The sequence below is a fragment of the Mixophyes fleayi genome, chromosome 6 (assembly GCF_038048845.1).
Source record: "Mixophyes fleayi isolate aMixFle1 chromosome 6, aMixFle1.hap1, whole genome shotgun sequence".
NCBI classification, from domain to species: Eukaryota; Metazoa; Chordata; class Amphibia; order Anura; family Limnodynastidae; genus Mixophyes; species Mixophyes fleayi.
The window spans coordinates 174,507,429-174,651,607 of NC_134407.1; the positions used below are offsets into that span (position 1 = coordinate 174,507,429).

Consider the following 144,179-nt stretch of genomic DNA (forward strand, 5'->3'; position numbering starts at 1 on the left):
CGTTTTCTTAAACTTAACGTGGCCAAAACTGATCTCATTGTCTCCCCTCCCTCAATAGTCTCCTCCGCACCTCTCCATCACTGTTGACAACACCACTATCTCCTCTGTTCCCCAAATCCGTTGTCTGGATGTCATTCTTGACTACTCCCTCTCCTTTACTCCCACATCCAATCTCTTACCCAAATCCTGCCGCTTCCAGCTCCACAACATCACTTGTATCAGACCCTTCCTCTCCCATTGTTAGTCACCATTCCTGTTCCCTTCCCTCGCAGTGGGGACGGATGCCTTCTCTCCTGGTGGTGCACGAAACGTTGCCTAGCATAGGGACACGACTTACGGGTCTCAACCAATAGTGTATGAAGTGTCATGTTGTTAGGACACAACTTTCAAAAAAACCTATCGGCGGTCTGTGTGACTTTACTGACCACCGGAAATGCTCTAGTGCAGCCTATTTAAGGCAAACTCTGGCACTGACCCAGTTCCATTGGATCACTTCTTGGTCTGTTCATGGTTTCTTTCAATGTCTGCATCTATTTATTCCTTTATATTAGACTTCCTATTGCCTTGCTTCTTCCTAGCCATTCTTCAGACAGCTCCTCAATTCTATTTCAGTTTGGATTCCTGGCTTGACCTCAGTTACCTTGACTATTCTTCAGCTTCTCGGTTCTGGTCCTGTTTATTGATTCCTGGTTTGACCTTGACTGCCTCAATTATTATTCTGCTTCACGTCTCTGGCTTTGCTTGGATATCTTGGTACTGACACAACTAGTCCACTACGCTCTTTCTGTGACTTCAGCTGTCTCGCTAGCGGCTAGCTCTGAGGACTGCGACCTGCATGTCCCATGCAGCTAAAATCTCCCTGTTGGGGTCCCTGGTGAACTCCTGGGCATGTTAGACTCCTGGCCTCTTTGCACAGTAGCATCAACTACTAGCAGGTATACAGTACATCCACTTTTCCAGCATGAATTGTGACACCCATTATGCCACCAAAACTCTTATCCACTCATTGATCATTTCTCGTCTCTCGACACTCCACTTCTGCATCCCCTCTCTGCCAAGCCTTACACTGGCTTCCCTTCTCCTACAGAAACCTCTTCTTGATAACAAGCAAATGTAACCAGTACATCATAACAGTTGAAGACGTATAAGTTTAAGAATCAACCTAACAGTTTTCATCCTATATTGATTAAAGAAGACAGAATAGAGGAGCAGGAGAGAGAGAAGAGAGATCAGCGACAGGGAGGAGGGGGAGATGAGCACTCCACCTCTGTCTTTTTAATCCTCCTTCTAACCCCCTCCTTTTGCTTTCTAGATCCCCTTGCACAGACTCATCCCCATGTATCAGCCATTTGCCCCTTTCCCTTTTAGATTGTAAGCTCTCGTGAGCAGGGTGCTCTTCTCTCCTTTTCCTCCTCTTTTCATTACCTTTCACTTCTGCTAACTAGCTACACTGTGTACATCCTTCTTGTGCTCTTTGCCTTTTGACTCCACTACAACATTGTCTTCACACCTCTATCAGTGGCTCTGATCCTGCAAGTCACCCCCTCACTCATGGCCACAGGTTTCAGCTTCTGATCAATATACTCCTTGCATCCCATTACCCATCTAGGCTATTTTTAGCTGTGTTGAGAGTTATAATGTTATTTTTGTATTTTATTGTCCTGTAATACCATGTAATGTTTTGTTGTTTGCCTTCTGTACGGCGCTGCAGACCATTTCTGGCGCCCTATAAGTAAAAGGAGGACTATTGGCACCTATAGGAACCATCGTTTGTAAGTGATATATGCCAATTACAAAATTCCTGGGTGTTGTACAGAGTTTTGCCTGGTGTACAAAGCTAACAGCAAGCAGTTCAAAATGCAACTATATTCAGCTTCGAACATTTAACATTTGATAGAACAGAGTTAATATGTGCAGGAGTGCCATAGTCACTTAAAAGAATAATATATTGTTTTAATTGTATAGTTTAAATTATATAGGTATTTTGTTTTTATTATAATAAATATTAACTGACTGACTTATGCAGTATTTAATTTGATGTACATTTGATCGCTGACTTTTATGTTACTTTTATCCTTGGCATTACTTCTAAAGGAGTACCAGACCCTTGTAGTCAACTGCACATCAAGCTTACATATAAATATTTCTATGATTCTTTTCAGCACCAGTAGGCTTTCTTCCTTTCTACTAAAATATTAGTAGGAGCCTGAAAAAACAAACAAAGGAAAAATGGCAATTACCAAGATTATTCTTCTAGCCCGTCACAGTGATTTATGCAACAAGAAATCCCACACCTCATTTTTTCATGGGGTTGCTGGATTAAATCTCTAATTTTACTCAAATAAACTTTTATTTTGGGCACGACCACCATATATGTTCAGGATTGCCTACTTATCCACATGCCCTCCAGCATAGGTCTGAGGCTGAAAGAAATCTTTATTTTAGGTGATATGGCACTCGGTTCTACCTGCTGCAGAAATTCTATGAATTTTCCCTTATTAAGATGCTTAGAGAACATTTCAGAAATATTTAGGTCCCTCTGATTGCTGGGGTTTCTGCCTTATGTTTGTTTATCCAAGGCTAATTGCACCAAGGATTTGGAAGGGATTGCGTTGAGTCTCTGTTGTAGGGGAGAAGCGGAATAGGTACCTTGGGGTAAGCTTAGGCATTTCAGGAGGTTTTTTTTTTACCTGCTTTGAAGCACAGATATTATGCTTTCACTGAGTCCACATACGGCCAAATGCAGGAATTCTAGAGGAAGGTTTCCAAATGCATGACTTCGGAAGGAGGGGGATCTGGGAAACTTGAAATCCCCCCTAAGTGATATGCAGTACATTCTCCACTGATTCTTGTGGAAACATTTTGACAAAACAAGGGGGTGGCGTTTTGTATCATAAGTCTTTGAGCAGTAACTAAATGTCTGTGGAGCTGAAATGATTTTTATCTTGATAGGCTGCTACTGTCTACGGCATGCTTTTTTCATCTTCGCAAATAAATAATAGTTTAGTCTGGAAATAAATTTGATATAGATAATAAACGGAGGACAGTAAAGAATACTAGCTAAATGTGGTTATTGAAACAAAACCACTAAATCACAACACATAGCAGACAGACTGTAACCTGGCTTATGACAAACTATGAGTAATTTGACACTGCAGCAGTTAGACATTATTAAAGGGACTATGTCAGTGGCAGAGCAGTGGGTCATCACTATGGTGGGTGGATGTCTCAGAAAGACATGACATTACGCTGCACTTCCTGCTCTAGTCAGATATCAAACCCAGATTGATGTTTGCCATGGTAACAGCTGTACATGGTGCAGCAGGTTGTGTTCATCTGTAGCCTAGGTAACAATAAACATTACATGAGACCAGCATAGCCCTCTTCATATGCAGTGCTCGGAGCACTAGTCATGTTGTTTATTTCCTGGTTGTACCCGTCTGATCATTTCTTTTAGTCGTGATTCAGGCACTCACGAGTCTTCAGTAGATGAGGTCGGATAGTAGGAAGAGCTCATTCCACAGCCAAGAATAGACAACTAAGAGTCTAGAGACTGCATGTCAACCTCTTCCTGCTATACTGTAACCAGCATCTCCCCAAGTAGCTCCCACAGCAGCCTGAAGTTACCCCACTCTGCGATCTCCTTGAAATCAGGGCTCGACTTGCTGCTCAGTATCAGACGCCGTCCCTGCGCCTCCTCGTTAGGCAGGGACGGGCGTCTTCTACCGCCTGAGCGCCCTGTTGCCAAGCAACAGGGACGCTTCTTCTGGCGGCGTGGTGCGCATGCGCGCCCGTCACCATAGCAACGGGACGCGCTGCTGGACGCGCTGACCGCCGACCCACTGCCCACCAATGAGGGCTGGTCACTTCCTTTATATAGCCTGCTCTGACACCACTAGGGTGCCAGAGCAACTGGTTGTCTTGTCTCCAGGGTTCCAGCTCCATATATATATATATATATATATATATATTTATTAGTTTTGCCTGACTACTCCTGTTACTGACCCGGCTTCCCTGACCTCGCTTTTGGATCTCCCTTTTGTCCTGCACTATACTCCGGTTTGACCTCGGCTTGCTGACTCCTCTTCGTCTCGTGATTCTGTACCTTATCTGCCCGCTTGGTTCCTGACCCTGCCTGTACGACCACGTATATATCTCCGTCATCTCGCAAGTAGCTACCTGGGAGGGCCGCGACCTGCACGTCGTTCGCCGCAAAGTCCAAACCTCCTTGCGGGGGTCCCTGGTGAATACCGGCGGCGTGTTAGACTCCACGCCTCTCTGTGTAGCTGTGCCAATACTTGCAGGTGCTGAAATCTCCACTGTGACACTCAGCCTGTTCCCTTCCCCTCCATATGCCACAAGGGTCGTAGGCTGGGCAACACTGAGCCAATTGGTTGTGGCATAGAGAGACATGATTTGAGGGCAGATGGTTCTGGAAATGAGAAAACCTCTTACTTTTGCACCTACCAGGGGTCACATTGCCATCTGTAATGCATAAATGAGAATTTCTTACCAGAGAGTTGTCAGCAGTATATTACACTGGCAGATAGAGATAAGGATTCATTTCCAGAGATGTTAAATTGACCCATTTAATCTTGGAGATATTTTCTGCTCCTGAGCTGACTTTTTATCTGAATTAAGCCTGAAATCTTTTGTAAGATCAAGAGCAGACAATAACCAGGTGAAATGGATGAGAGTGATGTCTTTGAACATCAAAGCAATTAACTGCACCTGTAGGGGGTTGGGGCTTAATTTGACAAGTAATAAATCATTCAATACCTGTTGTGATAATCCCCCAGTGAGTGCCAGAATTTTAGACTGGTAAATTTCCAACTACACGTTCGGAGCCAGCCACTAAGACCTAACTGCTTTCTGGCCTGTTCTTTGTCTTATTTGGTCATATACAGGTGCCTAAGTGCCAAAGGGGCTGTCTGACAAAATTATAATAAAATATAACAAAACATTATAATAATACAAGCTGGGATTTATGGTTGCATTAAAAAATCTGAACAAGTTGCAAAGCTGATTTACAGACAATTTGGGTCCCAGATGAAAAAGGTTTTAGAAATCATGCTCAAGTTTCCGATCTGTCAATTTTATGCAAGTGAAGTTATCCACCTGTACTAGGTTTTCATGAGTCTTACTGTTCTGATGAGCTTGACTTATTGGTGTAGATAATTCAACTATTTATCAATATTTGGTGGTTTTGGTTTTCGATCTGGATTAGTTTTGTGTTTTGGTTTTGGCTAAACCACGCTTGTGTGTTTTGGATTTGATTTTGGTTTTGGATCTGTACTTTTTTGGAAAAATTGCTAAAATATGCTAAAATCACATAATTTTGCTTATTTTAAATCCTACATTATTAACCTCAATAACACTAATTTCTAGTCTTTTGCAGTCAATTTTGACCACCTAACTGGTCACTATTATTTTCATACACTTTTGGACAAATACTGCAGTGATCTGGCTGGATGTAAGCGACAGAATAATGACTCAAACACACGCCAGTTCCTACCACATCTAGGACACATTGGCACACAGCAGTGGCAGAAAAGAAAAGTGTGTCAAGATGGAATTGTCCTTGGATCATGAAACCAGTTATGGTTCATTTGATCGCTCCACCTGTTTCTTGGATAAGTGAGGTAATGCTACAGCTAATACATGGCAACGAGCGCTGACTCCCCCGGCATGCGTGCTTTTATCAGACACACACCAATCCAGGGTGGCAATTTTAGTTTTTTCTGCTGGTAAATTTGCCTGGTTTACAGCTCTTTTTTTCTTGACCAAGGTAAAAGGTGTTTTTATTACATTTTTGTTTGCCTGACTTAAATACACTATGTACTTTTACATAGTCTTTACCAGATGACGTACAGGGATTACTATCATCATGACTGGTGGCAGCAGCTGCTTGGTGCTCCTGCTTTTCTGTGTACTGCTGTGAATCCATTTTGATAACGCCGTACACTTTTTGGTGCAAATTCAGAAAAAAAGCCTTCAAGGACTTGTATTTGTATTTCAGCAATGACAATTAGCAACACAGCTCTCCTTTTTGTGTGTTACCTATATAACACAGTACAATTGGACTGCAGAATTACACCAACCTGGCCAGCAGCACTAGTATTTGTATTTTTCTGCAATGAGATTTAACACTGGAGCTATGGAGCTCTCCTGAATGTCACTGATTACTTTCTTTAACACTGCTACCACCCTCCTCTTTGAATTCTCTAACTTTGCCTGCCCAACTGCTCTACACTTTATCCTACCCCTTCTGTATCCCTCTCTCAAATTGCGCTAGATGGCTGTGGAGGGCGGTATTTATAGATTCCAAAACTCCCGAGATCCGACGACATCACAATGACGTTTTGCCTCGTTTTCGAATCAGAAAAAGCGCGAAAATATCGAGCCGATTTGGATCGGTACTCGGATCCCCTAAGTTCGGGTGTGTTCGGTATCCGAGGAACCGAGCCTGAGCATCTCTAATCATTATTGTTTTGAAATCTTTGTAACTTGTTTGTTTGGTGCTCCAGGAGACTGGTTATGTCCAATCTCAGCTCTGTAACCACTTTATGGCAAGCTCGAGGTCCTTGATTAAGCTTTGAAAGGTGAATATATTCAACTTGGTGGATGAGTCATCTGCTGGATTCTGTTCCAGCAGGGGCTGTGGGGAAAGATGGTGTCTCTGCATGAGGAACACCCTGAATGTAAATTTGTATCACTAGCTTAGGGACTCACCTACAGGAGATGCCTTGACGTCCGGCAGGTGAGCTTAACCCCAATATAGCTATATTGTGCACAAAATTCTCCTTTATGTTTATGCTGACACAGTGATTTTTAAATTCTGTTTGTTTCTGAGCACCGGACAACATTTTTCTTTTATTTGCACTTGCACATTGGTCCTATTTGTCCTTGACTGCCGTTTCAAATGATTTTATACACTAGTACACATTTCATTAATTTAAAGAAGCGCCCTTTTTTCCTTTCACTGTCTCTGCATGAGGCTCACATTTTGCTGGCAGATAAAATAATGTGAAACTTCTTGAGGGGCTCCCTTTTTGGTTTTACCTGTGGGTCTTATATTGGGGTTAATATTCTCATAAGTGTGCCTAATGAAATTAGTAGACAACTGCTTTAAAATGCTGTAGAGACATTTTAATACATGAAATTCACTAGTTAAACTGCAGACAGAAATACATTAGCCCAGTGGTTCCCAACCTTTTTAGTTTGCGGCACCCTTAGAGTCTCAATAATTTTTTCAAGGCACCCCTCCAAAATAATTACTGAGCAGTACTGTTTTATAAGTAGTTGGGTCAAAATAATGTGATAAGTATTTAGGTCAGGACAGAAATACTTTGGAAGTGGTTTGCAAAAATAATACACATAAATCCAAGGGAAAATAATATTTTTATATATTTTTTCAATTATATTTCTGTCAAAGAATAATTTACAGCTAATAATATAATCATATATAATATTATATAATATAATAATAATATATAATAATAATAAGAGGAATAAGATCAAATAAAATAAAACAACAACATGTACAAAAATCATCACACTGTACCCCTTCCTCCACACACTCTGTGCCCTCCTTCATCCACACACTGTGCCCTCCTTCATCCACACACTCTGTGCCCTCCTTCATCCTCACACTCTGTGCCCTCCTTCATCCACACACTCTTTTCCCTCCTTCATCCACACACTCTGTGCCCTCCTTAATCCACACACTGTACCCCTTCCTCCACACACTCTGTGCCCTCCTTCATCCACACACTGTGCCCTCCTTCATCCACACACTCTGTGCCCTCCTTCATCCACACACTCTTTTCCCTCCTTCATCCACACACTCTTTTCCCTCCTTCATCCACACACTCTGTGCCCTCCTTAATCCACACACTCTGTGTCCCCTTCATCCATACACTCTGTGCCCCCCTTCATCCACACACTCTGTGCCCTCCTTTATCCACACACTCTGTGCCCTCCTTCATCCACACACTCTGTGCCCTCCTTAATCCACACACTCTGTGTCCCCTTCATCCACACACTCTGTGCCCCCCTTAATCCACACACTCTGTGCCCTCCTTCATCCACACACTCTGTGCCCTCCTTCATCCACACATTCTGTGCCATCCTTCATCCACACACTCTTTTCCCTCCTTAATCCACACACTCTGTGCCCTCCTTCATCCACACACTCTGTGCCCTCCTTCATCCACACACTCTGTGCCCTCCTTCATCCACACACTCTGTGTCCCCTTCATCCACACACTCTTTTCCCTCCTTGATCCACACACTCTGTGCCCTCCTTCATCCACACACTCTGTGCCCTCCTTCATCCACACACTCTGTGCCCTCCTTCATCCACACACTCTGTGCCCTCCTTCATCCACACACTCTGTGCCCCCCTTCATCCTCATTCTGGCCCTCTTCATCCTCACTCTGGCCCTCTTCATCTTTACTCTGCTCCTCGTCATCTTTACTCTGCCGCTCCTCATCCTCACTTTGTCCCTCTTCATCCTCACTCTGCCTCCTCCTTCATTATTTTGCCCCTCCATTGCTGTTTCCTATCACCATTTCCCCTCCCATTTATTTACTTACCATACTTGGCCTTCTTTCTTCTATTTCTTCTGTTTTCTCCTCTGTTTTCTTACCAATCCGGCGGTGCCCGGGACCCAGCATCCTCACCTCTCCTGCCGCTTCTCACTAAATATGTTGGACATGATGACGTCACGCCCGACATTCAGTGAGAAACGAGGAGGGAGGAGGATGCTGGGTCCCATTCTTATTCTTCAGGCTTTAGAAGTTAACATTTATTGAAAAATAGTGGTTTGAATGCCAAAAGTACAGTAATATCACATTCAGTAAACATAACATAATGGGGATTGCAGTGTTGCAAGATTATGATAACCAAACATCCCTTATTTGTCCCCGGAAACATCCCTGAATTTCAATGTCATTGGTCCATTTATTATTATTATTATTATTATTATCGTAGATTTGTAAGGCGCCACAGTGCTCCGCAGCGCCGTACAGTAGGGAAAACAGTACATACATAAAACAGGGACATACAAGGTAGACAAAATAAATGCAGACATGAAAACAAAGGGTATGAAGGACTTTAGTAATAAAAGGCCTGCTTCTGAGCTTTAATGTATTAAACTGAGCTTTAAGTTGTCACTAGGGAGACACCAGACAGATGTGTAATGTCTGTATTTGTTGGCTCCGGTCACCACCTTCCCCTTCCTCCTGATGGGATGAGGTGTGTTCTGGGCACACCTGACAGAAATAATGTAACGGAAGGGCTTTAAAGGACAAAGTGATAAGAGAAAGATGACAAGAGACAAACTTAATAACCTGTAATCTAACAGCTGTGATAGGAGAAAATAAACTTATACAGAGAGTTAAGAGGAAGCAGAGAGGAGAAAAGAGGAAGAGAGAATTAATGTGGGAGAATAATAAACATTCAAAACTGTACACAACATTGTCCGTCACTGCAATCTGCAGACCTGGGCATTACTACCAAGTCTTTTGTGTTTTGTGGGTTCTGTGAAGTCAAGACAAAGTTATAAAGTTCTGTATAAGTAAGCCAGAAACTATAACTATATGAGGATAGTACTGGCTTATTGTATATACAGTTGCTAATTCAAATGATATGGTGACCAGGTACCCCTGGTTTTAGGTTGGTTTTGTGGACCACCACAGTTTGTGAACCTAGTATCTTTTAGACTCATTACTGTCCCAAATTTCAAAGCCTTGTATTGGACAACAGAGGTGTGCGGATACACAGGAAGGGAGGTCTAAGACCTGACTCTGCAGGACTGAGTCATAAAATTCTCCCCAACCTATAATTCACTCTCCCTCTCCACTGTAATTATATTTACCACAACCCTGTATCTGCTATTCTCTTTAGAAAGGGAGTCACGGACAGCTAATAAAATACTCATTTTAGAAAAGAAGATAGACCAAGGTCTCACACAGAAGTAAAATGGTTTGAAAAAGACAATGGACGTATTTGTTATTGTTAACGTTAGACAGCATGTGTGATGCGTACTAGAGAGGGAGAGCAGTGGTAGTAATAAAAGCTCATTAGATGAATAGAAGCAGCATAAATTGTCATTTTAGAAAAGAAGATACACCAAGGTGATCAAAGCCCATAACGTCAAATAGTGCAAGATGGAATTGTCCTTGGGCCCGCCTACACAACTTCAGCCACAGGGAAAGCCACTTTTGTGGCGGAAGTGCTTGTTTTGTTTGGGCCCCCACAAAAGAAAACAGTTTGGTTATTGAACTGTAGAATAGATAGGGATTTTAACAATTTACTAATGGGCTTTCGGCTAACAGTGGTCATCTTCCTCAATATTGACAATGTCATAACCCTCATCGCTGATGTTAATATCATTATCACACAATATTAGTTCATCCCATCCCCACTGGAATTCAACTTTAGATGTAATTGGCGGCGGCAACGATATTTGTCATACAATTTATAGTTCATTTTGACACAAGTTTTTCAACATTTTTTGGAAGTAGCCTTCTATGACAATCGCTCACAATGTTCACGGCTGTGCTAAACACTCTTTCAGAGAACACACTGGAGGGTGGGCAGCTAAAGGGACTTAAAATTGACTTTTTTTCTCCCAGAATTGAAAGGAATTGTCTGAGACGCTAATTTGATTTTCATTAAAGTAATCATCCACCATTCGACTAATACAAAGTGTGTTAGATTGAGATGTGGTAGAGATGTCAATATTTTGGGGCTTTTATTTAAAGCGTGACTAGATGTCATACTAATCTTTTACATTGGTGCGCTGTGCTTACTCATCATTAGTGTGAGGGAAAAAAGAAAAGGTAATTTCTTTTCTGGCACTAGCCAGGAGCATTCTTAGGAGATGCTGAAGCAGGGAACATGTAATGTGTGCCTTGAGCCAACAAGTTGCTCACAGAGAGCTGTTTACATCTGTGAAGATTTGTGTCAGTTGTAATAAAGTAGAGATGCTCGGTACTTTCGCGCTTTTCGGATTCCAAAATGAGACAAAACGTCATTGTGACGTCATTGGATCTCGCGAGTTTTGGAATCTATAAATACCGCCCTCCACGGCGATCTAGCGCAATTTGAGAGAGGGATACAGAAGAGGTAGCATAGAGTATAGAGCAGTTGGGCAGGCAAAGTTAGAGAATTTAAAGAGGAGGGTGGTAGCAGTGTTAAAGAAAGTAATCAGTGACATTCAGGAGAGCTCCATAGCTCCAGTGTTAGAAAAAGTGCAGAAAAATACAAATACTATTGCTGCTGTCAGGGTTGGTGTAATTCTGCAGTCCAATTCTACTGTGTTATATAGGTAACACACAGATAGGAGAGCTCCTGTGTTAAATCTCATTGCAGAAAAATTTAAATAATAGTGCTTACAGGGTTGATGTAATTCTGCAGTCCAATTCTACAGTGTTATATAAGTAACACAAAAAGGAGAGCTGCGTTGGTAATTCTCATTGCATAAAGATAAAAAAAAACTAGTGCTGTCAAGGTTTGTGGTATTCTGCAGTAAAATTCTACAGTGTTCTATAGGTAACACAAAAAGGATAGCTGCGTTGCTAATTGTCATTGCTGAAATACAAATACTAGTCCTTGCAGGCTTTTCTTCTAAATTTGCACCAAAAAGTGTAGGGTGTTATATACACCCAAAGACAAGAGCTCCATTGCTAATTGTCATTGCTGAAATACAAATATACTAGTCCTTGCAGGCTTTATTTCTGAATTTGCACCAAAAAGTGTAGGGTTTTATTTATGGGTGTGCATCGGCCACTTTTGGTGTTTTGGGTTCTGATTAGCTTGAGGTTTTGGGTCCTGATTTGTTTTGCCAAAACACCCCACGAAAGGTTTTGGTTCTGATTTTGGGTTTTGGGTTCTGATTTTTTTTTAAAAAAGCATAAAAGGTGCTAAAATCCATATTTTTTTTTTTTTTTTCACCCCTACACTATTATTAACCTCAATAACATTCATTTCCACTAATTTCCAGTCTATTCTGAACACCTCACAATATTGTTTTTAGTCCAAAAGGTTGCACCTAGGTAGCTGGATGTCTAAGCTAAGCGACACAAGTGGGCGACACAAACACGTGGCCCATCTAGGAGTGGCACTGCAGTGGCAGACAGGATGGCAGTTTGCAAGAGTTTGCTAGAGGTGCAAGATGGAATTGTCCTTGGGCCCTCCCACCCACCCTGATGTTGTTGAAATAGGACATTCGCACTTTAACAAACCAATCAGGAACAGTGAACGTAGTTTAATCTCTGGTACTAATATTTCTGGACTGCAGGAACAGTGAACGTAGTTTAATCTCTGGTACTAATATTTCTGGACTGCAGGAACAGTGAACGTAGTTTAATCTCTGGTACTAATATTTCTGGACTGCAGGAACAGTGAACGTAGTTTAATCTCTGGTACTAATATTTCTGGACTGCAGGAACAGTGAACGTAGTTTAATCTCTGGTACTAATATTTCTGGACTGCAGGAACAATGAACGTAGTTTAATCTCTGGTACTAATATTTCTGGACTGCAGGAACAGTGAACGTAGTTTAATCTCTGGTACTAATATTTCTGGACTGCAGGACTATCTCTGATCGAGATCGTGGAGGAAATTGACGAGGAGGGTGTTGCTGGTGTGGATACAACAGGACCAAGGGATTTAGGTGTCCCTGGACTGCTGACGGTCCTAGCCACAGGTCCTGAACTAAACACTGAATTATGAAGGTTCTTCAGGTGACGTATAAGGGAGCATGTCCCTAGGTGGCCAAGATCCTTACCCCTGCTTATTTGAGCTTTACATAAGGTACATATGGCCATACATTTGTTGTCCGGATTGGGATAGAAATAATTCCAGACCGAAGAGGTGGATTTCTTGGTCTTCTGGCCAGGCATGACGATGGGCTTTTTCTTCCCATGGACAACAACTGTTTCCCCCCCTGGTGCCTCATTTAAGATAACCACATCAGCATGCTCCTCGTCAAGTTCCTCCTCAGCGCCAGCTACATCAATATCCTCCTCCTACAACATTCACACCTTCATTAGCCAAATATATAACTGGACTGTGGGTGATCCTTCCAGCATATGCAGAGGGCGTGCTGCAAATGGTGGAAGGAGCCACCTCTTCCCGTACAGTGATGGGAAGGTCAGGCTTCGCAACCACCAACACACTTGGACTCGCCTTGGGGATTAGTGATGCCATCTCTTTAGAAGGCAGAGTTGTTTGCTGTGTTGTTGATGACAGCTTAACTCTCTTAAATTTTTTAGAGGGGGGGGGAGGAGGAGGGCTTAGATCCTTGGGTCAAGCTGAACCACTAGTCATGAACACGGGCCAGGGCCTAAGCAGTTCCTTGCCACTCCGTGTCGTAAATGGCATATTGGCAAGTTTACGTTTCTCCTCAGATGATTTCAATTTTCTTTTTTTGCTAATTTTAGTGAACTTTGGCTTTTTGGATTTTACATGCCCTCTACTAGGAGATTGGGCATCGCCCTTGGCAGACGACGTTGATGGCATTTCATCGTCTATGTCATGACTAGTGGCAGCAGCTTCAGCATTAGGAGGAAGTGGTTCTTGATCTTTCCCTACTTTGTCCTCCAAATTTTTGTACTCCATTATAGTTTAATCTCTGGTACTAATATTTCTGGACTGCAGGAACAGTGAACGTAGTAAAATATTGCAGTACTAATATTTCTGGACTGCAAGAACAGTGAACGTATTTATATATTGCAGTACTAATATTTCTGGACTGCAGGAACAGTGAACGTATTTATATATTGCAGTACTAATATTTCTGGACTGCAGGAACAGTGAACGTATTTATATATATTGCAGTACTAATATTTCTGGACTGCAGGAACAGTGAACGTATTTATATATATTGCAGTAATAATATTTCTGGACTGCAGGAACAGTGAACGTAGTAAAATATTGCAGTACTAATATTTCTGGACTGCAGGAACAGTGAACGTATTTATATATTGCAGTGCTAATATTTCTGGATTGCAGGAACAGTGAACATATTTATATATTGCAGTACTAATATTTCAGGACTGCAGGAACAGTGAAAGTATTTATATATTGCAGTAGAATTTTTTTTATACTTTTTTAATAATTTTTTTATATTTTTTTAAAATTATTTTTGTATAATTTTTTTTACATTTTTTTTTTATTTTTTTATGATTTTTAAATAATTTTAAAATAACAAATGAATGGACTTAGCAGAACAAAGCACAGGACACAGCACCACTGGACTCAGCAGGACAGAGCACTGGACAAAGCACCACGGGGAATTTATGCAATCCGAGTCTCGCGAGATCCGATGCGAGATTTGGACGTCATAGCCTCTGTTTCATTTTTTTTGCCCGCCGGAAATACCCGAACAGTGCTCGGATCCCGTCGGATCCGCACTGTTCGGGTGGGCACGGATTAGCGCAATCCAAGCCCACTCATCTCTAGTTTTATATACACCCAAAGACAAGAGCTCCATTGCTAATTGTCATTGCTGAAATACAAATATACTAGTCCTTGCAGGCTTTTCTTCTGAATTTGCACCAAAAAGTATAGGGTTTTATATACACCCAAAGACAAGAGCTCCATTGCTTATTGTCATTGCTGAAATACAAATATAAATACAAATATACTAGTCCTTGCAGGCTTTTCTTCTGAATTTGCAGACATTCAGAAGTGTTAAATAGATAACAAAGAGGAGTGCTCAATTGCTAAGAGTCATTGCTGAAATACAAATAGTAGGGCTAGCAGGCTTGTCTTATGAATTTGCAGGCAAATTCTACTGCGTTATATAGGTAACAGACAAAGAGGAGTACTCCATTGCTAAGAGTCACTGCTGAAATAGAAGTTATAGGGCTGGCTGGCTTGGTCTAAATCCACAGTTACATTTTACTGCACCATAGCTCACTCAGAAACAGGAGAGGTGGCAGGGTTCAGTGCTGAAAGAGAAATTGTAATAATAGGGCTGTCAGTGTTCTTCAAAGTCTCCAGTGACATTGTATTGTGCCATAGCTCATACAGAAACAGGAGGGGTTATTGTTGTCACTCTCAAGTCTCAGTCATGTTGATACTAATCCCTCTACCTTATGTGCTAAAGCCTATGTTCAAGTGCATAGTGGTTTTAAGTCAGGGAAACAAAAATGTAAATAAAAAGCTTGTTCCTTTTTAAAGAAAAAAAAACCTCTCTAAAAAAAGGTGAAAGATACCATTCTACCCAAAATATTAGCAGGCATACCAGCATCAGGTAGCTCCCTTTTCTTAGCTAGATTTCAGCACCTGCAATCTACACTGTCATCATATTCACCCTCATCATTGTGTACATCTTCCTCAAACAATACTAATTCATCCCCTTTGGAATCTACCATCACATAAGTCTGTGTACTTTGATGTAATTGCTGATAATGGCCTTCCTCATGGAATTTGTATTTCATGTTATGGCAGAGCTGTCACTATTTTTGGGCAATTCTTTTAGAGCAGAGCAAATGTCAAAATGTTGTGCTGACTCATGCATCACCACTGGGTGTCTTGGGAAAGCAAAGTTTTTTCCGAGAAGCAGTTTCCAGAGAAACTGAAGGAGGAAATGTCATTACAAGATGTTGATAGCTCTTGAATCCTGGCGAAGCAAATTAAGTCCTAGATCTACAATTACACTATAGTTAGCGGATTTGCTTAGTTTAGTTTCAGCCTTCAATTTCTCTAACTGCTTCTCAAAAAGTATAATTAAGGCAATCACTTGACTCAAGCTAATCGTATCTGCACTCAGGTGACTACTTCGCTGGCCTAAAGTACATTCCCCCTCAAATTCTAGTCTTCTTGCAGCTGCTGCAATCTCCTACATTCTGTTGCAGAATCCCGAAAATGACTCTAAATTTTTCGGGACACAGACAGCTTCTCCTGCATGTCATTGTCATTTTTTAAAAAGTTCTGTAACACCAAGTTGATTGTGTAAGCAAAACAGGAAATGTGATGGAATCCCCCCCCGCTGTAATACTCTAACAATATTGGTGGCGTTATCAGAAATCACATATCCTCAGGAGAGTCCAAGCAGGATTAGCCATGTTGCAATGACATCACTTACTTATTGTAACAGATTGTCAGCTGTGTGCCTCTTAGTGAAGCCGCTGATACACTGAGTAGCCTACTTCTGAGAAATGTGACGTACTTGGGTACATGCTGCTGCTGTTCCTGCTGGTGAAGGCGAATCACCAACCCAGTGGGCTGTCACAGTCATATAATCTTTAGTTTGCCCAGTTCCGCTTGTCCCCATATCTGTGGTTAAGTGTACAGTGGGTAGAATGGCATTTTGTAGCCCAATAATTACATTTTTACAAACTTTCTGGCAGAGGTGAGGAATAGCTTTTCTAGTAAAATGGTGTTGTGATGGAATTTGGTAATAGGGACAGAAGATCTCAAGTAGCTGTCTAAAACCAGCTGCATTAATAGTGGATATTGGACGCAGATCTAATACTAGCATAGTCCCCATGGCGTCTGTGATCCGCTTTGCGACTAGGTGACAGCTTTCTTACTTTCTTCCTCTAGCAAAGGATTGTTTAACAGTCAATTGTTGTAAACTACTAGTAGTATTCTTCTGGGTTGAAAATCGGCCACCAGCAGCAGCGGGACTAACGCTCAATAATTCTTCAGAGGAATCATGGTTAGTGGAGGAGTCATCTAGCCTTAGCAACTTGGATGCAGGACTATCTCGAATCTCTTGTTAGGATATTCATTATGAATGTGTTGGGGGTGTAGATTGCAGGTGCTGGGATCTAGATGAGAGAAGGGACCTAGCTGATGCTGGACTACGTGTTGTTATTTTTTTAACTTAAGTTTCTGATTTTCCCAACAGCTTTCCATGAACTCGCTTCAAATGCCATAACATGGATGAGGATCCTATGTGGTTAAGGTCCCTACCTCTGCTGAGTGTGGCTTTACAAATGCTACAAATGGCTAGACAACTGTTGTCAGGATTTGTGTAAAAATAATTGCACACATAAGAGGTGGATTTTTGGTCTTAGGCCCAGGCATGACAATGACCTTTTTCTTATCACTGGCAAGAACTGCTGCAATCTTTGTTTGAAAGTGTATGAAAATAATATTGTGACCTGTGAGGTGGTCAAAATTGACTGCAAATGACTTAAAATTAGTATTATTGAGGTTAATAATAATGTAGGATAAAAAAAGAGCCAAAACCAAAACACACGAGGGTGGTTTTGCCAAAACCAAAACACGAAGCTAATCCAGATCCAAAACCAAAACCACTTCTCGGGGGTCATCTCTAAAATAAAGAGATTACAAATTATTATTATTATTATTATTATTATTATTATTATTATTATACAAATAACTTAGACCTGGGATCAAGCATGGTTGCCAAAATGTAGTGATCCAATTTCAAGATGTACAAACCCAGGGGCGGATTGGTCATAGGCCTTACCGGGAACTTTCTCGGTAGGCCGATGACCTAATGAGGCCGCCTGTCTGTTTTTTTTCCTTTTATTTTTTTTATTTTTTTTATATTCTGACACCTGTCCCTCCCCCCCTGTGGTCTATCCCACAAGAAGTGGATATCACATGGGACGCGCACCATGTGACAGGTGCCATCCCATGTGAGCAGAGAAGCACAGCTTGGAAGCGGCTGAAAGGTAAGTGAGCGGAGCGCAGCGGCGGGGTGCTGATTCTAGTGTGTGTGAGCGGAGGAGGGGGGCGATTCCTGTGAGTGTATGTGCGCAGCGGCGGGGTGCTGATTCTAGTGTGTGTGAGCGGAAGGTGGGCTGATTCTAGTGTGTGTGAGCGGAAGGTGGGCTGATTCTAGTGTGTGTGAGCGGAAGGGGGGCTGATTCCAGTGTGTATATGTGAGCGGAGGCGGGGCTGATGGCAATGTGTATGTGAATGAAGGCAGCAGGGGGGGCTGATTACAATGTGTATGTGTGAAGGCAGCAGGGGGGGCTGATGACAATGTGTGTGTAGGCAGCAGGGGGGCTGATGACAATGTGTGAAGACAGAGGGGGGGGGGAGGCTGATGACAATGTGTGTGTGTGTGTGTGTGAAGGCAGCCGGGGGGCTGATTGCAATGTGTATGTGTGAAGGCAGCACGGGGGGCTGATGACAATGCGTGTGTGTGTGGAGGCAGCAGGGGGGCTGATGACAATGTGTGTGTGTGTGTGTGTGTGGAGGCAGCAGGGGGGCTGATGACAATGTGTGTGTGTGAAAGCAGCAGGGGGGGCTGATGACAATGTGTGTATGTGTGTGTGAAGGCAGAGGGGGGGGGGGCTGATGACAATGTGTGTGTGTGAAAGCAGCAGGGGGGGCTGATGACAATGTGTGTGAAAGCAGCAGGGGGGGCTGATGACAATGTGTGTGTGTGTGTGTGTGTGTATGTGTGTGTGAAGGCAGCAGGGGGGCTGAGAACAATGTGTGTGTGTGTGTGTGTGTGTGTGAAGGCTGCAGGGGGGCTTGTGGCAATGTAGTATTTTGGCAAAGGGGGCTTGTGGAAATGTAGTGTTTGTGTTGGCAAAGGGGGCTTGTGGCATTGTAATATGGGTGTGAGGTAGGTGGTGGCTAATTAGTGGGTGCTATTTTGTTTGAGGAGGGATGGTGGGGCAATTTAATTTAATAGCAGGGACTATTTAAGATGGGATGGTTTGGGGGCTATTAATTGAATGTGGGGGTGAGTTTGGGAAGAATGAGGTCTATTTATTAAATGGAATTTGAATTATTTAATGCCAGTGATGGTTGCGGGAAATAGGTATATTTATTAAACAAAAATGCTATTAATTTATTACTGGGGCTGTGGACGTTCTCTACTTTAATTTGGGTGGGAGGTAGGCTAGTAATTTAATGGTGGACTGCAGGTTGGAGCTAATTATTTAATGGTGGGTGCTATTAATTTATTTGTGGGGTTATGGTGGTGCTATTTAATTAGTGGAGTCTTGATTTAAGGTGAGGTGACAGGACCTGTAATTTAATGGTGGGGTGGTTTGAGGCTATTGAATGTGGGGCTGAGTTTGGGAAGAGGGCTATTTATTAAATATGAATTATTTAATGCCGGCATGGTCGTAGGAAATGGTTATATTTATTAAATGTAAATGCTGTTAATTTATTGCTGGGGTTGTTTGGAGGGAAATAGGTTTATTTATTAAATGTGAATTCTAGCATTTTAATGTTGGGGCTGGAGGGAAGCCTATTTATTAAATGTGGGTGCTTTTGATTTAACACCGGAGCTTGTTGGAGTTTTATAAATTTCATGTACTTATTTTTTTTCCAAATAGGGCCCCCAGCATTCCAGGATCCAGACAAGCGGCAACTGATCAAGAGACACCAGCAACCAAAGGTAGGGAAAGCAACAAGAACAAGTAGGAGAGAGCAGGACAGTCTGCTAACTGTATTTGTCCATATTGGCAGTTCCTCTGCAACATGTTATTAAATAAACATGAATATGTTTCAGCGGGACAGTCCTGATTTAGGGCTCTGTCCCATGAGTGGGAATGTTGGGACAACGGTGGTATGTAATGAGCAGTCTAGCAATATTCAGCCCTTTGATGGCATAATCAACTTTGTATTAATCCCGCCTCTTTTTGTGTTTGCCCTGCCTACACTTGATTTGGTCCCGTCCACATGAGGCCACTTCCAGATTTTTTTCCAGGGCCACTTTTTATTTCCAATCCGCCCCTGTACAAACCCTTGGGTCCTGGCGCAGCAAATAAAGAACTTGATCTACAAGGCCAACATAATAAGCAGAATTGCTTTCTTTCATCTCCTCCTGCTTCTCTCAGCTGATTTTACAGTAGTTTGATTAGTGGTATGACTTGACTCTGTCTGGCAATGTCTGTACTCACTTCATTTGTTACAATTTCAAATGGTTTGAGTAGCTTGCATAAAACCAAAAAGATTATCCAGTGTGCTGGAGTAAGGTAACATGTCTCCCCTCTCCCTATCTCATGGTTTGATGTATAGGTCTTGATGGCTTGTTACTGTTCCTCCAGTCGCTGAAGCATATAAAGTTTGGAATTCCACCCCATTACTACCTCCATCTTGCTTCAGTTGGGAGCATGGCAGATCATATATTCTTTGTAGCTGCTGCAATGTTCTACATGCGGTCGCTGAATGCCGAAAATGCACAAACGTTACGGGCCACAGACAGCATCTCCTTCACTGACCTCTCATTTTTTAAGGAATTATGAACCACTAAGTTTATTGTGTGTGCAAAGCATGATACGTGTTGAAATTCACCTGGTCGCAATGCACACATAAGGCCTGATTTCATTAAGGAAAATAAGGCAAAAAAGGAGTACATTTTCTCCTGGACAAACCATATTACAATACTGGCTGTGTGCTACTGTTTTTTTCATGTAGCACACAAATACTTGATAGCTTTGGTTTTTACACTGAAATTTAAAATTGATCTAGGACTTGCCCTACCCCAACTATAAATCTGTTCCTACATTTTAAATTTACCTCTCCCCTCCAATGCAACATGGTTTTGCCAAGGTGCAAAGTTACTCATTTTTTTCTTTACTTTCCTTAATGAATCAGGCCCATAATGTTCGCTCCATTAACCTCAATAGGAATCCTGAGAAGAGTCTTAGCAGGGTGAGTCATTCTACTATGACATTTCTGAGTTTTTCCAACAGATTGACACATGTATGTTTCTTAGTGAAGACAGTGATACAGGCAATAATCCTACCCAGTGGGCTGTCATAGTCATGTTGTCTTTTGTTTGACCAGTACTGCTTGTCCACATATTTGTAGTCAAGTGTATAGAGGGTACAATGGCATTTTTTACGGACTGAATGACTTTGTGTTTAACCTCCCCGTTTTGGGGTGTGCTGCTCAGTGTCAAACTGCGCCCTGTTTTTTGGCCACTTACTAGTACAGATGTAGGTGAAACTGCTCCTCACACAATTACCTTCAATTTTAAACAGTTGGATTTTAAAAGCAAATAATATTGAAACACATCCCCCCTCTTTGAAACCTCCTCCCCCCTCGTATAGGACTGATTCTCTCTTTCTTCAACCATAAGGGTGAAATTTCCACATGATATAAAATTGTCTTAACTCCTATGGAATCCAACAAACTACCAATATAATCTAAATGGGAACCAGACCTACAACTTTCCCTTACAGATGGTGAGTGGGGAAAAAAATTCTTGAATGTATATATAATGTCTAAATGCATCAATCATTCAGAGATTATTGATGGATTATAATACCTCACGCCATATACTCTCCATAAGATCTGGCCTATGACCTCTACATTCTGCTTGGAGGGACTGTAACGATACCGGAACCCTCACACATATATTCTGGATCTTCTCAAAAATATGGGCTCTCTTGGTGAATGTATTTGACCTGATAAATCGATAGGTATGCAACAGGACATATACTTATCGCAACTAAAACCACAATAGCTCAGCATTGGAAAAATCTAGTTTCTCCACTTCTTTCTAAAATCATAACTAAAATTCAGAGAAGTTATAACATGGAATCCATTGGTTTCAAATACTCAACATCCACATCTTACACCCCCGATTAAGTGAAACCCATAGTATGCCTTCCATGCAGACCATCTGGCCTCACCACGCTCCCTTACATCAGCTTAACAAAATCTATTACATTGTTGCTCGTCAGTTTCTCATGCTCATTTTTGTCTTCTCCATGAGGTTACTGGTATACTTAATATGTCTTCACCTCACCACCCACATACTCTCCCTTGTTTAGTCACCCCCCCTTCCCTTTTTTATGTTATTCCTTTATATTTTGTTATTGTTTTTTTAAATGATTTGCACAAAACTTCAACAAAATCAATAATAAAAAAAGCATGAAATTATTTTTTCTTGGTACTGCTCGAAGTCCAGATTTTTGTCCACTCCTAATTAATTTACTAATATACTAGTATTACTACCAGTAGTCACTGATTGTCTACTCTTCACTCTCTTACACCTACTTTATCAGCATACAGTCCAACAGACTGTGATCTGTAAATAAACTGTAAAGATTTCTGTAGTAAAATCACAGCTAGTCCAGCACACGATTGCCTTTTCTTACCCTTTCCAACCATTGGAAACCCACTTCATCAGCACAGAATTGCAGCAAACATCCTACCCACATGCAATCAATTCTAAAATGCCAGCTGAGAACAGGAGCCCTGGCTCGGTCCGACTCAATATCCCTCAATTTCCGATCTTTCTGATTTCCTTGAATCAGAACCACTCATCTTTAATAAAAATAAAGAATAATTCCACTTGGGACAGAATACCCCAGGCCTCCAAGCATTAGGACTTTCTGTAGAGATCCTTGGGTGTTTCAGTTCCCTGGTGTAATTGCAGAACTATCACAGGCACTGATTTATGGATAAGCTACATGAATATAGGTTGTTTTATCATGTTATACCCCATTCATACTGCGCCAAAATCCCGGGTTTTTCCCGGGGCGAGCTCAAACGACCCGGGTCTTGGTGCAGTATGAATGGTACAAGTCAAAAATCCCGGGTCTAAAAACCCGGGATTTATCGAGGGGTAATTCCCGGGTCGGACCCGGGTTGCCTGCACTATGAATGGTGCAACCCGGGTTTTTCAACCCGGGTTGCACAGAAAACAAGATGATTGGCTGTCTGCCTGTCAGTGAATCATGAAGAACTGTGGGGCAATGGTGAGGGGTATGTTTTATAGTACAGATCTGTGTGCAGCATATCTCACAGTGATTCTACTGTGCTGTGTACATACATTTTTTGGAACTGAAGGTGACCTCTCAGTTTTCTTTATTCTTTATTAAAAGGGGAAAGAGTAAAATGTAGTAATTGGGTTTGGATTGTGAGAAAATTAAGAACATCAACCAGAATAGAGCTACAAGTACACTAAATTTGGAATATAAGTAGTATATAAAGGTCATCAACAATTAAAGGTCATTTAGCCAGTCCCTGCAGCTGTATAATGCTCATTCTTCAGCCACAGAGGGGTCACAAAGAAGAAAGCTCAATGTACATGTCAAGTTGCTGCCTCGTTTTATTACCATAGAGTAAAATTAAATTCTAAGCACCAATAGTTATTATCCTTGCACCTTTAAATCACAATATCTTGCCAAAATGAATTGTCAAGGTGTGTTGGAAGGCTGGCCTGAGAGTATGTTCTGCTGCAGTCTACACATTGGTCACACCTTCTTACCATACCTTTTTGTAAATATTGTGCAGGAATTCGAATGATAAGTTCAGTCGCTGAGTGATGAAGAAAGGTACTTAGATCCCAAATACTATACACATTATTATATTGATTGCGTGAATCACATCCCCAGATTATGAGACATATAAATGCTGTGTTCCAGCATTAACCAGTCACCTTTCAATGACATCACCATTTTTCAGCCAATGAAAACTGCCCTGGTGATGACTCCCACAAATTGCCAGGGCACAGACTTGTGCAGTATAAATGGGGTCAACCCGGGAAATTCCCGGGTCCGAGGTGAAGTATGAATGGTGTTTCTGAGCTGGGACGCAAAAAAAACCCGGCTTGAAAAACCCGGGATATTGCCGGGGCGGCAGTATGAAAGCGGTATTATTGTTTTTTTTATTTTTAATGTTGTTTTACTCATGGGTAGCATACATTTATTTCTTAGTACACATGCGATTGGATGTAGTTAGATTTAAAGAAATAACTTTTGTTGGCTGACAAATTTTATGCCTGGTCCACAGAGGCTCACAGGTCCTGCTGGGACTTGTGGTTCCGCAACAGTTGAAGAGCCACATGTTGCCTATTTCTGCTTTAAACTCTAAAAAAAAAAAAATCAAAGTCAAAGAAAGATAATTACCTTCAAAGTGTGTTTGTGTCTATCGTAAGGAAATTAGACTGTAATCTCTACTAGGGCAGGGACTGGTGTGAGTTCTCTGTACAGCACTAAGGAATTAGTAGCACTATATAAATAAATAAATGATGAAGGTATATATTTATTGCAACAAAAGGTAATATAACATGTATCCAAACACATGCTGAGCGGTTTATATCTAATAAAGAAGACTGATTAGCCTTTAGGGGTTAAGGAACCGCCGAAGTTTGGGTGTGTCCCAATTGGAACTGCAGCTCCCATAATGCTCTTTGCCACTATAATCGTTGCTGGTTTCCGGGCCCCGCTGGGTTGTTGGGAGCAGGTTTCTTCAGCGCTCAGCCAGAGAGCTCACGGCGTCCTTCACTACAACTACCGGCATGCTTTGCCGTGGCCAGCCAATAGCTACCTGCCGTCCTCCCCCTAACCCGGCTTCGGATTAAAGATGGCGGATCAGAGTGAGACAGCAGCCGGAGAGCGGTTGGAGGATGATGAGAATGGCCACGGGCATTGTAGCGACTGCGAGAATGAGGAGAAGCACAGCTTCAATAGGGGGTAATGATTTAATGTACCGCGGGGCTCCAGGTGCCCCCCATTTATGTATTTCTTACACGCCGTGCCCTAGGTCGCGATGCCTCCCGCCTCTTCTCCTTCCTGATAGGCTTATCGTGCGGAGATCACATAGTCTGACTGGCTCCTGCCCCTGTCAATTAAGCATCCGGGTTTAAATTAAAGATCAAAACGGGGATATCGGCAAAATTTTGTTATTTCTCAATACAATTCACAATGAAAACACATATGTGCTAAGCTTCATTATTATCTAAATGTCTAACCATCATGGAGGGATTATGTAGATAGTACCTGTCATTAGGACTGATAAATCATTATGTCATGTCCTTTCTGCACAGAGGTATTGGGAGTTAGGATATATTATGCAATGCTCGATTAATTGGTAAATTGGCCTCTAGTAAAAACATTAACTGCTTATGCATTAAGGCTGAGTATGTGCTTGTTAATAAACATGAAGCCTTTGTGTGATCATGTTTGTACTGTCAGATCCATTTGGGGGAATATTATACATTAAAGTATTATATATGGTACCCGGTTTGGATCAATAATGACCATGAGTACAATTCTAAATGTAGTATATTCTGGTTTTCCAGTAAAATAAGTTGTAATGTTAATAAAAAAAAAAGCATTTATTCTCTGGTTCATTATTAAGCATCTACTTAATAATCTATAAAAATAATGTATTATTGAATGTTGTCATACCATCAATGGTACTAGAAAGATGCTTGAATGCTGTCATACAGAGCTACACTGATGAATAATGCCGGTAAGGTGCTTTTAAACTGAGCAGCATTGCTAGTGGAAAGATGCTGTTATACTGAGCTACGCTGATTAATTATACTAGAAGGATAATTGCTAATAATACACTATACTCCACCGATCAATGATCATCTTTCTGGTGGGGCATTGTACCCTGGACATTGTACAGCAGATGACCAGCTCTGCTAAAGTAGAAGAATCATGGCTTTTTGTGCTACTGTTATACATCCCTTTGACAAAGGGCCAGTCAGTTTATTTAGGAAGATAACCTGACTTCCTGGTATTTTGAATTCTGTATAGAGCAAGGTATTTCTAGTGGTTTACTGCTTCCTCTGTAAAATAAATGTGCTCTCCCATATGATCAGAACCACATAGGGACAAGGTACTAAATAGGCCATATTAAATGTTTACTAGTTAAGGGCATAGTTTTATGTTTTTTTTCATATATTACAAGCTTTTAATTGTTTATGGATTTAATAAAACTCTAAATATGGTTTTGGAATCATGCAAGCCACATCTCTGTACAATGCTTGCAGTGTTCCAGTTATAAGTCAGAATGACATTTCAGTTTTGAGGATGGTGCACTGGGAAAGTTAATGAACATCATTCTATAGTAATTAGCCTTTATCTAGAAAATATTAAATTACCATTTTCACTCCTGTGCTCCCTCCTCTCCCCAAACACGTGGCTGTTGCCCAAACAGCTGATACTGTCCTGTGTCTCTGGCACCATCTCACTGTGCGTCTGTCACATGAAATAGGACTTTAAATAGGGCTCCATTCCACATTGTCGGCTCAGGGACTCTAATAGGATTAGCAGGTATGTTTTTGCTCTCCATGCGCATTTTCTGTGTCTGCCAGGCCCGAGGCTATATCTTTATTCCTACCCCAATGAACTCTTGTTGGTTTGTTTTATGACCACTTAGAGATATTAATTTTATTTTGTTTTCCCTAATCTTGTAAATTATGTAACCAGTTTTAATATTGTGTACCAATAGATCTGCATACCCGTCTTTAAGACTGGTTTGAGTCTTAAGTTTTTTTTTGTGTATATAGTCAAATCCATTGTATTTGGGTTGCCAAACACATGTATTGGATATAAATTCATGAGCTATTGTAATATTAAAGAAGAACCTCAACCAAAATTTATATGTTACGATTAAGTCTGGTGTCTTAGATTGGCTGTTTACCCAGCATGTTATCCCCGTGATTCTCTTCTGTTATCCTACTACCTCCTGCTTGAATTGAAACAGGGAGAGTGATTGTCATTTATATACACTGGAAGTACACAGGGAAGGGGGGTTAACAGCTCTATCAATTTGAGGCAAGTGGTATTAGTGTGCAGGACAGCAGCATGGTAGCCATTGGTGGCTTTAAGGACCATTGTATCTGGCGAACGTCACCATGCAGACCCAGGTTGTGTTTTGGGTAGTGCTAATCTTCATTAATACTGCAATATATATAACTCATCCCAAACTCATGAAATCCTATGAAAGTGCTCAGTCAGCTGTCTATTTGTAGGTAGGTGTCGTGTCATTTCCTGTGCGTCGCAAACATTTTCAAATCGTACAGACATGTTTTACACCCTAAAAGCTTTTTATTTTTGTAATGGGTTACTGTTTTTTGTTTTTTTTTAGTGTGGGAGATGAGACTGGAGTTAAGAAAAAGAAGAAACAGAAGCGCAAGAAGGATAAGGGAGGAGACAAATTGGAAACTACTGAGGCTCCGGTAATGAAGGACATTTTGTAGATCAAATGACTTTACTGATGCAAACCGTTATTGCATGATGCCATTACTCATTCTGTGTTTAAGGACTTTTCTACTTATAAAGTCAACTAGTCACCAAATAGCAGGACTGTGGGGGTCCCCTGTCGTTCAGGAGTACTCATTTTCCCCCAAGTGATGCATCTGGGTCTCCTGTTTGACAGCAGGTGAGCAAGGAGACGAGCATTACTGGCTTACTTTCTAATGCATATGACGTAGCTCCGTCCATTCGGCACCTGTTACAAATGAACTCCATCTGCTTTTCATAGATATATATGCATCAGGTCTTCCCTCCATATCAACAGCACCATAAGTACTCCGGAACTGATAGGGTCCTGCCATGGGAGCCCCATAGTTGTGTTCTGCTAGTTGGGGGAAATATTTTTTTAAAAGAAATATACTTTTAACTAAAGATGATACATTTGCAGTAATTCAGTTAGCAATTTGATTTGTTACTCAGTTCTATTGTTGGACTTTTTCATGCTCTGCTAATAATCTAATTTTGTATAAATGTGAAGGTTCCATCTGAAACAGATTGTAAATGCAACATGTTTCCTGTATTTGCTGATCTAAATACAGATGAGAACTGCCACATATGTTTAGGGGTAACTGAAAATTCTCTAACTGACCCATGTACATTGTTACATATATATGATAAATTATTAATGGCAAGCACTATCGAGAAGTTTTCATGGCAGCTTTTAAGTAATGTTGCCCGATATTGGCTGCTGTATCGCAGAATTTGGCCAATTGTCCCCATAATGCAGTGCGGGTGGTTCAAAGGCCATGCTGCCTGATGGCATTCTGATCTAATCATTATTGGGAATCTTGGTAGATGTTGGCAAATGATAACTGGCGTGTGGTCATCTTCCAACCACATTAATAGGCCCCAGTGATGCCTGAAGTGATCCAACCAAATCTTGTCCAATTTGGCCACTTATGTGTTTTGCCAAATTGAAAATTAACCCTGGTGCTCATGCATGTGTGGCCAGTTTAATCTGCTGGGTTGATGATTGGGCAAGTATGCTTAGTCTCTGTATAACATAGAAACTCTGTTCCTGACTTCCCATTAAGGTAAACACTTTACCAGCTGAGAAGATCCAGGAGATCCAGAAGGCCATTGAGTTGTTTTCTGTGGGACAAGGGCCAGCTAAGACCATGGAAGAGGCCAGCAAGAGAAGCTACCAGTTTTGGGACACGCAGCCTGTTCCGAAGTTAGGTAGGAGTCCTAAGTAAATCCTCTGCGTATATAAAGACCTTAGTCCTAGTTATATATGTATGAAGACAGAATGTTGTAGCACTCAAATTTCAACAAGTTAGGGAAGTATGGAGCATGGGGTGGTAAGTTATAAAGATTCAACAAGGGGTTTATAAATGTCACCATTTCCATGCTTGATGGGATTCTCCATATTTATCATTCTGAGGTACCATAAACATGCTTCAGGCAGATCTAAGGCCCACCTGGTTCATGACAACTTATTTCCTACATCATCAGTCTTAAAGTTGCTAGTTCTAAACTTAAATGTATATATCTTGCCACACAGCATAGTTTGATATAAATCTTTGCAAACATTTTACTCAATCCTAGAGTGATATTTATATAGACTGGTTTTTGAATAGTTCCTCTTTCTCCCTCCCCCAATATACTGTTGCGCTCCCTCTCCTCCTCCTATACACTAAACTTTGCTTTCTCTTCCCTGATGCATTTTCATACCCATTCTCCTCACCTCCCATGGACTCTAGTATTGTCAAAGTGCTCAAAACACTATTTATGCATTCACAGTAATGAGAATACATGGAAGAAGAGGTAAAGGCCAAAGTTTATGAACACTACATAAATTACATTAACAATAAACTGCTACATAAATGGGGTGGAGAGGAAAGTGATTTAGTGAGTGGATGAACTATGCAGGTCTGCAAAAATAGCCTGGCCTAGCGGAGGGGCAACCATAACTGGCTCAACCTTTGTTATACTCATTGGGGGAAGGTTATTGGACAATGTCTTTAGTACACCACTAACTGGTGTCATGTGCAGGCTGCATGTAATGCAGTGAAGCTCTGACGATAATTGGCAAGGAACTAGCCAGTTGGAGACAACATCTACTTGTGCCGTCACCAGGAAATGATAATTTGAAGGTAGGCTTGGCCGATAACAAAAATATCACCTGGATAAAGCATTAAAAAATGTGTTGCAATAATGATATATATATATATCACATAAATTAGAAAGTGAAACAAAATATATATTTCTCAGGTCTTCAATCAAAAGTGAGGGTGAGTGCAGAAAGTGTCAAGCAGTGTGTGTCACTGTTCTGTCCATCTATTGATCTTCACTCCAGGCCCTGAAAGAGGTCACTAGCTTGACACACACAGCTTGACACTTGTGGATTAAACATTACACAGGTTTTATAGTATGCTCACATATTACTGAACCCCCTACAGCTTTCCCATTGCTTTTTTTTCTCCCCCTCTATACCCTGTCTTCCTCTGCAGTTCTATTCTACATACCCTAGAGACCGGGCCGCCTCTTTAAAGTGATCTTGCAGCATCATTACATCATGTGATGACCGTAAAGCTAAAATAAAAAGCCACAGATCTGCTTAGTCCAGTAACCTAGCACCATAGTAATAAAAAAATATATTTTTATTACTGTTGTATTGCTATAATTTCTCTATATTGCCCATCCCTACCTGTGATTCCCTGTTTAAGGACCCCTGCGCAATGGGCACCTGATGCCTTTGTGTTCATTGAAGAGAACATTGTTCCAAACAAGTGAGAGAGAAGGAGAACTGCACTATTTACATCCTGGGTCCGTGCAATGATTTACTTGGTATAAAGACCTATATACTTTCAGCAGAGACCTCTGGCCAACAGCTATTTCAAAGTACAGACATGCCTTAACGAGGCACACAGCGTGTTAATCCACACCCGTCACTATTATTGTCAAGTACTCCTTACAGCCACACCCACTTCAGGTGTGAACATAATATGAAAAAATAAAAACATGTTTAAACCTAGAACCTTTACCTAGTGCAGGGGTAGGCAACCTGCGGCTCTCCAGGTGTTGTGAACCTGCAAATCCCAGCATGCTTTGCCAGTAGATAACCAGCAGATAGGTGGCAAGGCATGCTGGGATTTGTAGTTTCACAACACCTGGAGAGCCGCAGGTTGCCTATCCCTGACCTAGTACAATAACATTGCAGGCACAGTTTTATTTTCAAACGCAAAAGGGCTGTTGCACAAGCAGCAAGAAACCCATTTTGCTGTAAAAGAATGTTGCCGACTGTAAGCAGAAGACTAACTTCTGTATGAACGGCTCTGGTGATTCTATTCTAAGAAAGCCGATAAAGACTGGAAAATAAATTGTTGCACTGATCTAAAGCGTGATCCTTCCCTCTTTCTCGTTTAGTCTTCCTAGCTATGAATGGTCCAGGAGAGACTTAAATCCTTCCATGAAGTATGTCCTCCTGTCCCTCACTTCTAACAATAATATGCTTCCTGCAGGAGAAGTGGTGAACACACATGGCCCCATCGAGCCAGACAAGGATAATATCCGGCAAGAGCCTTACACTCTTCCACAGGGTTTTACCTGGGATGCTCTAGATTTGGGCGACAGGGCAGTGGTAAGTAGAACTGTACTTTTATTGGTATTTACAGATTTCATTTTTTGCTATTTTTTTTTTTTCCCTCATTCACCCATTTGGGACCCTGGTACCATGGATTGTAGAGGATCCTCCAGGATTGTGACCGAAACAATCTGTCTGTCTCTTTTGTGTGATAGAGCTGTTCTCATTATGAAACCATTCTTTAAGCCTAAGGTTGTTTATAACCTCTTCTTAAATCAGGATATTGTGGTTCAGGCATTGGGTCAGAATAAGTCCTCAGAGGAAGAGGATCTTTACTTACTTGACGTTATAAAGGCATTAACATGAAGGCTCACTCTCCCAAAGTGCTTTGTGGGCAACACAGACCTTCGGCTGCCCAGCTGTGTCGGACCTCCACTTGGTACATACTATTGCAGTATTTTACAAGTTCAATCTGTGTACGTCCAGGGGTGCTAGTTTTAGCCAGAAGGTGCTGTGCACCCAAGGGGGCAGCTTTGGGCCGTCCCCAAGATATCCATGTCCCCTGATTGGGTTTTTAAACGTGCATTAAATCCTAGCTTCATTGGGGACATTGGGCACCCACACTTTTTTTTTACGCTCTAGTTCTCATTTTAAAAGTTTTTATAAAAGAAAAAAATGTATTGTGGTTCTGTTCTGTGAGCTTTGTTAGAAATATAAAAGGGTAATCTGCAGTATGGGAATATAGACGAGGGAGGAGCCAAGACTTGTAGAAGATTCTTTTTAAATGCGTGTCCTGAAGGATCCTCTATACTGCATGGTACTAGTGCCGCCTAGTTGGTTCAGATGGAGGATTCAATGTAAGTATAAAAAACTCAGTTTTTACTCTTGTTCATTTTCTATCTGCGTGCCCCTTATACAGTTGCCATCGCCTCCGTCTGGTGTATTCTAACGGATTCTCTATCATTACCCACAGTTGAAAGAACTGTACACTTTGCTCAATGAAAATTATGTTGAAGATGATGATAACATGTTCCGTTTTGACTACTCACCAGAGTTCCTATTGTGGTGAGTTTAGATCGAGGGCATTCAAAAAGACCGGAAGAAAATGGGTCAGCTATTTTTGTCTTTTTTCTGTCTGTCTCCATGTGTTGAAAATGGTTTGTGTATTCTCTATGACAGGGCGCTAAGACCTCCTGGATGGCTGCCACAGTGGCACTGTGGGGTTCGCGTTATCTCCAGCAAGAAATTAGTGGGATTTATCAGCGCTATCCCAGCTACCATGAAAATCTATGACTTGTGAGTACCTTCACATTAAATAATTTGATCTTTTCAGAATGGTACACTTTATTTTTAAATATTTAACACCATTTATTGTTTGTTTCAATTAATTGAAAGAATAGCTCCACCCAGAACTAAAAGTTTACCTTTACAAGCACTTTCCAAAAAGAGCTCAAAATTTATACTGCAACGTCCTTCTGCCCCAATGTCCGGGATTCCCACCATTTCCAAGATACTTGCTGTCATTGCCAGTTGTTCAAGGGTAGGAGACAGGGGAATGTACAGTTGACAACTTGTGGTGATTTTCTGATTGGACAGTTTAGTGCTCTTTGCACAAGAAAGTGCTGAGTAGTAATTGAAGTAGAAAATTCCTCTGCCACGGTCATCAGAATAATGACCACTACACAGCCACTGTATATCTAGATGGTGTGGATCCCAGACATATGGGAAGGAGTGCATCACAATATAAGGTTTAGCTGGCGTTCTGCACACTGTTTAATTCGCCATGTAGGGTACTGATATTTTAACAGAAGATCCCTGGACTTATGAACTGATTTACAGCGTGCATTCAGGAAGTCCCTCCACCCCCCATTGTATACTGTGTATGAAGGACGATCTCTTTCTAACGAACATATAACCAGACTCGAGATTTTCTTTACATATATTGCTATAATCTGTTTCTATTATTTCTCCATTCAAAACAGAACCAAGAGAATGGTAGAGATCAACTTCCTCTGTGTTCATAAAAAGTTGCGCTCCAAGAGAGTGGCTCCAGTTCTGATTCGTGAGATCACACGTCGCGTTCATATGGAAGGCATCTTTCAGGCAGTCTACACTGCAGGCGTAGTGCTGCCCAAGCCAGTGGGCACTTGCAGGTACACAATAGCTTCCCATCACCATTTTACTGCCCTGTGAACACTATGCATTTTTATCTAAAAAATATAATCCTTAACACCAGAATGTGAAGGTGTAAATGAAGAAACAGCTAAAAACAATTAACATAATCTATGGCCCGCTTGCACAATAGCCTTTTGTTTGTTTGTTGCTCCAGCTTGACTCTCCCACCTCTGATCTGTAATCATTTACTGATTAGATCCAAGATATCCAGTAGTTTGCAGAAACAAAACAAACACCATTTGAATAAACAGGGATGGTAAGAACAGCTAAAAAAACATCATACCTCCCAACATCTAAATTGGTGACATCGGGACAGGGCATGACCACATCCCGGGGGTGTGCCTGGCGCTTTTGAGCCCTCAAATCAGGACTGTCCCGGGATGGTTGGGAGGTATGTTTTTAGTTTGCCAATACGATTTGCTTAGGAATGTATGTTTACTTATAGGGATTTCCTATCACAGGGTGGTACACCTAGGTTAAGGTGTAGGGTAGGCTGCTTATAAACTTTGCAGATCATGAGGTTCTAGAACGACTAAGGTTTGCATTTTCTTAGGTTACCTATCGGGTATTTCTGTTAATAAGTTGTATACTTAATTAGTGTCTCAGTGAAGTGATCGAGACGTGGGTTCCCTTGGTGACAGACAGACGTTCTAGTAAAGTCTATCTGTCTATTTGTTTTCGCTGAAAAAAACACTGGACATATGTGGGTCACGTGTTTGTGGGGTTTTTCTTTTCTCCTGGCATATTTGATTCCTGCTCTTTTATTTTTATTTTTTTTTACTGGCAAAGTGCATATTTCTGCTGTGGTGGCTTGGTAATTGGGGGGCTTTCAGAGCAGGGACGTTGAGACAATTTCCCCCATGTAGCGAAGTGGACAGCCCCTCTAATTAGATTGCCTTTTAGGACTTCCAGTGATTGCAGTTGTGAATAATGGAATTTTAGAGCGCTGTTATTTTTGTCTTAGTTTATATTGATAAGGGAATTAAATTAAGTTTAAGTGAATAGTGGCGAGTTGCCATCTTTATTACTGACACTATCTGACTCTCAGTAATCCATTTCATCTGCCTTGCAGGTACTGGCACAGATCACTAAACCCTCGCAAGCTGATAGAGGTGAAGTTTTCTCATCTGAGCCGTAACATGACCATGCAAAGAACAATGAAGTTATACCGGCTGCCAGAGGTGAGTTATCTCTAGACCTCTTCTGTGTCAACCCAACCCCTGCTGCTTGTACCTGGTAGTGGCTCTACCTACATGGCGAACTAGTCCTTTCTACTACTACTATGTCCGTTATGGCATTTCTCTGTGTACAATTTCTTTCTCATAAATGATTTAATACTAAGTACTCACATTAGTGGTTCTCGGGGCAGGTTTTCCTATGGCCTCAAATGCTAGTAAATAACTCTTTTGGCAAAACATTCTTGATTTCCATTACCAAAAAGGGAGGTAGAACTTTTCCAATTAGGATAAGACATTTCTTGTTTATATCAGTGCATGACCTAAAATATCAATGTTTCCAAATCGTGAATCTTTGGAGGTATAAAAATATAATGCCATTCCCATTTGGCCTGTAAACAGAACCCTTGTTTCCCCAGAGATGCCTTTACCAATGTTAATTACCTTACTGCTTCCTGCTTTAACCGCAATTGACTAGTGAAAATAATTTGTGCCCCCACTGTGAACGTTGGCACTGCTAGATGCGTGGCCTGGAGCAATAGTCAACCTATCATTTCCCTGGGGAATGTTGATATGACAGAGGTATGATGCACAAAGTTCTCAGTGAATTGATACTTGACTGTATTCTCATTCATATTTGTTCCTCTAGTCTGTTTTACTTAAATTGTAAGATTAAAGAAAACAGACTGACAAACAATCTGTGACATCCCCTGGTAAGGTACAATAGCATTACATAGTAGCATGAGATTACAACTGATAATGAATGAAGATAGGTTTGGCTAAAAGATATCACACATGCCTTATAGCATATTCTGACACATAGTTGGTCAAAGGTAATTAGTACTGTCAGATGCTGATGAAGTTTTCTAGTAACAATTAATTTATTCCAAGTAACTTCTGACACAATTGTTTGTATAAAACTTAAAATCTGTGGTACCTGCTTTTTGGAGCATTGATAAGAATCATAGGTGCCTCCCTGCCTTCAGGACATGCCACATATAAGAGATTCTAGATCCAGATCTTCCTCTCCCGTGACTTTTTTCACTGCATTCCTCACTCTACCACGTCCTCCAGTAAATAGATAAAAGCATTGATTATTGGTTCAGCCTACAACATGCCTGTCTACACTGTGCATTTGTGACTGATACAGTGGAAGATTAAATTTTGTTACAGTTCCATCTTTGGCACAAGTCAAATTAGCATTAATCTGTTTATTACTGCAATACTGTTCTTACCGTTGAGCGCGCATCCTACTAAGGCGTTGCCATATCTTTGTTTCCAAGTACCATCTCGGTGAGCACCCGCCCAATAAATTCATACTATTATGTATATAAACATATAAAATAAATACACTTCCAGCGGCTACTGAAGTACTGGGATTGATGGAACATAGATTGTACATTGAATCAAGATGGTGGTGATGACAATGTTTTCTTATTATATGCTGTTCTCTTCACAGACTCCAAAAACCACTGGTCTGAAACCAATGGAGCTCCACCACATCCCTCTTGTGCACAAGCTCCTAGCCCAGTACCTCTCTCAATTTTACCTGGCCCCAGCAATGAGCGAGGAGGAGGTGCAGCACTGGCTGCTTCCACAGGAGAACATTATAGACACCTTCATTGTCGAGGTAATCCTGAATAAGTGTACGCCTGTGTCTCAGGGGCGGAAGGTGAGTTTGCCGCATGATTGATATGCTTCCTATCCACAGACACCCGAAGGGGAAATAACTGATCTGCTGAGTTTCTACACATTGCCCTCAACCATCATGAACCATGCCACACACAGGAGCCTGAAGGCTGCATACTCTTTTTACAATGTTCATACCAAGACGCCTCTGGTCGACCTCATGAATGATGCCCTCATATTGGCAAAGTCTGTAAGTTAGAACTGGTGGTGGGAAGATCTGAGGGGGGTAGAGGGTTGTGGGTTATTTTGTGATCTGATGTAAAAGGTTTTATACTCTTAAAATCCTCAGATCAGTTATGTCGTCCCTTGTACAGGACTTTATGGGCCTATACCCTTTTTAATTGCAGAAAGGATTCGATGTTTTCAATGCTCTGGACCTTATGGAAAACAAAACTTTTCTGGAGAAACTGAAATTTGGAATAGGAGATGGAAATCTGCAGTATTACTTGTATAATTGGAAGTGTCCCAGCATGGGGCCGGAGAAGGTACAGTAGTCCTCAAATGTCATACAGCCATGGTGCAGGATAGAATATAGAGTTGTTCAACCCTTTACAATGAATATGAACGTTTGTGGACTGATGGTTTTACTATGTTATGCTTCATTAGATGTAATTGTAGATATCCATTTATCCCTTCACAGGTTGGTCTAGTTTTACAGTAATCCCCTCATTCCCTATATCTGAAGGGGACAGGGTGTGAAAAGGGCCACCAGCTGCTCAACATGCCAGAGATTGGACACCCGAGAGAGCAGCCCAAGAAGGAGTGAAGGGGATTGTGGGCACCGCTCTAGAACACATCCTGCTGATGTACATGGGAGGGAGGCTTCAGGTTTACGAAAGTGCAAAGCAGGGAGATTCCTCCGCCTGGCTTGAATTAAGGATTTTTCAGGGTTTTTCTCTTCTCCCTTCCCCCTGCTGTGAATATAAAATTGCGACCACTTTTCCTCCCTGCTGCCATTCAAGTTGAACCAGATTTGTGGCTGAATATTAAAGTATATATTATATATATCTGTAACATGGTGCCTTTTGCTTGACTGTCTTCCTTTTTATTTGAAGAATTGTTCAGGCTTATAAACAGCCATTTCAATACTATGTTTGACTACTGTAAGGAATTTGTTCACACATGCTCAGAGAAAACTTAAACAGAGTAGAAGCATATTGGTGTGAACAAGTTGGTTAAAGACTTGGGGGTATATCTACTAATCTGCAGGTTTGAAAAACTGGAAATGTTGCCTATAGCAACCAATCAGTCTAGCTGTCATTTTGTAGAATGTACTAAATTACTAGAATCTGGTTGCTATAGGCAACATCTCCACTTTTTCAAACCCATAGTTTAGTAAATACCCCTTGGAGTATATACTACTCCAGGCGCTCCAAGGACAACCACCCAAATACTGAATAACTAACCAAAGTAATGAGAGGCAGCACAAATCGGGCACATACTGTAACTGCATAATTATATAATCCTCCTTCCAACGTATATAAAAGTACTTGTTGCTTGCAATCAGTCCTCGCGTTGCTGATAATGCATAGTCCTCAGTTGTTTTTTTTTTACTGTAAAAATATACAGTATAGTAATTCCCAACTCATTAATACAATGTGGATACAGCAGAGATTTTTTTATATTTAGACAGCAAAAAGATTTTAACTTTTTATAAATAAAATTTAAATCTGTCGTCTAGTGAGTATAACACGACCGGGTTGGTGCTTTCAATACATCTGGTTTACAAGTATACAAACTAATTTTTGTTGGCTAACACTGTCCCTGTTTATTTTGGCAGGAGGATTATATACTGATTATGCAGTCACATTTTAATATTCTCTTCTGAAAAATTAAATTGCCGCCACCTGATTTGTACTGCCTCATACATTATTTAAGTTGGGTAAAGACTTTGATTTGTAGTAATTAGATGCTGAGCGTCTACAACAGCAGCCATATACACACACAGTGGAGGCTGAGCAAGTATTTAGCCTGTTTATATGCTAGGAACCATTGAGGCACTAATGTTGATTAGCTGCTGGTTCCAAGTGAATTTGATGCGCTGCATTCCCACCAATATTTTAGCATACAAGGTGACTGCCTCTACTGTGTGTATGGAGAGATCCACTTTAAAGTAAATCAGGCACCTACACTCGGTGGAGGCAACCATTCTGTAGACTGACTATTAGTTCGACTTACGAACTCTGTTCATCTCACTTAGACATAAGGTTTAAAATGCCTCAGTGATATCACTAGTTTTTAGTGATCTGTAGTGATCTGCAGAGAACAAATACAAATAAACACATACATTTCCATAAAATCTTAGATTGTCTGTAACTTTTAACAATTGTGTGAATCATCAGCTATTTATATAGCGCTATTAATTTTGCAGCGCTGTACAGAGAACTCGCATCAGTCCCTGCCCCATTGGAGCTTACAGTCTAAATTCCCGAACACACACACTAGGGTCAATTTGATAGCAGCTAATTAACCTACTTTTTGGATTCTGGGAGATAACCAGAGCACTTGGAGCAAACACGAGGAGAACACTCAAACTCCACATAGATAAGGCCATGGTCAGGAATTGAACTCATGACCCCAGTGTTGTGAGGCAGAAGTGCTAACCACCACTGTGCTGCCCCACATCATGAATGTGTTGGGAAAAAAAAATATGATGAACGATGGCCATTCTAAAGCTCATCGTATCGTTTCATTTGATTTCTAAACCGAACTAAAATTCTCGTTCAACAACAGAACGATGCAGTGTGTATGCACTCACGATTACGATTTCCATAGGGTATGTTTTTGGATTGTAGGAGGAAATCGGACTAAACCCACGCAAACACGGGGAGAACATGCAAACTCCACACATATAAGGTCATGGTCGAGAACTGCACTCATGACCCCAGTGCTGTGAGGCAGAAGTGCTAATCACTAAGCCACTATGCTGCCAATGTGAATAATATGGCCAGGATTTTTTATTTATTAAATCTAGAAGGGAACCTATGGTGAAGGGGAATTTGGAGAGTAGATCACATGGATAGAGACATAGTACTAAAAGGAGGCTATGGTCTAACGTGAAATAGGCTTGTGGAGAACTGTTAAGTCATGTAATAAGTGCAAGAAATGTATTACACTTTAAGGGATTAACTTTGCTCTCTATTGGGAGGGGAGGGTATTTGATGGAAGCTTATGTGAAAGTGGTAGTCAGCAGTTTCTTTAAATGTCAGCCAGCTTAGCCAAGTGGCTGTAATTTCGGTAAACTTGTCCATATGGACATAGAGGATTTGACCTCCCCAGCTCGGGACATCTAGTCTACTAAACCATTCAATTATGAAAGGAGGTCTTTCAGATTTCCAGTGAATCTGGAATTAGAGCTTTTGCATCATTATTTAGATGCTTCAACAGTGATTTCTTGTAAGTGGAAATGGGGGATTTTGTGTGTAAAAGAAGCCAGAAGCACAGCTCTTGTGGAACTTTGGTACAGAGTATTCATATGGAAATCTGAAAAATCTTTTGCCAGGAAGATGCTGTATGAGGGCACTCCTACCATATATGAAACTGTCAGTTGCAGAAATGCATCTCCAACAATTAGATGGAATACATGGGGTTGTTTTATTAAGGAGACTGGGGCTTCATCTGTACCACCTTGTTATGATCTTATATTGCATTTCCACAACGGAAAGGCTAGAGGAACAAATCTTTCTCTTTCATCCAGTCTGGGGGACACTGCTTACCATGGGTTGTGGAGGGGAGCTCGGGAGTTGGCACCTAGCTAGTTAACTTTTAGCAAGAAATCTTTGTCATTGTAAAGATCGTTAGCCAGTGCTTGTCCTCCAGAGTGATATTTAGGGCTCTCACTGTGTCAGGATATATTTAGGTAGTGATGTAAAAGTGTTCTTTAGTATAATTTGGTAGAATTGTGATATGGTATATTTCGGGCTTTTAGGCAAAGATCTTCAATGGGGGTTAATTTCCTGTGGAGGACATGTTCCCTGTAAAAAGTACTTAATTTGCAAATACGTCCACTGCTCCCTGCGCGGGAGAGATTCCTGTAGAGTAGGGAATTGGCGCACCCCACTTGAGTCCTCCAGCTAACTGATTGTGAGAGGACCCCCAGAAGAACAGGCTTTAAGTTCATATATGTATGACCCTAAAATATGGACTCTCATTGTTTAGTTAGGAATACTCTATTAGCAGAAGCGCCTTGACGTAGCGAGTAGCTTATCATACACTTGTAAATGTGTGTAACGGAGAATTTTGCATGTTTACGTAGAAATGGCAGCTTTTACTGGTTAACAGCGGTGTGCTGGGGAATTTTACTCTGTATTTGCTCCTTTCAGGATAACGCCACCTTTTCAAACACCTGCTGCAAACCTATAAATTGATTGAGCAACTTCCACTTCTGTATTGGTGAGATGATGTATACCAGTCTATAGTTTTGGACATAGTGTTGTTTCTCTCTGCCAGGGGACAGCCCATTTGGTCCGATTGGATAATGTTGAGAGTATGACTGATACAGTAACAGTTTAGCAAAATAGTTTATATCTGCATTCAGCAGGGAGAAATCGACCAGTAGCTGGAGCACTGGGATTGAGCAGAAAAGAGATGTCTGATATATCATTGAAGGCCTGTAGGAAGAGGAGGGCTAGTTTTTCAGTAAATGTAATATGTGGTACAGAATTCATCAGGATCTGGGCTGTTGCCATTTGGATCTATTAAAGAGGCCAACTTTCCATTATGTTGGACTTCGATGCTCAAAGGGATGCTCCATTTGTATTTGCTATTTATTATTTCTGAGGGCGTCTAGTGAGCGGAGCAGACACCTCTGTTAAAGCTTGTGCCAGGATAGGTCTTGGTAAACTTGATCTTTGGCCCTCAAAGTCAATACCATCCAGGCGTGTGATGCACCGATCGCCTTGACGTTGTAATAAAGCAAGCTCAGTCTGGATGTATTTCCATTGGCCACAAAGTCTTATGAGCCCTATCGAATAATATTTGATTGTCTGGACTCTGTTCAAGTATCTCACCAAAGATTTGTGTCAGGACATCCAAGAGGCCGGATGGTAAGATACCTTTAGGGATCACCTTGAATTGCAAATTATTGCATGTGCCTCTATTATCCAGATCATCAAGGTGCCTCTAGAATGCACAGAGCTCATGGGCTTGTGAGGGATGGTATCTTGCATTTTACAAATAATGCCCTCCTGAGTCTCCTCCAGTGCAGTAAGCCCCGAAGCCATAGGGTGGTGATTTCCGATCTGAAGGCTTCCTGGAGATCTTGTTTAAGCTTCTGTTTTAAGTTTTGCTTTGTCGGAAAAGGTTTCAGGTTTTGGAGCATCTTGCCAAGTTCCCTGTTTGGTGAGGTGGCAGGTGTGGCCGTTGGTTCCTGGCGTGGCTTCTCCATTGGACGAGAGGGAGAATTGAGTCCAGGGTTGGAGGTGTGAAATTGGTACATGCCAAGGTGGGAAGAAGTTACTATGACTTCTTCGCTGGCTCCATGTATTCTTTCTCATTTCAGACAGCTATGTTTGGAACATTTTGAGGACATAGATTGTGACTATGTTCGTATTTTGAAATATGTTGGAAGTCAAAGTCCCCCCATTATGGGAGGGGGTGGCTATTCAATCATATGGTGAAATATGACATAGTGCTGGGCAGCCACATTGAGCTGTGGGACACCAGGGTAATAGGTGGCATGTGGCTAGTTCAGAGTAAGTGTGTATCTGCAGTTAGAGATGAGTTCTGTATGAAATCTGTGTAATAAATTTGGTTGTCTCAAGGTGGCAGCAAAGGAATGTCTATGGTGTGAACTGTGTGATTTTGCTGCTGATGAGCTTTTTTACATTATCTAACTGAAATTGAAGCCTGACAGTAATTTGTGTAGGCAGTTACAGTGGTTGCAGATGTCACTTTAAAGAGAGCCAGTAGAATACAGTCACAATGCTTTATAACTTTTTGCTAGAGAGTGGCAGTCAGAGGTAAAGGGTAGCTGTACTCCTGTTACTGCTGTAAGGCAGATTGGTGTAGTGCTTGGAGCTCCTCAGTACCCTGCTTGTTATGGCATGTAATCTTCAAGAGCCAGACAAATCTCCAATAGAAGCCTTCACAGAATTAAGGCTGTCTGGCGTCTGCAGGTTGTTTACACTCTAAGGGTAGCTCTCCCTAGGATGTATGTATGGGAGACAGGTTACTTGTCGTTTCCAGGTGGAGACGGGCATTTCAATTGGCAGCAAGTGCACTGCTCCTGGGGTCATGAACCAGAGGAGCTCCAATCCCACCCCCACCAGGTGGAAGGTGCTACAGCTGTCCCAGAGTCTAGAGCGATGGCAAGGAGGCCCCAAATCCAGGCCTGAGATCTTATGGCCTAGCAGGGTTGGACAGGCACGTACTCGTGGTTCTGGCCCGCCGCTGGTGTTTGCTGATTCAGCAGGCACTATGTCTGCTGAGTCAGCAAACACTGAAGAATTATAGAATTAGAAGAGGGACCACTGGAGCTTGAGTAGGCTGTCAAGACATGCTCAGTGGTATTCAACCTTTAGATGACACTCCATTTGTTTAAGACACTTTACTGTAACTTGCTAAATTAATTGCTTTACCTTCTTGGCTCCTGGGATTTTGAGCTATGCCTTATCACACCAGTTGTCCTGGGATAGTGAACATCCCACTGGACTATTCTATGCAGAGAGCTCAACAAATTGGTGTGTCAATAAACGACAGAGGGCAACTGTAATAATGAACGGCAGACAGTTGGAAAGAAGCTACAGAAGAAGAAGCAATATATTTAGGAAATGTTACATGTAGAAGTCCATAAATTAGTTGCTGCAAGGTGGAGGTTCACAATATGTTAATTTAATATTACTGATATATGAGTGACACAGACTTTTTTTTTTTTTTTTTCTTAAATCATTTATTGTGTACTGTGGACACATATGACTTCAATTCCTGTCTTTGATATTTTTTATTGAGGCTGTAAATATCCACCAACAGGTCAAAAATACTTTTCAAGAATGTCTACACTAGGAAACGTGTTTCTGTGAAAATACTGTCAGTCAGTGCCTAAGGGGTAGAATATTCTACTAATTTCATGAGAGGATTTCCTCCTTTTTTTTGTTTCAGAATCAGCAAGTAGGTAAATAAGGACACATAGGGGTAAAGACTAATATCAAATAATGGTAGAAATAAGAACATCTCTCTTGCATTAAAAAACTTCATCGGGGCAACAATGATTCATTTTTTTATTCCCTAACAGGACTGCAATGTCATCAACTTTTTTGGTCATTCATTTATTTTCTGGTTATTGATACTGTGGAGTATTGTTTATATTTTGTATAGAGATAGAAATAAGGCTGCAGAATTCATTTGGCCAAACCTAGAAGATTAGCAAGTATTGCAGCCAAATCTACCGCATATCTGGTGGTTTATACAGCTCGATGGAATATGGCTGAGGACATTGTAAATGTGAAGACATTTCAATCTTCCATCCTGTTCACCCACCTGCCACACATGGTAAGTTGTCTGCCATTTGGTGAAAATCTGCCAGGCTGTCCAAAATCTGTGGAAGCACTTTTTCTTTTTTTATTCAATATCCTGATATAAATGTGAAGTAGACCATAGTAACCAATGGAACGTTTCCATTCATTAACTTCAAAGATGTAGGAGAACATAGGCGCAACATTTATATTTCAAACACAGAACTGGTCTAGGCTTAAATCAGGAAAAAGTGTTCATATGATCGCATCAGTAAAGAGGCACCTAAAGGTAATTGTTTCCCAAGGAGACAGATTTGTAATATTTTTATGTAACAAATGTAAGACTTGTCTGGTGGTTTTGTCTCATTTAGTGACTATTTAAAACATTGTGTTCTATTTTTACATTTACAAACACTTATAAATGTGTTTTGTTGGCACCAAGAGCACTGCTGAATTAGATACAGCCACACACTCAGGCTATTGGAAGTCAATACTGCTTAAACACTGGTGGGAATGTGATTGCCTACTCACCACATAGGCTATGTCATTATCTTTTATGTAGGTGAAAATATGCTGGTGTGTAGTGGGTTAGAGGATGTGTGCATGATATGGGTGTGTTGTCTGCCTATTAATGCATTAAATATTTATATTCCAAGGTAAATGCATGAGTTTGCACAATATGTACAAATATTTTAAGGCTAATGCCAAGCAACATCTGCTCCATTCTGGAGATGTGTTTGCATAGCACTGTCTTTAGGAGATTGCAGAACATGAGTTCCACCTAAATACTCTTGTCTCAAACAGTTGCCAATTGGTAATAATGGCTTTCACACCTTTGATATTATTAAGCTTGCTAAATGAATACTTTTTTTTTTTTTTAACAAACTGATTTAGCATGGATTACAGTGATTTAAATTTAAAATGTTTGTTTTGTTTATACAAGTTTTATAAGACTTTTATACTACCCTGTATCCATACTACTGCTCCTTACAGAAGTGTCATCATGGCTTTAGGAATGTCTTCTGACACTACTATGAATAAGGCACAGCAAAGTGGAGATCTGAAACATGGAGAGAGACCTCTACCAGACTGATTGGAGGGATCTACTAACTCTGTTTTTCCACTTCCAAATGTAAGATGGTATAAACGAAAAGAGGTCTGCCAGTGTCTGGGTTCTCACGGATCTTCGATATGCGTGTGTACAAACAGTGTAGCCGGGGACAGGGAGGCACCATCCTTGGAAAGCAGATGAACATGACGGTATCCTGAAGAAATTTAGACAAGATGATAAACATTCATCCTAATCCTTGCTGCTCCTACTACCAGATGCCCTTACACAGTCTGCAGTATCGCTCTGCTTTACCCTCCCCTCTCCAGACTGTTTCCACCACTCTGCTCCTTTACCCCATCTCCAGACTGTTTCCACCACTTTGCTCCTTTACCCCATCCCCAGACTGCTTCCATCACTCTGCCCCTTTACCCCGCCCCCTCTCCAGATTGCTTCCACCACTCTGCCCCTTTACCCTGTCCCCTCTCCAGACTGCTTCCACCACTCTGCCCCGTTACCTGCCCTCTCTACGAGCTGCTTCCACCACTGTGCTCCTTTACCCCACTCCCTCTCCACTCTGCTTCCACCACTCTGCTCCTTTACCCCACTCCCTCTCCACTCTGCTTCCACCACTCTGCTCTTTTACCCCGCTCCCTCTCCAGACTGCTTCCACCACTGTGCTCCTTTACCCCATCCCCTCTCCAGACTGCTTCCACCACTGTGCTCCTTTACTCTGTCCCCTCCCCAGACTGCTTCCACCACTCTGCCCCTTTACCCCGCCCCCTCTCTAGACTGCTTCCACCACTCTGCCCCTTTACCCTGTCCCCTCTCCAGACTGCTTCCACCACTCTGCCCCTTTACCCCGCCCCCTCTCCAGACTGCTTTCACCACTCTGCCCCTTTACCCGCCCTCTCTCCGAGCTGCTTCCACCACTCTGCTCCTTTACCCCGCCCCTTCTCCAGACTGCTTCCACCACTGTGCTCCTTTACCCCATCCCCTCTCCAGACTGCTTCCACCACTGTGCTCCTTTACCGCATCCCCTCTCCAGACTGCTTCCACCATTCTGCTCCTTTACCCCATCCCATCTCCAGACTGCTTCCACCACTGTGCTCCTTTACTCTCCCCTCTCCAGACTGCTTCCACCACTGTGCTTCTTTACTCTTCCCTCTCCAGACTGCTTCCACCACTCTGCTCCTTTACCCCGCTCCCTCTCCGGACTGCTTTCTCCACTCTGCTCCTTTACCCCGCTCCCTCTCCGGACTGCTTCCACCACTTTGCTCCTTTACCCCATTTTTCTCCATGTTGCGCTCACTACTGTGCTTCTTTACTCCATCGCTCTCCACCCTGCTCCTTTACCCCATCCACTCTTATCCTGATACTCTGTGCCTATTCCATCATCACTCTTCACTCTGCTCCAGCTACTTTGTGCCTCTTACGCCATTCTTTCTGGTCTTTCTACTTGGTGCCTTTACCCATTCCTACCTATGAACACTGCCCCTGGTACTCTGTGCTTTTACTCCTGAGACCCCTTTTGACTCTTACCTTGTTTCAGGCTGAGAAATGGCAGTGTGTATTGTCCCACAAAATCATTGCTAGATGTTTTGTCGTAATCCTCGACCACAAATCTGACAAGTGCCAACTCCGGACACAGCACCTCCAGCTGTAGCGTCTTATTCCATGTAGGGTTAAACCCTGTAAAAATTGAGTATTATGTTTTAATTATAAATGCACTCTAGTTTACCAGCTAAATAGGTAAAGGAGATATACCCACTCTTACTTGCTGAGTCCTTGGATAAATATAGCTGTCCATATACAGGCAATTACAGGCATATCCTGAATGTTTGCAACTGCATTCAACTTGACTATCAATGTGGTTAACTAAACCGATGGATTTGGTTGTTCAGCCAGATGTTTTTGGCCCACATATGCAACAAATTGAGGTCTAAAATTACCAAATTAGCTGTCCAAATCTCTGCATGTATGGGCAGCTGAAGCAGTGGGAACTACATTTCCTGATGAAGATGCAGCTTCTGGGAACACATTAGGCTTAGTCCAGTGGATTCCAAACTTTTTCAACTCAAGGCACCCTTGGGGTCTCCATAATTTTTTCAAGGACCCCTAAGCCAATATAATTACCAAGTATTCCCCCGCCTTGCTTACCACTGGCCCTGGCCGAGACACCCCTGTGAGATTGCCGAGGCACCCCAGGGAGCCTAGGCACACAGTTTGGGAACCACTGGCTTAGTCTGTTCCCCGACAACTGAGTGGCTCATTCGTCAGAAAGTGAAGTCTATCCACAAACATGGACCTCACCATTGTTGAGGATGTAGTCCGTCTCTTCATCCTTCTTTTTCCCTAGACTGTGAATCTCCACTCGTATAAATGGGTCAACAATAGAGTTCGGATTCTCCTGGTTTAATTTAGGAAGTTGTTGAGCTGAAATAATCTATTAAGAACAACACAGTCAGTACAGGGGGCTGCTTTCATCACACAAAAACATGTTAAACCAGAAATGTCATTCCTGCATTAAAACACAGTGGGGTAAAAATATAATAATAATTTGAGTAGTAGACATTGGAGGTCCTTTATGAACCAGAAGAAATGCAGACTGCAGCACGTATTTTTATTGGTAAATGCACCTACTTGTCTGCAAGGTGCCTATATTGCACTATGCTGCAATTGTGCTTTTTAATGTTCAATTGCATAACCTTTGGTAGGTGTGTGGTTTGTGATAAGAATCTGCATGTATACAAAAATAAAATGTCACCCCAACTCCTGCTTACTGATTACAAAGTTTGTATACACATTTCTATCACAAACCTAAATAAATACAACTTTTTTTTTTTATATATAAAATATCGCTCATTAGAGCCTCGTTTATGTATTTAACAACTTGTGATATAATCTTGCAGTCTTGTTGCCTTCTCCTTCACAACATTGCCAAAATATGCCCCTTCCTCACTTAGGAGTTAACTAAAACCACGATCCTCTTGTTCATTATTTCTCACCTCAAACTACAGTAACCTCCTCTTCACTGGCCTACACCCTCTATTATTCCATATTGAATAATGCGGGTAGACTAATCTATGTTCCCACTTCTCCTCAGCTGCTGCCCCACTTTTTTAAATCCCTTTACTGGCTCCCATTCCCTGCAGAATTCAGTTCAAGCTCTACAAAGCACTCATCTGCTGGTCTCCATAATTTCTGACATCATCACAAGAAACACCCCAGCTCCACCTCTGACCTTCAACTTTCTTCCCTTCTTATAGCCTCTTCCTGTCCCTATGGATCTCATTGTCTTGACCTTACAGACTTTCCCCCAGCCTACAATCCTTCAAATGCTCCCTCAAAACCCACATCTTAATGCTTGTCTACCCTACCACTTCTAGCCCATCTTGTCCACTCTCTACTTCCTCCGTCCACCACATCCAGTTCTTTTGTCTCTCATTAACCCCCCCGCCCTTAGAATATATACTCCATAACCCTACTCATGCTCGTCTACCACAGTCTTCACCCTTGTCCCAGTTACTGGTTGAAAAATCTTCTCTAGCCATCTTCTCCCGCAGAACAGCCATCCCCTCCCGACTGAGATGCAGCATGTGGTTACCGTAGAGTCTGAAGCCTAGAGTTAAATCTGCATCGTTATCCCTAAACCCAAAACCCTACTTCAGCTCAGTAACCGATTAACATACTCCTGCAGACTTTTGGTGTAGTACATGGCACAGTTAGTATATCCGAAATTACTAACTGAAGGTTCTTGCCTTCAGCTAACAGCCTAATTCCCTGATGTATATTTTTAGGACCTTTCTTCTTCCCATAAGTTTGTCAATCTACCTGTCCTGCAATATACTGAACCTGAGCACTTGGGAGATATTAAACTGTTTGGTATATATGGTTTTGGCAACAGATTATTCTATCTGTCCTCTCTTATAAGTGAGTCCTCAAAAAGCAGCACCTGTCTGGCCTTTACTCCCCACCTGGTGCAGTCATTGCTTGGTTGATAGTGGAAATATCCAGCAATGTTAATCTGGAACAGACATCATCATCATCACCATTTATTTATATAGCGTCACTAATTCCGCAGCGCTGTACAGAGAACTCACTCACATCAGTCCCTGCCCCATTGGAGCTTACAGTCTAAATTCCCTAACATACACACAGACAGACACAGAGAGAGAGAGAGAGAAACTAGGGTGAATTTGATAGCAGCCAATTAACCTACCAGTATGTTTTTGGAATGTGGGGCGAAACCGGAGCACCCAGAGGAAACCCACGCAAACACAGGGAGAACATACAAACTCCACACAGATAAGGCTTCAATATTAGCCAGTCTACAATATGTATTGGGATATGTCAGATCAGGACTAGCTTCCCTTACCTCTATCCTTTCTTCTTACTGTTACTCGGGAGCCTACCTTGGGATCCCACTTTCCCATGTCTCCCCACTAGTCCCTCTCATGGCTGCTCAGTGATCAGAAAATCATGAAACATCCTTTTTATGTTAATGGACCACAGACTTGCCAGTTGCTTATTTCGGTCCAGATAATAGATGTAGTAACATCTGTATAACTCCTATAGTATTTCCCTCTGTTCCTTGCAATACCTATGTACATCTTCACTAGTCATTATTACTAGTCAATGTTTTCATTTTTCTAGGTTATATGTGAGTGTGAGAAATTCAATAATAACTTTTAATAAATAATATAAATGGAGGTAAACCTATGTAAGGAATAGATTTTCTTAATTATTAATTTCCGAATACATTTCCCATGATCACAAGCAGCTACTCACCCTGATATTCAAAATTTTCACACTGGCGCTGAGATCCTCTGGGTTAAAGGAAGTGTCTTCTGTCCGCAAGAATTTTGGTTTCAGGACATATCCACAGAGTCCATTGTCCTGAAAACGTCCCCTGTTCAAGTCCATCTTGTAGCCTTGGGTTTGGAAATTCAGAGCCACTGCAGAATAGAAAATAGAATCTCTCAAGTAACAAAGGAGAGAGGAATGTCCCAAGGTCTATTTATTTAAATACATCTTTAATCTGACATCTCTTGCTAAAGTCATTAGAGGCAGGAAGTGTTTGTCTGCGGAACCCCACTGGTTCAAATTTAATAATGTCTGGTTATCGATACATGAGATTTATGTATATGAAACAAAAAGTAAGCAACTAGTTTCAGAAAATTTGGTGTCATTGGTACAATTCTATATTTGTCACACGCTCATAGGACGAAGCAGTGGAATAAGAGAGAGGTAGACGTCTATCCTCCTAGTTATTTCTGTGGAGCAGTCAGCCCTATGCAGCATAACATATACAACATCATTTTGTACACTGTATTAGGCAACTCAATTATGTATCGATGTTTATGACGTTACCCTGCAATCCCTACTGAATTTAGAAGCTAAGACAAGAATTTTTAGTTTTGTTTTCTTCGGAATGTTCCTCTCGATGTTTGTAGAAAAGGAGAGAAGAAGTTTGTTCCCAACATATAGACACATATAATAAGGATACAATAGGGTACATAATACCTTGTGAAGCACCTTACCTAGCTGGCAGCCTGCGTTCCACATCTCCTGGGGGCTAAAGTTAGAAGAGTTGGCTCGCAATCCATCAGGGTAAATACGGCTGAGTTGCCGGGTATTATAGCGAACCAGAGCGTTTCCTGTAACGGTTTAAAATAGTACAGTCAGATGAAGAGGACTGAATGGGAAGCTCTGTGCTTATCTGTAGGTTTTCTTTCTCTATAAATATGATGTGAGGAAGAGAAGACACTATTCTCATGTTGCTTTATGGGCACTGGAAATGTAATGGTAGAGCTAATAATAACCTACACGAGGATATATGTAAATGTTTCAAGAACTTATTAGAGATGAAATATCTGAGATAAAGTTGTCATCATTTTGTGGTGCTTTATAAAGAATAATAAGAACAACAATGTCCTGCACACTGCAGCTATCCTGTCAGTAAGACCTCATTTTGCAGACCATGGCTGGTAATGGTGAACAATGTCTTGCTGTCCTGGGAATGCAGGTCACACATGCGTACAAGGGACCCTGACTGGCCAGTGACGAGGTAGATCTCTGCTTACCGCTGCCAGCCAATGTCACCGGGGAGATGAGCATCGCTCAGATGCCCCAGCGACCCTTTTAATGATAAGTGGCAATGATAGAGGATTTTCTATCACCACTATTTTGTTAAATAGACCCCTAAGCTTGTGATTGATAGTTCACTGACCTTATGATACATTTTAGCAGTCTAGATACATGCTTTTGACCGCAAAGCAAATTGTCATAGCACAGAACATATTTGCTAGGGAGACATAGGGGTAAATGTATCAATGTCCGGATTCTTCAACTCCGGCGAGATCGGCGTCTTCAGCGCTTAAATTTAAAGCGGCGCTGCCTTGTAAAGGGAAGTTTCCGATCTCGCCTGAGTTGAAGAATCCGGACATTGATACATTTACCCCATAGTGCTGATACATCTCTGAGCGCTTATTTTATATTGCTTCCAGGGTTTTGTGCTTTTGATTATTTATCAGTGATCCCGTCCTTCATTAAGGATATGTAGTGTGATGTGGTGTATTATGATTAAGACACAATATTTGATCAATTGGATTTCATTGCTGTTTCAGACGAGCTACTTACCATAGATTTATCCAGTGAGATTGCCTTTTATAGGCATATATCCCATGCTTTATATATTCAAGATTCCTGGACATTTTCTTTAAGGGAGACCCTATACCCTATAGTGATGTTGATATTGAGATTTTGGTATTTGTTATACTTTTGCTTTCATTTTCTATTTTTTGTGTGTTTAATAAATGTGTAGTATTCTAATATAAGTCTACTTTTTATTTGTATGGTTGTTTGATCCACACTCAATCTCAGTTTATTTTAACATTGAAGTTAGCAGTAATCTTAGGTTAGAATTTGCTCATTGAGATGGCCTCACTGAAGCAATGAGAACAGCTAGTGTGTTTTATGAGCAAATCTACAAATATGTAACACAATAATAGCGACAATCACTTCTGGGAGTACCCAGTAAATGGTATCCCCATGAATGAAGGCTCCAGCTATGAAGCTGCATACTTATATCATTGCCTCCCAATGTCCTTTTGGTAATCCTTATTTATAATGTTATATTGCCTTTTGTGCACTGTTCCTGCCTCTTCTTAGGTTAGTGAGTAAATAGTGAGCTTTGTGTTGTTAACTTCACAATAAAACATCACTTTATAGGATGCATGTTATGTAATAATTGTTTACCAACTGAATCAGCACAGTGTTTAAAAAAAAAAGTAGAAAAAGATCCTGCCCGAAGAGAATAAAGCAGTTAAAAAAATATTTGGTGCCTTCCCCCCATTCTTTCACAGCAGCGAGCCAAGCTGTATTTTATTTTCTGACCTGGCTTTAAATTAAATTTTTTTAAAAAATTACTTTTTAATAGAATGCGACCTGCTGCATTCTGTTGCGCACTCAGTAGCGGAATTACCATTGGCGCGGCAGGTGTCGTGCATCGGGGCCCATGGAGATAATGGGGCCCACTGCATGGCAGATGGAGAGGGTTGGGGGCCCAGTTCCCTTCCCCCGCCTCCCTGCACCGGGACCCACAGCACGCTAGTTCTGCCTCTGTGCTTATTCATAAGGACAGGTTCATAAGCAGCAATGTGCTCTGGTGTAAAGTACAGAACATAGCTATAAACATATTATATATAAACACTTAAATGGTCTCCATATACAATAAATATTGTCTTATTTTTCTCTAGCTCGGGGACTGGTGGTATGTCTATCTATATGAGACTGTAGTGACTCTATATTTACCAGACTCCTTCATTAGTTTTCTCACTTTGTCCTCGCTGAACGAACTCATCTCGCACGAACTCCCCGACTGATCTCGATACTCCACCGTTTGGCAATAGATCACCAAGTCAGAGAGCTCCTGAGCAATGTCCTGAGAATAGAGGAGAGGGAAGTAAACCTCTAAATTACAACAAATATTCTCTGACCAACAATGTGACAATAGCTGGCTCATGATTTTGCCACTTATTTTCTAATTATAAGAACCTGGGCTGAATTAAATAATTTATATTAAATATTTTTGCTTCTTTTTTCTAACTTCACTTAGCCAAACAACTATCATGAGATAAAAACAAAGATTAATAATCTATTACAGCAACTTAATACATATTTGCATTTGATTATTGTTTATTCCACAAATGGAATTCTGCTATAAACTCTTATACTATGCTACATACAGAGCTCATCTGTCTTCAGAATTCTAATAAGGTAATTGCTGGTGTCCAGATTGTGTCAATGAAACATTATATAAATCATATATAAATAAGACACCAGCAAGGTCAGAATTCAGAGACATGTATGCTTTGTGTGTGGAGCATAACAATATATAGTAAATTATAGCTTATTTACATACTCTTTCAATTTGTGATATTAAATAATGACTATATTCCAATATATTATTTTGCTGTTAGGAATCTTAGTTCTTTTTTTCTAGTTTAATTAGAATTCTCAACCCAGGTTATTTCAATTGGAATTCAAATAGGAAAAGCAAAATCAGACTAGTAGACTGCAAACTGCTGCAAGGCACTTATACCTTTCATCACATAGTCATATTATTAATCCGTACTAAACATATGACTATCCTCTAATGATACATACTTCATAAGTGCTGTATCTCAGCCTGTCACTACCTCCTAACACACCCATCATCATCATCATCATCAGCCAATTCCACTGCACTTTATAACTGGCAACAAACACAGTAATAAAACAATACTGGGTAATACAGACAGATAGATAAGTGGGCCCTGCACGCAAGTTTACAATCTATAGGTCAATGGGAGTCTGAAACATGAAGTGCTATATACTGCATATAAGTCCAGCCTGATTGTAAAGGTAAAAAGTGCTTGGTGAGCTATATGATCCAGATACACAGCAATGTTGGTGAGGGGATCAGAGGGTTGCAGTCTTGTGTGAATTGTGTAAAGGGTGATACTAGGGTACCTTAGAGGGTGGTTAAGGAATATTATAAGCTTGTCTGAAGAGCTGGGTTTTCAGAGAACGCTGGAAGGTTTGAAGACTAGAAGAAAGTCTTAATCTGCAAGGGAGGGAATTCCCTAAAGTAGGTGCAGCCCGAAAAACGTCCTGTAACCGGGAATGGGTGGATGTGATGAGAGTGGAAGACGCAGATCTTGTGCAGAACGGAGGTGTCGAGTTGGGAGATATTTTGAGACAAGTGAGGAGATGTATGTCGGTGCAGTTTTGTTGATGATCTTGTATGTTAGTAGAAGTATTTTTATATTGGATTCAGTTAAAAACAGGTAACAAATGCAGAGAGTGATAGAGTGGCTCAGCAGTGGGAGAACAATTTCAAAGGAAAATCCATTTAGCTGCTGCATGCAAAATAAAATGTAGTCTGATTTGGGAGAGACCGGTTAGGAGGGAATTGCAATAGTCAATGCGGGAGATGCATGAATTAAAGGTTTTGCAGTGTCTTTCTTCAGTTTCCAAGTCCCTCATGTGCTACCAACTCACCATCCTGGTTTTCCCCTCCTCTTCCTCGGGTGATCTGCATTCACTCAACTTTTTCCCTTTCACCAGAATTTTCCTCTTTAGAGCCTACCAAACAGAGACAGGCATGGCATTACTATAATTCTGATGCAGTAGTGGTTCAAAACATTAAACCAGTCATAGACGCTACATGGCTCCATTGTAACCATTGTTTAAATATCTTGGGCCTGATTCATTAAAGTGAAGCAAAAAAAAGGAGTAACTTTTCACATTGGCAAAACCATGTTGCATTCGAGGGGCAGATCAATTTAAAGTGTGATGGCAGATTTATAGTTGGATTAGGGCATGTCCTAGATCAACTTTAAATTTCAGTATAAAAATAAAGCTATCAAGTATTTGTGTGCTACATGAAAAAAAAAAGCCAGTATTTTCTTAAAGTGCAAAAAAATTAACTTATTTGCATCCCTTGCATCGTAACATGGTTTGTCCAGGAGAAAACATACTCCTTTTTTTTCGCCTTACTTCCCTTAATGAATCAGGCCCCTTGTGCATTGGCCATTTTTTGGGCTGATCCAATATTCACTGGCTCCTGGTGAATTGATGTGTTGCATTTTCATTAATGTCACTGAGTACTTGTGAATTGATAGGCTTCATTTTCAATAAAGCCACTGTATCCTTGTCATAGGTATGCGTACCACATTTCATTAGGGTGTGCACCCGTCGACAGCTCGCCACCAGAGGTGTGTGTCTAGAAGTGCCCCCAGCTCATATTATGCCACACAGTAGTGCCCTCAGTTCATGTTATACCACAGTAGTGCCCCCAGGTCATGTTATACCACAGTAGTGCCCCCATTCATGTTATACCACAGTAGTGTCCCCTGTTCATAGTATGCCACACAGTAGTGCCCCTTGTCATATTATGCCATCATATAGTGCCCCTGTGTCATATTATGACAAATAGAAGTGCCCCCACTTCAAATTGATAGGCTGATTTCCCAGTAATGTCAATAGCTCCTAGTGAGCTCAGGCTGTATTCTCATGAATACTTGTTTAACCAACAAAAGAGCTGTCTCCTATCTTTGTAGGTGACAGGTGCAATTTAGAGGTTCACCTGACTTACAGATATGGCAGATGGTACACTGAACTCTGCAATATTGCTTTTTGTTATTATTACCCACTACAATTCTATAAAAGCAAAGGCAACAGAAAGAGAATATAAGCAGCGCAGAGCTTAATCATATATATCTTCTATTTTATGGCACTGATTTTATTACACTTTGGTAATAAAACAGACTGATGTGTGAACTATATACATGATTTTTATCTCACCTCTGGAGATGGCATTTGAGATGGGTTAGCGACATCTATTGGCTTTGTTAGTAACAGGTCCCCGAGGATGGTATGTAGGTGATGAGCCATTGTCACTTGTTGTTCCAACCCACAGTGATTCTCAATGGACAGGATGACTGGATATGGAGAATACTGCCATAGAGAACATGTTCATTAATTTGTTTAATTCAAGTGGGATTATTTTTCCTAAGGACAGGTCAGCCATTCATCTCTCTTCATGCTTTCCCCAACTTCAAATATTCAATAATATTTTGGAATAACACTTGGCAGTGTATTCCTTATACTATTGCTATTAGGCATCCTAACTAGAAAATGTTGCACAACACAAAGCCTGTATTGTTGGCAGAAAGTCAAAGCATTCTTTTACAAGTCGACAGTACAAACCTTAAAGCATTCTATTACACAAGTAAATTTCCAAACAGTAAAGCATAAGACAACATACCTAAACTTGGGCATTCTATTATATGTCAATGTTCGAAATTCTAAAGAATCCTATGACATAACTTAACATTCAAAACCTTTAGCACTCTATTATAAAAGTCAATGTTCCAAATCTTAAAGTATCCTAAGACATAAGTCAACATTCCAAAAACCGAAAGGTATTATCCAAATGTTTATAACTGAGAAAAATAATGCAGGTTTCCAAATACACATAGCTGGCTCCATAAATGGGGATCAAAATGACTTAAGTACATGCAGTAACAGGATTTAATGTAACAGAAATGTTATATTTATAATCAGTGGGCTAGACTATAGACCAACCAGAAATATATAGATGACATGTTATATTGTTACATATTCTATATAGCTGTACACTTCCTTTGTTCACCTTTTCATTGATCCTATTGTTGGTCCAGGGAAAATATTCATAACTCCAAAAGCAGTAAAAAGATTGAATTCAAAGACAACTTTACTTATAGAATAATTGAACAGTGGGGTCATATATGACAACTTCAGCACACAAAAAATGGATTAGCCATAGCAACCAATCCGCTTAATGAAAGCAAACATCTGAAAAGTTGCAAAGAACAACACTGACATTTTTCTTTGTACTAATTTAATGTCCCACAGTGTCTTGAGTACCCTTTTCTTTGACAATACTCCTTATAACAGACATCTCGCTGGCAGCAATTATCACATTTCATCTCCTTATTGTAAAGAACTATTCTGTTTTGTAATGCACCTACCTTTAATAGTGCATATGTTACATAGAAGCTTCACAGAAGAGATACCTATTCTCTTTAATGCATCTGCATATATGGTAATAAATCATATCACTCCGTAGACATACCTTTAGTTATGTAAAATATGTGGAATATCTATGATTAAGTAATTATCAGATGATTTTCAAATCAGCAGGTATGTGAAATCGGAGCAGCTCAGAGAACAAGCAGCTTGTAATAAGTAAGGCAATCAGACTGAGTACGAGGAGAGTTGTAAATGACTTTTACTCAATTATTTACTTAAAAATTGGCTGGATTATGCTTCTACTTTCAATAGCTGTGTAACACAGTGCATTTATTGTGATGTGCTTCAGCTAAAGCATCCAAGCATACAAAAAGTAGCCTATTATGGCCAATGACTCCTAACTGTCATTAAATACCTGAATCCCTCTATATATGAGTCTGGTCTCTCATTACAAGCTGCCCCCTTCAGCAACACGTATTGTATGGCAGAGAACATGCAGGTCTCCTCACTTTGAATGCATAGTGTTTTATGGTGGAAATGACGTCCTTGAACAGTATCTTGGAGGTGAGTGTGTGTCCATGGTAAATCACCGGCTCTCCGGCTGTGCCCTCCCAGCAATCCAGCTCAACACACCGGCAGCCCTCCTTGAATGCCCTACGAACAAGAGATAAAACAGTGGCCCGTGAAAATCCCAACACAGCCACAATGTCTTGGGTTTTCTGCACACATAGAAGAGAATATTGCTTTATTTGTTTACACTGTGTTTCACAACATCTTAGAATGCTGTAGCAGCCAGGAATATTGCTGAAATAGAAAGCTGACATATATGCTTTAAGTGACTGCTGACTTTATAATTTAATAACGAGGTGCAACCACTCTTGCGTACAACTCTATATCTGGACCTTAGTGTTTAGATGTTAAATATAGTGCACACAATTTCACACAAATTTAAGAGAAATTTAAAACAGTTTTCCCACATTCAGATAACTTTAATGTATTTGATTGTTTGTATGTGCCCTCCTTCAACTATTGCCAATACCTGTTATTTTGGAAACAGAGCGTACCCCCTGCAATGGGTGAATGTGTAGGGGAGGGTTTATCACATTAGTGCAAGAAGAGGACCTCCTTCACTCTACAAGAGATACCAGAAGCTTTATAACATTTGGGCCTATTAGATAGATTTCAAGACTATGACACAATGCTGCTTTTGTTCTGACCAGTATAATTGTTTGCTGTATGATTGTATGTAATCTACTAACAATGTAAAACAGTTTTGTATGAAATGTTGAGATAATAAGAAATTGTTTTGATTTAACCCCTGTAAGGCTGGATTTTGTACATATAGGCTTTAAACCACAACCTCTTTATGGCAACAATAAATCTACCCACCTAAGACACCCAATTACCCCCTTACCCAGCTCCCCTCCCCAATTCTCCCACTCCAAAGTGTGGTTTGTTATTTGTTTAAAAACTCTCTGCACTAAGACTAATAAGAGGTCTACATAATGACATTGTGCTATAACTGTTTATTTCTGTGCAACTGTCGTAAAAAAGAATATATGTAAAAAAAAACTTTATAAAAGGAGGGTTGGATTCTCTGCTTTTACTGAGAGTGACTAAAGGTCCCAGCTCGATCAAATCATAATGTCACTGTAGACGATGCCCATTGCGCATGCGTAAAATGGCGGCTGTCACCGCTATATAAGATCTCATTATGGGACACGTTATTTACCCTCCTGATGATGTCTGTCTAAGATGAAACGCGTTGAGAGTATGATACTAAGGTTCTCATCTCTACTGTGCTCTCCATATCAGCATTTGGTGCACCTGTGTTTTTGACCCACCTTAGTTGCAACTATCCACAGACCACCGCTGGAGTTCAGCATTATGAGATACAGATAAGCCTATAATTTCTTGTTTGACATATGAGTGTGCATTTTAATAAACTGCTGTTTTATAAAATACTACACCATATGGGATTTTTCCCTTTTCCCTTGGTTCATGTTTGCACGCTGGAGTGACCAGGACAAATAGATGCTGAGTTTATACAGATAAGCTGATTTGTGAATTCTTTCTGTTACGCTGATACATTGTGGCTTCTTATAGAACATTCACTGGTGTTGTAACTACATTACACTATTCTATGGTTTTTTCCTTCTGCTTATATGTTCACATATGGTCGGAGATGATGGAAGATATGCGGTATTGACACTTCCAGCATAATGTGATTAATGAGCCTTAGCACTTCTTACATCTGGGACGCATATATATTTCACCTACGGTCCTTTTGGGGATCACCTCCCAGAAGATACTACACTATCAGGCACCTTTTTCCTTCCGCTTGTTATTTCCTAGATGTCATCATTTGGGGTACCGTCTGAAACTTTGAAGGAAGGCTGTCACCGCGTATGGAGGAAGTGGTTATGGTGGATATGGACTACTGACAAGTAACTTACAATTCTGAACTGAGCGCCATTGTTTATTTTGTCACTTTAGAAAAATGTACTTGCGTTCTAGGGAAGAGCCAGCAGGATCTGCACTGGTACAGTAAGTGACTTGAATGGACATGATATTGGTGCATAAAAGATGGACTGCATGTAGGTACATGCAGGGCTGCCCACAGAGGGGGCAAATGTCAGGGGGTCTGTAGCTATTATTGCGAGAACTTACATATTGGGGCATATTGAATTGTCCGCGGTTTCCGCCGCGGAAAAACTATTACCAGTATTACGGTAATAGTAAGCTGTATTTCAGCTCGCAGCTCCCTCAGCCGCAAGCTGAAATCCAGCGAGAAAAGTACCGTAATACCGGTATTTACGTGCACTATTACTGTAATGACAGTAATAGTGCGCGCGCCGTGAGAATTTTGGCTATAACGCCAACAAGTGAATATGCCCCTATGAATGCATTTTTGGTTAAAGAGGCTACATTCTAATACACCAGTTGTTTGCTTTACCTACGGCAAAGATATTAAGATATACATTTTTTTCAAACTTATTTTTGAAGGAAAGGTGTGCCCGTCATCAAAAACTGTCATATCAATTCTTATACGTGGCCCCAGGGGAGGGCTGTCAAACTATAGCCCAGGGATGAGACTCGACTCAACAGCCTATTAGAAACAATTTAAAGGAAAATAAATGCATGTAGCCCAGTGACCCATCCCAAAGCAGACCATTAAGGGACTGGCCCGGGGGACGTGTGCGCCCCTGCCCCCCAGCCTTTGTATGGCCAAGGCTACATTTACGTGTTTCCACAAATTATATGGTGCTGCCCATCCCTACCTGTCTACCAAGAAGATTCTAATATAAAAGTCACTAAAGCATCTATCATCTGCCTTATTAACCCTGGAATTTGATAAGAGCTTGAGCCGAATAGCTGAGAATAGCAAACCCTAGTGTATGTGCACCTTAACCAATGAATAGTATGCACGTAAGATTTCAATACTGGACAACATTTAAAGTGGTGGTAGTCACTTAAACGACTCCCTAAACCCAGACACCAATTACGCCTACATGAGAACCCCGTTGGAGGGCTTACTGATACTGTTTTCCCTGACAGCTTGCAAAAGAGACTACAGAGAAATGCAGTGCATCAAGAGGCCGTCTGACCAAAATGACATCATTAGAGAGCGCGACACTGTCATTCCTGCTATTCCGGTGGTTATTTAAGAAAGCGGCGAGTGTACCGGCGGTACAATGATTTTTTTTAGAAAGCATTGTAGATTGTACCGGCGGTACACCCGCCGCCTCCTTAAATAACCACCGGAATAGCAGGAATCATGACAGAAGGTAAAATTACCGATTGGTGCTAGTTAAAAGAAAATTGTTATTGAAAGAGTTAAAATCTTATGGTAAAGAACTGTTTCTGTGTGTAAGGGTCTTTTCTAACGTGTTTGGGATTATTTACTGACAAAGTGCAGAAGTAACAATGTACAAAAACTCCAGAGCAAGAAATCAGAGAGATCATTTAGATTGTCAGTCTCATAGTAATGTGAATAGTGTGTACAGATGGCCTGCTCAGGCACTACCCCTTCTGGTAGAGCCAACCCCCATACGGTGCCCATATTAGTAGTAATTCCTGTGGTCACTTTGGTTGTCTGGTCACTGTTCACTCATGTGTGCCAAAAATGAAAGCAAATCCATCAGACATCTATATGGACTGCAGATGATGATGGTACTATGCCTGTTTTTGCAATCATCATATGACTGCACTAATTGTGATCCAGCACAAATCTGCCCTTGTACCGGCAATATCAAGGAAGACTCATTCTAAATATTCTTATTCTATTAGGATTTTCAATTTTAGTTTCCTAGTCCCAAAAAAGAAATCTGACCATAACAGATGCATATTGATCAAAAGTTACAATAAATCACCATATGTATAAAAATAAGAGGAGGGGGTGGGGAATCAAGCAAATGTGGGTGGTAGAATGATGAGGGCTGTGGACAGTGTTCCAATAAAGAAACAATATAAAAATAGTCATATCACTATTTTAAGTCAGGCCTAGACAGTTATCCCACACCATATGTAATATTTTTATTTGGTCCGGGAGTCTGACTGTCAAGAGTCCCATCATCCTGAGGTAGTGAAGAATTAGTGACGGAGGCTCCGCCTGATTCCAGCAAGCTGACACAGGACACCTTGAGCACTTACAATATCATTATACATTCTTCTGATTTCTGAAACTAAGGAATGTAAACAAATCTATGGTAACAGTCGGTCAAATTGAAGGGCCAAATACCATTTCTATAGCACTATCTCACCTAATATAGGACTCCGTGCTGCTGGCTCCAACGAGCTGATGCTGGGTCAGGTAGGTGTTGTGGGAGCTGGAGATGAAGTAATGGCTCAGGGGTTGAGTCATGTCCAGGTGTACACACCTGTGCTCCTGACTGAAGATGTCTCCCTCCGTTGAGAGCAGGTACATCATGAAGCCTTCTTGCATCATCAGGTCATGCTGTTTGGCTGAGGGTAGGTTTCAGGAGAGGAGAGAGTTGGTGAAAACACTGGACTTGACCCTACAGTAGGGGGGGACATTGAATAACAGTGCAGAAGGAGGGGAACTACTGAAGTAAAGGACATTTACAATCTGCAAAATATGTAAGTATGCTGAGCATTTGTATTTTGCATCTCAACTACCTCTTACTTTCCGGCTTGCACATAACAGGATTTGTAGAATTGACTCCCCACATTTCCGGTTGAGGAATGTACCCAGAGAAGAGCTCTGCTTGAGCTTTTGTGGGTCGAGCTAGAAATGCCCAGGGTGGAAATAGTCTAAAAGTCCACGCTACTGTCACCATAGGACCACTCACTTCATCGATTCTATCTTTACCTTTCTCTCCTAAAATACTCCTCATTTAAATACTAAGTAAACCATTAGATTAAGAGGACAATGTGCCAACATAGGTTTAGAATGTGTAGAAGATGTCGCTTTGAAAGTATGGTTTTCATCAAATGCAAGGACATATAGAAAGCCACCAACAGGAGAAAAAGGGCACTGCGGATGTCCTCAAACCAAGGATTGCCCTTATAAGTGTGCCTTCTATACCTTTTGAATCTCTTTGAAATATCTAGCCATGCAAAATTACATTTTTTTTTTTGCAAGCAGATGTGACATGAGGCGTAGAAGTGAGCCAGTCACACTTAGTAATCAGCACCTATGATTCTTCCAGGAACTTCCATACATTTGGCCCGCAAATCCATACATTATAAATGGGTGCATTAATGCAAAAGTAAGCACATGACATTGAAAATGTAATTTTGATTGTTGATCTGCAGTTTTGCAATTCATGAATGATTCTTAGGGGTATATTTACAATACTGCAGGTTTGAAAAAGTGGAGATGTTGCCTACAGCAACCAATCAAATCCTTGCTTTCATTTATTTAGTGCATTCTACAAAATTACAGGTTGAATCTGATTGGTTGCTATAGGCAACATCTTCACTTTTATAAAAATTGCAGTTTAGTAAATATACCCCTTCTATGTCTATAAAATCTTGCAACTTAAAAATGTGAAAAAATTCAAATCAGTGTACATGTGTGGTATTTATGATTATCACACTTTATATTATTAACACATTAAGCAGCTCTATGTTTCTGTTTATCAAAATTACCACTTCAACAAGGTAATTCTATACTGTAGGCTATTATAAGCTGGGACCTCTCTACCCTTTGTCTCACGTTTACACCTCCTTTGTTAACAAGTCTTTACTTGTTCTGTTTTCCTGTGTATCTTGTATGGTTTGTAACTGACTGTCAGACGCTGTGTCCTTTTGTGGAGCCTTACAAATAAACAATGATAACAATTCCTTAGATAAATAGACAGACAGAGAACTATATAACAATAGATAGACAGATGGTTAATCTACTGGCATTGTTAAACTGGGTACACACTACAGGTTTTTCACCTGATTATTGTGCCATTTACATGATAAACGACTGTTAGGTCAGATATCGCATTAGTGTGTATGCTCCCACTATCATGTTATATCACATCAAAGCACAGCGTATCATTTCATTTGATTTTAGAATCGTCAAAGATATTGCATCAGGAGAAAACTTCTGTCGTGTGTATCTAGCTTAACTCTATATATAAAGTTTTTCGAAAGCATTATGTACGGAAGTGAGCTGGAAAGTGTGGGAGAGTTTCCTGAATATCAGGACTTCCCGAAATTTGGGAGCGTCCCAGATATTACGGGAAAGTAGTCAAGTATGATTAAGATGTGTGTGATTCAGGTGTTTTGTAACCCACTGGATTGCTGTTTGTGTGCTTACATGGGCGCATGCTTTAGTTCTATGAATGAACTGGTAGATCAAGGAGAACAGGTTTACTACACTGAGAATGACAGCACTTGAACAAGGCAGCTACACAGATTCCTGTGCCCCTGTCACTAGGTCATTCAAGTAGAGAAATATATTTGTCTATGGGGAAACAAATGTTGTACATCATATGAAACACAGATTTGTAATATTAAGCATTAAATCTACCTTGCCTCTAAACCTGTGCCTGAAATATAAGCCTTACTCTGCTGTATTTTACTAACATAAACTCACTTTATCATACCATTAAGTCATTATAAAATAATATCTCTGTTTGAAATGATACAAATGCATGTAAAATAAGAAAGACACTATCCTCAGTGTTTCAGTTGTCAGAAAATGTCAGTAATGAAAGTGAAATTGAATTCTCACCAGTGTTAGTGGCTTAAAAATTACAATAGTTGGAAAGTCTAATTATGTTCCAATAACGTTCATTCACTGACCATTTGCAAATTCTATTAATTTTGTCCACATGGTTCCAACTGTTCTATAACTGAAGACACAGAACAAATATACATGTACTTAATGTGTAATGTACTAGTGGAGTACAAGGGATAATTCACGCAGACAGATTTGGGAGGGAAGGGCAGTTAAGTAAGATGGATCTATGAGAAGCATCCAGGATCAGTGACATTCTTATGTCTTTGTAAAACTTATGGATGGAATCATTTGTCCTATATAAAGTTTAACACCTTAACACCTGTTTAGACACTTGCCCCAGTCTCTACTCACACCCACCTTGCTTTGTCTCTACTTCAAACTAAGTTAATAATCTGTCTGTTACTGGTAAGAGATTTGTGTTCCAACTCATTGCAGCAGAATACTGATTAACTGTGCTAGGTATCACTGACACAATAACATAACCACTCTCCTGTATGTGACATTGACTCCACAACACAGCCACTCTGAATGAGAGGCATTCTTTTTTTTGTGGCAGTGAAAAAATGAGACAGCGATTCTCTGGTGACAGTGAAAGAATGAAACCACCTCATACCCACCCGCCCCATCTGGCTTATCTACCTTGTCTTCATTCTCCCCTGTCTCTGGGGTTGAATTGCGTGCCCTTCTATCCTCCTCTCTACTCTCCACTTTCCCCCTAAGCCAGCGATTCCCAGAGTGTGCGCCGCGGCTCCCAGGGGTGCCGCGGCGCTGTCACAGGGGTGCCGTAGCCAGTAAGAAAAAAACCCACAAAACTTACCAATCCGGCATCCTCCTCCTTTCTCGCTTCTCACTGAATGTCGGATGTGACGTCATCACGTCCGATATGTTCAGTGAGAAGCAGCAGAGAGAGGAGGATACCGGGTCCCAGGCATGCCGGATTGGTAAGTTTTGTAGGGTTTTTTTTCTTCCTGGCCGCGGCACCCCTGTGATGACAGAAGAAAGAAGAAAGAAGGCCAAGTATGGTAAGTACAGAAAGGGAAGGAGGGGGCAGAGTGAGGATAAGGAGGGGCAGAGTGAGGATGAAGAGGGGCAGAGTGAGGATGAAAAGGGGCAGAGTGAGGATGAAAAGGGGCAGAGTGTGAATGAAGAGGGGCAGAGTGTGGATGAAGAGGGGCAGAGTGTGGATGAAGAGGGGCAGAGTGTGGATGAAGGGGGCACCGAGTGTGTGGATGAAGGGGGCACCGAGTTTGTGGATAAAGGGCACACCATGTGTGGATGAAGGGGGCACCTTGTGTGTGGATGAAGGGGGCACCGAGTGTGTGGATGAAGGAGGGCACAGAGTGTGTGGATGAAGGAGGGCACAGAGTGTGTGGATGAAGGAGGGCACAGAGTGTGTGGATGAAGGAGGGCACAGAGTGTGTGGATGAAGGAGGGCACAGAGTGTGTGTATATGAAGAGGGCACAGAGTGTGTGTATGTGAAGAGGGCACAGAGTGTGTGTATGAAGGAGGGCACAGAGTGTGTATGAAGGAGGGCACAGAGTGTGTGTATGAAGGGGCCACAGAGTGTGTGTATGAAGGGGGCACAGAGTGTGTGGATGAAGGAGGGCACAGATTGTGTGGATGAAGGGTTGCACAGAGTGTGTGGATGAGGGGTTGCACAGAGTGTGTGGATGAAGGGTTGCACAGAGTGTGTGGATGAAGGGTTGCACAGAGTGTGTGGATGAAGGGGGCACCGAGTGTGTGGATGAAGGGCACACCATGTGTGGATGAAGGGGGCACCGAGTGTGTGGATGAAGGGGGCGCCGAGTGTGTGGATGAAGGGGGCGCCGAGTGTGTGGATGAAGGGCGCACCGAGCGTGTGGATGAAGGAGGGCACATAGTGTGTTGATGAAGGGGGCAGAGTGTGTGGATGAAGGGGGCACAGAGTGTGTGTATATGAAGAGGGCACAGAGTGTGTGTATATGAAGGAGGGCAAAGAGTGTGTGTATGAAGGGGCCACAGAGTGTGCGGATGAAGGGGGCACAGAGTGTGTGGATGAAGGGAGCAGAGTGTGTGTATGAAGAGGGCACAGAGTGTGTGGATGAAGGAGGGCACAGAGTGTGTGAATGAAGGAGGGCACAGAGTGTGTGGATGAAGGGGTCACAAAGTGTGTGGATAAAGAGGGCACAATGTGTGTATGAAGGGCGCACAGAGTGTGTGTATGAAGGGGGCACAGAGTGTGTGGATGAAGGAGGGCACAGAGTGTGTGGATGAGGGGTTGCACAGAGTGTGTGGATGAAGGGTTGCACAGAGTGTGTGGATGAAGGGCGCGCAGAGTGTGTGTATGAAGGGCGCGCAGAGTGTGTGGATGAAGGAGGGCACAGAGTGTGTGGATGAAGGAGGGGACAGAGTGTGTGTATGAAGGGCGCGCAGAGTGTGTGTATGAAGGGCGCGCAGAGTGTGAGGAGGAAGGGGGCACAGAGTGTGTGTATGAAGGGCGCGCAGAGTGTGAGGAGGAAGGGGGCACAGAGTGTGTGGATGAAGGGGGCACCGAGTGTGTGGATGAAGGGCACACCATGTGTGGATGAAGGGGGCACAGAGTGTGTGGATGAAGGGGGCGCCGTGTGTGTGGATGAAGGGGGCACCGAGCGTGTGGATGAAGAAGGGCACAGAGTGTGTTGATGAAGGGGGCAGAGTGTGTGGATGAAGGGGGCACAGAGTGTGTGTATGAAGGGGCCACAGAGTGTGTGTATGAAGAGGGCACAGAGTGTGTGTATGAAGAGGGCACAGAGTGTGTGTATGAAGAGGGCACAGAGTGTGTGGATGAAGGAGGGCACAGAGTGTGTGGATGAAGGAGGGCACAGAGTGTGTGGATGAAGGGGCCACAGAGTGTGTGGATGAAGGGGGCACAAAGTGTGTGTATGAAGGGCGCACAGAGTGTGTGTATGAAGGGGGCACAGAGTGTGTGGATGAAGGAGGGCCCAGAGTGTGTGGATGAAGGGTTGCACAGAGTGTGTGGATGAGTGGTTGCACAGAGTGTGTGGATGAAGGGTTGCACAGAATGTGTGGATGAAGGGCGCGCAGAGTGTGTGTATGAAGGGCGCGCAGAGTGTGTGGATGAAGGAGGGCACAGAGTGTGTGGATGAAGGAGGGGACAGAGTGTGTGTATGAAGGGTGCACAGAGTGTGTGGATGAAGGGCGCACAGTGTGTGTGGATGAAGGGGGCACAGAGTGTGAGGATGAAGGAGGACACAGAGTGTGAGGATGAAGGAGGGCACAGAGTGTGTGTATGAAGGAGGGCACAGAGTGTGAGGATGAAGGAGGGCACAGAGTGTGAGGATGAAGGAGGGCACAGAGTGTGTGTATGAAGGAGGGCACAGAGTGTGAGGATGAAGGAGGGCACAGAGTGTGTGGATGAAGGGGGCCACAGAGTGTGAGGATGAAGGAGGACACAGAGTGTGTGGATGAAGGAGGGGACAGAGTGTGTGTATGAAGGGCGCGCAGAGTGTGTGTATGAAGGGCGCGCAGAGTGTGTGTATGAAGGGCGCACAGAGTGTGAGGAGGAAGGGGGCACAGAGTGTGTGGATGAAGGGGGCACCGAGTGTGTGGATGAAGGGCACACCATGTGTGGATGAAGGGGGCACAGAGTGTGTGGATGAAGGGGGTGCCGTGTGTGTGGATGAAGGGGGCACCGAGCGTGTGGATGAAGAAGGGCACAGAGTGTGTTGATGAAGGGGGCAGAATGTGTGGATGAAGGGGGCACAGAGTGTGTGTGTATATGAAGGAGGGCAAAGAGTGTGTGTATATGAAGGAGGGCAAAGAGTGTGTGTATGAAGGGGCCACAGAGTGTGTGTATGAAGGGGCCACAGAGTGTGTGTATGAAGAGGGCACAGAGTGTGTGTATGAAGAGGGCACAGAGTGTGTGGATGAAGGAGGGCACAGAGTGTGTGGATGAAGGAGGGCACAGAGTGTGTGGATGAAGGGGCCACAGAGTGTGTGGATGAAGGGGGCACAAAGTGTGTGTATGAAGGGCGCACAGAGTGTGTGTATGAAGGGGGCACAGAGTGTGTGGATGAAGGAGGGCACAGAGTGTGTGGATGAAGGGTTGCACAGAGTGTGTGGATGAGTGGTTACACAGAGTGTGTGGATGAAGGGTTGCACAGAATGTGTGTATGAAGGGCGCGCAGAGTGTGTGGATGAAGGAGGGCACAGAGTGTGTGGATGAAGGAGGGGACAGAGTGTGTGTATGAAGGGTGCACAGAGTGTGTGGATGAAGGGCGCACAGTGTGTGTGGATGAAGGGGGCACAGAGTGTGAGGATGAAGGAGGACACAGAGTGTGAGGATGAAGGAGGGCACAGAGTGTGTGTATGAAGGAGGGCACAGAGTGTGAGGATGAAGGAGGGCACAGAGTGTGAGGATGAAGGAGGGCACAGAGTGTGTGTATGAAGGAGGGCACAGAGTGTGAGGATGAAGGAGGGCACAGAGTGTGTGGATGAAGGGGCGCACAGAGTGTGAGGAGGAAGGGGGCACAGAGTGTGAGGATGAAGGAGGACACAGAGTGTGTGGATGAAGGAGGGGACAGAGTGTGTGTATGAAGGGCGCGCAGAGTGTGTGTATGAAGGGCGCACAGAGTGTGAGGAGGAAGGGGGCACAGAGTGTGTGTATGAAGGGTGCGCAGAGTGTGTGTATGAAGGGCGCACAGAGTGTGAGGAGGAAGGGGGCACAAAGTGTGTGGATGAAGGGGGCACCGAGTGTGTGGATGAAGGGCACACCATGTGTGGATGAAGATGGCACCGAGTGTGTGGATGAAGGGGGCGCCGTGTGTGTGGATGAAGGGGGCACCGAGCGTGTGGATGAAGAAGGGCACAGAGTGTGTTGATGAAGGGGGCAGAGTGTGTGGATGAAGGGGGCACAGAGTGTGTGTGTATATGAAGGAGGGCAAAGAGTGTGTGTATGAAGGGGCCACAGAGTGTGTGGATGAAGGGGCCACAGAGTGTGTGGATGAAGGGAGCAGAGTGTGTGTATGAAGAGGGCACAGAGTGTGTGGATGAAGGAGGGCACAGAGTGTGTGGATGAAGGAGGGCACAGAGTGTGTGGATGAAGGGGCCACAGAGTGTGTGGATGAAGGGGGCACAAAGTGTGTGTATGAAGGGCGCACAGAGTGTGTGGATGAAGGGTTGCACAGAGTGTGTGGATGAGGGGTTGCACAGAGTGTGTGGATGAAGGGTTGCACAGAGTGTGTGGATGAAGGGCGCGCAGAGTGTGTGTATGAAGGGCGCGCAGAGTGTGTGGATGAAGGAGGGCACAGAGTGTGTGGATGAAGGAGGGGACAGAGTGTGTGTATGAAGGGTGCACAGAGTGTGTGGATGAAGGGCGCACAGTGTGTGTGGATGAAGGGGGCACAGAGTGTGAGGATGAAGGAGGACACAGAGTGTGAGGATGAAGGAGGGCACAGAGTGTGTGTATGAAGGAGGGCACAGAGTGTGAGGATGAAGGAGGGCACAGAGTGTGTGGATGAAGGAGGGCACAGAGTGTGAGGATGAAGGAGGGCACAGAGTGTGTGGATGAAGGGGCGCACAGAGTGTGAGGAGGAAGGGTGCACAGAGTGTGAGGATAAAGGGGGGCACAGAGTGTGTGGAGGAAGGGGGGCACAGAGTGTGTGGAGGAAGGGGGCACATTGTGATCATGAAGGGGCACAGTGTAAAGATGAAGGGGCACAGTGTGATGATTTTTGTACCTGTTGTTTTATGTTGTTTGCTCTTATTCCGGTTAATATTAGCTGTAAATTATTCTTTGACAGAAATATAATTGAAAAAAAATATATAAAAATATTCTTTTCCCTTGGATTTATGTGTATTATTTTTGCAAACAATTTACTAAGTATTTCTGTCCTGACCTAAATACATATTATGTTATTTTTACCGAACTACTTATAAAACAGGACTGCTTGGTAATTATTTTGAAGGGGTGCCTTGAAAAAATTATGGAGACTCTAGGGGTGCCACAAACTTAAAAAGTTTGAGAACCACTGCACTACAGAATCCAGTTCAAACCCCTCACCCTACAAAGCCCTCAACCACTGTTCACCACACTACATCTACAATCATTTCTACACACACTCACTCTGCTAATGACTGTTATTGACTGCTGCCTAACCTCCCCACAGATTACCTCTTCCCACTCCGGCCTTCAGGATTTCTTCTGCACTGCTCCCAACCTTTGGAATGCACTTCCACGCCCATTTAGGCTATCCATCAGTCTCCAAGGCTTCAAACGTGCCTTAAAACCTCACCTCTTCATTAATGCCCATCAGCCCCCCTCCTAACTCTGCCACCTCCACATGCCAACGTCTGCCCCAACTCAGCTTCCCCCACTTTGTGTCTGCAACTCCCCTCTAGGATGCTAGCTCTCACAAGCAGGGCCCTCTCTCCTAGTGTTTTCATTACGTAATTATGTAATTTTGTGGGCTGTAATTATGTAATTTTGATGTTTGTAGTTATGTATTTTGTATCTATGTAATGTTGTTCTTTGTTCAAAACCTCCTATGTAAGGCAATATAATTTATTTAAAGTTACATTTTTTTTCTGATATCTCTATGGGGTAAATGTATCAAGCTGCAGGTATGAAAAGTGGAGATGTTACCTATAGCAACCAATCAGATTCTAGTTATCATTTATTTAGTACATTCTACAAAATGACAGCTAGAATCTGAGTGGTAGCAAATGAAACATCTCCAATTTTCAAACCCACAGGAAACTCGCAGCTTGATACATTTACCCCTATATCATTAGATGAATCATTATTCAATAATGTCCCAATACTAACATGCTACCTGTGGCTCCCACTAACCTAAGAAACCTAAACCATATCTATGTGTCCTACAAGTGGTATTTCCTTTAAACCAAGCTTGGGCAACATGTGGCTGTCCAACTTTTGTGAAACTACAACTCCCAATATGCCCATTCTAGGATTTGTTGTTCCAAAATACCTGGAGAGCTACTGGATGCTTACCCCTGCTCTAAACCATGAATTTTGGATTATAACATTTCCACAGTGCAGAGCTGCATTAGCAATTTATGCACTCCATTTTTTATAACCAGACCTTTTTACTACTTTACTTGTCAGGGTAATGAAAAATGCCATGCAATCTACCTTTTTCATTAAGCTCGTACTTGTGGATAATCTCTCGCGCTCTCTCCACAGTTGCCTTCTCTCCTTGATGCTGCAGGAACTCCTGCAGCTCCTCTACAGACAGTACTCGGTCCTCTCCAGAGTAACGGTGAAATATCTCTTCCAGCTCTGGCCGATGCATGAGCTGAGTACAAAACTCCTCTATTTCACAGTCTTCCAGGGTATCTGTATTGGAGCGATCACACTTCTATAGAAGGAAGAAAACGGGTTGATTTTACATTAAATCTGATAAGTGTCTTTCTCTTAACACAATCACATTGTACCGTGTGTGCCGTAATCATGTGAAACTACAGAATTCAGTACAATCAAAATATTGGTATAATAAAAATCTTTATGTGGGTGGAGCAATCTTAAGATCTTACATGTTATCCTATTCATTTCTGGTAGAGTTGTGAACAAATGTGTATTGTATGTGGTTACATTAGGAGGTGACTGTAACAATTAAGTAATTTCAATGAAAACATAGAGCTTGGAAATCGTGTAAACTGTTTACACATCTGAACATTTGGACAAATGGTAACTACAAAAAAGTAAATGTAGACTAATGTTGATCAAGTCACATCCCGTCCTATCTGCTATTAAAGGGAACATACTGTATATATTTTCTTCACAGTTAGGGGTTACTTTCTGTATATGATCCATAACATCTATGGGCACGAGTTACACAGCATACAGACGGTATTTCTAAAATCTGGTACACAGGAAAAATTTCAACTAGACTCTGGGCCTGAGTTATTAAGGAGAGCAAGGCAAAATAAAGGAGTACATTTTCTCCTGGACAAACAATGTTACAATTCAAGGGGTGTAAATTAGTTTATTATTTTGTATGCAAGGAAAATACCGGCTGCTTTTTCCATATCTGCCTACTCTCCCGGAATTCCCGGGAGGCCCCCGAACTTCGTGGAGTCCTCACGGACTCCCGGAAGAGTAGGTAAAAATCCCGAAATTTGGCGAAATTCACGGCAGTGAATGGAGGGGGCGGGGCTTAATTGCATCATTAAGCCACATAACTTCTCCCCCGATCTCCCGGGGGAGAAATCTTAAAAGTGGGCATGTATGGCTTTTTCATGTAGCACACAAATACTTGATAGCTTTATTTCTACACTGAAATTTATAGTTGATCTAGCCGTGCCCTACCCTAACTATAAATCTGTCCCCACATTTTATATTTACCTCCCCCTCCAATGCAACATGGTTTTGCCTAGGTGCAAAATTACTCCTTTTTTTTTTTGCTTTGCTCTCCTTAATGACTCAGGCCCTTTGACTGTAAATGTTTGTACAGCTTAGAAAATAGAAGCAATCATCTGATTAATTACTATTCTTCACATAAAAAATAATATATATATTTGGAGTCAGATGTTACTTAGTGACGTCCACATGTTGTCAATACGTTAGAAACAGAGAGCAGGAGACATCACAGTGGCCTACAGACATGTTGACTGGAACCATCTCAGTCCTCAGCCAATCAATACACCTGCTTATAATATTCTTCAATAACTTATACAATATACAAAGAACAGATGTTGTGAAATGCATCCACAGTAAAAGAAAAACAAAATAGAAGTAGTACTGTGCATAGTCAGCTTGTTTAGCATTTAGAGTCTCAAGGAGTTAACTTATTATCAAGCAGAGAACATGCTAAGGACACTTGCTGTTGCACTGACTCTGGCAGATGCTCAAGCTAGCAGAGTGATTGGGTGTGTGCCGCTCGGGCAGTCTAAATATAGTCACCAGTTTCTGCCAAAAAGACCACAGGCTGAGGCAGCTTCAGTATAATTGTAAAGCAATCGTCAGGCGATGCTGACAACTTCTGATCATGGAGGCAAGCAAAGGGGACTGGCCCACGATAGATCGGCAGCATCTCACATTGCCCTTCCCTGTGATGAAGAGGTCCAAATGCACATATCTTCTGCCACAGGCAACCTTTTACTAGCCGCACCATACGCTAACCTTTGCAACCTTCAATCCCCCCAATCCCTACTGAATCCCATTTGCAAATTATAAAAAAAGAAATAATTCAGCTCAAATTGAGCCCATGGTTCAAGGTTGTTAATATCTAAATAATTGCTTATTAATATACAAAATAAAAGAAATAAGAACAATGTACAAAATGAGCAAAGTACTACCCAGATCACTCTATTAATTAGAGTGCTGGAATACTAAGTCTCTTTGGAATCAAGTCATCATTCCAGCAGAATTCAGCATTCAACTGGTTGCTAAGGCCAATCATCCACCAATCAAATGTGGCCAGTAACCACAAGACGGCTTCTAGTACTCTGATAGATGAATAGTGCCAGGCATTCACCAGAGTGTCGAATAACACTAGTCAATCCCTGCACTGATTGGTGAATGGTGTACATATGCACATAGACAATCCCTGCACTGGTTGGTGAATGGCCTACATATGCACATAGTGCATATGTCAGCTTTGTGGCACTTCCTCTCTTTCATGCCAAGAGAGACAGAAAGGGACTGCAAAGCAATAGAGATCTAGGGGTCTGCAATGTAAAGTCAGCAGAGATCTGGGGTCTGCATTGTAAAGTCAGCAGAGATCTGGGGTCTGCAGTGTAAAGTCAGCAGAGATCTGTTGAAAGTCAGCTGTGATCTGGGGTCTGCACTGTAAAGTCAGCAGAGATCTGGGGTCTGCATTGTAAAGTCAGCAGAGATATGGGGTCTGCATTGTAAAGTCTGCAGAGATCTGGGGTCTGCATTGTAAAGTCAGCAGAGATCTGAGGTCTAATTATAAAGCAATTTGAGATTAGGGACATTGTGGTCATCATCATCATGATCACCATTTATTTTTATAGTGCCACTAATTCCGCAGCGTTGTACAGAGAACTCGCTCACATCAGTCCCTGTCCCATTGGAGCTTACAGTCTAAATTTCCTAACACACACACAGACAGACAGAGAGAGACTAGGGTCAATTTGATAGCAGCCAATTAACCTACTAGTATGTTTTTGGAGTGAAACCGGAGCACCCGGAGGAAACTCACGTAAACACAGGGAGACCATACAAACTCCACACAGATAAGGCCATGGTTGGGAATTGAACTCATGACCCCAGTGCTGTGAGGCAGAAGTGCTAACCACTAAGCCACCCTGCTGCCCTACTGGTCTTTCCACATATCTGGGACTGCTCCTGAAGTTTAGTGGGAACGCACTTGCATGATGGCTGGAATGGCCTCTTACAGCAGCAATGCAGTAAGAAAGTTTTATATACCTACACTACATTCTGCTGAGAAGGAAGCCTCAATCTTTTCTCAGTGTTGCCCCTTCTGACAATCTTTAAAGGAAAGACCTTTTAAAACATGTCTTTATTTATTGTGAGGCCTGCTTGTTAATCAACTAGCAGGGTTTGGATGCAAGAGATATCAGCCAGGAGGGAGCTAGGAGGAGTTACACATTATAACAAATATTTTTTTGTTGTTATGACCATGGTGATTACAGCTAAGCAAAGCGCACAACATATATAGAGGGTCAGAGTGGAGTTTAAGCGTATGGATCACCATTTGGAATTGCATTTAATGCTATTGTTGATTGATACTGCTGTAACTGGGGTTTATAAATAAAACTATAGGTTTTACTACGGAGAAGTCATTGTGAGAGACTCACACATGACAGATCTTCTACAACATTGCCACCGATATATACAGTTTACAGTATATAGAATACAGTTTACAGCATATATTGGTGGCAATGGTGTGCAAGGCCTAGGATAAGTGTTTAATAACCACTGGCACAGATACAACATTGAATGACTAGAAGTCTTGCCCATGCCATACCCACAAGGACTTCACAAGTGACACCGAGTACGTCACTCCCACTATAACACAGGATTATTATTTTGTGGAGCAGTATATATAACCAATGTTTCTGTATAAAAATATTTAAACAATATTACACAACATATATGCTGCAAGTGAAGTGGCTTTCTTTTAATCTCTTACAAAAACATCTATACACACTTGTACACGAGTATAATGTACACGATAGATCACGAATAGTGTCACTAATCATTATTATATCCACAAAGTAGAAGCCACTAATTTATATTTTAACAGCAATTAAAATCACCTTTTTAATTCATTCATTTTGCTGCCCCCAAACAATCATCTACAGTACAAAAGAGAGCTGCCATAGGTTGCCTCATTATAGCTACATTCCTGCATATGTACACGTACAACATAGAAAAGCTCAATGGTGTCACCTTAAAGAGCGTGTAGGCGTAGATGTCATTCATATCAATATTTATCATCCTCAGCATGTGCTTCACTTCTTGAAAACTCATCTTTTCGTCCCCATCTCTGTCGGCTTGATGCAGATAATCCCGGATCCAAATGGAGCTCAGTCAAGGAAGACAATGCATAGAAGACACAGGGATATATGGAAATGACCTAACCAGCCCTTCATGACATATCGGTCATGCTTGCTGGAATACACCGGGCTGTAAACTCTAGCTCTAAATCACATACATCCTACTGCTCTTCTGCATGCACTTGGCTGTATTGTATAAACTATACCATGAACATTATGTGAAAGCAGATCTCCAATTATAGGTATGGGACTTTTTAATTCAAAGTCCTGCTTTCAACTTCAGCTGCTCAGTGATAATATATGCAGAAAGACAAGGTGCCTAAGTCATTAAGGAATGTAAATGCCAATAACATGCCTTATTATGCGTAAAATTGCTCTGTGCATACCCGGAAACAGACTGTACGCCAGTGAAAGCAAGTGTATCATCATCATAAGGTATTTATATATGTATGCAATTCATCTTCGAACACAAAGCACACTTCCAACAGCCTACGATTTCAAAGACGGAACACAGGAGGGAAGAGGCTTATGCACGTAGTCAAAGTATGGTAAGGGAGTACCAAGATTGGGCATATGCACATCTGTTCGTATCAAGCTCTGGGCATGTCTCAGGTACATGGTTTTCAGCTGTATCACTTTCACCAGCTACAGGGCAGATGTAAGTAGTGAAATTTACACTTATCTAATATAAATATAATGAGGAGTGGATAAAAGAATAAATATATTTACCACTTCCTTCTAAGAATTAAGTGTAATGAGATAAATAAAATAAGGCAGACATTCTCTGCTAACCTCTCAATCAGATACTGATTAGGACTATCATTGAAATAACTGTATGATCTAACTAACACTTAGCAACTTTTTATTTTCACTGCTTGTATTTTCACCTTTCACTGAGCACTCAAGAGTATTTCAACTTTTCACTTTTTCTCTATTATCTTATCATTTTTAATGAATTAACAGTAACGATTTGCTTATTAATAAATTTAATTCAGATACGCTACAAAATGTATTGGCTGTTAAGTGCACCACCTCAATAAAACCTGTTCTCTGCTTCCATGTACCCAATGGTATAGTAGTAGCATCTCCCTATAAAATGCAAGAAAAGTTAAGAAACTGTTATCATTTTAAATATGGAAGGGAGTCTACAGCCATACTAATGGAATATGGTGCGGTAGTGACACTTTTTTCTTATACATGTACATCATAAAGTGCAAGGATAATATGTCAAACTTATCATATAATATTCAATGCTCATATTGTGTAAGGTATATCATAACCATACATTCATGATTCATACGCTAAGCATGCTGATTTTGGAACAGTATAATTATCCAGCAGCAAACACAAACTGAATGCTGTGTAGAAAATACCTAGGAATACATAGAGCTGTGTTTGGCCACAATCTCAACCAAATTATTTATAACGGGTGAAGTCTCACTATGTCCTTTGTGTATTGAATTCTGGCTGCACATGTCTTCAAGATAGCTATTAATATATAACAAGATAATACTGTGATCAGTGGTCACAAAATAAATTGTCCTTACAGAACTTATCAGATTTAGCTCTAATTGACATGAAAGTAAATCTAATGCTTTAGAATTTGTTTGAATCTAGCTTTCATTTATTTAGTGCACTCTACAAAATGACAGCTAGAATCTGATTGGTTGCTATAGGCAACATCTCCACTTTTTCAAACCCGCAGTTTAGTAAATATATCCCCTGGAGTCTTTAAACCTGAACTTGTTTGCCTAGTAGCAAGAAAGCTTGGCTGTTCCCACTAGAACACGTGTATCTGCCATTACAGACTAATGTGATTGTCTGAGATATCATTTACATCAGTCCCTGCTCCATTGGAGCTTACAGTCTAAATTCTCTAAAACACATACATACAGACTATGCAGATATATGCAGTGTGCTCTACACCACACTGCATATATCTTTAGATACAAATATTTGTGTGCTGTTGTTATAGTATGCTCATAGCAATCTCAGGATACCTAGGCTCTGGTATCGTTAAGTATGAAATGCCGCTGGTTTGGTTACCTAAACTGGCATTGCTTCAATCTAACATGCCGCTATAATCTTAGTAAGGCCATTGGTGATGTGTGTGAAGCATTACCACACAGATTCCCCTTGACAGACATGTTTTTTTTAAATCAGCTTGTTCACAGGTAAGTCGAACAAGTCTACAGATCCCGATCCTCCTCTTTAAGTTCATGTTTTCAGGATTTCATTAATCATGAGCAGGTGAGTTCATCTATTTTTCTGGGTGAGTAATTATCCCATTTGTTGCTACAGACAGAAATCCTGAAAACAAGGCCTGTCTTGAGGACTGAGTTTGATGTGCAGGCACAACCACCACTAAACCTCTCAACCATTTCATGCTTCCATATATTTGCATCAGGATATTGAACCAACTTCTCTCTCTGGCTCATCACCACAGCTCTTTCCATGAGTTTCCGCAGTCCCTGCACCCAGCTATTGGCCTCCTGATCATTAGCTGCAGCCAGGTCTAAGTTTCTTCTCCTTCCCGTAAAGGAAATACTGAAACAACAGCTCTCTGGAAAACGAAGGCCATTTTTCCGGAGCCCTTCTGACTGTCGCCCCTCACGCACAGACTCAATGTGCAGAACAGAGACTGTAGAAGAAAAGACAGTAAGAGATTTGGATGGAGAAACACACATTTAAATTCAAACAAAATAAGGACGGAACGACATAGTAAAACTAATTCAATATAAGTAAAGCTATGCAAATAGTATTAGATAATAAATCAATAAAAGGTCATTATAAAATTACCAAGCTTAGCTCTTCTGACCCTAGTTTCTGAATCCTAAAATGCGAACCTTACCTGCTAAATATTTCTTAAACCTACAGCATGCCACATTTTGAATACATACAGTAGTGCGTGCCAGCGATGTGCGTCGGGCACATCCCTGCGTGTACTTTGCTTATGCCCATAGGTACTCACAGATCTGTTTGGAACGTGCCTTTTTTGCTCGGCTTTCATACCAGATGGTCATCCCGTCAGATTCAAGCCGATAAAGTCTTTGCTGCCGCCATCCTGGCTTAATCTTCCAGAGCTGGGAGCCAAGAAGCATGGTGTTCACATCTTCATCCTCTGAGAGGGCTGCAGAAAAACAGAAGATACCAAATAGATGTAAGAAGTCTCACTGTTGTTTAAAGGGACAAACGAAAAGAGCAAGATAGATAATAACAGTGATAGGTGGAAATCATTTACTTAACATTGTATTATTATTTCTACTGTCAATCACCATTTACATCATAGACTGTACAATTACTAAAAGATGGAGATACATATAAAAGATAAGAGAGATGTTAAAGCTTTGACCAACCCCTCATCTGTATATATTCCTCGTGTAACAAACAGGTGGGATCCTGGGACCATTGGTGTTACCTGATATCAGAAGCCAGACTGCGCTATTTGTCTGAAGGCAGCCACAACCATTCACAATGCAGAATGACTCAGTCCATCCATTCAATCTTCCAGAACAGAGTTATTCTGTGGTGTTTCGCTGCCATCAGTCAAACTGAGCTGTGGGGACCACAGGTGAGGACCCCCCTCCCATCAGCTACAATGAGGAGAGCAGGACATACAGAGTAGTGTTTGTCCAAAAGTGGTCAACCCCTTTAAATAACAAGTTTTGGGACATGGGTAATAATCAGGGTCTGATTATACAATAGGCTGATTCCTAGGGCACTAGGGCTTAAGAGGGGTGCTACATTTTTGGGGGTGCAAAATTGTGACAGGAAGAGGTATAAACTGAAATTAGTTTTAAAATATTTAAAAAAGAATAGTTGTTCTACAAAGTAAAAGAAAACATGAAAGAAAAATATAGTAAGGTTTGATTCTTGACATATTTCTATGGTCAAGGCTGAAGACAATGAGTAATCCTTGGGTGACACTTGAGTATAAATGAATAGGAGAGACAAGGATGCGATAGGAGCAGGTGTGACAGCTCCTTCCTGCTTCACACCTTCATCCTCAATAGCGCTTGTTTATGCCTCCGTTCTGCTGTACAGTTCTGATTTTAATGAAAATTAAATGAATGACAAGGATTGCTGTGACCCATTTAAAAAGCCAAGTGGAGCTGAGTTTTGAAAATACAGTACTTTTTAAACAAACAATGGTGGTGGAGAGTGGGGTGGGAAGGAAGCTGGATTTTAAATTAAGCAGTGTTTGTTTTTATCTACCGTGTATTAGCCTGATGTGGAAGACGAGGGGCGCTACAAGTGTGTTAGCCTGGGGCGGCCTGAGACGAGTTACATGTTTAGGATATGACAGAAGTATGGATGGCTTTTTATGTCCATGTTTAAACTGTGGTGATAACTGAGTAGTGTAGTAGATTAAAGGGTCAATTGGGTAGAATAACAACTCTCTCACTTCAAGCCTTCCTTCCTCACAGAATAATAGTTTTGTATCGTGTGCAATGAAACAGGTTTGTATATTTGTCCAGTCTGTTTAGGCAGATCACATAGCATCTCCATCACAAACTGTTTAGAGAGCAAGACCACAAACTAACATTGGAGACACCTGGGAAGCCTAGGGAAAGTAAAGGAAAGATAATATAAGCAAAACAATGTGGCGTATAGGCGGGACAATAAAGGGAAGGAATAGAATGTACAATGAATGATGCGGTAACAAAAGCTTGGAATGTGCTCTGAGAAAATGGAAGGAAAATATAGGAGGGAATGGAAGGATGAGAGCAAGGTGGTGGGAAGAAGAAAGAGGCAAGTAGAACATGAGTATTGAAAGGATGGAAAAAAAACTGCCAATCTGTGCCAAAACACTATATTCTCTGTAACTAGAATGTTTTCTAGCATTGCTCTATTCTGGTGCTCTATACAGTGAAATGCTTGCCATATATGCTGCAGTATCACAGGCGATATTGGACAATTATGCCTAACACAGTGTGCATAGCCTGAAAATGTCCTTGAGGCCCAATAATGATTATATCAAAATCAATAGCATCATAATTGGGCTTGTTTCTGTAACTGCAGTCAGAAGATGACCACAGATGGCCTCTATTGGCCTGTGTGCGAGTGACCCTGGAAGTGATCCAGCTGCTGTACCTGAGAGGCCAAACAGTTGGATCTTATCCAATTTCCCCATCTATACATTTGGATAAACAGAACCTATCCAACAGGTCCAGCTCAGTGCTTCCCTATTAGAATGACTAATACAGAATTAATAATGTCTGGATTTTCTCAGTCAACAATTCATAATTTCACAGTCAATCGACCTTTTCAGTTTGACAGATGAGACAGCTACATGATTGGTCAGGCTAAGATTCCCAAATAGCTCACCACCAAGGCTGATTAATATGCATTAATATGATTAATAATCAGAAGATGCTGTCAAGGTAAAGATACAAGCTTCATTCAATCAATTTAATCCTTTCTATCTTCTTCAGGCATCAGACATGTTCCCCAATGCCTGAAAAAGAGGGGGATTTCTATTGAAAGTACCAACATCTATGTTATACAAAGCTCAATATTTTGTTCATGCTAACACACTGATGGATGTGGATTTTTGACCTGGCTACCTGGACTGCAGGGTGAGGTGTCCAGCTCACAGTGCGAGAGGATACTGCGTCTGGCAAAGCAGGAGTGATTTTAGTGAGGAAGGGTTGGTGGGGCTATGGTACCATGTAACATAGTCACACCCCCCAGTATGACATAACATTGCCCCTTTTTGAAGGCACTGTACTTATTCTCAAACCTAAAATGTTGGGAGGTATGCTTGCTGTTACCCAACAGCTACCTGCAATGTAGTTTTTGTCCGTATATAAGAAAGGGTTAAAGGTATATCCGGTATGTTTAAGACACAGAATATGTTCAATGGTTGCAGGAAGCAATTTACAAGAGATGACTCTTTATACAACAGTTGAATCAATTAAACATGGGCTGACTAATAAGAGAGCAACGTCTTCTGAGCGGAGTGGAATGTCTAACTAAACATTCTCAAGGACTTTGTTTTTGTTTACAAAATGTCTTAATGGACTAGAAAGCAGGTTTATCCAAAACAGGAAAAGTCTCCTGTAACTACTATCCAGTTTTTATTATTGTTGAGTGGTCGTGGTATGTGATAACTAAACCTTTAGTGTACCTATTGCCTACAAGCCATAATGGCCGCCATCTCATGGGCTGATGCAATCTACATAAAACTGCAATCCATCAATTCCCTAGCAGTCAGAGACATCACTAAGTAATGATTACTTGTAATTGTTACTTGCATGTAACCTATAGATGAAAATCCAATATCAATAACCTTTGCCTTATTGAGCACTTAGTAATCCTGGATCAGAGTATGGGGTCCGTGACTTACTAATTACTCTCACTCTGTTGTCTTTACTCCCATTAAACTATGGTATGGATTCATTTTGTAATTCCTGAGATAATAGTAAGATATCTATCTATATATTGTATGTTTTAACTGTAATATAATGTTGTTATATTTTGCTATGATTAATATCTATTAACGATTATATCCTCCATGGTGCTGAATTTTCAGTGTGAGTGGGAATAAGGATATGCACTTCTGCAGGGAAGCACATTTATAGGCATGCTTCAAACAATGTAATAAATAATATTCAAATTCACAGCAGTCCTGCTATCAATACAAAAATGGTGGAAATGTGGACTTTGATGTGACATTAACACTTCTGTACAGTCCACTTCTTCAGACTTTTCTGCCTCTCCAAACACCTTGGTGCACCTCTAGTTTGCAGAGGCACTGAGAGAAGACATGAGGCTTAGAGCGTGCTGGGTGGTCCATACAGGTGCACTGATGGAAAACCAAAGTAATTTGTGATGTGACTCCAGTGCTCCTTTTAAATTAGGTCCTTTATCCCTTGTTTTTAAATCAGTAACTGCTTTTTGCCTTATATTAGACAAACAATTATATTTTAGTGATAAACATTAAACACTACTCAGTTAATTGCTACTAATGTTTATCAGGTAGCCTAAGAAACGAATAGGATTCTGCATTTGTAAAATGTAGGATCATATCAATTGAACCATTCACGTGTGTGGCATCCAAACACTATAGAAATGATTATGTTGTTTTGAAGGGCTAACTTTATATTGATTTGTTAAAAAGTTATATTTGCTTTAAATGGTCCAAAATATTTTATAAAAATAAGCTGACTTCAGACCTTTATATGCATATCGAAATGATAATCAATACTATTAAATTAATTTAAATAGAAAGTGTTACTGCTGGATTTAAGAGGTTTAAATATCTCAAGGTCAAATGTCATAAAAAAAAAGTCGAAGGACGTCTACAATAAAAGAGAACTGTCAAATTTAAACGTATATAAGAATTTTCTATTTTGGTGTTGCTGGTCGTTTAACAAAGTGTGTATGTAAAAGAAGTGCACCAATGTGTATAATGACTGGACATGAATGCCCGACACAGCGCCACAGAGTGCCATAATACTCATTGTGTGACTTGATTTGCAAACCAGTATTTCTATGGTTTGTATTTGTACTTGTTTGTGTTTAGCATTTATACACTCATAAGGTACAAACTCCAGCAAGCTCCAAGCTGTCAATCCAGTTCTGCAATGTAGGTATAGCTCCCAACCCTCACTCTGTTGCTAAAAATAATAATGCATGTTCATCCTGTAACTAAAATAACTTCTGTATGAATGATCAACAACTTATCCAGCAATACTTTATTTGTGTTTAATCAATAAAGTATCAAGAACGAGATTACAGTCAGCTAAATTTGGGCCATTGGTGAATTAATGATCGAAGATTGCTTAAAAATACTTTTTCTAACTTATACTAAAACTTGTAGAAAGAGAAAATGCTATGAAACACACAGAGTGATATGAATATCTTTTTCAATACATATTGATATTAGCACATACCACTTTTCTTGTTCTATCTGCAATCCTCAATGTTTAGTGACAATTACATACTATGTATCTGCAATGTGTCCCGGCATGAAAACATTGCTCCATAGACAGTGACCTCACAGGTCAACCCTACCTATAAACGGCACAACTCTATTACAGCAAGGGCAAAACAATAAAAAAAAAAATATTTTTAAAAGGTTTGGCACTGAAAAGAAGCCGCTCATGTGACAAGTGGTGTATTACTTCCGCATTCCAAGGTATGGAATTCTTAGACAGTTTGAAAGTTTTCCAAGTTACCTGAAAGGATGTCATTTAAAGGAATTATCCCACACATAAGAAATATTTAAAGGCACCCATTTCTCACTACAGCTAACAGAACGACAGCAAGCTGAGATGCAGTTCCTATTATACAATCCCTCTTCCCAATACCTCTTGTTCTCTAGCCACAGAGGAGTTTTAAAGTTTAGCAATGACAGCTCATCAGGTGTCAAGACTACTGTTTGTGTGGCGCAACTACTGTTGTGCCAGCCATCCAATCAGTGGTCTCGATATATGAGGTGTTGGCAGAGCTGGAATTCAAAATTGTTCTGCAACAAAAGGATGATCCATTGCAGAGCATCAGAAGGATGAGTCTGTCACGCGAAACAAAGGTGTAAACACCAACAAGACACTCTTGTGAGCCATTGGCTGACTCCCAAAAAAGATGGACGCACTCCAGGGCAATGGACAATCAAGTCTAAAAATATCAAATATCAGAATATAAAAATCTTCTATATTTCATTTAATTCATTACATTGATTAAAAACTGTTGTATCAGAGCAAACCATGCAACTATTTTTAATATGATTAAATTGAATTTATATAAGATATTTGAAACTTTAGGTTTGTTTGTTCATTCTCCTAGACTGTGTTTGTCTTTTGCTTTGTTTTTTTACAATATTTAGAGTATCTCCTGGACGGCAGTGGTTTCGGCAATCAGATCACGGCCACTCTGTTAGGGAAGGAAAGTATGAAATAAAATATTTAGTATATGAACATCTCTATTATGACAATGGTTGCAATCCCAGTAGACTTCTATATGGGTCCAGATATAGATACCACATAAGTAGGAGTTGTAAGAAGGTGGTCAGTCTCTTTAATAAATATGGCTTACTTTTTACTATAAACAATATTAGTAAAGCCTAGATACAGGATACATTAGTACATGATATATAATGGAATATATTTTGAACATAATACCCCTTTAGAATCCCACACATTTTTTTTAAATGTACATTCTCCAATTGATAATGATTTTATTGTTGTTAACGTTCTTAACTTTTCTGTAGCCTCCTGGTAAAAAACATGTATCAAGCGAGTTCGAAAATATATCAGTCAATCTCACATGCAATAAAACTTGACAGTCACTAAACCCAAAAATAAATTTTAAGATATGAACCATGATACTAAAATACATTGCTCAGTGTTAACTTGACTTTCCACTGCAGCTGTTCAAAAATAAAATATTATCTCATCACTCCATTACAGACAGCTGCAACTCTCCCTACTTCTTTAAGACAGTGTTTTAATGGGTTCTGATACTGGCCAAAAATCTGAGAAGGCAGTCATGTGACCAGCTGAGACATCATGCCCCTCCCCTTATGTATGAATCCACCAATCCACACAGTGCATTTCTGCACACCAAAGGCCTCAGGAAGAGTTAAGACGTACATCTGTATTAATTTGGAAAAATACGCATTTCCATTTTGCACGTATGCATAAATAATGCGTACACATAAGTCCGTATGCATCTTAATTTTATTGCATCTAAAGTTGGGTACACACTACAGAAATTTCAACCAGCTTTTTATGCCAAGCGATTTTACATGCGATCGATGATCCGATCGCTCGGTCCATGGACTGCATACACAGTAGCCTTGTTTAGGACGATAAAAGGAAAAGAGCGGACGTCCCTTTAGCGACTTTTTACAGCCAAGTTGTCGTGAGCAATGACTGTAATTTCGTACTCACTGTTGTGGATCAGTCGGAAGTTTATACACACTACACAACGGAAACGAGATTGGACCGAAAATATTAAATGGTACGACCAACCAAATGAGGCGATAATCGTCCATTTGGGCAGACTTTCGACCATCGTGTCACTGCACACACTGGCCCGACTTTTGAATGAGCGGTCGTATGTCGGCTGTTTGAGCCGATTATTGGACGAAAACAGTGTAGTGTGTACCCAGCTTTACACTTGACAACTCTTCACGACTGAGGTGGGTAGGGGGAGGAAAGGGGAAAGTAAGAAGAGGCTGAGCACAGGAACTATGGCAGGAAAGAAGATTCCCATGGGACCTTTAAAGGGGAAAATACCAGATTTTTTGCATTTAATTTTATTTTACTTAATTTAACAGAATTGAATTTGTATTTTGCATTTGTATTTAATTATATTTTATATGGTAAATGTGACTTTCACATTTATTACTACTATCAAGACAATATGTTCTATTATGTATATGACACTTCATTAGATTATTAAAACGTGCACAAAATAGGGCAATGCAAATTTAGCATTTGCTACTAACACTGCTAAGCCGCATCTCGCTTCTCTATGTTATCTTGATGCGCAAGCACACATGTTGCCACTGAGGTAATCCTTGCACACATACTAGCGTTGTAGGGCTGGACGCGTCCAACTGAACATATGCACATAAATGCAGTTTTCATGCATGATTCTTTTCCTGTTCCTGGGATGTAAATGTGTCCCAACTCTACAAGTCTGCCCAGCTGTCTCACTGTCTGCCAGTGTTAGACAGTAGAAGCCCTAATTATCAACACTGATCAAAAACAAAATCTAGAGACACTTTACTGCAGAATAATTTACTGAGATGGGGAAATAACAATAAATTGAGATCCAATGCACAACTTTAAGGTCTAGATATGCAAATATGTGCTTGTGGCTCGGGGGGTAGGTAGGTTTTTTTGTCTAGCACAAATAATGGTGCATAAATATGCAGATTAAGTAGTGCTCATGTTCAGCCAGCAATGCCCACACTATGCCATTACAGACCAAACTACTAATACCAGTACCAGGACAGCAGTGCCATAAGTGCCCAAATTATACCTCAAAATATCTGTGCTTACATTAAAACAGCATTGTGCATATTATGCCAGGGTTGACCACATTATACCAGTAATACCCAGCAACACATAGTGGTATATTTACTAAACTGCAGGTTTGATAAAGAGGAGATGTTGCCTACAGCAACCAATCAGATTCTAGCTGTCATTTTGTAGAATGTACTAAACAAATAACAGCTAGAATATGATTGGTTGCTATAGGCAACATCTCCACTTTTTCAAACCAGCAGTTTAGTAAATCTAGCCCATAGACTTCAATGTTTGAAGCTGCTTTCAGCCTTTAGGGTTCATTTACTAACATTGTATTTTGGAGAAAATCTGCAGTTACCACAGCAACCCATCACTTGCATTCATTGTTTAATTCACTAAACAGATAAAAGCGACTTGTAGTTCATTGCTAATTTTGCACCTAAATGCAATCAGGATATTTTATAATCCTCAAAAAATGTGAGCTAATATCAAGGTACATGGCCCCTTCTGATCTATGGAAACAACCCCATAAAATCAATGTGCACCTACATTTGCAAGATAATGTGGGAAAATGCACATTGTAGAAACAGTAATAACATCTCAAAGCTACTTCCACTTTGGTGCTACTTCTACATCCATTTGAAATACTGCTCGATTTGAACTTAAACCATGAGAGTGAGGGGACATCTGAACTGCCATTAGTCCATGTGCCACTTTTGTGTGCTGGTAGGTTTTTAGAATATAGGTCCCCTAAATTGCAATTGGAAGATGCAATATGCATGCCACTGACATTATAGGGATGACGGAGCACCTCTAAACAGCCAAAAAAATCATGTCCTTCTGCGGGAAGGAAAAGACTGTGCCTACTCGTAAAATGGGCACTGCCTTCCTAAATGCCCCTTACACTCCCGCTATCTCATTTAAATAATCTCTGTCTGCAAAATAAAATCTCATTTTTTTCAATGAAGTGAAATAAGCCCTTCTGTCTCTGATATTACAATATGCTGCTGACTCCATTCTCCAAAAACAAAACTGAGTATGTGTGTAGCCAACAGATTAATGCACATATTGGGCCACATGTGGCTGAATAGACCTTCTGGACCTATTCTGTTTAGCTATCCACACATTCTCTCCAGGAGAAATGACTGCTCCCTAACTTGGGAATCTCCCAGACATTACAGGAGAGTACGCAACTATGGATTCAATTGGACACAGATATGGTCCTTCTGCATTCAGGCTGAATAACCGGATCTAATTGTGCGTACAGCCAGCAGCATTATAAAAGAACACAAACGTACATTTCAGAGCCTAAATCACTTATAACAGATGACAGTAGCTTGCAGTGAAATGGATAACAAGGTTGCATACAAAGTCAAATATAATTGCTCTCATGGTATGTTGCAAGAAGATGCCTTAACGAGCAAAATCAACTTCTACATTTGGCTAATTTAGTTAAGTGGCAGTTAATGAAAATAAATTTATATAAAATCAAAAATATTTATTTCATTATTATAATTTTTTGCAGTCTTGCATTGTTCCCAGGCTCCGTGTCCCTTTAACTCCAAGTTCATTTATTTACCATGTCAAGTGCACGAGACAACGACTATAGTTAAATAAAACTGCTCATTGACCTGTGTTCCTGTTTTTCCTCTTGCAGAACACTCATAGCATTATGCCGATGGCTCACTCAAAGCAGCATGAGCTAAGGCGGCCATACACGTAGTAATGTGGCTGACTTCAAAGAAAGTCACCTAAAATAGCTGCATGTGTGGGTTTCCGCAAATGTTGAAACAATATAACCATAAGAGAACAATATAATAATTTTTATCAGCAGCCAACTGTATAATTAGGTCCTCATGTATATGTGACTAAATTGGACATAGATCCTGTAGTTCAGCGATTAGACAAACAAGGAGGGTATTATCTTGTGTGGCCAGCTTTACAGCTGTCACTTTCCATCCCCACCTGATTTTTGTTGTATAAAACGAAACCTGAGCACAGGGAAGGACAAAAGAAGGGATAAGTCAGCACTATAACATCTACCGGGACAGACAGCATTAATGTTCTGGGAGCTTCGTGAGAAAGATGAATGTTGGGAATGGGAAGACAGTTCATTATCAGTGAGCTGTATAACGCAAGGACAACTCCCAATGTTCTGAGTTTGAAAATCAGGATACATTAGGCCACACCCCTATGTACCTAAACCACACACATGACATGACCCTTCTGTCCATCTGAAATCAGGATTGTACCTTGAAAATCTGTATTGCTGGCAGGTAGGTTTACTATTGCGGGCAGCACGAATGGCTAAGTGGTTAGCACTTCTGCCTCACAGCGATGGGGTCATGAGCTCAATTCCCGACCATGGCCTTATCTGTGTGGAGTTTCTATGTTCTCCCCGTGTTTGCGTGGGTTTCCTCCTGGTGCTCCCGGTTTCCTCCCACACTCCAAAAACATACTAGTAGGTTAATTGGCTGCTATCAAATTGACCCTAGTCTGTGTGTCTGTCTGTGTATGTTAGGAAATTTAGATTGTAAGCTCCAATGGGGCAGGGACTGATGTGAGTGAGTTCTCTGTACAGCGCTGCAGAATTAGTGGCGCTATATAAATAAATGGTGATGATGATGATAGTCAAGTATAGCATAGTATGCAGTTCATCCAGTAAGTAAATACAGAATACCAAAGAAGGAATGAGAACAGATCAATATTATCCACAAATAAATGTCATAAAATATAAGCTGCAAACACACTTTATTTTAGGTTTTATAATACATAATATTATTTCTTTACTCTAATTCTACCTTGAAGTAAATGTTTTATTTAACCTTGTGTGGATAAAGTGAATAACTGTAATTTCTCAAACTAATTACAGTTGGTGATATTAATGTTGGCTAAACATAATAACTATGCTAGCCTTGGTAGATATATATTATATTTATACTAACTAAAAACAAAAAAACATTTTTATTTTTGGTGCACAGTAACACTGTGTCCTTAAGGGAATATCCGAAACACTTTGCGATTCATCTGAAACAGCTCTCTGTTCACTTGAATGGGATTCTAAAATAGTCTATGAGCGTTTTTCTTTAGAAAATTACAGGTACAGGTGCGGAAAAAGAGGGAATGAGGATTTACATATTCTTCATACTCCTGTGGGTAAATGTATCAAGCTGCGAGTTTCCAACGGGTTTGAAAAGTAGAGATGTTGCCTATAGCAACCAATCAGATTCTAGCTATCATTTTGTAGAATGTACTAGATAAATGATAACAAGAATCTGATTGGTTGCTATAGGCAACACCTCCACTTTTCAAACCTGCCAGAAACTCCTAGCTTGATACATTTACCCCCTGGACATGGCATGGGGAGGAAAAAGCCTATGACATTTTTAAAAACAGAGAAAAGTACATGTGTGTGTAGTTGAAAGATAAAAGTCAGGCTCAAGAGCAGGGCTGGATTTACCTAATAGGATCCCTTGAACACACAACCACTGGCGCCATTTTTCAGGCCACATCTATGTTTTATATATAATATTCCCTAGGTCTGATTGTCTTTATAGCCATCTGAAAGTCTATAAGTAATCTTTGCTAATGGGAGAACATCATACACGACTATGTGTGATTGCCAAAGAAGACACAGAACATTAGGTAGGTCTGGCTGTCCTATCTGAGAGGATACCTATTTTGAAAGTAACCTGCACATTTTCATACCTCAGTCAAACTCATGACACAATCCCACACTTCATATTTTGTTGCTGATGGAAAATGAATGTCTGGCTCTCACACAGTGGTCTGTAGGACTTTCTGCCCTTAAGCACAGACCTTCTTTGCCTAATGCTAAATCTAGCTATGCTCAGCACATGTGGCGGATATGGGTATATTGCATGTTGGTTGCCACTTTCTACAGTAAAAGAACTACCCAAAGGGAATGAAGCGGATTACATCACGTGGAACTTGTCAGTTGTTGTTCAATCGTGATAAATGGTGACCAGTTCTACAGATGGAGACTCCACTGCACAATCCAATCCAGTAAATCAAGTGTTGTGACTCACTGGTGTATATTACGTTGTTTGTGCCTTAGGAATAACATGCTCCAAATACAGTTGACAGATCATTTAAATCAGCCTGCGAAATTTACTTGTGTTACTTCTTTATTTCATGACATTCTTCAATAAGATAGTAACAAACGGCAGGAGGTAAGATGGCTGGCTGGAAAAAAACAGTATTATGATGTGATTTATGTGTAAAGCTGTAACTAATGGCTAAAAGTAAAATGAATAGGCTTAAGCCACATGTGTATATGAAACATTATCTGTACCTGTCCTACATAATGGTGGTTTCCACCTTTAGATGACTTTAGTTTACTGGCTTGTAAAATCTCTCCTGAACTTTTATATGTGATTTTATCTTTCTGGCTTCCATCTGTGTTTATTAGCCATGTATTGACATCATCAGACAGACTTGTTTATTTCTGTTGCCCTTGGATACCACATAGCTTTTCTGTGGGCTTTTCAGTAGAAATCACAAACCAGGAAGCAGAATCCAGGGTGCAACTTCAGTTAGCTTTACACCTATAAATAACTGGTGCAGGATTATTACAGAACCTCCCTAATTATACACAAAAACAACCAAGAGGTCGCCATTCAGTCAGAGAGAGGAACAAGCTTTTCCATAGGAATATATTCCAGAGTCAGCCAAAGTGTGCAAAATTTCAGGGTTACCTGGGGAAGGGACACAAGCTGTGAAATATTTTACACTTTGGCTAGTATAGAATAAAACTACTCTTATGGGTGAACTTGTTCCTCCATCTGACTAAGTGGTGGCTTCTTGGGTCTTTCAATAGATACAATTGTACCCAGGACACAAACTTGTGTTGTATCTCAGGCAGTGGTTGAAGTGAGGTTCCACAGTGCTGCACATTGGGGAAAAGAGGACATACATAACGCACGGACATAAAGGATAGACATAATAAATGCAGACATGAAAACAAAGGGTAGGGAGAACCTTGCTCATTAGAGTGCTTACATAATAATTGGAAGAGGCCACAGTTGAAACAAGAGGAGCGAGTGTGGCTCAGAGTGGAGACTGGGACAGTTGTTAGGGTGCATTGGTGTGGGTGGTATAGGTGGGAGTAGGGTAACCTCTAATAAATAGATGGGAGTTTCAGAGAGCATCTAAAGATTTGAAAGCCGAGTGAGAGTCTGATCAGGTGTGGTAGGGAACTCCATAAGTGGTTAGTAGCACGGGAGAAGTATTGTAGGAGGGAATGAGAGGTGGTTTCCAGAGATGAGGTGGGCGCAGGTCAGAGGTAGTTTTAAGAGAGTGAAAGGGAGAGTATTTTGATATGAGATTGATGGCTTTGTAGGTAAGGGTGAGTAATATGAATTGGATACTAGAGGACATCCAAAATGAGTAATTGTGCATTCAAAATACTCATGCTACTCTATCCAAAACCCCTCCTTCTCGGTTATTTTTACTAGGAAAAAGAGGTAAAGACCAAGTATCAAATAAAGGAATAAATAATTAACAAAAGTAAAATAAAACCATTTATATTCTTCTCCCTAAACAGCACAGCCATAGGCATGTGCCTAGTTCGCCTATATGATAAATACAGCACTGACTGTATGATCAATACATGCCTGCACCATATTCATGGCCTCTCCCATGTGAGCTTCCCAGGACTTACTGAGTTGAATCATCATTATCATAATTTATTTATATAGCTCCAACAAATTCCGTAGAGCTTTACAATTGGGAACAAACATTAATAATGTAACAATACTGGGAAATACATACAGACAGAGAGATAAGAGTTGAATGATCAGGAAGCACAGGTAAGATATTTTTTTCTAGTATTTATATCACACAAATACAGTAATCAATATGCACACAGAGAGCACTCACTCAAGAGTGAAATTAATATCCCAATGTTCTCTTTATACCTTCATATATTGCTGATAAAAATAGAAGCAGACAGTATTGAGAGCACATACTGTATATAGCTAATCTTATCATATGAGAGGCAAATGCATTACTTATCAATTGTAGATAGCATTCACAGTTTAAAACACATAGGTTTAATTAAAAAACAAAACAAATAGGAAGCTAAACAGAACACCTCCTATCACTAAAAACAGCTTCTCAATTTATTAAAGTCCAAAAGCACATCCATGCTAATACTGATATGTGTGTGCTAAATATACCTTGTCAGCTCAAAGGCCCAATCCTCTTACAGGAGGAAATGTTCCACTGGAGTCTGATATTTAGACAGGGCAAACAGAATTGCAGGTAACACTTTTCTAAGAAATGGTACATGCAGAGAAATTAGACTCTTTGAGTACAGTAACATTGTCCATGTATTTAAACATTTGCCTTCAATTTGAATGGATTAAAGCTCTAATTTCATTAAAGAACAAGTAAACAATAAGGACCACATATGGCTTTAAAAAGCACAGCAGGCCATTCTGTCCAATGCATTTCTGACACACAGGAGGTTGCAAACCCGTTACCGCTCTGGTGATGAGAGGATAGTTACTAACACTTTCACACTAAAGCCACCACATAGTTGTTACATGTTTAATCTCAATGGAAGAGGCCAAATTTTTAGCAAGAGGAGCGAGTGTGGCTCAGAGTGGAAATAAGCACTTCCAACAACCTACATCCATCTCAATAAATGTACATCAGAAATATAAAGTATGGTAAAACAAGAATGAAATTGAGGACACAAGTTCTGTCTTTTGAACTTTTGATAGTAAAAAAAAACCCACAAATAATCCTGGCAACACATACAAAGGCTGGGCCCTGTAAAGGATCCAAGTCTTTTAAACCTGTGGCAAGGAAGAGCCATGAAGGGATATTAATGACATCAAATTCCCAGCCAATGATTTGTATATAGGTATTAAAGCCTGCTTAAAGTGTATATGCATACGTACCTACTTCCTTCACCTCCTCACCCCAGGAGATCCTGGAGGGAAAGTCCAAATGGCAAGTGCGGGAGGGGGTGGGGGGGTGTTTTGAGGCAATTTGTGCACCATTGCACAGCAGGGGTGGGGCCTTGATAACGCAATTCATAGCAAATAGCTTCATTGCAGACCCACCAACGTCAGTAGGGAAGAACTCAAGAGTAGGCAAGTATGTGTATATGTCACCTACACACAGCTGAGACATCCAGTTTATGGGCTGAACCCAGTGGTGAAAGTAGGGGTGAATACAGTGGTATGACATACCGCCACTTCTCCTACGGCCTTCATTGTAAAACTATTGCATTCCATTCACTTACATTCCCATTACATTTTCCATACCGCCACTTTTAACTGTCCACTTTGACCACTGACTGAACCAATATTCAGCCTACCAATTCACTAGGAACAAGTGACATCACTGAGTCATCAGGAATAAAATTAGTTGATAGGACTTTTCATGAATATTGGCTCATAAGCTCAACACACAAAACAGCTGCCTCTACTGTGAGTAGGGGGACTAATAAACATTTATATATAGGTAGTTGAACCACGTTCTAAGTCACCATTTTAAAGTTTTGCCATTAAGCTTAAAATGCTTTACATTAATAGTACTAAACGAGAAACTTTAGTGTAGGTTTATGTATACATTTATGGAAATTGTTACAACTATAAAACATTTCAGTGATTTTTAGGAGGAAGTATTTTTTTTTTTTTCTATCATCAACTAATATCAAGTGTGGAGCCAGCTAAATCCTTGCACACACTTAAACAAAACTCAGCTGGATAAAACAGGTAAATACTAGTATTAGAAAATGCTATTAAAAGCACATTGGACTTTAGTGGATATGGGGCCTAAGGTTTATATCTCATAACAAATAACTCTCAAAGGGGATTCAGTTACTGTTACAATATGGGGTAAGTTATATGTTTTTGTTTTTTTAATTAAAAGGAAACTAGTATGGATTTATAATTAATACAATCTGGTGCTTTAGTTGTTATCACAATATTCACAGCCTAAAATCTATCTGACTTCTATAATGGCTAAAAAAAACATTTCCAATACATCTGACAAGCTGCAACCTCATTTACATGGATGCAAAAAGTTTAAACATCTTTTCATAGATGATTTGTACAAGCAGAATAAACAGAAAAGGGACCATTCTGTTACTGCTACACTCACCTGTGAATCTCTAAATGAAATAGATCCTTTAGAAATAATCAAGTTGGTTATATAAACTTTGTATCATATAATGGGGCAGCAAGGTGGCTAAGCGGTTAGCACTTCTGCCTCACAGCGCTGGGGTCATGAGTTCAATTCCCAACCATGGCCTTATTTGTGTGGAGTTTGTATGTTCTCCCCGTGTTTGTGTGGGTTTCCTCCGGGTGCTCCAGTTTCCTCCCACACTCCAAAAACATACTGGTAGGTTAATTGGCTGCTATCAAAATTAACCCTAGTCTGTGTGTGTATATTAGGGAATTTAGACTGTAAGCTCCAATGGGGGCAGGGACTGATATGAGTGAGCTCTCTGTACAGCGCTGCAGAATCAGTGGCGCTATATGAATAAATGGTGATGATGATAATGGTTACACTTCACACATAAATATTTTGTCGCTGTTTCCATTGTAATTGGTGGTGGTGTCAATGGATATTTTTTAAAAGCTAATCAAACATAAAGCTCTTTTGAGAGCACAGTGTGGTGTCTGAGAGGCTAGAGTGGTATTGCTCCTATCCAAGTTTTCCTATGGTGCCCAGCGATGCACACAAGAGAAAGCTGAAATACAAGCTTTAAGCTTGCAGGGGACTACTGGGGCCATTTGTCCTTGTTTATTGCAAAGGGGTTGGGGCAACTAATACCGCTTTCATACTGCCGCCCCGGCAATATCCCGGGTTTTTCAAGCCGGGTTTTTGCCGGGGCTCGGAGCGTCCCAGCTCAGAAACACCATTCATACTGCACCTCGGACCCGGGAATTTCCCGGGTTGACCCCATTCATACTGCACAAGTCTGTGCCCTGGCAATTTGTGGGAGTCATCACCAGAGCAGTTTTCATTGGCTGAAAAATGGTGATGTCATTGAAAGGTGACTGGTTTTTTTTTCTTCCACGGGCTCCCACCGATGACATCATCCTCCAGAGACAGGCAGACAGCCAATCAGCTTGTTTTCTGTGCAACCCGGGTTGAAAAACCCGGGTTGCACCATTCATAGTGCAGGCAACCCGGGTCCGACCCGGGAATTACCCCTCGATAAATCCCGGGTTGAAGACCCGGGTTTTTAGACCCGGGATTTTTGACTTGTACCATTCATACTGCACCAAGACCCGGGTCATTTGAGCTCGCCCCGGCAAAAACCCGGGATTTTGGTGCAGTATGAATGGGGTATAACAAAACTTCCCTCCCAAGCTATGCTCTTCACCAATCCATTATCCAGTCTGTCACATGCCCATGGCTGCATGTGTGCTCCAAACCTTTGTGGCTACCTTGAAAATGAATCTTTTCTCTGATTGCTTTCTTGAGGCTTTTTGACATCAGAAAGTGCATAATTTTTAGCAACGGTTTAAGTGATTCTCTTCCTCTGTTCAATGTACTTTATCCAAAGCCACAGGATGCTGATTCAAAAAAAAAAATGTATGACTATAATGACTATTTACAGAGCAAATATTAGCCTGAAAACTCAGCTGTGTATTCCTGGGCTAAATATCATACCAGAAATAACTGATGCTTTTAAACTTAAGAAAACAGGTTCAGCATGGTGTCTGCTCTTTAGATAAAGCAGCTGTAGGAGAGTGCTGCTTTTCTATCTTGTAGCACAAAAATTCGGAAGTCACTGGCTTGCAAGTCCCCTAGGCACAAGAAATGATCTATATCAGCACCACTTCAAACACTGCCTTTCAGCTGACAAGGTGGCTAAACTGTTTATTACACCTTAACTAAAACAGTTTCAGTGGAAAGTCAGGGTTAGACTAAATTTTACTTTCAGTGTCTGTCACAAATGGATAGTCTCTAATGAATAAGAATGGGCTCTTCTCACTGATATGTGAAATGTGTGTCTTTTGTGCTATTTAAAAGTCAGAAATAATTGGACAGTGAATCCAAACCCTTATAACGAAGCCTAAATAGAGATATTAATGTATTGAAAGCCTGCAATATTTTGTTCATATTGATATAAAAAATAATTAAAAACACAAAAAAACCAAAAAGTGAATAAAAAATTCCCTCAAATTCAAATAATAAAAGTTTTTTTCTTAATGATTTGCATCTGTTATCGCCATAACATATAGATGGCAATAACATCGGTACAAGTTCTGCCTGTGATATTTGATTAATAGTTACCCCACACAAATACACCCACTGGCAGGGGCTATAGCCCGAGATAACATTGTTATATCCCTTTCATGTATAGGGTGAACCGGAAAAAAGCCATATTTCCGGCAAATACTGGTATATCGGCCCCAAAGTGAGCAAACAAATTGAAATTATCATTTAATCTTGCAAACCATAATGCTATATTTTTACTAATAGTGTGCAAAGATTTGTTGACCAATAAAAAGATTATATTATACCTTAGGAACTCTTGTAACACCTTCTCCCATAGGTGTGCCACTTTATGTTTTCTTTTAGATAAGCCCTTAGCAACAGTGCCTGTTTGGTCCCAGAAACTTTCCTGGGTGACGGACTATCCCTTTTTTATATTTTACTTTTTAGGTCATGCATAATTTTGCACTATATTGAGAGCTGTGTACATTCTTTCCAGTGCAAGTGATTGTGCTAGTATTGCCAAAGTCTCTCCTGGAATCATGCAGCTAAATACACAACGGTCATATTTCAAGTAATAATTCCTATGAAAATACTTTTACTTTATGACCAGGCACTGTGTACCCCAAAACCACTGTAATCCTACTGATAATGCTGACTTCATGATATACCTGTGTACTATAATGTAGTATGAGTGTTTGTGTATGCTAATGTGTATATCTGTGTGTGCATATTATCTGTGAGTATCAGTGAATACATTGTGTGATGCAAATATGTATAATACTGTATTACATTTGTGACCCTTAGTGCATGCCTTTTGGCTATACTGTAACACTTTACATTATTAGTAATAGCAAAATAGTGTTACATACCTTTTATTAGTCCATTAGCAAGTTATGTCTTTCCATATTCTATATGATCATAGAAAGATTTACTTATATGTGTATTTACTGATCCCACTCACTGCACGAGTGCTACGGAATATGTTGGCGCTATATAAATAAATGATGATGATGATGCACAGCCACAACACACTGAACAACTTGATCAAGATCTCCAACGACCCCTTTGATTTCCAGCCATGAATCCCCATAACATATACCTGCACAAGACTTACCCATTTTCTTGAAGGTCCTTAGCCCATGGTTCCTGGCACATTGGACCTCCTGTTCCACCACTTCTTCGGGATCTGGCAGGCACTTCTTCTGTTTACCTCCACAAATCGTATTCCAGAAGCCAGGCATTTCATGCCTTTACTGTGCCCTCCTGGCTGCCCACCCTCGGCCTCCTGTCACTTCTGGAAATATCTCTACTTCTTCGTCCCAAGGCTCTAACTTCTCACAGTCTCTATAGTCAGCTCTTGACCTACTTGTGACTGAACATATTCCTGTCTTTACTTCGTATTCTCTCCCTTTCTGTCTCCTAAGCCTTTGTGTGTGAGCAGCCCTCAGTCCAGCCTCCTTCCCTTGCTCCTCCTTAGCAGTGATTTTCAGTCTTTGGCAGGGATTCCTATTCTGGAGTCGCATTTCACTGCCACAGTCACTCTCTATCTTAAAGCCCATGAAAGAGCAGGCATCCTTTCTTAGTGAGTCTCTCTGCTGACATTTCATTTACAATTCAGATAAATTATCATATTAACTATTTCATATCTTATCATGTATATACAAGATATAATGAATGATGTAGAGTGTAAGTCTGAAATGGTATTAAATAAGAGACAGACATTGGGGCATATTTAACAATAAACACATTTTTGGCACGGTCATTTTAATTCCTTAGCACAATGATAAGGAATGAAAGATTGTTAACATTTATTTAAAAATGTTCTGCCGGAACAGCAGTCAGGACAAACGGCTGTCCAGGCGAACACCTATCTCCTTTCTCTTCTATGGGCATTATCACAAAGTGGCCACCTTTGCGATAGTCACCGGAGGGAAGAGCAGTTAAGATGCAGTGAGGGATCCGAAGATCCCACTACCGCAATGCTCTCCGCCATAGGCGTCAATGGCTAACGCCATCTTCAGATGGCGTTAGCCATCGGGCGCAAGTTCTGGAAATCTTTGACTTTCACAATTTGTTAAATCACGAAAAATAGCAGTCCCCATAGAAACCTACTGGGACTGCTGCTGCTTACGACAATAGTGGGACTGCATAGATATTGGAGATATTTTCTGCGATTCCCTAGTTATAAATAGAGAGGAGACTTACTATTGCATTAACACTTTTTTAATTTTTTTAATTAATATTACGTAATACATTAATATTAATTAATAACTAATTGACCTGTGAGGTCCTAAACCCAAAAAAGGTAACTTACTAAGACAGTAAAAGGCACCAAAAACAAATGCAGATTCTATTACTATTGCTTTTGTGCGCATGCACATTAGCTAGCTTATCAGTTTGTGGCGGAGCAAAATCCTGCCCCTGGTAAAAGGAGATGGTCTGCTTAGGGGTGTTCCCTGATGATTGGGGCTCACAGCCAAAATGATTGTTGATTCTGCATCCAAGTTCAAAATCAAAGTTTTCAAGTTGAGGAACAAAATATAGACATAAACTCCAAGGGCTGAAGAGTGCGCGTTTAGGAAGGTGCACCTGCTTAATAGTGACTGTGACTCTGCATTTTTTATACTGACCCTCTCAGAATGTAGAACAAGTTTGACTTGCAGACATACAGAAAAGTCACATTAGGGTTACAGGTATTTCCTGAAAAACAAGTTCAGACCTTTAGAAATAGATACAATAAGTAGGAACACCCACCAATGTGAAAAATAGAGTATTGTCAATGGCAGAAAAGTGGTGAAAACATGCCATAAGGGAGATTTGATTATCATCATCAGTTATTTATATAGCGCCACTAATTCCGCAGCGCTGTACAGAGAACTCATTCACATCAGTCCCTGTCCCATTGGAGCTTACAGTCTAAATTCCCTAATATAGACACACACAGACAGGTGGACACAGACAGCATTAAGACGTTTAATATGCCTAATGATTTCTAATGGAGCCCGGGCGTTCCTGTATTTGTTTATGAGACTCGTAAAAGTCATTATAACCAGTTTTAGTAGCTATATTTATGTGGTCCGGACCACTATGTGATTATTAGTTATTATCACACAAGTAATACAGCCAATGAGCGGTATTTATATGGGAATATTTGTTTATTTCATCGCTATCTGCCCAATTTATATGGTGATCTGTATTTGTCTCAATTCACTGTGTGGACAACTAGTCATTGCTGATTTTTATATGTATTCTGCCGTTATAGGGCTTTTTAATGTTTATTGATTACATTTATTACAGTTATACCTGCGCTCCATACAATTTTTTATTGTTTATTATCTTGGTAGACTCAGATATCTACCAAAAGGTAGCAGCGGTTTTCTGGTATAATTATATTAGATTATTTAGAGCCTCATATATTTTTTTATTTAATTAACCTACCAGTATGTTTTTGGAGTGTGGGAGGAAACCGGAGCCCCCGGAGGAAACCCACGCAAATACGGGGAGAACATATAAACTCCACACAGATAAGGCCATGGTTGGGAATTGAACTCATGACCCCAGTGCTGTAAGGCAGAAGTGCTAACCACTACGCCATCGTGCTGCCCGATTATAAATGCTACGACCCTTAAATCTACCTAAATATCCTGATTCTCAGGGCCAAGTTATTTTACTACATTGGTCACTATATTGGTAATGAATGACTCTGCCTGCATATGTGTGCAATAAATTAGAACACAATAACACTGTTCATATCACGTTATCCTTGTTCTCATGTTAGCTTCTTACAAACAAGTAATTATAATATTTTAATTATATTTTACAAGTAGATAGCATTTGACAATTAGAGGAATTGTTCTAATCTTTCTTATGTAATCTGTGAGAAATTACCTAGAGTTGTTGTTTGTGCACATGTGCACTGGGAGGAGAAGCTGTCATGTGCAATATGTGCTTGTGTCAGTACAATGAGCAACAATGATTTCCATACATTTAGGTATAGACTGATGACCATTTAGAGAACTAGACATAGTATTATTATGTCAATAAGATAAACAATTGTCACTGGTGTAGGAAGTGATAAATAGTAGTAGTCACACATACGGTAGTAAATAATGTAGTTAAGAATCTTGTGGATCAGGTCTGACATCCGTAGCACATCATCACACACTACACAACAGCATAGAAGGAAACTCCTCTCATGTGTATATTGGTCATTTTCAGTATCATCTCTTGTTCTGACATTACTCAATATAACTCTCTATCTCCATTTTCTTCATATAGAGGCTTTCTATAACGCATACTATTAACCAACATACCATCTCCCAGTGGGTGAACTAAAAATATGAAGTGGTGTTATGGATAATGTAAGTGAATGGAATTTGATAGCGTTACAAAGAACACATGGCGATATAGCATATCACCATATACCGATGACTGCTCTCTCCTGGTAACTCCTCTAATTACTTCATTTTACCTCTCTCTACAATTCCTTCTACTACTCTATATAACCTCTCACTACAATTCTTCCAACTACTCTATATAACCTCTCACTACAATTCCTACTACTACTCTATAGAAATCCTCTATATATTCTATATAACCTCTCTCTACAATTCATCCTACTACTCTATATAACCTCTCACTACAGTTCCTCCTACTACTCTATATAACCTCTCACTACAATTCTTCCAACTACTCTATATAACCTCTTTCTACAGTTCCTCCTACTACTCTATATAACCTCTCTCTACAATTCCTACTACTACTCTATATAACCTCTCTCTACAATTCCTACTACTACTCTATAGAAATCCTCTATATATTCTATATAACCTCTCTCTACAACTCATCCTACTACTCTATATAACCTCTCTCTACAATTCATCCTACTACTCTATATAACCTCTCTCTACAACTCATCCTACTACTCTATATAACCTCTCTCTACAATTCCTACTACTACTCTATATAACCTCTCTCTACAATTCCTACTACTACTCTATAGAAATTCTCTATATAACCTCTCTCTGCAACTCCTCCTACTACTCTATATAATCTCTCTCTACAACGCCTCCTACTACTCTATATAAACTCTAAAATTCCTCCTGCTACTCTATCTAAGTAATCTCTACAACACCTCCTACTACTCTATATAACCTCTCTGTATAACTGTTCCTACTACTCTATATAACCTCTCTCTATATAACTGTTCCTACTACTCTATATAAACTCTCTCTACAGTTCCTCCTACTACTTAATATAATCTCCCTCTACAATAACTCCTTCCACTACTCTATCTAACCTCTCTCTATAACTCCTCCTACTACTCTATATAAGCTCTCTCTACAATTCCTCCTACTACTCTATGTAACCTCTCTACAGCTCCTCCTACTACTCTATGTAACATCTCTATAACTCCTCCTACTACTCTATATAAGCTCTCTCTACAGTTCTTCCAACTTAATATAAGCTCTCTCTACAACAACTCTTCTACTTCTCGATATAAGCTCTCTATAACTTATTCAACCAATCTATATAAGCTCTCTCTACAACTCCTCATACTACACTATATACGTTCTCTCTACAGTTCCTCCTACTACTCTATATAAGCTCTCACTTCAACTCATTCTACTACTCTATATAAGCTCTCTCTATAACTCCTATTACTCCTCAGCTTGTAAATCCTTCTGTCATTCTGCATAGCATCTACCAATAATTCAGCTGATTCCTGCATTGGCCCTTCTTTATGTTGGCACAAAACATGCCCCGTTCTTGTACACTTCAAAGATTAATCCCAGATAAAAATCCCTTAGCAGCCTGATAAACAGAAAACTAAAGGACAAAAGAAGGCTAAATAGATCTGATGAATATAAGAGGCCAAGACAAGTACCCACAAACCAAGGGAGGGGCCAGGCTGGCCTGTGTAAGGTTTGTCAGTGATCAGGTTATCCTACCAGCTAACAGGTTATCCCAGACCTTGCTGATAAAATGTGAGGAGGGTGCTTTCAAGATAGCTGCATTCAATGCACATCACAAATAGTTAGCATACAAAACATGGAAAGACTACAAATCAGCATGGAGAAAATGCCAGTCCTACAAGGAAGCAAGAGCAATGCAGGGTAAGGGGAAACTTCATGGCGTGTTAACCATGCTTGCAGCCTAGTATAGAGCATACTTGCCAACTTTTAAAATTTCTTGCCCGGGAGACCTGGGGAAGAAGTCATGTGACAAGGGGTAGGAGGGGGGCGTGGTAACATCATGGTGTCACCATAGCCCAGCCCCCACTACGAGATGCCGAAATTCACGACATTGAATAGCAGGGGCGGGGCTGAATGGCAAGATTAAGCCCCACCCCTCCATTCAATGCCGTGAATTTCGGCGAATGCGGGTGCTTTGCCTACTCTTCCGGGAGTGTGGGAGGACTCCCTGCAATTTGGGTTCCGGGAAAGTAGGCAAGTATGGTATAGAGCCAAAAAGTTCAACACAAGCACTACCACCATACCGGTGGGCATTTCACTCTTTGCAAAGCTAACATGAGACTGGGGGACCCCCACCTGGGATTTCATAGTGATAAAAGAGTGATGAACAGTTGAGGCAGGGAGGTCACTCCGCGCAAAAAAAGATGCAGTTACAGGAGACTGGTGTAATCTATGGAACACATTTATTCTGCATTGGAGCAGTAACATGCATGGCTGAGGCTGGCTGTTCTGCTGAGGAGACTACAGGCCTAATTCATGAAGGAAAGTAAGGCAAAAAAAAGGAGTAAATTTGATCCTGGACAAAAAATGCTAAAATGCAATTTTATTTTGCACATAAGTTAAATACTGGCTGCTTTTTCATGTACCACACAAATACTTGATAGCTTTATTTTTACACTGAACTATAAATCTGTCCCCACATTTTAAAGTTACCTCCCCTTCCAAGCAACATGGTTTTGCCAAGGTGCAAGGTTACTCCTTTTTCTTGCTTTGCTTTACTTTCCTTAATGAATCAAGCCCTATGTCTTTAATAAGGTGGTGGTACAGCAGATATAAATCAATCATACATATGTTATAGCTGGCAATGCTGTAAAAAGTTCTGTGTGTACAGTCACAGGGTTTGATCCAGGAGAGGAATATGCTGGCCAACACTGAATGTGAAAGCAGGTAAGGATTTTACCATTTTGCCCCTCAAAAATTATTTGACTAGCCTGAAGACCTGTTTTGTTTCCACCTCCCTCTGGATCAACCCCACCTTTCTCCTGTTGTTGAGTCCTCTCATAACTAATTTAATGTTTTACAGCAAGCAATAGTTATTGTTTGCAGTACACACCCACATGCTATTTATAAAAATTCAATGCAGAGGCCATCAGCTATAGATATACTTGGAAAGCATTTGCACAAGGCTCCATAAAGTCTCTGGTAAGGCATGACTTTGGTAGTAGGCTGTGGTTCCTGTCAGTACCTAATGTGATGTAAAAAACATTGCAGCCAATCACACCGGTTTACACAATGCCAGCCAATGGTACACCCCCCTCACACTGTGGCAGAAGGGCTAAATACATTTCAGGTGCTCATAGGTCCTGTGTCACGCCAAGTAATACTGCGACGCGGGTACAATGTCAATTGCATACCAGGGGCATCTTTGAGCAAATTGTATACCAGGGGAATCTTTGAGCAAGGCCTGGCAAAGGGACACATCCCCAAATGTTTTTTTTTAGCAGGGACTAACATCTTGCAGTTCAGTTTTGGCTACCATTCAAATTTAGCCTATTTTTATTAAAAGCCATATCATAATCCCCAAATTTCATTCTGTTTATTTCACACAATTTGGGAGTTGGAGGGTCTTTATCCAGGGGAGGGGGGGGACGGGACAGTAGACATTTGGCATCTTACTGATCAGGAGCTGTGAGCACTATTACAAACCTCCAGATTTTTCTGCAAAAGTTCAGCAGGAAATAAAATCCATTTAATTTATTTTTCAGATGCTGAGCTCTATTTTTTTTTCCTACTGTTAAACAACTCTCTGCTGTTCCCTGTAAAATCTCTGCTAACAGATGTATATCAAGAGGTTTAATCACACCCTACATGCCTCACACAGTGAGATAAATTACTGAGCAAGGAAGGGCTCCTAAAATGGATCAAGACATATTGTACTGTACAGGAAAAAGATAATAATCTAGCTTCAAAACAGCGGATTTGAACAATAATTGTGATGGCAAAGTTTATTTTTTTTTTGTATTTATTGTGTAGTTAAAAACATTTTTTGAAAGTTTCTCAAAGTGACATCCCACATCTGAATTTTTACAATATCTATCAGACACTTGCTGAATTTAGACCTGGGGGTAAATGTATCAAGAAGAGAGTTTTCTGGCGGATTTGAAAAGTGGAGATGTTGCCTATAGCAACCAATCAGATTCTAGTTATCATTTTTGTGTACTAAATAAATGATAGTTAGAATCTGATTGGTTTTTCAAACCCTCCGGAAAACTCTCAGCTTGATACATTTACCCCCTGATGTCAAATAGGGCTGATTATCTTCTATGAGGAAGTATACATGGAATGCTGGAACGGCAAGAAATAATACTATTAAGTATAATATAGTAATTATATTGTAAAATAACCCTGTTATATATAGACTATTACATATATAGCAGGGTATATCTACCAGTATCAATGGCATCGAAATGGCAGTAAATTCTGCATGATTATATTCAGCTATATGGGTATAAGGCTATAGAAGAAGCACCTCTTGCTTTTCCAGATATCCCAGCTGCAAGGTGGTGATGATGAGCTCCTTCATACACAGAAGAGATGCCATCCTCTTCACCTGACAGTTCTCCTACTATTCTTGCCTTAAAAATTAGCGTTTCCATCATGTAGGCTTAAGGTCAAGGCAAGGAATCTTCTGTTGATGAACAGACCAAACTGGAAACCACACGTCTGAAACAGAATTTTTCCCAGGGCGTGAGCATAAGCACAGATGAAAACAGTGGCAGAGAGACAGAAAGCTGCATCCCTGCTTGATTGCTGGTAATTTCTGCTTTACTGATCATGTAAGTGGCATGGGGCCTTTGGCTCTTTTTTGATCTTGGTCCTGTCGCTACCTTTGCAACCATGGTAGCTACATCAACGCTAATAGCAAGTTGCTTCCTCTATTTGTCCTCAGAACAGTGTGACTTTAACAGGGCATGGACTCAGCAAGGTGTCATAGTGGCCCATGTTTACTCCAATGTGCTGGACAGTTGTTGAACATTAGCAGGTGGTAGATCTCTACTCCAAAGAGATTACTTCGCCTCCTCTCACAAATGTTTGTTTGGATTGAGATCTGGGGGTCAGAGAGGCCTCTACATTAATCTGAATTCATTTGTAACATTTATGTTCCTGACCTAACCTTGACACAAAGCATTGCATTGCTAAAAAGGACCATTCACAAATAAAGACATTGCTGCTCTGATAATCAGGGCCAGCAATGCTAGGGGCAGAGTCGTGCAGGGCTTTTCAATGGTGGTCAGTGTCTTGTTGCAGGTACTAGACTCAGCATGGCAAACACCTTGTTGTATGCCAGAGCGGTTGGCAGAATCATTACTGAATGATCAGTGCAGTTTCTACGCGATCAGTCAGGACTGTCTCTGCCACCTGTTTTGGTGAATGCAACACTGTTTCCATTTCAAGTTGCCATGGGGGAGGACAGCGAGTGGGCAGCAACTGTGGACTAATCAATGAATGATTAATGATATGACATCGTCTGACTGCTAGTGCTGATCCCCAATATAACACCAAAGGAAAACCCAGGGTATGGTGCGACAGTGATTTTGTTTAGGGAGATATATATGGCAAGAGCACAAGGGATTAATGGTCATTTTAGGCAATTGTGTGTGTGTGGGGAGACAGTATAAACAAACAGTATGTGAAGAAACAGCGGAGTTGAAGTCACGTCAGTTTGCATATTGTAAATTTCTCAAATTCGCACTGCACATGCCCCTAAATGGAACGGACACATATGCACCAATGCAGACTTACGTATATCTGGTACTTGTGTCTCCTTACGACTGGCGAGTTGGAAAGAGGGAGGGAAAGGGAGTGCAAACACAGGCCTAGTACTGTACAGTAAGGACACAAAATGCGGCTCATGCAGACCTGCAGAGACATACATACGTGTCTGTTAGGAGGTGTATCAATTTGCAAATACACACTGGTGATGTTGACGTACGTAAACCAGGTGCATATGCTGCAGATGGGGAGCCAGATGCATTTAAAAAAGTGTACAGCTCTGCATATGGGCAGAAATCTTGTTTTAAGACTAATGTACAACAATTTTGGGACTGTGAATATACCAGGTTTACCTGGCCCAATTATATACATTTTGCTCTGGTTGGCTACCCAGAGGTAACTTGCTATACCAGAGGAGTTACCCAGTACCTTCTAGGGGTTCACCAATCATTTAGACAAAGCATTTATCAAGTACAATGGTACTTTTATTATTATACAATACACCAGAATAAAAATACACTTTAAACAAATGGCAGGCACGTTTAACATACACCCTGTCTCTTACCCATCTAACCCAGAGGACTGCAGCCAACTTTTATCCTAGATTAGGGGTCAGGGAACTTTTTTACCTTTTACCCCCAAATATATTTAGATACGCCGACGTTACCCCCTTGATTTGAAAGGAAGGAAATCATATATTATTAATTATTGGAATTCAAAATTTTATTGAATCTATTCCAAATTTTTTTGAAAGCTTCAACTTCAAAACTTCAGGTTTTGGAGAAATGATGTGGCTTCATTTTTGATACGAGAGCATCAATATTGGGACATTCTGATGTCAGAGCAATTTGGATACAGTCTTCAGCATCCAATTAATTTCTCTGCTTTGTTTTTATGTTAGTTAGATTGGAAAATCCTTGTTCGCAAAGATAGGTTGTTGCAAAAGGCAACAACTTTTTGAGTGCCTCCTCATGTGCAATTTTGAATGCCTTTGCAGCTGTTGACATCCAAAAATATGACAGATCTGCTTTGTTTTCAAATGCAATACGTGCTTCATTATTGCATCTAAGCTCAAGAAGTGCCTCTGTCAACCCTTGAGGCTCTTCTGGTACAACAGCAATATCACATTTAAAGGGGTCTACAATCCAACTGACAACATGTGAATCGGCAGCATTACCCCCAGGAATTTAATTTTTACCCCATTTGGGGTAATTTACCCCTGTTCCCTGACCACTGTCCTAGATCAATGAGTTCAAGACGCTTGGCCCAATTTCCTTATTCTTTACCAGTGTGGTAGGAATCTGATACAAAGTCCCCCTGCTCCAGGGCTAGAATAGTACATGTATAGTCCACAGTTTGTGAAAAAGAAAGTTCAGGCTGGTTAAGTTGAAATCCAACCCTTGTTACTTCACAGCAAGCACCCCTAAATCAGCCCCAGTATCTCTGAGATACAGACAGATACAGTTAGGAATGCAACTAATTTGTAAAGCTGAGATTTTGTAGGTAAGAAGTATCTGCTAGTTAGAGGAAAGGCAACATTTTAGGAAAGGGAGTGACAGATGAAAAAAAGATAAAAAAAAAGAAAGGAATCCGAGTTTAGCAGAGACAGAGAGGCAAAGAGTAGAACAAGAGGAAAAGGCATAAATTACTCAAAGTGTACTTCAATAAAGTTTCTGCCAGTAAATCTCTGTGATGGGTGCAAAATCTGTACTACTAAGCATATGTTCGGAGAATTGGAGGAAGCTTGTGTTTGTTGCCAAAATTGTGATCTTGAACAAAACAACAAATACTATCAAAATAGGTTGTGTTAATCAAAAGTTTGATTTCTCATAACAACCTTTTCTTTTTATTCTTTTTAAACATCAATATTTTTATTGCAACAATGTTTTCAAACAATAAGAGTACAGAAGGCAAACAGGGAAATAGTGGGAGGAAATAACAATTGTGGGTGAAAACAATAAGGGGGTGGGGTCACTTACAATTTTAGATATGAGCACATGTAATATTGCATCTTATCTACTACAATTTGTGGGCAGCAATGTCAGGAGTCGGTGGTAATCTTTTAGGAATGTGGAGCAACAACCTTTTGTGAAGCCAGACTGGGTTTTTACCTAATGTAACAACAAATATTCTCCCAGCTGCCACCTTGCCTAGCCAATAAATTACTGGGGGCAGAGGGGGGCAGGGCCGCTGCTGGGCTCTGCAGCACCTGCCTACCCTTCAATGCAGCGCTTCACGGAGTATGCGTCAATTCCCTATACCCCTGTGCTTGTTCTAATATCCGCTGTATTTAGAGCAGGGAAGTGGTACAAGGGGGCACATCACTGTCGCTGAAAAGAATATATTTCTTTTGGCACGCTGGGCGGGCACCCTGGTAAGCGTGGTGCTTGCTTGCCGTGCTTACCAGGATTACAATATTCTGCCAGCCCAGGGAGCAGATTTACTAACCCGCAATCAATTTGATCAAACCATTGGTTTTGATGTACTTTTCTATGTGGTTTGGAAACTGTGCGATTTAATAAAGGCCAAAGTGCACATCAAAGTGCATTATTTTACACTGCAAGGTGTAAAACTGCAATCCCGATTTAGTACATGGAAGGTAGTCCCTGTAAGCATATACACTCATAAGAGTAGTTAGCATAAGCGCATAAAGAAGAACAACGCCCCATGTGAATACATTTCCAAAAATCCTTTTCTGCTGTAAGTGGTTCAGATAGCCCGTTCCTCTCCTCCAGTACACTTCTGAATGGCCAGAATGAAGCATTAGATTAGAAAAGGAGTTTTGGGATTGTATTCACATTGGCCCTTGCTCTTCTTTGAGATTATGCTGAATATATTGTGATTGTATATGTTTACATTTTGTTATTGTCCTGCATTATAGATGTTACACTATGAATTTTATTATTTAGTTTAAAAGAAAATAAGATTATTAAATTTAAATGGACATTGGAATTGCACATTTTGTGCCTGTATCCGGTATACCATTTGGAAATTAATTAATTCAAGGTGGAACTATCGCCTGAATAAGGTGAGTATTATGCTCCACAATGTAAAAATCATTGATCCACCCAGTGTACACTATGGACCTCATTTAGAATCGGACGCAAAGTCCGTTTAAGAAGTGTAGGAGTGGGAGTGTACCGTAGCTTGGTAGGGTATAACAAGTGGCAAGCAACCCCATTTGCGTCCCACTCTTAATACCCTATCGAGCTGAGAGCTGTTCCTGCAGCTAGCTAACGCTTGCGCCACCTAATTCCTACCGCACAGCTTTAGCCCTGTTTTGACGTGTGTTGCGCCTGCGCCTCACTGCGACTAGGATTTACTGACATGGTCACGCCTTCACAATTCCGCGTTCCTCCCATTCTCTGGTAGTGAGTCGCAAGCTGTCACAAGTGTTAATTGCGTCCAAGAGACAGGGGGATTTGGTGCTTTTTGCACATGCGTGGTAGTGTTTTTTGGTTTTATGCGCCTAAAACGGACTTTGCATCCGACTCGAAATGATGTCCTATATGTATATTTTCATTTATTGGTTCCCACTTTGGATGAACGCTAAACTGAGTCATTAAGAAGAGCAAGGCAAAAAAAAGGAGTAAATTTGATCCTGCACAAACCAAGGGGTGCAAATTAGTTTATCATTTTGCACATAAAGAAAATACAGCCGTTTTTGTCATGTAGCACACAAATACTTCATAACTAACATGGCCTTCCCCAACTATAAATCTGTCCCCACATATTAAATTTACTTCCCCCTCCAATGCAACATGGTTTTGCTAAGGTGCAAAGTTATTCCTTGTTTTTGCTTTGCTCTCCTTAATGACTCTAAATGAAAATAAATAAGGATTTTATTGCTCTGCACACCTATAATAACAAGGCTTGAATCTCACACTTTTTAGGTGAGTGGGTTTACCTCTAATTTGAGTCACTTTATATTACATCAGAGAACATTATTTTGTTTCTACTTTTTACCGTTTCCCAGTTGTACTTGAACTTGGACACTGTTACGAAGATTAAAACTTCAAGTTTCATTACATTAGTTTAATTACATGCTTCATGTATTTTTATTTTAAGAACTCTGTGGAAAGAATACACACTATATATTCTATTTTCATTTCCCATTGACCCTCCTGCACTGGGTTCCTGACTACACCAAGTTTACAAGAAACAAGTTTGGGAGCTTCACTCATTCTGGCTGCAGTTGAGGAACTTAACTGTAAGATTCTGAAATTATTCTTTTTTTGCCCATTGGTGCTGGTCATTTTTGTTTTCCATTCTATAAATGAGGACATTGCAGCATCTGAAAATTTGTTAATCCGGTTCCCAAAAGCTTTACAAACGCTAATAATTCTAGAGAGTTTGAGATAAACAATTTGATGAATTGTGCAACATGTTCAGCAATCTATTTACTTTAATGTACATGTGGTTTTAAATATCAGGGTAAAGCTAGGTGTATTACAAATCTTAGAGTACAAGAGCACAGTAGCAATAATAAAATAAGAAAGAGAATCACTCAGTTTCTAAACATTTTAATTGGGAACATATTTCTGATCCCCAAATACTAACTTTTTAGAGCAATTGAACATGGAAAGTGGATGAGAGAGGGGCAGACCTTCAGAAAACAAAACTCTCGCAGAGAGAGGTGTTCTGGATTTTCAATGTACAGCTATGATAAGCTTCTATCATTTTGATTATTCTACGCAGTATATTTTCATAGTAAGAAATTTTTATATACTACACTATATTTCTATTCCATATCCCTGTTTTCTGTCTCTTTTGGGGACCACAAGGATCTGAGATTCAATTGGAACATATGTCAGAGTTCCTTTAATTTTTCTAAACCATCACAATGGACTATAACCACCCCAGAGGGGTGCCAACAGAGAATTGGGAATATAAATTCCAGATAAATTCTATATATTATGTGGTACACACGCACTTTGCACTATTATACGCACAACCTTGCACTTTATATATCTTACTACACTAGTAAGTGCCTGTTCCTACGTCCCACTTCTCTTTCTAGAGATACTACTCCGGATGAAACGACAGGTGATATAAGGACGGCAGCCAGCTGTTTACTTTTCAAAGGAGTGTTTTGCATTTGATGAATGTATTGAACTCATTACTTATGGGCATTGATGCACAGTAACAGCGCTGGAGTATAGCGCCACCTAGCACCTTTTTTGTTAAGTGTGCAAAATTATTTGATATGTGCATATGTGTGAAGAGAGTGTATTTCTTTCAAACAAGTGATAAGACTGGTAAATGTCTTGGGGCAGAAATTTTAAATTAAATTGAAGAAGGATCACAATGAAATTAAAAATGCAAGAGGACAAGGGTATGACGAGACCAATACAAATGGGAAATACAAAGATTTTCAAGCTACAAAGTGATTTTGCACCTCTGTACCATGTTCAGCCCACAGCTTTAACCCATCCGGTGTTCATGCAGTCTCAGTAAACCCTGCAATTATAAAGTTTCTTTGGCATGTTTCAACAATTAGTTACTTTATTTTCTCTCTCTTCTACCTGATGTGAAATGTTAATTAATACATTAAGGGGGAGATGCAATTGGCTACAATGGGCCGTTAGACTTCACTGTAGACACATTGCGCTGATTTGAATCTCCGTCTAACAGTGTTTAAAAAAAGCCATATAGATACAAGTTGGACATCAAAGAACGAGCCATTAAAGCATTGTATTTACAAATAGGGGATGTAAGTTTTAAATGAAATGCAGAATAAGTGAGAACCGTCTAAAGTCTGATTTCTCTAATCAATTATCAGTTGTATGAACTAGTACTATGGAATATTATTCTTAATCATATTGATTGCATTAAGGTTTTCATGTCAAAAGTGTGTATGTAAGACTAGCTTCTCAGATGATTTGTGAACTAATAAATTGCTTATAAGTAATTCATGAGAGTAGTATAGAAAATGTTTTCACTTATGCTAAACAAGGAGACGAAAAACTCTAGAAGGGAAAAAAAAAAGAATGGATCTTGACGAATCGGGGGATATGATCCGAAACTAGCCTAGGTTTGCTCTACTTCTTCCCAGGGTGCTAAGTTTAACGTTGCGCCGGTCTTCACCAGAGCCTGCCGTAAAGCAAGATGGAATTGGTTGCAGCCCCTGGGGTATGTCTTGAGCATGTTTTGTGTGTGGGAATGGAGTTAGAATATTTATATACACTAATCGAGAAGTACTGGAATAGAGGTCCAGCAGGGAACAGCACCAACATATTCTGGCAGGGAACAGCACAAGAGGTAATTGGTGTAGGGAATGCGCCGGGATAACATCAGTATATGAACTGCACCAGGATACTGCCAGCGATATGGAATTGCACAGGAATAATGCCAGCAGTTTGAAACTGCACCAGGACACCAGCGGAATAGAACTGATCCAGGATATCAGCAGAAAAGAACTGCACCAGGACACCAGCGGAATAGGACTGCACCAGGACACCAGCGGAATAGGACTGCACCAGGACACCAGCGGAATAGGACTGCACCAGGACACCAGCGGAATAGGACTGCACCAGGACACCAGCGGAATAGGACTGCACCAGGACACCAGCGGAATAGGACTGCACCAGGACACCAGCGGAATAGGACTGCACTAGAATGCATCTCATATCAAAATACTGTCCCTCCCGCCCTCTTAGATCTACCTCTGACCTTCGCCTTGTCTCGTCTCTGATAACCACCTCTCACTCCCGCCTACAAGACTTCTCCCGTGCTGCTCTCCACTTATGGAATTCCCTACCACTCTCAATCAGCCTTCAAATCTTTAGATGCTCTTTGAAAACCCATCTCTTTTTTTTAGAGGTGACCTTATCCCCGATCACACTATTCACACTAATGCACCCTCACAACTGTCCCAATCTCCACTCTGAGCCACATTTGCTCCTCTTCTTTCAGCTGTGCCCTCTTCCACTTAGAATGTAAGCTCTCTGATGAGCAGGGTCCTTCTTACCCTTTCTTTTCATGTCTGTATTTATTTTGTCTACCTTGTATGTCCCTGTTTTATGTATGTACTGTTTTCCCTACTGTACGGCGCTGGGGAGCACTGTGGCGCCTTATAAATCTACGATAATAATAATAATAACCGGGATATCAGCGGAATTGAACTGCATCAGTATACCAATACCAGAGAATACAATCCAGTAGATCAAGGGAGCCTAGTACAACCTAGATAGGGTCTAAGATAAAAGCTTTGGCACCCTATTGGTGCACAGAGTGAGTTTATTTTGTGCAGAATGAAGAAGGGGGCATCACAGGGGCATAAATCGTTCATATGATCGAAAGTTATAAAATATCAGCATGCACGCCGGATTCTGGGATTAAGTGCTCCTAATTCAGACTTTCACAATTGGTATCTCTAACCTTATGTATTGATATCTGATATTCATTAAGAGGAGATACTCCCGTTGGTTTACATTCTAAATTGAAGGTATGGGCACCTTGAATTATGTTGCCTTTTAGGTCGATTGCTGACACCGAATATTTTGACATTGATATTGTGAGTTGGTTTTTTTGTTTTTTGTGCTTTTCATTTTTTTTTATCTTCTCTTTATATATTACTTATTTTACTATGTTGGTGTATTGTTTTCTTGTATTTTATTTTATTATTATAAAAATGTACTGAACAGAGAGAACATTATATGGATAATACATAAAGTCTGGAATTCTACTATTGTAGTTATACGGACAACATTCTATTTTGGTTAACTTCCTAGACCGTTTCAATGGGGACTGTGGTCTGGGGCAATTTAACAAGCTGCAAAAAGCTTACATTTTTTGAAAGTTGAGCCCATTGGAGAGATCTTTGGATCATTCTCTGCAGCCTTCTTGCTCTCCACTTCGGTAAAGATCACAAAATGCCACTATTGCCACTATTGGATGCGCTGCCCAGGATTTGTTTTTTTAATAAATGGAGCTGAAAAGTCATCTGTCATGTTGTGATGACAGATGATAATTAATGGGGGAAAAACCCGTTAATTATTAATTATTATTAATCCGTTAAGCATATCTGCTGTTGACAGTTAATCTGCGGCCCCTGAGTTTGCCTCTGCACTGTTCATATTGTTGTGCAATCAAAAAGTTTATTATTGCAATTTCATCTGGATAAAGGCTGTAATTTGTGCATATGTAGCTGGCAGATGCAATTGCTGAACAATATGATTGCGCACAATTGACAGTCACATACTTGTTTGTTCATCAACCAGACCAGCGGATCAAGAACAATCAAAAAGTTCTAAGTGTGAGTAGTTGAGTCGTTTCACCAATCCATGTATGAAGGGTTATCATAACCCACAATATTCTACTCATCAGATTTTTAACAATAATATAGCTAATTTGACAGAAATAGTAAAGTAAAAAGGAAGTACATTATTCATTAAATACTAAACCATTTAAAGACATCTGGTCATTTGGTACCCTGATGAAAAAGGTAAGAACTTTAGAGTGGTACAGGTGAATGAGTAAGATACTGTATTAAGGCACAGCAGAAACTCACCATTCTGTGTGACAGCAATCCATGTAGAATAAGGGGATAAAAAGGACCAATTCCCATTCTGCAATCTGCAGGGACACAAAAGAATGAGAAAAGTATACTTATAAAAGTGTAGACAGAAGATGTTTTAAAAAAAAAAAAATATTGAATCAGGGAAAAACAAATGAAATAAATGCAAGGTAAGGTTAGCTGGAGCACCTTAAAAGTATTTTTTTTGTGAAAAAAAAATTAAATAGAAAAAATACCCTCTCCCATCATCAACAACCCTTCTGGTCACCCTCCACAACTTGGTTGGTGGTGTCCAATCCACAAACATCATGCAACTGCAGAGGATAAGTGCAACTGTGTGCAAATAATGCACAAGTAACTTAAGGAAGATACGGGAGACTTCTTGCAGGTTAAAACATGTCTTGAATATACTTAGCGTTGACGGGGATAAAAGTGGATTATGGAGGGGTGTAATGTGGATTAAAGAGGGTGGGATGTCTAATGATAGCTTTGACATGCCCTATTCCACATCTGCTTTGGTGAATCAAGACGACTCTGCTTTTTCCCCAACAGAAATATGGACAAGTACAAATTTATTTTAGTATTTATGCAATTGGACTGATTTACATTCTATTAGATAGTGTTATGGTGGGGAAGTCTGAAGAAATTTAAATTGCACCCTTTTGCAGGACTGTATCAATAAGACAATGAGGATAGAGACAGTTAGTTAGGTAGGAGAGACTGAGCCATATCAGCGAGAAGTTGATGAAAGTGTTCTTTTGTCTAAATAATATTTGGAAGAGAAGATAATTTGACTGACAAGGAGCACATTATATGGATAACATAGCATGGTTACCTTAATAATAGAAAGCAAGTGAGGAAGTGTGAAAGGCGAAAGCTGCCTTTAATGTGGATGTAATAAAAGATTATATCATCCACTGGGCATATTGAGGAGGGTGCTTTAACCAAGAGCTGTAAATTGTGACAATAGAGTAAACCATGGGGCCACGAACCTCAACAAGTCAGAACAATGTCTTCAACATTTGAGTAGAATGAGGTAGAGGCAGATATTGAAACCACTTTAAGACAAAGCTGTTTATATGTATAATTTTGTATTTGCTTCAGCACAACAGTACTTTTATATTAACTATATATATATATATATATATATATATATATATATATCTCATTTTATATATATATATATATATATATATATATATATATATATATATAATGTGTGTGTGTGTGTGTGTGTGTCTTTAACTGACTCAATGACTCATTTTGATATTGGTGTATAACTTTAAGTTATATTAGTCAAACAGATAACGGTAGAATACTAGAGAGGCTGGAAGATAGCTGTATGATAAGATAGGCGTTAGATAGGACTGTTTATTTATTATATGAAATTGTCTGTTTAAGATACAAAATATATTTTGGATGCAAAATACCAGAAAATCCCTTAAGAAGCTTAGGCCTCACCAATAAATGTGTGTGCTTGTGGTCCAGTTAAGGGGGGTGGGGAGGGTTCCTTGGTCTCAATCTTGTCTTGCAACAAACAGGACACTACCCAACGAAGACCCTTCAGCAACCAGACCAAGGTGGAGGTACCGGGTGTCTCGGCATACAAGGTACTGAATTCATTAGCAGCCTGCACACACAAATTGATACATACACCCTAACCAGGAAAAACTTGCCCCATAATTTATAAAATAATGCTGCCTCCTCTTATGTTATGAATGACAAGATAGCTCAAACAACATGTTGTTTCAGGTCTAAAAAAAAACATAAACCTGCCCTTTTTTCTGGTAGTTGTTCTGGCAATTTTCACTAAATTGCCAGTGGTGTAGATGTTATGAAATAGCCAAATATCCCCGGAGATTTCAGTTTGGTCCCTCCAAACATCTGGAGATTTGGAGATGATAATCGCAGGCTATCATCATCATCATCATCACCATTTATTTATATAGCGCCACTGATCCTGCAGCGCTGTACAGAGAACTCACTCACATCAGTCCCTAACCCATTGGAGCTTACAGTCTAAATTCCCTAACATACACAGACACACAGACTAGGGTCAATTTTGATAGCAGCCAACCAACCTACTAGTATGTTTTTGGAGTGTGGGAGGAAACCAGAGCACCCGGAGGAAACCCACGCAAACACGGGGAGAACTTACAAACTCCACACAGATAAGGCCATGGTCGGGAATTGAGGCTATGTGTGTGAAACGCATTTTCCACAGTATTTTGTTGCACTAGGCATAAACCTTAATGACTTGCTACCCATTGTTATGCATATCTTATTAACTGTCTTTTACCTAAACCCAAATATCTTATAAAATATCCTGTCGAAAGGTCTACCTGTACTATTGTACTCTTGTATCTTCTATTTGTCTGTATATAAATGTATTGCTATTTCTTATTTATTAATGCAAGTCCACACAATGGTGTTCGCTTGGATAACTAAAGAATTGGACTGAAGGATAAAACAAACATCCCACCTAGCCTTAAACTAAGACATGCTGAAACACAGGTAAACCGGTATGAAAAATGTAACTTCACATGGTGGAGCTTTTGCCCTCATTTGCAAAACCATAGTCTAACCTCCCACCACTTTAGTACCACCCCTTTCATTAAATAGACTCACTTTTTCTCCTAAACCCCCCCCCCCACACCCTGCACAGCAGCATTGTTGAAATGCTGCTGCGAGGTAGAAGAGATATAGATACAACCCAAAAGATGACTTTGCATTATGCCTCAACTGTTTTACATTTCATAAATTACCTCCAATGATTGTTATAAATTCATCACAGAATAATTTCAAATACATTATACACAAGACAGAAGAGATTGGTATAAAAGGTGCTTTACCTATTGCAAATGATTAACTCACCTATAGTCATGCAATAATGCCCCAAGAACCACTTAAGCTGGGTACACACTACAGGTTTTTCACCCAAATATCAGGCCGATTACACAATAAACAACTTAGGTCCAATATCGCATTATGTGTACACTCCAACGATCATGTTTTATCATCCCAAAGCACATTGTGTCGTTTGATTTGATTTTATAAATGGTGGAACGATGTCAACGATATTGTTCCAATTCTGAAGTATGCACTCATGACCAGCAGTGTAGACAGATCTCCATAGTTTACAGAGTCACAATATTTTCAGCAGATGGTTATGACAGATGAAGAGCACAGATCTGAAGGTAAATCGTGTAAAATAGTGTAATGTGTACGTATGAATCAGCATGCTGATCGGGACTTTCAGTCGTTGATAAAATCGTTAAAGATATTGTATCAGGAGAAATTCTGTAGCGTGTACCTATCCTTGCTAACTACAATTCCACCACTTGCTTTGTAAGCTTGATCTGAAATTAGCATGCTTTCTGTAAAGTGGTGTCAGACATTATGTGTGTGACTTTAAAACCTAGTTCGGAACATTCTCTTAGCAGTTCCCATTCTTTTCTGACCCACCTTGAAGATTTGCTTCTTCTCTTCCACCAGGGTTTAACTTTTCTCTTTTTGTCCATCCTTGTCAGCAGTTATAGGGTCCTGCGTGCAGTTGGAACATGAATGTAACGTCTCTAGAGGATTTCACACATAGACTGCAGGAATGTGCTGACTTGACAGCTCTGTAGGAATACTATTATTCTCCAGCAGTGTCACATGGGGATGAATCTTTGCATTTACAATACCACAAGGGAAAAAAGACATTGTAAGCCCCTACCGATATCACAACCATCACTGATGTTTCACTCTTATACGAACAGAAATATTTAATCGTGTAACCTCAAGGCCCAATGCTACCCAGTAGGCAGCTGCCTAGGGTGCCTGGCTTTTGGGGGCACCACTGAGAGCTGGTGACACCCACAAAGAAGAAGAAAGTGCTTTGGTTAAGCGCTCCGCACGGAGCCCATGGGGCACGGAGTGCATCCTGCATTGAGCACGCGGCCCCCATCTTACCCCAGCTTGCTGTTCACACTAACAAGCAGCTGTATAAACTCTGGCCAGCAGGGTGCACTGTGGGAGTGAAGGCTGGTTATGGTCCACCCCTTGCCCCGCCTCCTCATTGGTTACCTTCTCCTCCCTTCTTCTTGTTGGCTGTCTCCTCGCCTCCCCAAGGAGCCCTATTTAGTAACTGTGAATGTTGATAATTTAATGATGGGACTGGATGGAGGAAAATTGTTTTGTTTATTTAATGTGAATGCTATTAATCTATTGTATCTGTTGATTAGGGGAAAATAAGTATAATCCCCCGTCGCTGTGTGTGGTTGTGGGGTGCATGGGTAAGTAATGCACCTCCTCACCTACGTTCTTCTTTTGCCTTAGCTAGTTCCTGAGTGAGGGCATACATGACCAGAAGGCTCCTGCACATATATGTCTTATGATAAGGTCTGTTACGTGTAGATACAGGCCTTGTAGTGAGATAGTGCAGTGTAACAGAAATAACACACAATACTTGCATTGCAAATAATAAAGTAAATATGTACAGCTCCTGCCTCCTCCTGCACAGTTCTTACATGGTTCACACGGAAAAGGTTACAGCATACATCTCCGTACTCCTCCAGCACAGTTCTCAAGCACGTTTCAAAATACAATTAAGACAGTTCACATATTATTTCTCTCCTGCACCCCCTTAGACTACTGGTGTAGTTACAGTCAGAATGAACAGTTTAATTGCATAGCATCAATGTTACATTACATACCAGGCCACAATGGTTCTACAGCTATTCACAGTTTAGTCTCTTCCTGCTTTCCTTCTTCAGACACACTTTAGGTTATCTTCTACCTCCTGCACATGCAGACTCCTTACACTCCAGACCTCAACTGGTTATCACCCTCTTACATTTTCAAGGCACTCACTTGGATTATGACATGTAAAACTTTTCCCACAACAAGGGTAACAAGGATCTCAATGCAGTTCTGACACACTTTACAGGAGGTGAAAAGTAACTAAGATCCAGCCAAGCAGCAACCAAGCTTAAGACAACAGCTCCATCAGGTAGTCAAAACTGCAAGAACAGGTATGAAAGTGCAGCACAGTCTGTCAACTGTACCATTTTTGGGGCACTGTCCTGTGCAGACAGAACTTTACCCCATTTCACTCTGTGAATTAGATGATTTTACTCCAAATTAGTAAAAATGTGGTTCTGCATGGCTAATGTGCTTGTAGTACTCTCTCTTCAAAGCCTGGAAACGGTTTGCAAATATTCTAATGGTGTTGTACCAATATTATCTATTTCATACTTAACAAGATTGGAGATCTCGCTGTCAGGTGCTGCCTCCTGCACTTCTCCTAGGTGCCGGGGACAGACACCTGTCTCCTCTTGCTGGCCGTGTCCCGTTACCTAGCAACGGGACGCGCTTCTCCTGCTTGCCGGTGTTTTAGCTGCAGATAATCACCAAATCACCCCTGCCTATCAGGGAGCACTTCCCTCTATTTAAACCTCCTTCAGACTGTATCTGGTGCGAGAGTATTGATTCACCAGCTCCAGCCTTCAGCTCCTGTTCCTGCATTGTGTTTTGGCTATGACCTTTGGCTTGATACCCGGACTACTCTCGTGTTATCCCTGGTACCGCTCTCGTCTGTCTGGTTTTGACCTCTGGCTTCCCTCTGACAATTCTCTGCATTATCCTTGTGTACTTTGCTCCTGTTTGGCTTCTGACCTGGACCGGTCGACCATTCCTGTTCCACACTACCGCACTTGTGATTAACCTGGAGAACTGCGACCTGTGCACCTCATGCAGCCAAGTCCATATCTCCTTGCGGGGGTCCCTGGTGAATACCGGAGGTGCGTTAGACTCTGTGCCTCCTTGTTTAGTTCTGTCAATACCAGTCGGTAGTTCTTCCAGTAGTTCTAACGTGACCCTCGCCTCCGAGAGGGGAGATCTTGATGATGCATCTTGGGGGCATGGCCACATGAATTGCACATTTAGGCCCACCCCACTGCTAAACAATACCAATTTCGGCCTATTAGAGCAGGGGGTGGGGCCAGGATGACACAATCAGCCCCTGCCCCCACCCACTTCACCAATGAAGTGGGCAGGAGGTTTTCCTGCTCTCCTGGGAGTCTGGGAGAACTCCCAAAATTTGGGAGTCTTACAGACATTCCGGGAAAGTAGGCAACTATGATCTATTTAAATTCAAGCATTATCTGCAGACAAGGAACCTTTTAATCATGTGCAAAATACTGGTGTTTTAGGGATCATTAAACTTTATGTTTGCCTGCTCACAGTTTAGTGCACATTAAAGTTCAGCAAATCTAAATTACTTAATGAAATCTTTCCAGCATATCAGACTTTAACATATGCTAAGTTGTGAGCAAGTAAGTGTGTTGTCACAGGAATCAATGACCGGTAAGACACATGCATTTTACAAGCAGTGTTGAGATGCTTTGGCTGTGTCTCATGTAAAAAGACAGTAACGCAGAAAGAGGTGAGAGCTATAAGGACACCATATGCAACCTTTGGCTTGGTTAAACGCAGGTTGTGGCCAAATCTAGTTATGACTCTGCATCACACATAACTTCCCGCCACTTACTGTAAATAGCAGCCTTTTCATTTTATCTCTATTTGTACGATGATTGTACAGCAATTTGTATAACTTATGTACAGCAATTTGTATAACATATAGAAGAACTGGATCCTGTGACCAATTAATACAATAGAATCTTGATTCCATCAATTCATATTCAGACATTACTGAGGCTTGATGTGGCAATTTCAGCATCACAGTATTTCCTTTCTTGCCACCAGAACTGACATAATGTCAGATTATTACAAACAAACATATAGTCAGTTCTACAACATGAGCATGTTACACACAAATGTCAGCTGACATTTGTATGTAATTTCTCCATGAGGTCCACTGGTATGCTCTATGATATGACAGAGCAAATAAGAATTCTCCGCCACTTCATGCTTGGTGTTGCCTTTCAGGTGGATTGGTGATAGATTTGGGTCATTCATGTTGTCAATCTGTATGTAAATTAATTTGTAGTAATTTTAAGCAATAAGCAGGATCGGACCACCAGGGTGCTGTGGAAACCCTCAGTGAGCCGCAAAGTCTGAGTGCTGATATATATATTTAGAACTAGCATGTATACACAGTTCTATACACAGCTCTAATGCAGAGGAGTTTCCTGATCAGACGGGAACTCCTCTGCAGATTCTGCTGAGCTCCTATTGGTTGATTGACATCACACAGTCACTCAGCCAAACAGGGCTTGTAGAAGCCCCCTACCTTCACCAAAGCCATGGAGAAAGACAGAGACAGCACAGCAGGGAGAGGTAAGTGTAACAGAGTTTGTGTGTCAGTGTGTGTGAGTGTATGAGAAAAGGAATGAGAGACTGTGCGTGTGTGTGCGTGTGTGTATGACAGAGGGAGTGTGAGTCTGTGTGTATGAGTAGTATGCGTGTGTATGTATGTATATATATATATATATCATACTTGCCAACATTTGATATTTTTGATCCGGGAGCTGCCAGTATGAGGTGGGCGTGTAGGAGGCGGGGCCCCAAAATCGCCTCATTTTAGCCAAACGCTGCGATTCCCAGTGAATCGCGGCGTTTGAACCGTATTCTGCCCACTTCATTAGGAAGTGGGCAGATCACGGAGATTGCCACACTCTCCCGGGAGTCCAGGAGACTCTTGCGAAATGCGGGAGTCTCCCGGACGTTTCGGGAAAGTTGGCAAGTATGATATATATATATATATATATATATGAGAGAAGTAAGAAATGGCTATTTATGCCTAACTTGCTTTTTTTGTTTGATGTGTTAAGTGAAAATTCTGCTTTAAGATAGCTAAAACACTTATCAATCACAATAAGTATCTACACCAAGTGATGACAGCAGCTACTTGCTGGAGGCACTGACTTCTTACGCCCTTCAAAAAACTTCCATAGGTGTCAAGAACCATTGCATATACGTTTTAAAAAAGCACAATTTGCCAATTCTCTTTAAACCTCTGATGAAGACGTCACCACAAACTCCAGTCTACGGTCACATTTCCCTGCCCACTGATTAATTTAAATGTTTAGTTTGACTCTCATTTACATTTTATTTAATACTTCTGAAAGTTACCAGACTGACAGAAGAGTGTAAGTTGGTTTGTATGAGAAATGTGGTTGTTTTTGTGTGTGTATGAGAAATGTGTGTGTATGAGAGTGAGTGTGAGTGTGCTTAGATGTAAATAATTTCCTTAATTATTAAATAACCTTGAAACACAAAAGAACAATAGGTCCATCATAATATCTAGTGCCACATTTGTGGTGTCCCCCTGGACTGTTGAGTGCTTTCCCCTTACATCTATATACCAACACCCAGACTGTTGTACGTTTGTGGTGCTCCCACTTATATCTTTATTACCCCCTCCCTGCTGCCAGACATCCAATCTGTCACACTCCCTCTCCCTACTGCCAGACACCCCCATATCTGTCACACTTCACCTACCTACTGCCAGACATCCCATCTGCCACACTCCCTTTCCCTGTTACATCCCATCTGCCACCAATATGTGGTGTCCCCCTGGACTAGTGTGTGCTTCCCCCTTCTGTATGTCAACCCCCAGACTGTTGTACATGGTGGTACTCCCCCTTATATATAGCTTAATATTCTGCCCGTCACTGCTGCCAAATAACCCATCTGCCACACTCCCTCTCCACACTACCAGTTACCCCATGCTGCACTGGCTCCGAGATATTGCCAGACATCCCTGCTGCTGTACCTCACCTGCCACCATTCTTCCCTACCAGACACTAGGCTGGTCTAGCGTCACCACTTTCATAACTGCGCTGGAGACATCAGAAGAGAGAAGACAGAGACAATACATCCACTTGAGTTGCTGTTGTCAAAATCCTCTGCTACCTGGCTGTTGTGATGGCTTACTAACTAGAGACCGGCAGCAGGAGATTTGAAAAAAGCAGCACAAATGGAAGAAATGACACAGCATTGAGGAGCTAAAGTGGTGTCTGTATAACTAACCAAGTACCAAAATAATAAATAAACTTTATTTTGTGGGATGATCTCACCCCTTCTAGTGGCTGGCCTCGCTTCTTCAGGTGGCTGGCCACACCTCTTCAGGTGGCTGGCCACACCTCTTCAGGTGGCTGGCCATGCCTCTTCACAAGCCCCTACCATTGCATTCTCCCAGTGGGCCTTGCATATCCCAATCCGACACTGGCAATAAGGATTACATGTTTTCCTAAATTAACTGGTGCCAATCCTTTTATATTTTATTCAAAATCTCCTCAAGAGGGTGTCAGTGCCCATCAGGGCGAGGCAGTTTTACTTGAGAATTTACAGGGCACTTACATAACATATTGCATAGCACAACAATTGTCTTGCTGAAGAAAAAATGGTTGCCCAAAACCATGGTTCACAATTTTTCTTCATATCTAGTAACATTAATTTTGTAATTTTATTGCTGTAGGTTTGGCAGACACTGCACAAGCTGTTAAGGTGAAAATATACTTTGGGTGAATCAATTAGTGCTGCGTGTTTCATGTTAGGGAAGATTAGAGGGAGATGTAGGTGGTTGGAAGGAGGAGCTAGCTGTGCACTCCATGGCCACACAATCCCCTCTGGTGGGATGGCACTTCTCACAATAGGTCCTTTAGAATGTTCAGCCCTAGGCCCATGCGGTCTGTAATCTGGCCCTGGGCACAGAGGATCCTTGCACTAGCCTTTTGTAACCTACACTCAGAGGATGCAACCATTTAATGAGCAAAACCAATATTTGAAGGGGCAATCCTAACCCTGGCTGATTGCATCATTTAACATATTTAATTGATTTATAAGTCAGCGTAGATTCCGCTGAACATTTGCACAAATACAGATAAGACATAACTAATACAGTAAGCAAAATCGCAAATATGAAATAAACAAATGCAAATAAATAAACAGTAATATCATACGAGGGAGTCAGGGAGTAGAAAGATATGAGACAATAAGTAGAGAGGACTCAGCGCATGAGATCTTACATTCTATGAGATTGACCAGTTGCCCAACCCCTTTAATACCCCATTCATACCGCACTAAAAATCCAGGTTTTTGCCGGGGCAAGCCCGGGTTTAGGCGCAGTATAAATGATGTCAGTGAAAAATCCCGGGATTTAGACCCGGGACTTTTGGTGGGGTAATTCCCGTGTCGGCCCTGTTTAGCCTGTAGTACTTTTTTGGTAGGTCATCCTACTGAAATAGGCTAACCCTGGTGTTGCTGTGAAACTCTGCCTACAATTAAGTGTTGCATTAGCCATCACTGATGTGGTTATGGATAACTATGTGCTAACCCTGTCTACCTTTTTGTTGGCTTCTATGGGTACAAATGCTTGCCTTCAACTATGCTTTCATTACTAGGTTGGATATAATTAACTGAAATACTTCCCGAGGGAACATGTAACTGTTTTTGTGATGTGCAGTGGAGTCCCATATCTTAAGGCCATTAGTCCACGCTAGATAAACACAGAAGGTTTCAAGTTTACTTCTTCCATATGCACCTGGGCTTTGACTGAATTAGGGGATTCTCAGTAATGTAGGGTGAGGTTCGGAACCTCAAGGTCCGAATTCTCTCTGTGTCACACATTGCACCAGCTAACCTCTCATTCTGGCTGCTCTGAACTGAGCATGCGCACACCTGGTCTTTCAAAACTCCCTACATTCACTTGATTGGGTAAGTACCTGTCAGCCTGTCTATTTAAAGCACCTGCCTCCTTACTATGATTACCAGACCTTCAGGTCTCCTTACCTGTTAGGACGTCTCCTCCTCTGGCTTCTGTTTTATTGCTCTCCTGTATATAACGTGTATCACCTCCACAGTCAAGACATTGCCGCTACACTGAAGATAGTTGTGCATCTCCGCTAATCCTGCTCCGGGGCTTCTAGCTCATCAGGACCCTGGTGCATCAGCATCCTGCTGACTATTGCTCTCTTCCATAATCTTGAACTTTCACTTAACTATTGCATCTACCTCCAGCATTCTGACATATCCTTACTGCAACCAATATCTCCTGATCCCCCATCTAGTCTAGCTCATTGCCACCTAGAGGACTGTGACCTGCGGCTAGAGAGCTGCTAAGCCCATTTACCCTTGCGGGGATCCCTGGTGAAAACCTCTCTTTCCGTTAGACTCCGCACCTCTCTGGGGGTAGTATCCACCTGAGCAGACTTCAAGGCCCATCCTGACTCTGATTTTGTGACACTCTGTACCTTTGGAGAGTGGATGAAGAGGTCCTGGGCCTGTCTCCCTTCCAAAGGAAATTAGAAGTGTAACTGATCTTGTTTTGGTGTTCTTTTCTTTTTCTAGAAGTGGATTGAATGTCTATTCCTCTAGTGACTTCTTTGAACGCACACCATATAGTTGACAAGAAGGTATCATTAGGGCTATTGTTCTCTTAAGAAACTAGTAATGCTGGAGCAAAGGAAAATATGTGATGCAGGGTTAAGTAATCATTAAATCGCCACTGGCGAGAGGTCATGAGGGTTTGGGGTCCCATCTTACATAGATGTGGGAATGTTCTGACCAGGTTCCAGTGTATTGGCGATTTAATACAAATTGCAGTCGCCATTGATCTGCTATGAACTATTTTATGTGGGAGTATGTATTTTGGGCACAGGATAGAAAATTGTAGTCCTTCAATGAGGGGGTTTAGTGGTCTCTAGGGCCAATGGTGAAAAATACTGAGCAGAAATCAGAGCTCAGTTTAGCTAGTTGGATGTGGTGGGCATTGATGATAGCTATGTAAACCTGTCAGTTGCCGGATTAGGACCTGAAATCCAAAAGTAAAACCAGCAAGCTTTTTTCTGCATTGATTGTTCATATATCAAAGGATTTTGAGGGCATATTTTTTTTTTTGCTACTTTCACTTGTACAAGGAAGATTACATCTGTAGTAGAAGGAAGATTACATCTGTAGTATTATATCAAGCCTAATAGCAAATGTGGTTTTCACTATGAAAACAAACATTTATTTTGCTTTGTTGTGTGTATGCTTATGTGGGATGTGTGTGTTCCTGACGTAAAGCAGACATATACGCTACAAATGCAGAGCTGGATGCATTGTGCAATATGTCTGTCTCAGCACATGGGCCTAAATACACTATTTTTACAGGTGGCTTTTTTAGCATAAATTAGACCCAATATGCATCCAACCCTGCATCAAGCTCATTGTGTTTTGATAGGGCAACGGCAAAGTAACCCTGTGGGTAATGTTTGTTGGAAAAATTAGGTGGGTTTCCTGGAACTCTACAATGTCTGCGCTTTGGTCCCAGCGGGGTTTGAACAGCAATCGCTTTTTGGCCCTCATGTATTAATAGTAATTATTGCATACTTGCCAACTTTAAAAAGTTGGTTTCCGGGAGCCTGCCGGGGAAGGTGGGCGTGATGGGGGGGCGGGGTGGGGGGCTCCAAAATGCGCGTAATTTTGGACCCACCCCCGTGACATAATGACGCAAACACGTCATTTGACAGCAGGGGCATTTGGGACCTAATTCTGCCCACTTCACTAGGAAGTGGGGCACTTCCTAGTGAAGTGGGCAGATCTGGGAGATTGACACACTCTCCCGGGAGTCCGTGAGACTCTCGCAAAATGCGGGAGTCTCCCGGACATTCTGGGAGAGTTGGCAAGTATGGATTATTGTGTAAATCATATATATGTGTTAAAGAAAAATGTGAACCCTGTGTATGAGTAGCAGTACAGATAGAGGTGCTTAAAGGGATGTACCTGCGGGAAGGAGAGGCGGGAAAGTGGAAGAAAGGAAAGTGAAAGACAAACAAAACTGACTATAGATAACAAAATCAGAACCTATTTTCAGGCTCATAAACTGAGGCAATATTTTGGTACCGCAATATAAAAACTGAGTGGTGGTACATGAGTATATATTATGAGTATATCATAACATCAACATATAATAGAAAAGATTTTGGTAAATTTATAGTATTCTAAAAAGAGCAGTAGGTTGACCCACACTGGAATCAAACTGCCTTTTGGTTAAAGTACACTCCCCAGCTTCCAAGCAGGGCTGGCAAGAGAAATTTTGGGCCCCGGTATAGCAAATTTTTTGCCCCCTCCCCCTTTCCTGCACAGGAGAGCAGTAAGGACACTGTATGCGGCGGCGCCTCCAAAAAGCCGTGGCCACATAACATTGGGGGCGTGGTCAACATGGGCATGGCTGCACTTCTTTACACATGACATATTGGTGGAAATTCAATTGCCGGCGATGTGACATGCAGAAATCACTCAGCGCACATTGCCGGCAATTATGGTAAAAATATCCGCTCATTTTTCCTCGCACCCCATAGAGGTGCAAGGAAAAATGGGAGGAGACTTCTGTCAAATCTTTTCTGCAAAGTGTCTTGCGGACGATCCGGAGACACTTTAAGGCAAATTTAATTCCCCCATTATGTATTAAAATGGTGTTACTCTTCACCTACTTGTTATTGCAGCTTTCACAACCTGGTACTGGATTATTGCATGGATCCTGGAATGTTGGGAGCTGTTGGAGAATGTAAATATGGAAAAGTGAACACCGTACATAACAAAGATAATACATACATTATAATAAAATACTACATTTATCACACCTTCCACAGCCACATCACGCCATCCCTCAACTACATCACGCATAACGTCACACCCTGCCACATCACCCGTCACTTCACCCCCAGACATATCACACCATCCCCCAGACACATCACCCATCACGTCACCCCCCAGACACACCACGTCACCCCCCCAGACACATCCCACACGGGCACAATGCCATATACATATACAGAATGCCATATACATACACACATAATGCCATATACACATACAAAATGTCACACATACATATATCCATACACATACATACACACACAATTTCACATATATACACAAAGTCAGGCTATACACCTCCACCCCCCAGTCCCTTGTACTCATTTCATCTCCAGAGGCTGATAGCTTCCCGGCCGTGCTCTGAAATGACAGGCAGCCTGGCAGCAGTCTGATTTGTTGCTAGGCTGCCTGACTCCATTAGTTCAGTGACAGGGCCGCCCGATTAGCTCCGCTCCATGATTAGCCCGGCCCCCTCCCGAAAGGGGGAATGGGGGGGGGGGAAGCTTGTTGTCTGCAGTGCGGCCTTGGGCCCCCTGGCATGCCCGAGCCCCGGTAATTAGTATCCCCCCCTCTCTGCACCACTGCTCCCAGGGGTCCAGAGGGTGCATTTACTAAACTACGGGTTTGAAAAAAGTGGAGATGTTGTCTATAGCAACCAATCAGATTCTAGTTATCATTTATTTAGCAAATTCTGCAAAATGACAGCTAGAATCTGATTGGTTGCTATAGGCAACATCTCCAATTTTTCAAACCAGCAGTTTAGTAAATATACCCCCAGAACTTGCAGGGATTCAAGGGGGATGCGATATAGAGGACTATAAGATCTCTTACTATAGGAGAACAGTCCTAGGTTTGTGGTGTTAACTTGGTATGGCCTATGTGTGGGAACTTGGAATAAGTGGCAATTAGACAAAGTCAGTAATTACCTTGAGAATCCACTGTGCAATTCAGGAGTAGGGCCAGCCTTTTCCCATTCAGTAGAGAAGTCAGGTAGCCCCATCAGGAAGGAATCTGTTGCTGTAGGAGAGCCCTTGTTACTGGATATAATTTGCAAGTGTCAACTTTGCAAGTGCCATCATTGCTCTTGAGAGATTAGCACATAATTGAAGCCATCTCAGTGGTTCTTCCTCAGAAGATGCTGCTCTTAAGAATACTGTCACGGGCACTAGGAGTCTTTACCCAGGGATCACCAGGTGGTAGGCTTACCAGAGCAATGTAGGTGGTAATAGGGTACTCTGGTAGCAGGGTGATCACGGAACAGTAAATAGCAGATGATGAGATGCTCAGGAAAGTCTATGACTAGCAACACTGGTAATATGGAGGTAATAGTACACGAGGAACTGTATGGACAAGGACACGTGAAGGTAGTCAGTGGTCTGCGATAGCAAGTTGTACCACTGCTATAGTGAGGAGGAATGTCCAACAGAAACGAGGAGGTGATGAGAGTCAGCGGTCTGCGGATAGCAAGTTGTACCGCTGTCTGAGTGAAGGAATGGAATCCAAGTGGAGGTATCCGGGGAGTCAGTGGTCTGCGATAGCAAGTTGTACCACTGCTATGTGAGAGGATACTGGAACAGGTGAAACTGGAAACAGGGATCAGTGGTCTGCGACTAGCAAGTTGTACCACTGAATATATATGTGAGGAGGTGCACGGGGAGAGACTGCAACACAGGGTAAACACGGCACCTTAACACGATCCACAGTAATATGCACAATATAGATATATGAATGACTGAACAGCACTGCAAATATGGAAAGTCTCTTGAAGTAATCCGGAACAAGATAGTACAGTCAATGATGGCAACAGACTCAGCGGATAGCAGACTCCAGAGGAGAACCAACACAGTCCAGCAAGATATGCAATACACCAGCACAGTCAATGAGAAGTATGCATACCGTGGTTCAGAAGCAGGCAGTCAGACAGGAGTGCAGCGATACCTGAGCGGCAGGAGGCCGGCAGGATGAGAAGTCCCTGGATGGAGGAAGCAGAGGTCTAGTAGGTGCAGCGCACAGGTAAGTAAACCAACAGGGACACGAATCCACAGGAATCGGTAGAACGCGGAACTGGACTCTTGGAGGACCCAGGAGAATGGTGATGATCTAGCAGCAGGATAGCGGATGAGACACGAATCCAATGCGGACAGGCGGGTAGAGACCAGCGGAACACAGGAAGGCGTGGAGAGCGGATCAGCAGTAGATGGACGACTAGCGCTGGCAGCAGCAGCAGGACTCTGCGGACACACGGAGGTAACCAGTAGCAACCAGCAGATGCAAATAGCGATGGAACACGGGTGAGCAGAGTAGACCAGGGGCTGTTGATCACGGAGGGTAGCGGATGGCAATAATAGCAGCAGTCTCGAGGAAACACGGGAGAGATGAGATGAAGACTGCAGTGCACAGAGGCAGCGGATAGGAATCAGCTAACAGTCACGATGATGAAACACAGACGAGTTGCAAGCTGGAGTCTGTAGTGCACGGAGGCAGCGGATAGGAATCAGCTAACAGTCACGATGTGAAACACAGACGAGTTGTACGCTGGAGACTGTAGTGCACAGAGGCAGCGGATAGGAATCAGCTAACAGTCACGATGAGGAAACACAGACGAGTTGCAAGCTGGAGACTGTAGTGCACGGAGGCAGCGGATAGGAATCAGCTCACAGTCTTGATGATGAACAGGTGAGTAGATGTGGAGAGTGGCTGAAGTGCACGGAGGCAGCGGATAGGAATCAGCAAACAGTCACAATGATATGAGATAGAGTTGAAGTGGCTTAGAAGACTGTAGTGCACGGAGGCAGCGGATAGGAATCAGCTAACAGTCACGATGATACACTTGATGGTAGAAGTAGTATGGGAACCACAGTAGTAGAAGTGGTTTGGAAACCACAGAGGTAGAAGTGGTTTAGAAACCACAGGAATCAGCAGCGCTGAATACACGAGGAAACACAGGAACACCTTCAGAGACTCATGGGGAATGAGACTCCAAGATCAGGCAACGTGGTGTTGACCACAGGTGCTTAATATAGGGAGTGTTGCCTGATCTGCCAATTAAGTTAAAGGGACATACACTGAAGGGTAGAAAAGGGCTGCGCATGCGCAGACCCTCAGGATGGAGGACGGCCACGGTTCCTAAATGTCCGGGAAGAGGCACTCACGGTCCGGTGAGTGACAGTACCCCCCCTTTTAAAGGTGGGCACAGAACGCCTGGAACCGGGCTTGTCCGGATTTTTGGAATAAAACTTTTTCAAAAGGGTAGGAGCATTAAGATCTTCAGCTTTGATCCAAGAGCGCTCCTCAGGACCAAAGCCCTTCCAATGAACGAGGAAACGGAGGACTCCTCGCGAAATTTTTGCATCCAATACCTCAGTAATCTCGAAATCCTCCTCCTGATGAACTTGAACTGGCTGCGGAGCTGAGGGAGGAGTTGAGAAACGGTTGATGATAAGAGGTTTGAGTAAAGACACATGGAAGGCATTGGAAATCCGAAGATTCTTAGGAAGAAGAAGTTTAACACATACTGGATTGATTATTTGAATGATCCTATATGGACCAATAAAACGAGGGGCGAATTTCATAGATGGGACCTTCAAACGAATATTTTTGGTAGATAACCAGACACGATCTCCAATTTTTAGTGGTGGAATAGCCCGCCTCCTCTTATCTGCGAAAGACTTATATTTGTTAGATGTCTTCTTTGAACAGGTTTTGACCTGAGACCAGATATTTTTGAAGGTCTGACAAGCAGTCTCCACAGCAGGAACTTGGGTGGGAGGGAGGGCAGGAAATTCCGGAAAAGACGGATGGTGACCGTGAACCACCAGCCCTTGACTTTTTGAAGATGACTCCTGAGATCCATCTTCAACGTCCGATGACGTCACGAACGCCCGATGAGGAGGAAGGCGTTCAGACTGAACCTTATCGCACAGATCCGTAGATAAAGGATCCTGTGGAGGAGGACCTGGTGGAATAGACGAATGCTGTCTTTTGAATGAAACCACTTGAGAGAGACAACGATGATGACATTCAGCTCCCCACGATGTAACTTGAGAAGTGCGCCAGTCAATCTGGGGAGAATGACATTGAAGCCATGGAAGGCCTAAGACAATCGGACTTGTCGTAACAGGAAGAATTAAAAACAAAATTTCTTCATGGTGTAGTACACCAATCTGAAGAGTTACTGGAGGCGTACTCTGGGTGATGAGACCATTGATGAGACGTGATCCATCTATAGCCGTCACAGTAATGGGTGTTTTTAAAGTAATCACTGGTAGGGACCATTGATTCACTAGTGATTTAGAAATGAAATTTCCTGCTGCTCCGGAATCAATCAATGCCTGTGACTCAAAGGATTTGGTAGCAAAGGAAATCGTAACATCAAAAGCGCAGACTTTAGATTTCATAGACGATGGAGAGGACTCCAGGAACCCTAACCTTATCTCCCCAGTATTGGTTAGAGCCCGGCATTTCCTGGGACAAGAATTGAGCATATGCGTAGAATCGGCACAATAGATACAAAGTCTATTCTTTATTCTTCGGTCCCTCTCCTCTAAAGTTAATTTGGAGCGACCTATCTCCATGGGTATCACCGGAGATGAAGCTGGGTGAAATTGAGGATTTGAGAGAAGAGGTGTTTTGACCGAAGTTGTTTTCTCAGGTTCTCTTTCACGAAACCTCAGGTCTACACGATGGCAAAGAGAGATCAAATCTTCTAAAGAGGAGGGTAGTTCTTGTGAAGTCAGTGCGTTTTTAATTTTATCGGAAAGCCCCTGCCAGAAGGCGGCAATTAATGCTTCAGTGTTCCATTGAAGTTCAGAGGCTAAGATCCTAAATTGAATGACGTACTGAGCCACAGTGCGAGATCCTTGGCGAAGACGGAGAATGCTGGATGCAGCGGAAATAACACGACCTGGTTCATCGAATACACTTCGGAACGTGGAAATAAATTCGGCACTATCCTGTAACAATGGATCGTTTCTTTCCCACAGAGGGGAAGCCCATGCGAGAGCTTGTCCAGAAAACAATGAAATAAGATAGGCCACTCTGGAACGATGGGTAGAAAAATTTTGAGGCTGGAGCTCAAAATGAACTGAGCATTGAGTAAGAAAACCCCTACAAGTTTTGGGGTCTCCATCGTATTTTGACGGAGTAGGCAGGTGAAGCGTGGAAGCCGTAAACACCTGGGATGGCACTGGGGAAACGGAGGAAGGCACAGGAGCATCAGGAGCATCAACAGTAGTTGTGGCATCTTGCACGGACGTTCTTTGGGAAGCTAACGCCTGGTAACACCGCAGTAAATGCCGTTGGCGAACTACCTGTTGCTCAATACGGGTAACCAGATGCCGCAGCATCTCTTTGGCTGTAGGTTCCGTATCTGGGTCTGTCATGGCCTGATCTTACTGTCACGGGCACTAGGAGTCTTTACCCAGGGATCACCAGGTGGTAGGCTTACCAGAGCAATGTAGGTGGTAATAGGGTACTCTGGTAGCAGGGTGATCACGGAACAGTAAATAGCAGATGATGAGATGCTCAGGAAAGTCTATGACTAGCAACACTGGTAATAGTACACGAGGAACTGTATGGACAAGGACACGTGAAGGTAGTCAGTGGTCTGCGATAGCAAGTTGTACCACTGCTATAGTGAGGAGGAATGTCCAACAGAAACGAGGAGGTGATGAGAGTCAGCGGTCTGCGGATAGCAAGTTGTACCGCTGTCTGAGTGAAGGAATGGAATCCAAGTGGAGGTATCCGGGGAGTCAGTGGTCTGCGATAGCAAGTTGTACCACTGCTATGTGAGAGGATACTGGAACAGGTGAAACTGGAAACAGGGATCAGTGGTCTGCGACTAGCAAGTTGTACCACTGAATATATATGTGAGGAGGTGCACGGGGAGAGACTGCAACGCAGGGTAAACACGGCACCTTAACACGATCCACAGTAATATGCACAATATAGATATATGAATGACTGAACAGCACTGCAAATATGGAAAGTCTCTTGAAGTAATCCGGAACAAGATAGTACAGTCAATGATGGCAACAGACTCAGCGGATAGCAGACTCCAGAGGAGAACCAACACAGTCCAGCAAGATATGCAATACACCAGCACAGTCAATGAGAAGTATGCATACCGTGGTTCAGAAGCAGGCAGTCAGACAGGAGTGCAGCGATACCTGAGCGGCAGGAGGCCGGCAGGATGAGAAGTCCCTGGATGGAGGAAGCAGAGGTCTAGTAGGTGCAGCGCACAGGTAAGTAAACCAACAGGGACACGAATCCACAGGAATCGGTAGAACGCGGAACTGGACTCTTGGAGGACCCAGGAGAATGGTGATGATCTAGCAGCAGGATAGCGGATGAGACACGAATCCAATGCGGACAGGCGGGTAGAGACCAGCGGAACACAGGAAGGCGTGGAGAGCGGATCAGCAGTAGATGGACGACTAGCGCTGGCAGCAGCAGCAGGACTCTGCGGACACACGGAGGTAACCAGTAGCAACCAGCAGATGCAAATAGCGATGGAACACGGGTGAGCAGAGTAGACCAGGGGCTGTTGATCACGGAGGGTAGCGGATGGCAATAATAGCAGCAGTCTCGAGGAAACACGGGAGAGATGAGATGAAGACTGCAGTGCACAGAGGCAGCGGATAGGAATCAGCTAACAGTCACGATGATGAAACACAGACGAGTTGCAAGCTGGAGTCTGTAGTGCACGGAGGCAGCGGATAGGAATCAGCTAACAGTCACGATGTGAAACACAGACGAGTTGTACGCTGGAGACTGTAGTGCACAGAGGCAGCGGATAGGAATCAGCTAACAGTCACGATGAGGAAACACAGACGAGTTGCAAGCTGGAGACTGTAGTGCACGGAGGCAGCGGATAGGAATCAGCTCACAGTCTTGATGATGAACAGGTGAGTAGATGTGGAGAGTGGCTGAAGTGCACGGAGGCAGCGGATAGGAATCAGCAAACAGTCACAATGATATGAGATAGAGTTGAAGTGGCTTAGAAGACTGTAGTGCACGGAGGCAGCGGATAGGAATCAGCTAACAGTCACGATGATACACTTGATGGTAGAAGTAGTATGGGAACCACAGTAGTAGAAGTGGTTTGGAAACCACAGAGGTAGAAGTGGTTTAGAAACCACAGGAATCAGCAGCGCTGAATACACGAGGAAACACAGGAACACCTTCAGAGACTCATGGGGAATGAGACTCCAAGATCAGGCAACGTGGTGTTGACCACAGGTGCTTAATATAGGGAGTGTTGCCTGATCTGCCAATTAAGTTAAAGGGACATACACTGAAGGGTAGAAAAGGGCTGCGCATGCGCAGACCCTCAGGATGGAGGACGGCCACGGTTCCTAAATGTCCGGGAAGAGGCACTCACGGTCCGGTGAGTGACAGTACCCCCCCTTTTAAAGGTGGGCACAGAACGCCTGGAACCGGGCTTGTCCGGATTTTTGGAATAAAACTTTTTCAAAAGGGTAGGAGCATTAAGATCTTCAGCTTTGATCCAAGAGCGCTCCTCAGGACCAAAGCCCTTCCAATGAACGAGGAAACGGAGGACTCCTCGCGAAATTTTTGCATCCAATACCTCAGTAATCTCGAAATCCTCCTCCTGATGAACTTGAACTGGCTGCGGAGCTGAGGGAGGAGTTGAGAAACGGTTGATGATAAGAGGTTTGAGTAAAGACACATGGAAGGCATTGGAAATCCGAAGATTCTTAGGAAGAAGAAGTTTAACACATACTGGATTGATTATTTGAATGATCCTATATGGACCAATAAAACGAGGGGCGAATTTCATAGATGGGACCTTCAAACGAATATTTTTGGTAGATAACCAGACACGATCTCCAATTTTTAGTGGTGGAATAGCCCGCCTCCTCTTATCTGCGAAAGACTTATATTTGTTAGATGTCTTCTTTGAACAGGTTTTGACCTGAGACCAGATATTTTTGAAGGTCTGACAAGCAGTCTCCACAGCAGGAACTTGGGTGGGAGGGAGGGCAGGAAATTCCGGAAAAGACGGATGGTGACCGTGAACCACCAGCCCTTGACTTTTTGAAGATGACTCCTGAGATCCATCTTCAATGTCCGATGACGTCACGAACGCCCGATGAGGAGGAAGGCGTTCAGACTGAACCTTATCGCACAGATCCGTAGATAAAGGATCCTGTGGAGGAGGACCTGGTGGAATAGACGAATGCTGTCTTTTGAATGAAACCACTTGAGAGAGACAACGATGATGACATTCAGCTCCCCACGATGTAACTTGAGAAGTGCGCCAGTCAATCTGGGGAGAATGACATTGAAGCCATGGAAGGCCTAAGACAATCGGACTTGTCGTAACAGGAAGAATTAAAAACAAAATTTCTTCATGGTGTAGTACACCAATCTGAAGAGTTACTGGAGGCGTACTCTGGGTGATGAGACCATTGATGAGACGTGATCCATCTATAGCCGTCACAGTAATGGGTGTTTTTAAAGTAATCACTGGTAGGGACCATTGATTCACTAGTGATTTAGAAATGAAATTTCCTGCTGCTCCGGAATCAATCAATGCCTGTGACTCAAAGGATTTGGTAGCAAAGGAAATCGTAACATCAAAAGCGCAGACTTTAGATTTCATAGACGATGGAGAGGACTCCAGGAACCCTAACCTTATCTCCCCAGTATTGGTTAGAGCCCGGCATTTCCTGGGACAAGAATTGAGCATATGCGTAGAATCGGCACAATAGATACAAAGTCTATTCTTTATTCTTCGGTCCCTCTCCTCTAAAGTTAATTTGGAGCGACCTATCTCCATGGGTATCACCGGAGATGAAGCTGGGTGAAATTGAGGATTTGAGAGAAGAGGTGTTTTGACCGAAGTTGTTTTCTCAGGTTCTCTTTCACGAAACCTCAGGTCTACACGATGGCAAAGAGAGATCAAATCTTCTAAAGAGGAGGGTAGTTCTTGTGAAGTCAGTGCGTTTTTAATTTTATCGGAAAGCCCCTGCCAGAAGGCGGCAATTAATGCTTCAGTGTTCCATTGAAGTTCAGAGGCTAAGATCCTAAATTGAATGACGTACTGAGCCACAGTGCGAGATCCTTGGCGAAGACGGAGAATGCTGGATGCAGCGGAAATAACACGACCTGGTTCATCGAATACACTTCGGAACGTGGAAATAAATTCGGCACTATCCTGTAACAATGGATCGTTTCTTTCCCACAGAGGGGAAGCCCATGCGAGAGCTTGTCCAGAAAACAATGAAATAAGATAGGCCACTCTGGAACGATGGGTAGAAAAATTTTGAGGCTGGAGCTCAAAATGAACTGAGCATTGAGTAAGAAAACCCCTACAAGTTTTGGGGTCTCCATCGTATTTTGACGGAGTAGGCAGGTGAAGCGTGGAAGCCGTAAACACCTGGGATGGCACTGGGGAAACGGAGGAAGGCACAGGAGCATCAGGAGCATCAACAGTAGTTGTGGCATCTTGCACGGACGTTCTTTGGGAAGCTAACGCCTGGTAACACCGCAGTAAATGCCGTTGGCGAACTACCTGTTGCTCAATACGGGTAACCAGATGCCGCAGCATCTCTTTGGCTGTAGGTTCCGTATCTGGGTCTGTCATGGCCTGATCTTACTGTCACGGGCACTAGGAGTCTTTACCCAGGGATCACCAGGTGGTAGGCTTACCAGAGCAATGTAGGTGGTAATAGGGTACTCTGGTAGCAGGGTGATCACGGAACAGTAAATAGCAGATGATGAGATGCTCAGGAAAGTCTATGACTAGCAACACTGGTAATAGTACACGAGGAACTGTATGGACAAGGACACGTGAAGGTAGTCAGTGGTCTGCGATAGCAAGTTGTACCACTGCTATAGTGAGGAGGAATGTCCAACAGAAACGAGGAGGTGATGAGAGTCAGCGGTCTGCGGATAGCAAGTTGTACCGCTGTCTGAGTGAAGGAATGGAATCCAAGTGGAGGTATCCGGGGAGTCAGTGGTCTGCGATAGCAAGTTGTACCACTGCTATGTGAGAGGATACTGGAACAGGTGAAACTGGAAACAGGGATCAGTGGTCTGCGACTAGCAAGTTGTACCACTGAATATATATGTGAGGAGGTGCACGGGGAGAGACTGCAACGCAGGGTAAACACGGCACCTTAACACGATCCACAGTAATATGCACAATATAGATATATGAATGACTGAACAGCACTGCAAATATGGAAAGTCTCTTGAAGTAATCCGGAACAAGATAGTACAGTCAATGATGGCAACAGACTCAGCGGATAGCAGACTCCAGAGGAGAACCAACACAGTCCAGCAAGATATGCAATACACCAGCACAGTCAATGAGAAGTATGCATACCGTGGTTCAGAAGCAGGCAGTCAGACAGGAGTGCAGCGATACCTGAGCGGCAGGAGGCCGGCAGGATGAGAAGTCCCTGGATGGAGGAAGCAGAGGTCTGGTAGGTGCAGCGCACAGGTAAGTAAACCAACAGGGACACGAATCCACAGGAATCGGTAGAACGCGGAACTGGACTCTTGGAGGACCCAGGAGAATGGTGATGATCTAGCAGCAGGATAGCGGATGAGACACGAATCCAATGCGGACAGGCGGGTAGAGACCAGCGGAACACAGGAAGGCGTGGAGAGCGGATCAGCAGTAGATGGACGACTAGCGCTGGCAGCAGCAGCAGGACTCCGCGGACACACGGAGGTAACCAGTAGCAACCAGCAGATGCAAATAGCGATGGAACACGGGTGAGCAGAGTAGACAAGGGGCTGTTGATCACGGAGGGTAGCGGATGGCAATAATAGCAGCAGTCTCGAGGAAACACGGGAGAGATGAGATGAAGACTGCAGTGCACAGAGGCAGCGGATAGGAATCAGCTAACAGTCACGATGATCATCATCATCATCATCATCATTTATTTATATAGCGCCAACATATTCCGTAGCGCTTTACAATTGGGGACAAACGTAATAAACTAATAAACAAACTGGGTAAAACAGACAAAGAGGTGAGAAGGCCCTGCTCGCAAGCTTACAATCTATGGGATGATGAAACACAGACGAGTTGCAAGCTGGAGTCTGTAGTGCACGGAGGCAGCGGATAGGAATCAGCTAACAGTCACGATGTGAAACACAGACGAGTTGTACGCTGGAGACTGTAGTGCACAGAGGCAGCGGATAGGAATCAGCTAACAGTCACGATGAGGAAACACAGACGAGTTGCAAGCTGGAGACTGTAGTGCACGGAGGCAGCGGATAGGAATCAGCTCACAGTCTTGATGATGAACAGGTGAGTAGATGTGGAGAGTGGCTGAAGTGCACGGAGGCAGCGGATAGGAATCAGCAAACAGTCACAATGATATGAGATAGAGTTGAAGTGGCTTAGAAGACTGTAGTGCACGGAGGCAGCGGATAGGAATCAGCTAACAGTCACGATGATACACTTGATGGTAGAAGTGGTATGGGAACCACAGTAGTAGAAGTGGTTTGGAAACCACAGAGGTAGAAGTGGTTTAGAAACCACAGGAATCAGCAGCGCTGAATACACGAGGAAACACAGGAACACCTTCAGAGACTCATGGGGAATGAGACTCCAAGATCAGGCAACGTGGTGTTGACCACAGGTGCTTAATATAGGGAGTGTTGCCTGATCTGCCAATTAAGTTAAAGGGACATACACTGAAGGGTAGAAAAGGGCTGCGCATGCGCAGACCCTCAGGATGGAGGACGGCCACGGTTCCTAAATGTCCGGGAAGAGGCACTCACGGTCCGGTGAGTGACAAATACATTCTCTAGTTTGGTGGAAGTGAAGTTTTAGAATTATATCTTCTGAGGCCAATTTCGGTTTAGGCAACCTGTCTACCCTATAATTAAGTTGGACTCCTAGGCTGAGGGAGGTGAGCGGCAGAAATTTTTCTCACTTCTGCTTTCAAGTCTAGTGTCCCGATGGATTCTGGGAGGTTGCAAATCTTTATGATGCTCCTGTGGCATCTTGCCCCGCAAGTCTTCAAACTTGTATCAGATTGTTCTTTAAGGTCTTTAATGAGTACACTGTGGGAGGAGTCAGGACACACATTAAGAAAACATTGTTTCTAAGAGGTCTATCTTTTCTACAATGTCTCTTGTGCCAGAATGCAGTTCTCTGATACCAGCTTTCAAGTCAGTACTGATCTTTTGTTGGATTTACTGTAACAGACTCTTTGAGCATATAGTCCCAGATTTTAGAGATTGGAATTGTTTCTCGCCTATTTCATTATTGTCCAGCTGTACAATAATATTTATCTTCTTATACATGTTATTTGCAATTATTCCCATCTGTTCTTAGTCTATAGGCCTTTTAAGTTAAGACTTATTGTAGAGGAGAACAAGCTCAGTAAACATGACATGCTGGGAAGTTTCAGAGCTTCGAGTTCTGCTAAGACAATATCGCATATGTTACTTGCTCATCAACTCAGATAAGTGTCCCTGAAAATAACTTTTAAATGTTAGCAACTGTGCAGAATGTTTTGAGGTTCATTTGGCCTTTTAAACTTCCCCCTTTAACAACTACGAAGCTATAAAGCCCAGAGAAAAATATAATAATAATAGTTAGAGAGAACGGTAATAATATACAGAATGAGAGGAACTGTACTATGCAGTTGGTCCAAGATTGAAAAATAGGTCAATTTCTATGGACTAGACTACATTTCTATGGTTTCAGAAACAAATCAATAAAATATGGGTCCATTTCTAAAAATGAGGGAACTATGTAGTAACTGAACTGAGCTCTTTTAGAACTGAGAGATTTTAGAAAATGTTATAATGTAATCGCAATCTCTGGCAGATACAGCAACTTTGTTTTCCATGTGAAAGATCCAATTTAAGAGGTGAAAAGGTGTCAGGGATCAATGTGCACGCATGAGTCCAATCTCAGAAATTAGAAACCAGTGTGGAGCCACAGCTGTGTTATCACTAATAGCAAATTTCCTGTAATAGAAGAAAAACAAGAATGAAAAAACAGAGGCTAAGGTGGGGATACAGAGAGAGAGAGGAAGAGCAGAGAGAGGGTGTTAGAGATTGGAGAGAGATGAAGAAACCTAAGGGAAAACAGTGGTAAATAAATATGAGACAGAGAGAGAAGAGAGACAAGCGGTACATTTACTAAACTACGGGTTTGAAAAAGTGGAGATGTTGCCTATAGCAACCAATCAGGACCAACCATATTCAAATCCAAGTGGGTCTCAAGATGCGCTCTTGTCGCCTTCAGTAAGGGGCATAACACAAAATCCAGACATATCCATCTCCTCTGTACGCCCCCACTCTGATTTTTTTGAGCCTGCCTAGCAGCCAGCACAGTGGAGCCCCGCTTGAGCTATCAGTTCTAAGAGATCTCCTGTCTGTCAAGAGACAGATTAACAACACTTGTTGTACGGGAGGAAAAAACAATACTGCATATTTAATAGGGCTGGATAAGCATGGACGGAGGAGAACAGCTGGGAATGGGTAAATGCTTATATATGGGCAGTGCAATAATTAATCAGAATAGCAAATTAGATAATGTCAAGTAGTCCTGGCTAAACTGTCACAACAATATCTGCATATACATATATGTAACTAACACATATAATACAATGCTCTTGCAAAGTCAAATGCTTGTACAGGTGCTATTTACTAACATTGTAATAATATAACAAGCTTTAAAAGAAGCTATACAATGACCCATACATATTCACATTGGTAAACAGGACCTCCATCTCTGTCCAAAATCTGCCACAATCAATTTGATACTATTGCGGCCGTGTTGGTGCACACATAAACATGGGCCCTTCATTGGCTAATTAAAAGTTCTTTAAGGCCTCAAAAAGTCTCAAATATGTTAGCACGTGCTGTAACACTACAGTACATGCAAACAAATCTTCCTGTTGTGTAATGAGTGGCACACACAGGAGTGCACCACCTGCCGACTGCACAACACAAAGCTGCCAACTGTGTCTGTTTTCTACGGACAACACATGTAAGTTTTGTGCACAAGAAATGTTACTGAATTTTTTTTTACTTTTCCCTGTGTAATGTGCGCCTATTCTGTTCCCTGAATTAGGTGGGTATAGGGCTAACCTTTAGCCTATCAATCCATAAATTCACAAAGCTAAACCAACCTGTAGTCAGTCAGAATATAATAACACTTACTAAACTAGAACAGCCTACGTACAATAAGAACATTCAAGTGCTAAAGCAAAGGAATCGAAGCATTAGAAGATTCACAGTACAAAAGTAAACTGGGACAATTTGCAGGAGAAAAACACAACATATTTATGTGTGTAAGACCCTTTGTTAAGAAATAAAATCCAATTTGTTTATTGACAACTTTCCCAGTGTACTTTCCTCGTGTACGTTGCTGGAGTCCTCAGTCTTTCTGTTTTATGTACTGTATAAGGGCAACATTTTTAAGATGAATGACAAAGATGAATATCCAAATTATAAAAGATTTACATTAAGATCATGTAAAGTTAAAAGCATTTTTGCACAAATCCTGTGGGTTCAAAAATAAAGAGACCTCCACATATAAGTAACAATACCACCCTGACCTATAAAAGGTCCAAGCTAAAATGCAAGAAGTAATGTCTACTGATTCAGCCAACTCATAAAACTTCGCTACTGGCATCACGTGACCTGGGTTGCGCAGAGGAGGTCACATGATGCGGAGGAAATATTAATATTTAATAAGATTATGTGACAGTGGAAGCTCTGAAGCTCTGGAGGGCATAAAGCAGAGAAGAGCTGAGCCCCATTGATATAAAGCAGAGAAAAGAAATGATGGGTCAAACCCTCATCAAGGGTTACTTAGAAACATTTAAACACATTTGGAGGTGTTTGGCATAACATATTTTACGCCTGTTAATGGGTAATTGGGATAAACAGATACATAATACTGGGTATTTGGAGAACATCTACCACCAGATGAAAGTTTGAAAATCTGTGATAAATTCTCAAATTTTGGATAGACTAAAAAATGCGATCAAGACGAACAGGTATGGGAATGTTTGGCTTAAACGGCTACATTTCTTTGTATTTTCAACAGATTTCCATGAGAATGTCAAACTCAAACTAAAAAATACTATGAAATTAAGTCATTTAGCTTGAACAAGCAATATAGGTTATTTTATTGTCTTTTGCGAAAAACTGCCAACTATAAGCTCGAAATTTGCATTTTTGAGATTTGCCATTTGAGGGCAAGTAGGCAGCGGTAGTCGCACCCAATTCCAACTGGCCTACAAGTTCAACAGGTTCGATGCCCTTCAAATCTGATAGAATTTCAAACTTACCTAGAAAGATCCCATCGCACAGATTACTGAGAGTCTCCCTCTATATAGCTCTCATTAAGTCTCCTCTTGATAGAGATGTGAGGGGTGCTATCTAAAGGCAACAAAAATGCAGTAACTATAATATCAAAGATAAGAAAGTTGTATTGGAAAGATGCACTTCAACTCTCAAGAGTAGTAGGATATTGTGATCACTCTACCATGTTCAAGGCTTATAAAACTTGAGTTTTATTGACCTAATAATAAAATTAGAATAGCAAAATATAAAAGGTGAAATAAAGTGTGTAAAGTGTGATTGATTAAAATGCGCTGCAGGCACTTTCTATCCAGAAGTAGATCTAGAACAGGCCTGTCCAACCTGTGGCCCTCCAGGTGTTGTGAAACTACAAGCCCCAGCATGCTTTGCCGGTAGATAACCAGTTGATAGCTGGAAGGTCATGCTGGGACTTGTAGTTTCCCAACACCTGGAGGGCCGCAGGTTGGACAGGCCGGATCTAGAACAAGTATAGTGTCTATGATATTGGGTTCATATTAGAAATATAATTTCTACAGTTCCACAGATTCTCCAGTTCTTGTCTTCCCAATACAGTAGTTAAGTAAAATACTCTATATATCTCCTGGGAGACAAAGGGCTAATGATGTAAGAGATCAATCAAAAATCCATGACACAGTGAATCTAAATCTATTAACAGGTAGATATCTCGCAATGATTCTAAGTCTATAAACAGGTAAGTATTTCGCTGTGCATAATGTAAATATCAAATAAATGGTGTCCGTACTGTACAACTTGTACAGCAACAATGCTGGAATAGTTAATTGTTTCCTCCGTTTCC

General features: G+C 41.5%; 2 protein-coding genes across 2 annotated transcripts; one reads left to right on the plus strand and one right to left on the minus strand.

Annotated features, from left to right (window-relative positions):
• The first annotated feature begins 24,163 nt into the window (after positions 1 to 24,163).
• On the plus strand, positions 24,164 to 36,546 carry NMT1 (N-myristoyltransferase 1). The gene is made up of 12 exons (XM_075177340.1): positions 24,164 to 24,390; positions 26,801 to 26,891; positions 28,002 to 28,146; positions 30,432 to 30,550; positions 31,467 to 31,558; positions 31,673 to 31,789; positions 32,476 to 32,646; positions 33,741 to 33,849; positions 35,303 to 35,473; positions 35,555 to 35,722; positions 35,880 to 36,017; positions 36,173 to 36,546. The coding sequence occupies exons 1-12, from the start codon at positions 24,281 to 24,283 to the stop codon at positions 36,191 to 36,193; spliced, it is 1,452 nt and encodes a 483-aa protein (XP_075033441.1). The 5' UTR covers positions 24,164 to 24,280; the 3' UTR covers positions 36,194 to 36,546.
• A 5,902-nt stretch (positions 36,547 to 42,448) lies between these two features.
• PLCD3 (phospholipase C delta 3) lies at positions 42,449 to 97,451 on the minus strand. The gene is made up of 15 exons (XM_075177339.1): positions 97,089 to 97,451; positions 77,752 to 77,910; positions 77,193 to 77,421; positions 74,674 to 74,803; positions 70,426 to 70,651; positions 60,855 to 61,056; positions 56,601 to 56,745; positions 54,883 to 55,035; positions 53,578 to 53,661; positions 51,847 to 51,976; positions 49,575 to 49,691; positions 48,823 to 48,989; positions 46,345 to 46,477; positions 45,574 to 45,723; positions 42,449 to 44,248 (listed from the first exon to the last, which is right to left on the minus strand). The coding sequence occupies exons 1-15, from the start codon at positions 97,213 to 97,215 to the stop codon at positions 44,160 to 44,162; spliced, it is 2,241 nt and encodes a 746-aa protein (XP_075033440.1). The 5' UTR covers positions 97,216 to 97,451; the 3' UTR covers positions 42,449 to 44,159.
• Positions 97,452 to 144,179: the final 46,728 nt, after the last annotated feature.

Bases quoted from the DNA above. Each gene is read 5' to 3' on its own strand.
- NMT1 (XM_075177340.1), top strand. From the start codon at position 24,281: ATGGCGGATCAGAGTGAGACAGCAGCCGGAGAGCGGTTGGAGGATGAT. The intron at 24,391-26,800 runs GTAATGATTTAA...GTTTTTTTTTAG, and splicing joins AAGCACAGCTTCAATAGGGG to TGTGGGAGATGAGACTGGAG. The intron at 30,551-31,466 runs GTAAGTAGAACT...CATTACCCACAG, and splicing joins ATTTGGGCGACAGGGCAGTG to TTGAAAGAACTGTACACTTT.
- PLCD3 (XM_075177339.1), bottom strand. From the start codon at position 97,215: ATGCCTGGCTTCTGGAATACGATTTGTGGAGGTAAACAGAAGAAGTGC. The intron at 51,977-53,577 runs GTGAGTTGGTAG...CTCTATTCTCAG, and splicing joins AGGAGGGGAAAACCAGGATG to GACATTGCTCAGGAGCTCTC. The intron at 44,249-45,573 runs GTAAGAGTCAAA...AAATTTCTTCAG, and splicing joins ATTTCTCAGCCTGAAACAAG to GATACCGTCATGTTCATCTG.